General features: G+C 43.6%; 1 protein-coding gene and 2 long non-coding RNA genes across 4 annotated transcripts; 2 read left to right on the plus strand and 1 right to left on the minus strand.

The window, feature by feature from the left end:
* The first annotated feature begins 13,371 nt into the window (after positions 1–13,371).
* On the plus strand, positions 13,372–43,738 carry LOC103109924 (betaine--homocysteine S-methyltransferase 1). 2 transcript variants are annotated; one of them, XM_007519049.3, is made up of 8 exons: positions 13,372–13,526; positions 18,930–19,062; positions 29,890–30,008; positions 30,402–30,593; positions 31,485–31,632; positions 37,087–37,269; positions 39,266–39,494; positions 43,342–43,738. In XM_007519049.3, the coding sequence occupies exons 1-8, from the start codon at positions 13,494–13,496 to the stop codon at positions 43,526–43,528; spliced, it is 1,224 nt and encodes a 407-aa protein (XP_007519111.1). In that variant the 5' UTR covers positions 13,372–13,493; the 3' UTR covers positions 43,529–43,738. The 2 variants fall into 2 exon arrangements, with proteins under 2 accessions (XP_007519111.1, XP_060057061.1); XM_060201078.1 differs by lacking the exon at positions 13,372–13,526 and adding an exon at positions 14,112–14,236.
* LOC132541292 (uncharacterized) lies at positions 25,886–26,734 on the plus strand. The gene is made up of 2 exons (XR_009552443.1): positions 25,886–26,218; positions 26,536–26,734. It is a non-coding gene; the product is annotated as an uncharacterized LOC132541292 (long non-coding RNA).
* Positions 30,668–119,128, minus strand: LOC132541293 (uncharacterized). The gene is made up of 3 exons (XR_009552444.1): positions 119,059–119,128; positions 76,372–76,460; positions 30,668–30,804 (listed from the first exon to the last, which is right to left on the minus strand). It is a non-coding gene; the product is annotated as an uncharacterized LOC132541293 (long non-coding RNA).
* Between the last annotated feature and the right edge of the window lie 20,703 nt (positions 119,129–139,831).

Consider the following 139,831-nt stretch of genomic DNA (forward strand, 5'->3'; position numbering starts at 1 on the left):
GTACTGATAAAGGGAACTCATAACATAATATATAAAATGGTTAAAACAACAAGAAAAAATATTGGAGAATCAAACCAGGACAAGAGTCCAGCTAAAAGTCCTCCAGAGGGTGAAGCAAAAAACAACGAGTTCAACATCCAAACATTAGCTAAGGAAATAATAACAGGAGTGAGTAAATAATTTGAAAAAATTGTAATCAGAAATGCAGGAACAACAAATGAGAATATGGAAGAAAATTCTAATTATCTCATGGTTATTAGAGAGCTGAAAGCTGAAATCGCTGAGCTAAGAAGGCAACTAGCTGAACAAGCTAAAACAGTATCAGAGCAGGGCAACAAAATAGATGAACTCCAGAAAGCAGTAGAGGGCAGAGAGAATAGAATCTATGAGGCTGAAGACAGAATTACCAAGATTGAGGATGAATTAGAGACAACTAAAAAAGAAGTAAGAGATCTCAAAAAGAGATTAAGAGATGCTGAAAACAACAACAAAGTCCTATGGGATGACTTCAAAAGAAACAATATACGCATTATTGGCATACCAGAGGAAGAAAGAGAAGGAGAGGAAGAAAGCATTTTCCAGGCCATAGTAGCTGAAATCTTTTCTAGTCTAGACAACATCAAAGACATAAAAATTCAAGAAGCCCAGAGGGTCCCAAACAGAATTAACCCAACCTAAAGACACCAAGACATGTCATACTTAGAATGGAAAGGAATAAGGATAAAGAAAGGATCCTCAAGGCTGCAAGAGAAAAACAAAGAGTCACCTACAAAGGAAAACCCATAAGATTAGCAGCAGACTTCTCCATACAAACACTACAGGCCAGAAGAGAATGGCAAGATATCTATCGAGTGCTCAATGAGAAAGGCTTTCAGCCAAGAATACTATATCCTGCTAGACTGTCATTCAGACTAGATGGAAGCATCAAAACCTTCTCAGACAAGCAACAGTTGAAGGAATCAACCATCACCAAGCCTGCCCTGAAAGAAGTTCTGAAAGGTCTCCTATAAACAAACAGACCACCACAAATAGGACATATATCAAAACACTCTAAAACTCTACAAGAATGGCGTTAAAATATCTTCAATCTCTGATATCAATAAATGTCAATGGCCTGAATTCACCTATTAAAAGACACAGAGTAGGAAGATGGATCAGAAAACACAACCCAACAATATGTTGTCTACAGGAAACTCACCTAACTCAACAAGACAAACACAGACTTAAAGTGAAAGGATGGAAAACTATCATACAAGCCAATGGCCCACAAAAAAGGGCAGGAACAGCTATTCTCATATCTGACATGATAGATTTTAAAATAGATAAGATTTAAAAAGATAGGAATGGACACTACTTAATGCTCAGAGGATCAGTCAATCAAGAGGACTTAACAATTATTAATATCTATGCACCCAATGAGAAGCCATCTAAATACATCAAACTTCTACTGAAAGAGCTACAGCAATATATTAACAGTAACACACTTATAGTAGGGGACTTGAACATCCCACTATCTCAACTTGACAGATCATCCAGGAAGAAAATCAGTAAAGACATAAGGGAGCTAAATGAAGAGATAGATAAACTAGAACTATTGGACATTTTCAGAGTCATTCATCCCAAGAAACTGGAATACACATTTTACTCAAATCCACAGGGATCATTCTCAAGGATAGACCATATGTTAGGCCACAAAGACAGCATCAGCCAATTCAAGAGCACTGAAATCATCCCAAGCATCTTCTCAGACCACAGTGGAATTAAACTAACACTTAACAATCAACAAAAGATTAGTAACAGTGCCAAAATGTGGAAGCTCAACAGTACACTTCTTAACAACTTCTGGGTCAAAGAGGAAATCAAGGAAGAAATCAAAATGTTTCGAGAGTTCAATGAAAATGAAGACACAAGCTATCAAAAAATTTGGGACACAGCTAAAGCAGTCCTAAGAGGGAAGTTCATAGCTATACAAGCACACATTAGGAAACAAGAAAAGGCACAAATAAACAGCCTGATTGCACATCTTAAAGACTTAGAAGAAGAACAACAAAGGAACCCTAAAGCAACCAGAAGGACAGAAATCACTAAAGTTAGGGCAGAAATAAATAACATTGAGAATAGGAAAACCATACAAAAGATCAATGAAAGTAAATGTTGGTTCTCTGAAAGAGTAAACAAAATTGACAAGCCTTTAGCCAGACTCACAAAACAAAAAAGGGAGAAGACCCAAATAAATCGGAGAGTAAATGAAAGAGGAGATATCACAACAGACACCACAGAAATTCAACATATCATGCAAGGCTTCTATGAACAACTATATGCCACCACACTAGAGAACCTGGAAGAAATGATTTCCTAGATACCTACCAACTTCCAAAACTAAGTAAAGAGGAAGTGGATAACATGAACAGGCCCATCACAGCTAATGAAATTGAAACAGTTATCAAAAATCTTCCCAAAAATAAAAGTCCTGGACCAGATGGTTTTACAAATGAATTCTACAAAACTTTCAAAGAACTAATACCTCTACTTTTAAAAGTCTTCCAGAAGATTGAAGACACTGGAATACTCCCTGCCAGCTTCTATGAAGCCAACATCACCCTGATACCAAAAGCAGACAGGGACACAACCAAAAAAGAAAACTACAGACCAATATCTCTGATGAACATAGATGCAAAAATATTGACCAAAATTCTAGCCAACTGGATACAGCAGTATATCAAAAAGATTGTTCATCATGACCAAGTGGAGTTTATCCCAGGCATGCAAGGTTGGTTTAATATACGTAAATCTATCAATGTGATCCACCACATCAACAAAAGCAAGACCAAAAACCACATTGTCATATCAATAGATGCAGAGAAAGCCTTTGACAAAATACAACATCCCTTTATGATCAAAACACTACAAAAAATGGGAATAGATGGAAAATTCCTGAAGATAGTGGAGTCTATATATAGCAAACCTACAGCCAACATCATACTCAATGGTGAAAAACTGGAAGCATTTCCACTCAGATCAGGTACTAGACAGGGCTGCCCACTATCACCATTACTATTCAACATACTGTTGGAAGTTCTTGCCATAGCAATCAGGCAGGAGCAAGGAATTAAAGGCATACAGATTGGAAGAGAAGAAGTCAAACTCTCCTTATTTGCAGGTGACATGATAGTATACATGGAAAAACCTAAGGAATCCAGCAAGAAGCTTTTGGAAATCATCAGGCAATACAGTATTGTGTCAGGCTATAAAATTAACATTCAAAAGTCAGTGGCATTCCTCCATGCAAACACTAAGTTAGAAGAAATTGAAATCCAGAAATCAGTTCCTTTTTCTATAGCAACAAAAACAATAAAATAATAGGAGTAAACCTAACCAAAGAAGTGAAAGACTTGTATACTGAAAATTATGAGTCACTACTCAAAGAAATTGAAAAAGACACAAAGAAGTGGAAAGATATTCCATGTTCATGGGTTGGAAGAATTAACATCATCAAAATGAATATGTTACCCAGAGCCATCTACAAATTTAATGCTATCCCCATCAAGATCCCAACCACATTTTTTAGGAGAATAGAAAAAATGCTACAAATGTTTATCTGGAACCAGAAAAAACCTAGAATTGCCAAAACAATCTTGAGAAAAAAAGAACAGAACTGGAGGCATCACACTCCCAGATCTCAAACTGTATTATAGGGCCATTGTCATCAAAACTGCCTGGTACTGGAACATGAACAGACACACTGACCAGTGGAATAGAATTGAGAGCCCAGAAATGAGGCCCACACCTATGGACATCTAATCTTTGACAAAGGGGCCCAGACTATTACATGGGGAAAGCAGAGTCTCTTCAACAAATGGTGTTGGAAACAATGGGTTGAAACTTGCAGAAGAATGAAACTGAATCACTGTATTTCACCAAATACAAAAGTAAATTCCAAGTGGATTAAGGACCTGGATGTTAGACCACAAACTATCAGATACTTAGAGGAAAATATTGGCAGAACTTTTTTCCGCATAAATTTTAAAGACATTTTCAATGAAACGAATCCAATTACAAGGAAGACTAAGGCAAGTATAAACCTATGGGACTATATCAAATTAAAAAGCTTCTTCACAGCAAAGAAACCACTACCCAAACCAAGAGACCCCTCACAGAATGGGAGAAGATCTTTACATGCCATACAGCAGATAAGAGTTTAATAACCAACATATATAAAGAGCTTGCCAGACTCAACAACAAGACAACAAATAACCCCATCCAAAAATGGGGGGAAGACTTGGACAGAATATTCACCACCGAAGAGATCCCGAGAAACACATGAAAAAATGCTCCAAGTCTCTGATTGTCAGAGAAATGCAAATCAAGACAACAATGAGATATCACTTCACTCCTGTGAGAATGTCATACATCAGAAAAGGTAACAGCAGCAAATGCTGGAGAGGGTGTGGGGTCAAAGGAACCCTCCTGCACTGCTGGTGGGAATGTCAATTGGTCCAACCTCTGTGGAGAACAGTCTGGAGAACTTTCCGAAGGCTAGAAATGGACCTACCCTATGACCCTGCAATTCCTCTCCTGGGGATAGATCCTAAGGAACCCAACACATCCATCCAAAAAGATCTGTGTACACATATGTTCTTGGCAGCACAATTTGTAATAGCCAAAACCTGGGAGCAACCCAGGTGTCCAACAACAGATGAGTGGCTGAGCAATTGTGGTCTATATACACAATGGAATACTACTCAGCTGTAAAAAATGGTGACTTCACCGTTTTCAACCGATCTTGGATGGACTTTGAAAAAATCATGTTGAGTGAAATAAGTCAGAAACAGAAGGATGAATATGGGATGATCTCACTCTCAGGCCGAAGTTGAAAAACAAGATTAGAAAAGAAAACACAAGTCGAACCTGAAATGGAATTGGAGTATTACACCAAAGTAAAAGACTCTGGGGTGGGTGGGTGGGTGGGTGCGGAGAATACAGGTCCATGAAAGATGATGAATGACATAGTGGGGGTTGTATTGTTAAATGGGAATCTGGGGAATGCTATGCATGTACAAACTATTGTATTTACTGTTGAACGTAAAACATTAATTCCCCAATAAAGAAATAAATTATTTCAAAAAAAAAGAAATGAAAGTAGTGAAGACTTGGTAAGATAGGCCACCTGGGTGGGGGAGGAATGTCTGCAGAACCCTGCACACAACCAAGATTTTGGACAAGTTCCCTTCACACTGGGAGAAGCTTTGGTGCTATGCTGTCTTTCCTTCTCTTCTTTAGTCTGTCTCCTTCCACCAAGAAAGAAAGAAAGAAAGAAAGAAAGAAAGAAAGAAAGAAAGAAAGAAAGAAAGAAAGAGAGAAAGAAAGAAAGAAATGGAGAAATGGAGAAAATCTTCCTGGAGTAGTGGGTGAAACCTCATCAAGAACAACAAAAAGGTGTAAAAATTGGACCTAAAGACTGTCCAGGGGGGCAGGTGGTGGCGCACCTGGTTAATCGCACATGTCACGATGCTCAGGGACCCGGATTAGAGCTCCTGGTTCCCCCCTCTGCAGGGGGAAAGCTTTGTAAGTGGTGAAGCAGGGCCGCAGGTGTCTCTCTGTCTCTCTTCCTCTTTATCTCCCCCTTCCCTCTTGATTTCTGGCTCTCTATCCAATAAATAAAGGTAATAAAAAAATTTTTTTCCCCTCCAGGGTTATTGCTGGGCTCTGTGCCTGCACCATGAATCCACCGCTCTTGGAGGCCATTTGTCCCCCTTTTTGTTGCCCTAGTTGTTGCAGCCTCGTTGCGGTTATTATTGCCATTGTTGACGTTGTTTTGTTGTTGGATAGGACAGAGAGAAATGGAGAGAGGAGGGGAAGACAGAGAGAGAGGGGGAGAGAAAGACAGACACCAGCATACCCGCTTCACCGCCCGTGAAGCGACTCCACTGCTGGTGGGGAGCCGGGGGCTCGAAACGGGATCCTTACACCGGTCCCTGCGCTTTGTGCCACCTGCGCTTAACCCACTGCACCACCGCCCGACCCCCTATAAAAAATTTTAAGACTGTTCAGAAGTATCATATATGTGTGCAAGACCCAGAGTTCATTCCCCAGAATTACAAAGAATGAAAAGGGAAAAGAGAGGAGAAAGGAAGAAGAAAGAAGAAAGAGATCAAGAAAGAAAGAAAGAAAGAAAGAAAGAAAGAAAGAAAGAAAGAAAGGAAGGAAGGAAGGAAGGAAGGAAGGAAGAAAGGGCGGGGAGAAAAAAGAGAAAGAAAAAGGAAGTTTGACTTTAAAGGCTATCCTAACTGAATGAAAAGTTCTTGGTGTATTGCACTGAAGTAAAAGACTCTGGGGTGGGGGAGGAGGACTCAGGTCCAAAAAGGCTGACAGAGGACCTAGTGGGGGTTGTAGTGTTATATGGGGAACTGGGAAGTGTTCTGCATGTACAAACTATTGTATTTACTGTCGACTGTAAAACATTAATATCCCAATAAAGAAATTCAAAAAAAAAAAAAAAAAAAGACAACCTTTGGGCAAATACTCCTTGTTACATGGAAAAAGAATATTAAAAACAACAACAACATGGAGTCGGGCGTTAGCGCAGCGGGTTAAGTGCACATAGTGCGAAGCACAAGGACCGGCGTAAGGATCCCGGTTTGAGCCCCCGGCTCCCCACCTGCAGGGGAGTCGCTTCACAGGCGGTGAAGCAGGTCTGCAGGTGTCTGTCTTTCTCTCCCCCCCGTCTTCCCCTCCTCTCTCCATTTCTCTCTGTCCTATCCAACAATGACAATATCAATAACAACAACAATAATAAAATAATAAGGGCAATAAAAGGGAATAAATATTAAAATGTAAAAAAGAAAACAGAAAAATGAAAAGTTCTGACATTTTTCTCTTCAACCTATTGATAGAAGGAACATTTTAGTTACTATATGAGATGGTGTCTCTCTCCCACTTAAAAGAAAAAAAAAAGAAGTAGATAGCATAATGGTTATGCAAAGAGACTTTTGTGCCTGAGGCTCTGAAGTCCAAGTTCAATTCCCAGAACCACCATAAGCCAGAGTTGAGTAGTGCTCTGGTAAAAAAAAAAAAAAAAAAAAAAATTCACCAGATTTTCATGCTTGAGACATCACAGGTCTCAAGTTTTATCCCTGGCACGATGGTAATATACCATATTCCCAAGTTCTATCCCTGGGTAGTACTCTGGCCTCTCGTGAAAATAAATAAATATTTTAAATAAGCTTTAGAAAGAAAGAAAAAAGGAAAGATTTTTCTACCTCCAGCAATAAGCATGATGCCTGAAACTTGGGACTAATAGGTGCTTACTCCATGTTGAAGAAGTTGATGACACTGACACTCCCCCTCGTTGGGATCATGAGACAAGGGGCTGAGCTCCAGCAGGAGCCTTTCTCTCCCCTTCATGGTTTGCCTTAACCCCAAACGTATTTGTAGGAGGCCAAAGACTCCAGTTCAATGACCTTTCTCATCTCACTGTTCTAGCAGAGTTGGGAACATGGGCATGTTTCCAGGAACAGTTATTCCAGAGCTCACTCCCGGGCGGGATCCAAGTGGACTTAGTCCTCTGGGAATGGGGCAAAGGCATTTCAGAGCCCAGGCTGCACATTCTGCTAACTCTGCCTTCAGGGCTCTCGAATACAAAGAAAAGGCACCAACTCCACAGAGATGTGACCAGCAAACCATTCTATGCAGGCAAAAGACTTAATGTAGTGCCTGGCATGTAGTGAGCAGTTCTGTGGACTACAGGTATTACTAGCTATCATGGAACTGGCAGTGGAAGATTTTTGAAAGCTATTTCATTTATTCATTTTAGATAGCGACAGAGCGCAGAGCGAAACCGAGAGGGGAGGGAGGGGAAGAGAGAGGAGAGAGAGAGAAACAGGCCTGCAGCACTGCCTCACCACTCATTAAGCTTTCCTCTAAAAGGTGGGGAGCAGAGGCTTGAACCCAAGTCCATGTGTACTGCAACATGCATGCCCTACTGGGCATGCCACCACCTGGCCTCCAGTGGTGTGTGTGTGTGTGTGTGTGTGTGTGTGTGTGATATTTTTAATGGACCTGAGGTGAGGGTGGGGAGAGAAGGGAGGAGGTAAGACTGAAAGGAAACAAGATTGTTCTGTTTGTTTTGTTTTGCCTCCAGGGTCATCGCTGGCGCTTGGTGCCTGCACCACAAAGCTATTTTTTCCCTTTTGTTACCATTGTTGTTTTATCTTTGTTGCGATTATTATCATTGTTGTTACTGCTGTCAGTTGTTGGATAGGACAGAGAGAAACAGAGAGAGGAGGAGTAGACGCAGAGGGGGAAAGACAGACACTGCAGACCTGCTTCACTCCCCTGCAAGTGGGGAGCGGGGGGCTCCAACCTGGATCTTTACACCCGTCCTTGTGCTTGGCACTATGTGCGCTTAAGCCGCTGCGCTACCGCCCGGCTCCCAAAACAAGACTATTTAAACAATGTTTTGGAAAAGGTGAAGGGAGGTGAGGGCACAAAACTTTGGTGGTAAGAATGTAAATAACTAATTTACAAAAGGAAAGAAGAGGTGTAGGTGCATAAGCCTCTGAACAGCTAGGCTTCTCCGCGCTGGAGTCGGTTCACGCGGCGGAGCTCACAGTTCAGCATGAGAGAGGACGCGGTGGTGGCCCCCACCCCGCCATCACACGGGAACAGCAAGCAATGGGAAGCTGCGTGGCTGGTGTTGGGGTTCTGTGCTGCCTCACTCCTGCCCCTCTCCCGCTCTGGATGGGGAGGGGAGAGAATTCATGAGGAGGAGTAGAATTGTGAGCCCTTGAAGCCCTGGAAGCAATATATAATTACATAAGTAGAATGTTCTACATTTATACACACAGATCCTCATCTATACAAGTAGATGTTGGTCTTAGGTATGCACAGAACTCCTTCTGTAAGAATAGTCAGGAGCCCTTCTCTCTCCATCTCCTCTAAGAAGGAGGAGGAGAAGAAGAAGGAGAAAAGGAGGAGGAGGAAGAGGAAGAGGAGGAGGACAGAAAGGAGGAGGGGATGGAGGAGGAAAAGGAGAAAAGAAGGGGGGGGAGAAGGAGGAGGAGGGAGAGGAGTCAGGAACTAATAGTGGAAACGTTCACTGGGTAAAGACTTAAACAGGTTGTTGCCTTGTGCCAATATTATCTATTAAAATTCACAACTTGTGGGAGTCCGGCGGTAGCGCAGCGAGTTAAATGCACGTGGCGCAAAGCGCAAGGAGGAGCATGAGGACCCGGGTTTGAACCCCCGGCTCCCCACCTGCAGGGGAGTCACTTCACAGGCGGTGGAGCAGGTCTGCAGGTGTCTGTCTTTCTCTCCTCTCTGTCTTCCCCTCCTCTCTCCATTTCTCTCTGTCCTATCTAACAGTGACGACATCAATAACAACAACAACAATAAAAAAAAACAACATGGGCAACAAAAGGAAATAAATAAATATTTTTAAAAACATTTAAAAAAATAAAATTCACAATTTGCTTTAAATTCTGTTAGATAAAACTTGTCTCTAATTTGAAAAATGAAATTGGGAGCCCGGATCTCCATACCGCCCTCTAGTGTCTGGTACCAATCACTGCTAAACATCCTTGGCCACAGATGGGGATGGTCTGTTACTCCTACAGGCAGTGACAACATCAACTGCTCTCTGCTCATATACCGCAATACTTTAATGGTGGGAAATCCAAGTATTGTGAAGGATGATATCACATCAAAGCTCATCCTTATATGGGAGGATCTCACTCATAGGCAGAAGCTGAGAAATAAAAACAGAAGGGGAAACATAAAGTAGAACTTGGCCTCAGCTTGATGTATTGCACCAAAGTAAAGGACCAGTTTTGGGGAGTGGAGAAGGGTCAGGTCCTGGAACATGAGGGTGGAGGAGGAGGTCCTGGGAAGGGGGGGGTGAGTGTCATGCAGAAAACTGAGAAATTTTACACATTTATCAACAACTGTATTTACTGCCAACTGTAAGTCATCAATTGTCCCAATAAGAAAAAAAAAAATTGTGTTCTTAAATAAAAGCAAAATCTGATTTTTTTTTTTAAAAAAAGCTCATTCTTGTGGGCTGTTAAAAAGTTAGATTAGGGGAGTTGGGCAGTAGCACAGTGGGTTAAGCACACATGGCGTGAAGTGCAAGGACCTGCGTAAGGATCCTGGTTCGAGCCCCTGGCTCCCCACCTGCAGGCGGGGTCACTTCACAAGTGGTGAAGCAGGTCTGCAGGTGTCTGTCTTTCTCTCCCCCTCTCTGTCTTCCCCTCCTCTCTCCATTTCTCTCTGTCCTATCCAACAACAACGACATCAATAACAACAACAATAATAACTACAACAATGAAAAACAACAAGGGCAACAAAAGGGAAAATAAATAAATAAATAAATATTAAAAAATTATAAATTAAAAAGTTAGATTATTTGAAATTACATTATATATACATCTATCCTCCCCATCCCCCTTTTTTCCTTTTAATTCACTATCAAGGTTTTACTACCGCATGTTGACTTTTTTTTAGGTTTTTTAATTTGATATTAGTGATTTAATAATGATTAACAAGACTGTGAGATAACAGGGGTACAATTCCACACAGTTCCCACCACCAGAGTTCCGTGTCCCATCCCCTCCATTGGAAGCTTCCCTAGTCTTTATCCCTCTGGGAGCCTGGACCCAAATTCTTTATGGGAGCAGAAAGTAGGAGTTCTGGCTTCTGTAATTGCTTCTCCAATGTACATGGGTGTTGGCAGGCTGACCCATACCCCCCAGGCTGACTTTTTTTAGGTAGCAACAGAAGGTGTGTGTAAAGAGGGAAGGGGATAACAGCACTTAAGTTGTATCCAGTGTTAACTCAGCCCATCTCAAACCTAGGTGGTACACTGGCAGAGCAAGCACACTAGCCCAGCAAAAATCCCATTTCTCCCCATTTTAAATTTAAGCATTCAGAAAGAAAAGAACTTTTCTTCCTTATCAGTTGTCCCTCAAACACACGCCATTTTTTAGCAATTGGACATAGAGCAATTTATCATTTGTTAGTATACTTCTTTGCATATATTAAGGTGGAAGCTACTGTTCCACTGCAAACTTTCCTTATGGGCTTCATTTGGGAAAAGGGTTCTGAATTCTGTTCCAGATTTTTTAGCTGTCCTCTAGACTGTTTACTCCATACTGTATGTATCTAAAGATAACTGAAACCTTAAACTACTCTAAAAATCAAGATGTTCTCTTTGAAGAAAAAAAAATATAGGGCTGGGGAGACAGCATAATGGTTATGGAAAAGATTTTCATGCCTGAGGCTCCGAGGTCTCAAGTTCAATCCCCAGCACCACCATAAGCCAGAATTACACAGTGCTCTGATCTTTCACTGTGTTTTTCTGCATCTCTAATTAAAATGAGTAAGTAAATAAATAAAACAGTGACCCGGGAGATGGTGCAGTGGATAAAGCATTGGGCTCTCAGGCATGAGGTCCTGAGTTCAGTCCCTAGGAGGACATGTACCAGAGTGATGTCTGGTGCTTTCTCCCCTCCTATCACTTCTCATGAATAAATAAAGTATTAAAAACAAATAAAAAAAGATATAGTTTAGAAAACATAGTATTTCAATGAATAAAATAAAGACAAATCATTCTACTTCCACCAACAGTAACTACTCTTCACATTTTAGTTATTTCTAGGCTTTCTAGTGCCTGTGCATTTTTATACATAATTGCCTGCTGGGTTTTTTTTGTCTCTTAAGTACATTTCCACTGTCACATACATAGCTGTTTAAAAATAACTACTATAGCATTAGTAACTGCAAGCCGTGGGGATCGGATGGTGGTGCACCTGGCTGAGCACACGTTACAATGCTCAAGGATCCTGATTCAAGCCCCAGGGCCCCATCGGCAGGGGGGAAGCTTTGCAAGTGGTAAAGCAAGCTGCAGGTGTCTCTCTGTCTCTCTCCCTCTCTTTCTCCCTCTCCTTCTCAAGCCCTGGATATCTTTATCTAATAAGTAAGTAAAGATAATACCAAAAAATTATTTATTTATTCCCTTTTGTTGCCCTTGTTGTTTTATTGTTGTAGTTATTATTTTGTTGTTATTGATGTTGTCATTGTTGGATAGGACAGAGAGAAATGGAAAGAGGAGGGGAAGACAGAGACTGGGAGAGACAGACAGACAGACACCTGCAGACCTGCTTCACCGCTTGTGAAGCGACTCCCCTGCAGGTGGGGAGCCGGGGGCTAGAACCGGGATCCTTACTCTGGTCCTTGTGCTTTGCGCCCTGTGCGCTTAACCTGCTGCGCTACCGCCCGACTCCCCCGCAAAAAAAATTTTTTTTGAAGAAAAAGAAACTGCAAGCCGTGTTTGGTTATAAGGGGGAAAGGACCTTTTGTTTTTGTTTTAATGTGTTATTTTATTTTAATAATATTTTTTTCCTCCAGGGTTATCGTTGGGGCTCCGTGCCTGCACTGCAAATCCAAACGCACCGCTCCTGGAGGCCATTTTACCCGCTTTGTTACCCTTCTTGTTGTTATTGTTGAATAGGACAGAGAACTCGAGAGAGGAGGGGGAGATAGGGGGGAGAAAAAGACAGACAGACACCTGCAGACCTGCTTCACCGCCTGTGAAGCGACTCCCCTGCAGGTGGGGAGCCGGGGGTTCGAACCGGGATCCTTAGGCTGGTCCTTGTGCTTTGCGCCACGTGCGCTTAGCCCGCTGCGCCAACACCCGGCCCCCTTAATAATATTTTGATTAAATATTTAAGTGTTTTATTAAAATCATATTTCAGGAGTTTATTCATGTCTGCATATAATGTGTGTAAAACACACACACACACACCGCCCCCACCTCCATCATAATTCTCACAAAGTCCATGAGACAGTTTGGTTACCATGAAAGGCCTTTTGAACATACCCACGAGTTCAGGTTTTAAACGTTTAAAAAGTTTTTGGGGTCGGGTGGTAGCGCAGCGGGTTAAGCACACGTGGCGCAAAGCGCAAGGATCTGAATAAGGATCCCGGTTCAAGCCCCTGGCTCCCCACCTGCAGAGGCGTCACTTCACAGGTGGTGAAGCAGGTCTGCAGGTGTCTGTCTTTCTCTCCCCCTCTGTTTTCTCCTCCTCTCTCCATTTCTCTCTGTCCTATCCAACAACGACAACATCAATAACAACAATAATAATAGCCACAACAGTGGCAAAACAACCAGGGTAACAAAAGGGGGAAAAACATCCTCCAGGAGCAGTGGATTTGGGGTGCAGGCACTGAGCCCCAGCAATAACCCTGGAGGCAAAAAAAAAAGTTTTATATCTTGATGTTTCCTCCCATTTGGAAGAACACCCTGGTCATCACCTCTGAATGGCAGGTCCCCAATGAACTGGAGAATTCAATACAAAAGCAGGTGGGCGTGTGCCCCGCCCCAGGTCCGTGTTGGCCGGCTGGGAGGCTGGAGAGACCCACCCAGCGACCGGCACCGCTATATAGACCGGCTGCAGGCGCCCGGCCCGCGGCTTCGCAGGTACCTCGGCGCCGGGAAGATGCCACCCCCAGCGGCTAAACGTGCCAAGAAGGTGAGAGTGGGGGGGACCGGGGGCGTCCTCCATCCCTGTCGAAGCCCTGGGGCTTGGCACCACAGCTGCGAGGCGGGGGGAACTCGCACACCGCGGTGGCCAGTAGGTTCTCCCTACTTTCCCCTGCGGGTCTCCAGAGGACCCCGAGCTCTGTCACCCGCGTCCCAGCTCCTGAGCGCGCCCCAGCTCCGGGCGGCCCCGCGGGAGCGCACCCAGAACTAGACCCCAGACTCTCGTCCTCTCCAAGAGCACCTCCTGGAGGTGCGGCCCTGCACCCCGCCGGCGGGAGGGAGGGTTCCCCAGCGGGCCGCGTGGGACCAGAGGGCGCCTGGCTCCGGGGTCTGGCCGCGCCGCCGTGCGCCCCGCGCGCTCCAAGCGCCCCCCTGAGCGCCCCGTGTCCCCCGAGCGTCCTGAGCGCCCCCACGCGCCCCCCGAGCGCCCCAAGTGCCCCCGAGAGCCCCCCTGAGAGCCCCAAGTGCCCCCCGAGCGTCCTGAGAGCCCCCCGCGCGCCTCAAATGCTCTCCCCGCGCGCCCCGAAGCCCCCGCGCGCCCCGGCCGCCGGGACCCCAGTCCGCCCGCGGCGCTCTCCGAGTCCGGCCGTTTCCCGCCTGGCCGCGCCCGGGGTTCGGGGCTCCCCGCTCCAGCTTCTCTCTCCCTGTGGCTGCGCCCCGCCCGCCAGAAGCCGGGCCTCGGGAGTCTGCGGGGAAATGGTGAGTTTGCCCCCGCAGCTCGGCTTCGGCGACAGGCGCGACACGCCGCGGGCGATCAGGAAAGGCGGTGGAGGAAAATGGGCAGAGCGGCTAAAGCAGCACCAGCCACGCCGCCTCCCTCCCCGGGCTGCGACCCGCGCGTCGCGTCCGGCCGGGGGCACGGGGTGGGCTGACCCGGGCAGCGGCCGCCGGGTGCCCCTCGGGGTGTCCGCCCGCCCGCCCTTGACCGGGGGCCGGCGCGGCTGGCTGAGAGCGCACCTGGCCGGCTCGGGGGCCGGGTGGAGCCCTGGACCCCGTCTGCAGGGGGCGCTTCGTAAGGGCAGGTGTCGCTTTCCCTCTTCCGCTTTATCCCCCACCCCCTTCGTTCTCAATTTCTTTGGGTCTCTATCCAATAGATTAAAATATTTTAAAAGAGGGAGTCGGGCGGTGACGCAGCGGGTTAACTGCAGGTGAAACAAAGCGTAAGGATCCCGGTTCGAGCCCCCGGCTCCCCACCTGCAGGGGAGTCGCTTCACAGGCGGTGAAGCAGGTCTGCAGGTGTCTGTCCTTCTCTCCCCCTCTCTCTCGGTCTTCCCCTCCTCTCGCCATTTCTCTCTGTCCTATCCAACAACGACGACATCAATAACTACAACAAGGGCTGCAAAAGGGGATAAATAAATGCAAGGAAAAGGTCTAAAAAAATATTTTAAAAGAGCCTCAAAGGGGCGGGGGCTGCCACCTTTCTAAAGGAATGGCTTCCAAATTAAAAAGAAAAGAAAGAAAAGTTTTCCATACAAAGAAAAATGTGCATCTAGTTAAATTATCTACTAACAAAATTAGGCGAAGTTAAAGTGTGTAACTGACACGTGTCCGTGAGGATTATGTCAAGATAGCAAACAATTTAGGTTGAGAAATTTACCTAGCCTATTTATCTACCAAGTGATTAGTGAGAGTAGACTAGAAAGAGTAGTTTTAGGGAGTCGGGCTGTAGCGCAGCGGGTTAAGCGCAGGTGGTACAAAGCACAAGGACCAGCATTAGGATCCCGGTTTGAACCCCGGCTCCCCACCTGCAGGCGAGTCCCTTCACAGGTGGTGAAGCAGGTCTGCAGGTGTCTGTCTTTCTCTCCCCCTCTCTGTCTTCCCCTCCCTCTCCATTTCTCTCTGTCCTATCCAACAAGGGCAACAAAAGGGAATAAATAAAATTAAATTTTTAAAAAGTAGTTTTAATAGAGATATTTAAAGATTTTTGTTTGAGGGGGAGGGAGAACTTTCATGTGAGCAATTTCAACACTCTGGCAACTTTTCAGAGAGAAAGACAGTAGAGAGACATCGCAGAACCAGAGCTGTCCCTGTGTGTGGTGCTCCCAGTGGGTGCTGACACCCAGCATGATCCCCTGAGCAATTCATCCCCACTCTCCTGTCTGACCTTGCTCTCTTTATATATATATATATTATATATTATATGTATCATATAATTATAAATTATATATAGCATATATAATTTGTTTTATTTGAATGATAGAGAAAGATTCAGAGAGAAAGGCACAGAAAGATCAGAGCACTGCTCAGCTCTGGCATATGGTGGTCCTGGGGATTAAACCTGGAACCTCAGAGCCTCAGGCATGAGAGTCTTTTGCAGAACCATTATGCTGTCTCCCCAGCCCTGTTTGACTTCATTTTTCATAGTCGTGGGTTCTAATACATTCCCAACACTCAAACTCAGAAAATGAAACATTTTGAAGGTTTAGTTTAGCAAGGGATGAACATGTGATGGCAAAAAAAAAAAAAAACTACTTCAGTGTCCTTATTTCTATGAGAATTTCAGTATTAAGGCATGGACTATGCTATATCTATAATTCTGAGCATACAGTTAAAATATGTGTTCCAAAGCTAAGATATATTCTCTTCTGAACTCTAGGAAAAGCATTAAGAACAGTGTGTGTACTACATTTGGTGTCTACTCTGCTTGTTTCATTTTGAAACAAACATTATCTTGTATTGCTTTTTTAAAATTTTTTATTGGGGGTTTAATAGTTTTATAGTAAATAGTAAATACAGTGGTTGGTACATGTGTAAGATTTCTTAGTTTTCTGCCAAACATTCTCACCTCCCAGCCTAGGTCCTCCTCCACCATCCTGCACCAGGACCTGAAAGCCTCCCCCAACCACACACACATCCCCCAGAGTCCTTTGCTTTGGTGCAATACAGAAAACCCATTCCAAGTTCTGCTTTGTGTTTCCCCTTCTGATCTTATTTTTTCAACTTCTGTCTAGGAGTGGGACTATCCCATATTCATCCTTCTCTTTCTGGCTGATCTCACTTGACATGATTCCTTCAAGTTCCATCCAAGTAGAGGTGAAGAAAGTGACTTCAGAATTTTTAATAGCTGAGTAGTATTCCATGTGTACATAGACTACAACTTATTCAGCCACTCATCTGTTGTTGGACACCTGGCTTGCTTCTAGGTTTTGGCTATTACAAATTGTGCTGCTGTGAACATGGGTGTACAGATTTTTTTTTTTTTTTTGGATGGGTGTGTTGGGTTCCTTAGGATATATCCCAGGGGGAAGAATTGCAGGGTCATAGGGTAGGTCCATTTCTAGCCTTCTGAGAGTTCTCCAGACTGCTTTCCATAGGAGTTGGACTAATTTTTATTCCCACCAGCAGTGCAGGAGAGTTCCTTTGTCCCCACAACCTCTCCAACACTTGTTGGTATCATTTCTGATATATGACATTCTTGAAAAGGTGAAGTGGCAACTCATTGTTGTCTTTATTTGAATTTCTCTGACAATACGTGACTTGGAACATTTTTTTAAATATGTCAGTTGCCCTTTTGGATCTCTTCTTTAGTGACTATTCTGTTCACATCCTCTCCCCATTTTTGGATGGGGTCATTTGTTTTTTGTTGCTGAGCTTGGTGAACTCTTTATATATTTTGGTTTTTAGCCTCTTGTCTGATGTATGGCATGTAAAAATCTTCTCCCATTCTGTAAGGGGTCCCTTTGGGTGATGGTTTCTTTTGTTGTGCAGAAGCTTTTCAATTTGATGGAGTCCCATGGATTAAGTTTTCACTTTATTTTCCTTGCAATTGGGTTTGCATCATTACCTATAAAATTTAGATGGAAAAATAGTTCTGCTGATATTTTCCTCTAAGTATTTGATAGTTTATGGTCTAATATCCAGGTCTTTGATCCATTTGGAGTTGACGTTAATATTTGGTTAAATATAGTGGTTCAGTTTCATTTTTCTGCATGTTTCAACTGATTTTTTTTTCCAAAACTATTTGTTGAAGAGACTCCCCTTCCCCCATTTAGTAGTCTTCCCCCCTTGTCCCCATAGGTGTGGGGGCTTTTGCCCTTAATTCTTATTTTTTTATATTTTATTTATTTATTTTCCTTTTTTGTTGCCCTTGTTTTCATCATTGTGTGGTTATTATTATTGTTGTTTTTGATATTGTTGTTGCTGAATAGGACAGAGAGAAATGGAGAAAAGAGGAGAAGGCAGAGAGAGGGAGAGAAAGACAGACACCTGCAGACCTGCTTCACCGCTTGTGAAGTGACTCCCCTGCAGGTGGGGAGCCAGAGACTCGAACCAGGATCCTTACACCGGTCCTCAAGTTTTGCACCATGTGCAGTTAACCCGCTGCGCTGCAGCCCGACCCCCTGCCCTTAATACTTTAACAAAACAAAATCTTATTTATCATTCTTTTGTACCACACCTCAACTTCTTTTTAAAGCTTTTTAGTAACAGGAAAGTCTGAGGTCCAGGTAATGAAAAAATGGGGCTGAATCTAAGGAATTTTCCAGATGTAAATGTTCAATAAAAATTAATGAACAGCATTGTCACTAGTTGCTGTACTGCCAGACATCAGATCCTTAGTTATGCTGTACACAAAAATAGTGTGACTTCAAAGTTTCTAACATATACACAAAAGTTCTGTGAGACTTGAGGACTTAGCAAATTGTCATGAGTTAACTCATCCAAATGAAAGTTAGTAGCGAGTCACATCTCATTTATTTGACCTACTTTTGTGCTTTTTTTATAGAACTGTACTCGTTTCCCCATTAGTTGACTCATAAGGATCAAAACTGTGCTTTTTAAAATGTGTGACTGGAACACACTGTAAAAATGCTAGAGATCTGGAATTCTACATTACATGGGACCAATTCTCTATTTCTGTAGTTTTTTTTTCTTCATGTACTTCTATGCTTGGCATTTCTTTTTCATCTCAGAGGGATATTCAGAAATATATATATCGTCATCCTATGACTGCTCGGAATGCAAATGTCAGTTGTATCTGCAGAGTACCAGCTGACTGAAGGCATACGATGGGTCAGCAGTAAGAACGAGAATTCAAGTGAGAGGTGGCGGTGGGTGGGCAGGTGGGTGCTGGGCTCCGGACTCACTATGGGCACATCAGAGCACTAGAGAGATGACAAGGGAATTCCCTCGCTGGAGAAGAACTCTCTCTCAAAAAGATGAGAGAAGCTCTAAAAAGATGTCAAGGAGTGTCCAGGTGGTGACACATCTGCTTAAGCGCACACACTTACAAGTAGTCATAGGTTAATGCGTAAAATACATTTTTTTTTTTTCTGAGAATGCTAAAGAAATGCTATTTCTCAGGAATATAATGGCGAACATACTAAAACTGAGAAGAGTAACCTATAAAACCTCTGGAAGTAACTCCTTTCTTCCACCTCGTCTGTAATTTTAGGGCATCCTCGAGCGTTTAAACTCCGGAGAGGTTGTGATTGGTGATGGGGGATTTGTCTTTGCCCTGGAGAAGAGGGGTTACGTGAAGGCTGGCCCCTGGACGCCAGAAGCAGCTGTGGAACACCCAGAGGCAGGTGGGTGCACGGTTCTGTTCTTACCTCAAGGAGGGACCTCCTATGTTGACCCCAGCATAGGAGCAGACCGTCACACAAGTCCATTCATGCCACATTCGCCAAATACGGAAGTACAGAGTCAGTGGTGGACATGCACAGTGGGCCTCCTTGTTGATGTGTCTGCATCTGAGTCCTTGTCTCTCACTAGCCGAGCCTAGAACTCGCACGACTGCCTTCCTCTCTCCCCACCCTCCAGCCCTCGCTGTAGACAACTGCATCCCCTACACAGATGATCCCTCTAGTCGCCTTGCTGTCTACGTCTTGATCTCCTCCTCGTTTCCAGTGATGGGTTCTTTCACGCTCACGCCAACAATCCCATCAGACCTAACGGGCACCAAGATCTCTTCACCTCTGAAGTCTTAATGGCCAGGTGGCCCAAATTTTTATCACTTCTGCTTATGTTTCCGGCTCACTGTCTCAAGTATTGCTACCTCTCAGTTCACTAAGACTTCCAATCCTTTGTCCCACCATTTTTAGTTAATTAATTATTGTTAATGATAAAAGAGATGAGGTTAAAAGGAGATCAGAACACTGCTCAACTCTGGCTTGTGGTGGTGTCAGGGATTGAACCTGGGGCCTCTGGGACCTCAGGCATACAAGTCTGGTTTACTGTCAGTTATGCTTTCTCCCCATCTCTGAGTATCTGTTTGCCGGGATAGCCTGAGGAAGTGCTCTCTGGGTTGGAGAGAACTCGACTGGAGCCAACCTAGGCTGCTGCGTGGGAGAGGGATCAGGAACTCGTGAGGGGCTAGCATCACAGGAGAGAAACTCTGGGACTCTTGGAGCCGGAAGGCAATCCCCAGTGTGTTCAAACAGAAGAGCAGCTGTATATATACTCGCCAAGTAGGGAGGAAACAGGATGTGACGTAGAGAGGGTGGAGCAAACAGAGATTGGTGGAAATCAGGATGACTATGAGAGGGAGCGGAGCAAAAAGAGAGTTCAAACTAGTAGGATTAAACCAGTGCCCTGCAGGCAGGGCGGTTCCTAGGTAACTAGTTATGTAAATAGACCGCAGGGATAAGCAGGGGGAAGCTGGCGTACTGTCCCACATCTGTTTTCCATTCTCTCCTGTAAGTCTGCCCTTCCTCGCTTACCCACTTTAAATTCTATGGTGCTGCACCGATCACTGTCAGATAACCCCTTCCTTGCAGTTGCTAATTCGTGTACTAGTCTCTCCCTGCTCAAATCCAGGTTCTTGCACATGGGAATGTGTGTGCAAGGGTTTCTAAGTAAGAAACTATAAGCAATCTTATGTCAGTCCCTGAAGTTTATATTGATCAAGGAAAGATGACCAGAGGGCTCTGAACTCCAACTCCGTCAGGACCCAGAGAGAGAAAAGGGAAAAGGGAGGGATATTTGGATGGAGTGATGGGTGTAGGTGTGACTTGGAAAGAAAGAGAAGATGGGACCATGGGAAAAATGGGCAAATATCGACAAATACACACAGGTCGTTGTAGAAATCAGAGTTAACGCATGTCTGCAGTTTTTGTATACTCAGTGATAAAGGATAAAAACTAGGCACACAAATTGAGAGGTTGCACAGCTCTGGGGCGAGATTCAGACAAACAAATCACTTTACTTCTCTGAGATTCGGTTTTCTTTTCTACAAAACTGAAATAATTGTGGAGCCTGCCTCAGAATGTTTTATGAGAATTCAGTCCCAAGTACAGTATTTCAAATAGTGTCTGGCATATAGCAAGACACTGTGGATATCAACAGTTTCACTATCGACTTGGCTGCATTGTTTCTTCCCTTGATAATATTTTCGGTTGCGATCGTTTGTTCCTGCCAGACAAGTGTAGAAATGTGTTCAAATAAGGTGGCTCCCACTCACAGATGGGATCTAAGAAGCAAAGGAAAGAGTAATGACGAGATGAAACCTCAGTGGACCGGTCTGTTGCAGCCGGGCTGGAGACACAGCAGGAACAGGAGAGGAGCACGACAGGGAGGTTCGGGGTCTTAATTCCCTATGGAGGGGCAGGGTGAGAGCTTAGTGAACCGTGAAGTGGAGCAATGCCCATCTGGGGGCATGTGAAAATGCATCCTCCTGGTGTAAACGGGGAGACACGACACCTGGGGTGCAGGAAAACAGAGTTTACCCAGAATGAGCTCATGCAGCAAATTCTGGACCTCAAATCTCAGCTAAGTACCTTTTTTTTTATTGTTTTGCTTTTTTTTTTTTCCTTTTCTTGCTCTTGTTATTTTATTGTTGTAGTTGTTATTAATGTCGTTGTTAGATAGGACAGAGAGAAATGGAGAGAGAAGGGAAAGACAGAGAGGGGGAGAGAAAGACAGACACCTGCAGACCTGCTTCACCACCTGTGAAGTGACTCCCCTACAGGTAGGGAGCCTGGGGCTCAAACTAGGACCCTTACTCCGGTCCTTGTGCTTCACACCACGTGTGTAAAACAGTCCACAGAAAGGTTGGCGGGGTCAGGCAGTGGCGTACCTGGTTAAGTGCTCACATTACAGTGCACAAGGACCCAGGTTCAAACCCCCAGTCCCCAACTGCAGGGGGAAAGCTTCACGAGTGGTGAAGCAGGGTTGCAGGTGTCTCTCTGTCTCTCTCCTCTCTATCTCCCTCTCCCCTCTCAATTTATCTCTGTGTCTATCCAATAAATAAATAAAAATATTTTTTAAAAAAGGTTAGCTAATGAGTCACAGTTGGGTATTTGAAGACCAGGAGATGGGCAGAGGTAGTGAAAGGCTTAAAGCTGGCGGGGGGTGTGGATCAACCTGCCAACGTCCATGTCCAGCAGAAAAGCAATTAACTCAGGCCTTCAGCACCCCAAAAATAACGTTGATCCATACTCCCTTCGGGGGGAGAAATGACAGGGGGAAGATGACCAGAGGGCTCTGAACTTCAACTCCATCAAGAACCAGAGAGAGAGAAGGAAAGAGGAAGGAATCTTTGGGTGTAGTAATAGGTGTATGTGTGACTTGGAAAGAAAGAGAAGACCTATAAATTAAAAAAAAAAAAAAAGGCCAAATACATACAAATCTAGGCAGACAGTTGTAGAGATAATAGCTAACCCACACCTGCAACCTTAGAACTGCTGCAGCCTCCAGTGGAGGGAGTGGGGATCCAGAACTCTGGTGGTGGGAACAGTGTGGGGTTGTACCTCTGTTATCTTGTAATTTTGTAAGCCAGTAAAATTAAAAAAAAAAAAAAAGAAAAGAAAAAGAAAAAGGCTTAAAGCTCTCAGGGCCATACAAACACCAGAAGAAAGAGGGAAATTAAGCTCGGAATTTAGACATCTCCTGGAAGCCTGGTACAAATATTTGCAATTATTTTTATACACTACTTCACTGGCAACAACAGGCTTCTAAAGCAATAGTCCCTCAGCAAAGTGATAGTGACATTAAAAGAAGAGGGGGGGAGATGTCGGGTAGCGGCGCCGGTGGGAGAGAGACGACCAGGAACTCATGACTGAGCAGGAACGCAATATGCCCTCTCTTATTGATCAGATACATCGCCTTTTATGTATCTCTTCACCAGAAGTGGCAAGGGGAAAGGAAATGACTAGGAGAAGGGGCGGAGCAAAAAATGAGCGGAATGGAACATAGAAGGCTTCCATCTAACCAGTGGGGATTAAACCAATAACCCTGCAGGCAGGGCGGGTCTAAGGTCTATCATGTAAATAGACCACAGCATCAAGCAATGCAAGGGAACCTGGCGTGAAGACCAACACGGATAGAAACAGAAGGGGTCTGTAGAAACAGAATTAGCCAAAGGAGAAATGATGACCAACAGGGAGAGAAGAAAATGTTCAAATCAGAGAATCCATAAACAGAATGGAAAATGTAAGAAGAGTCAGACTGTAAATGTGAACAATGTATTTCCAAACAAAATAGTACAGCATTCTATCTCCACCACCCCCAAAGATCAAATTAAGAAACTTGGAAAGCTATAACAACAAGTAGTTTTCATTTTTTCACTAGCTGAATTCTTTTTTTTTTTTTGCCTCCAGGGCTCAGTGCCTGCACTATGAATCCACTGCTCTTGGAGGCCATTGTTTCCCATTTTTGTTGCCCTTGTTGTTGTTATTGCTGTTGTTGGATAGGACAGAGAGAAATCAAGAGAGGAGGGGAAGACAGAGAGGGGGAGAGAAAGACAGACACCTGCAGACCTGCTTCACCACCTGTGAAGTGACCCCACCCTGCAGATGGGGAGCTGGAGGTTGGAACCAGTCCTTGTGCTTCGGGCCATGTGCGCTTAACCCACTGAGCTACTCCCCCCAGCTGAATTCTTATCCTCATTAGACCCCCAGGTCCCACTTGGAGAGACTCCTGTTTGCTAGGTCTCTGAGGAAATTCAGGAACCTGCATGCCTATAAATTCTCCTCAGGCAACTGCAAAGTAATTCAGCCTTTGAGAAGCATTGTGTTAAATGGCTTGAAGGAACACAGTGAAATAGTTACTATCCTACTAATTATTTGTGATTCGAGAGTAAGAATTTAAGATATTTCTGTGGTTTGTTACTTAAGGTTCACTGCTACGTTAAACACAGAATAAAATATTCCTTGGACCAAACTGGTAATTAACAATAAAGGATCTTTGTCTAAACTCTTGTCAAGTAGACCAAATACTGTTATTTAACCCCCCCAGATTCAATGCTCTAGGTCACATTTTTCTAAGTGACACACTTTCAAGAGAGGAGCCAGGCTGTGGCACACCTGGCTAAGCACTCAGATTACAATGCTCGAGGACGCAGGTTCAAACCCCTGGTCCCCACCTACAGGGTGCTGAAGCGACCTGCAGGTGTCTCTCTCTGTGCGTATATACCATAATAAATAATATTTTAAGAAAAGAAACTTAAAACTTATTTTTAAAAAGTCCAAGAGAAACCGTTGTAATATAGATTTTATTCAATTTTATCTACTGGCCATCTGAGCCTTGAATATCTTGAGCTCTTTTAGACGAGCTCTGCTTTTGATATTTATTTATTTATTCCCTTTTGTTGCCCTTGTTGTTTTCTTATTGTTGTTGTAGTTATTATTGTCATTGTTGTTGGAGAGGACAGAGAGAAATGGAGAGAGGAGGGGAAGATAGAGAGGGGGAGAGAAAGACAGACACCTGCTTGTGAAGCGACCCCCCTGCAGGTGGGGAGCCGGAGGCTCGAACCGGGAACCTTACGCCGGTCCTTGTGCTTGGCCCCACGTGCGCTTAACCCACTGCGCTACCTCCCGACTCCCGACGAGCTCTGCTTTAACACTTTCTTTTTTTCTTTGTGTTCCTTGATTTTCAAGAATTGATGAAAAGTCCAAGCCACTGCCTCACTAGATTCAGTCTTTTCTGCCACAAACTGAAAGCCCATATATCCACTTGGCCAACTACCTCGTTGGGGTGCTGGCGACCACAATGGACACCCCGATATAGCAGAAGAGACCGTTCCCCGAGCCACACGTCCGTGAGAACATGCATCCTCGTTGGACGGTAGATGTCTCGAGTCTGTCGAGACAGGGAAAGGTGTTTAAAACGTCCATGCTTTGTTGGAGAAGGGCGGTCAGCTGCTGTTCTATGCGAGTGAATTTGTGTGTCTATAAGTTGTTTTGTTTTTAACTTAAACTGGGTAAAAAATAGAATTGATCTGAAACCAGAACAAAGTTTACCTGCAAGCTGGACACCTGAAATGTGTTTGGTAGGACTCCTGGCTGGGCTGTCTTTTTAGCCTTGGAAACATTTAGAAAGGGAAGGTTATGTTTCATATCCATAATCCCTTATCCTGGGGCTAGGTGGTAGCACACCCAGTAGAGTGCCCACATTCCTCGGCATGAAGTCCTGGGTTCAAGTCCTGATCCCACCTGCGGGAGGGAAGCTTACTGAGTGGTGAAGCAGTGCTGCAAGTGTCTCTCCTTTGCTCACTCTCTCTGTGTCTCTGTTTCTCTCTGTAGAGACAGATCTTTCTAGGGGGCCAGGTGGTGACACCCCTGGTTAAGTGCACACACTAAAGTGAGCAAGGACCTGGGTTTAAGCCCCTGGTCCCCACCTGCAGGGAGAGAAGACTTCATGAGTGATGAAGTAGAGCTGCAGATTGTCTCTCTGTCTCTGTTCTTCTTTATCTTCCCTTCCCCTCTCAATTTCTGTCTCTATCCAATAATAAATTAAAATATTTTTAAAGCATTAAAAAGAGAGAAAGACCTTCTATTCAAAACAATAATAATAAATAACAACTGTCAGAACACTGGAGTCATGCAGATTGAATAGTACAGTAATAATAAAAAAAAAAAAAAAATCCCTTATCTCAAAGCACTGGGGTCTAAATGTGCTCTGGAATCCGTGGCACACCCAGTTAAGCGCACACAGTACAAGGGTCAAGGACCTGGGTTCGAGCCCCCATGCCCCATCTGCAGGGGGAAAGCTTCACAAGTGGTGAAGCAGGGCTGCTGGTGCCTCTCTTTCTCTCCCCCTCTCTATCTCCCCCTCCTCTCTCAATTTCTCTCTGTCTCTATCCAGTAAAATGGAAAATTGGGGGGAAATTTAGAAAATTAATAGAGTGCATATGCTTTATATTATGTAACACTCTCATTAGGTCTGAAAGAGCCCCACACCGTAATGGAAACATGAATGGCTTGTTGCTTGAAAACCTATGACTGTCCACATTTACGTGCACACAGTTATAAATATCCCCACGCTAACTCAAGTCACAGTTTTGCCCCCAAATGATTTTCCATAAATTTATTATTCTACTGAAGAAATACTGCAAAATTTTATTTGACCTTATAGAATTCACTGTGGAATTCCAAAGACTGCATTTTATTTCTCAAGTGAATTTATAAGCGTGAAATCTAAGTGTACTCTGTACAGGTATTACTATGCAAAGTCAGAAATACTAAGCAAGGGTTTCTTTCTTTCTCTCTTCCCTTTTTTTCTTTATTCCTTTCTTATTGCCACCAGGGTTATCACTGAGACTCAGTGCCTACATGACAAACCCACTGCTCTCAGAAGCCAATCTTTCCTTCCTGCTCTCTCTCTCTCTCTCTCCTTCACTCTCTCCCTCCCTCTCTCTCTTTTCCCTTTTATTTTATAGGACAGAGAGAAATTGAGAGAAAGGGGGAGATAGAGGGTGACACCTGCAGCACTGCTTCACCACTCATGAAGCTTCCCCCCCTACAGGTAAGGACCAGAGCCTTGAACCCAGGTTCTTACACATGGTAATGTGTGTGCAAGGATTTCTAAGTAAGAACCTATAAGCGAGATTATATCAGAAAATTCAGATGCCTATACAACCTAAAGGCCTAGAAGCACCTACTAGAGGCTAGGACACTGAATGCCTAGTCCCTCTGGGCAAAGAGCAGATATGAGCCTGACCTCTAGCTGTATTCCTGTGGTCTGGCAGTGTGCTGTAAATACAGAAGGCACGACTTTTATTTTTAGGTGAATATACATTTGTTTTTGCGCAATGTCATATCTGTATTTATTTCTTCCTAGAGCACAACTTGGCTCTGGCTTCCATAGCTGCAGAGGGTGAAGCTGGAGTCCAGGGTCTCCGATATTTAAGTTTTTTTGCATAACCACTGTGTTATTTTAACTTATACATTAAAGTCCTTTGCATAACTACAATACTGTCTCCCCACATGCTTAATGACTCTGCAATATGAGATGGAAGATTAAAGTCTCACATAACCTTTATTATTATTATTATTATTATTATTATTATTTGCATTTTTTAAATTTATTTCTTTATTGGGGAATTAATGTTTTACATTCAACATTAAATACAATAGTTTGTTCATGCATAACATTCTCCCGTTTCCCATTTAACAATACAACCCCCACTATGTCATTTATCATCCTTCATGGACCTGTATTCTCCCCACCCACTCCCACCCCAGAGTCTTTTACTTTGGTGCAATATGCCAATTCCAGTTCAGGTTCTACTTGTGTTTTCTTTTCTGATCTTGTTTTTCAACTTCTACCTGAGAGTGAGATCATCCCATATTCATCCTTCTGTTTCTGACTTACTTCACTCAACATGATTTTTTCAAGGCCCATCCAAGATTTGGGGGTTTTTTTGTTTCTGTATTTTAAGTGAACACTGCTCAGCTCTCGTGAATATACAATTTATGTCACTGGGTAACATTTAGCTCTTATGAGGCTAAAATAAAGCTAGTATAGTGAAGAATTTAAAGCCACAAAATGAGTGGATAAAGTGTTATTATTCTCTCCTTTTTAAGAGATGTTCCTTCTCTCTCTTAATTTATTCCTGGATAGAGACAGAGAGAAATTGAGAGGGCAGGAGGCGATAGAGAGACAGAGAGACGCCTGCAGCCCCACTTCAGCCTTCATGAAGCTTTCCAAACCCTGCAGGTGGGAACCAGGGCTTGATCCCAGATCCTTTTGCACTTTAATGTGTCCACTAAAGCAAGGGCACCACTGCCTGTCCCCGAGTGTTAGTACTCTCCAACGCTAACCATGGTTAGAGTATCAAAACTTTTGGGGGGCTTATTTGGAGAGAAAACAGAACTTTGAAGGAGTCCTAGCTTCCTAGAGCCAGCAGGCTGATGCTCTCAAAGCTTCTCATGCCAAAAGTCAGAGCTTTTGAGCACAGTGAAATCAGCGCGGAGTCTGGCTATGCCAGGAGGCATTGGAGGAATCTGAGACTATAGAAACCGCCCCTGGTGAGTCTAAATTGGGTCACATTTTGGGAAGCCCCTCTGGTTTAAGATCCTGACAATTAAGAGCAAGTAGTTTTCTTTGTCTTGCTGGCTCACTGTCCTCTGGAAAAAATGTCAAAAAAAATTATAGACCCTCTGTACTGTAGAATGTGTGTGTGTGTGTGTGTGTGTGTGTGTGTGTGTATGTGTATGCAATCCATTTCCATGCCATGCTGGGGCCCTTGTCATTTCTTACAGCATCTCTGAAAATACCCAAGGACCACCTGGTACAAATCATTTCCGTGTGTGTGTGTGTGTGTGTGTGTGTGTGTGTGTGTGTGTGTGTGTGTAAACCTAGAAGCTATTATAGTCCCCGCAGCCCGCAGCTCTGTTGTTTCTCTGATGAGCGGGGACTCCCAGGAAGGTGTTTGCATTTGGTCCAGTTCCTAATTGAAGCATCCTTGTGTAAGCACACTTTTAAGTTCCCACTGAGACTTTCTTAGATTTCCGTCACTGTAAAGACAAAAGACCTGGCTTCAAACTTAGACCACATTTTTCTAAAATGTAAAAAAAGCCTTCAGTGCCTCACTTATCCTTCTATTTGCAAACAAAAGCCCTATGTCTTCTGAGCCACACAGCGGCCAGATGCACCCGCAGGGCTGAGAACGGCAGTGTCCGGAGGTTTCCTCCCCTCCAGTGCAGTTGGCTCCTAGACTTGATTTTACAGGCCTCTGAAATGTCAAAATTAATTCCTAAGGTTAAAACAGGATTGTTTATAATTTCTTACTTAGAAATTCTTGTGATTATCTTTGTAAAGACTGACTTTGTTTTGAATTTATTTATTTTGGGATAGAAACAGAAAAACTGAGAAGGAGAGAGAGGGAGAGAGAGAAAGGATGAGAAGGAGAGAGAGACAGAGAGAGAGAGAGAGAGAGAGAGAGAGAAGTCTGCAGTACTGCTTCAGTTCTCCTGAAGCTGCTCCTGTCCAAATGGGGATAAAGGCTTTGAACAAAAGACTCTGAGCATTGTAACCCCACTCTCAATTTCTCTCTGTCTTTATCCAGTAAAGTAGGGGGAAAGGCCTCCAGGAGCAGTGGATTTGTGTTGCTGTCACCGGAGCCCCAGCAATAAAGCTTTGGCATTTGGCATTCATGGGCAGGCCTATGTTTTTGTTTTGTTTTGTTTTTTACCCGCGCACTGATCAGCTCTGGTTTATGGTGGTGCAGGGGATTGAACCTGGGACTTTGAAGCCTCAGGCATGGGAGTCTCTTTCCATAACCATTATGCTATCTACCCCCTAGACCTATGTTTGAGAACCTTGCTGCAATCCTTGTTCTATTCTGCTCCCAAGAAATATCTCTCAGAAGCTCTGAGATAGTCACATCACTCTCAACTGTTTACAGACCTCTGCTGATGAACTTGCTAGACATGGTCTGGACCTGAAGACATTTTGGGCTGACAGGCTGGTTCATTTACACTCAAGTCTGCCAGCCACACTCCCCACACTCTCCAAGATAACTCTCTGGTAACTCAGAGTGCCAGCCATTCCTCCATGCCAAGCCTGTCTCCACTTCTCCGTTCTGTTCTAGCTCACACGCTCCTTCTGTGGAGAATTCACTTCCCCACTTTCTCTGCCTGGCAAAAACCATCTTGCCTGCCTCTTCCCTTCACCCCATAGCCATGGTTAGTATACTATCCTTTTCACAGCCAGAGGTCCCTGGTCCACCCCTGGGAGGTAAGTCTGAGTGGCACACAGCCAGGCATTTGAGCAGGTAGTTCCACACTTGTTTATCCGGCAGCCTCTTAAAAAATATCATAGGTGGGAGTCAGGCGGTAGCGCAGCGGGTTAAGTGCATGTGGTGTAAAGCGCAAGGACCAGTGTAAGGATCCTGGTTCGAGCCTCCGGCTCCCCACCTGCAGGGGAAGTCACTTCACAAGTGGTGAAGCAGGTCTGCAGGTGTCCGTCTTTCTGTCTTCCCCTCCTCTCTCCATTTCTCTCTGTCCTATCCAACAATAACAACATCAATAACAACAACAATAATATCTACAACAACAAAACAAGGCAACAAAAGAGAATAAATAAAAAAATAAATATTAAAAAAATCTTTTTAATTAGCCTTTAAAAACAAAACAGGAAAGATCATAGGTTAGTAAACAGAAGCTAATATCTATCCTCATGCGACCTCCCAGTTCGCCAGCTTCATCGAGAGTTCCTCAGAGCCGGGTCCAACGTCATGCAGACCTTCACCTTTTACGCCAGTGAAGATAAGCTGGAGAATAGAGGGAACTATGTCGCGGAGAAGATATCTGTGAGTAAAACCTTCCGTGGCGTCCTTAGGTGGTCTCGCAGGAGCAGAGCTGCAGTGATGACCACGGTGAAATATCTATCTCAGATCCCCATCATCGCACCTTTCTGCTGTGTTCTTCTGAGAGCAGCTTAGCCCTGAGCAGGTGCAGGTCCTTCTAGGTAGAAAGCGTTTGATTTCGTTAACATCCCGCAGACCGCCTCTAGATTTGTTGTTCATTATTACTGTGGTGGCGACTGCAAATCACTCAGCATGGAACTATTTTATTCCATCACGGTCATTTTTCTGGAGCAAAAGTGCCGCTAGAAATACACGACGGAGATGTGGGCACTTCAAGGGTAATTCTGTTGAGTTTCCCGTGGGGATGTAGATGTGTCCTGTCTTCACCCACTGTAGGGACAGAAGGTCAATGAAGCCGCTTGTGACATTGCCCGGCAAGTGGCAGATGAAGGCGACGCTTTGGTGGCAGGAGGTGTGAGTCAGACACCCTCCTACCTCAGCTGCAAGAGTGAAACTGAAGTGAAGAAAGTGTTTCAACAACAGCTAGAGGTCTTTATGAAGAAGAATGTGGACTTCCTGATAGCAGAGGTAAACAGAGATCTGATCAAAGATGACACAAGGACGCCCGGTTCAATTTCTGTCTTTGCGTTTCACCAGGACCTCGTGGAGTTAGGTACTGATAGAAGCAGAGCATTCGTGAGTTTGGAAATTGTATTTCCAGGGGCCAGGCGGTGACTTGTTTGGTTCAGTGCATGTATTACCATGTGCAAGGACCCAGGTCCACGTCCCCGGTCCCCACCTGCAGGGAGGAAAGCGTCACAAGCGGTGGCGCAGGGCTGCGGGTGTCTCTCTCTTTTTCCTTCTCTACCTCCCCCTCCCCTCTCAATTTCTTTCTGTTCTATCAAGTAAAATAAAGTTTAAACTTTTTTTAAAAAAAAGAATTATTTCCCTTGTGGTCCGGGAGGTGGCGCAGTGGCTAAGGCACTGGACTCTCAAGCATGAGGTCCTGAGTTCAATCCCCGGCAGCACATGTACCAGAGTGATGTCTGGTTCTTTTACCATAGTGTTTTTTTAACCCTTTAGATTCCAGTGCACAGTAGGAAATCACCAGGCCAGGCAAATGGCTCAGCGGCAGAGCACATGCCCTGAATATGTGAGGCCAGGCTTCAGTCCCTGGCAAGGACCTGAGTTGGGGGTGGGATTGTTTTGCTGACTCTTATCTTGCAAAGACGACACAGTGTACCCTTGTATCAACAACTGTACTGTAATTTATTAACCCCCTTCCTCCCACTTAGAATAATCAACTAATTTAAAAATATATATATATCACTCTTCTGTTTCAAAAATATAAATGGATTACATCTCAGAGTTTGAAAAGCACTAATCAAGGAATAATTCAGTTCTTAAACAACAGCCTAAGTTTTCAAAATACTTGGGGAGAAACAAAATCTTAAGTCCCTTAACTCTCTCTTATTTCAGTATTTCGAGCATGTTGAAGAAGCCGTGTGGGCAGTGGAAGCTTTGAAAGCATCTGGGAAGCCAGTGGCAGCAACCATGTGCATTGGCCCAGAGGGAGACTTACATGGTGTGACCCCAGGAGAGTGTGCAGTGCGTCTGGTGAAAGCAGGTGATGATGGGGCTGATCAGTTTGCATTTAGTACGTCTTTTTTTAACCAGAGCCCTGCTCAGCTCTGGTTTATGGTGGTGCAGAGACTTTGGAGCCTCAGGCCTGAGAGTCTCTTTGCATAACCATTATGCTATCTACCCACACTTGCATTGAGTACATCTTTTAAAAGAACATACAAATGCATGTGTCCCTCTGTGAATCTAGACACATCATTTTTATTAACAAGAAAGCCATTCATTTACTTTTTCTAGGAATTCTGATGTTACTGAATCCCAAAGGGGGAAAAAAATTAAAAAGAAACACACACACACACACATGCCAGCCCACTGAAAGGAAGGGACAGCTATGTCTATGCTAGGGGGTTAACATGTAGACGTGGGGCCTTTGAATGACAAGTGTGTGTGGGGGGGACTGTGGTAGGGGCCAGGTGGTGGCACGCCTAATTGAGCACATGTTATAATGCACACAGACCCATGTTCAAGCCCACGGCCCCCACCTGCAAGGGGAAAGCTTTGCTAATGGTTAAGCAGGGCTGCAGATGTCCCTCTGTCTCTCTTCCTATCTCCCCCTACCTTCTCGATTTCTGACTGTCTTTATCAAATAAATAAAGATAATTTAGGGGCCGGGTCTTGGCACACCTGGTTGAACATACGTATTACAGTGTGTGAGGACCCGGGTTCGAGCCCCCGGTCCCCACCTGTAGGGGAAAAGCTTTGCGAGTGGTGAAGCAGGGCTGCAGGTGTCTCTCTCCCTTCCTGTCACCCCCTTCCCTCTTGATTTCTGGCTGTCTCTATCCAATATAAAGATTTTTTTATAAAAAATTTTAAAATGACCACAAAATATAATTAAAAAAAATTAATTGTAGTATAGATACACCACAGGACATGACTCAGCTATTAAAAATGCATTGTCTTGTATGGAACCTGAAGACATCGTGTTAAATGAGATGAGCCAAAAAAAGAGACAGATGAATAGAATGATCTCACTTAAGGAAAGACTTAACAAGAAGGGGCAGGGAGTGAGTTCACAGAGTGAAATGCGGACTGGAAATGGTGTATTGCATCAAAGCAAAGGACTCTGGGAGGGAGGGGGCTGAAGAGAACCCTGGGATCCTGGTACTCAGAGAAAAAACCTGGGTTGCAGGTGAGAGTGTTGACAGAAAGCTTTGACGAGGATATGAGAAATTGTTCTCATGTGTCAGTGACTGCTCTGTAAGCCATTAGCCCTTCCCCAGTAAAACGGATTAAAAAAAAAATTTTTTTAAAGAAATACCCAAAAAAGGGCACAGGTAGATAGCATAATGGTTATACAAAGAGACTGTCATGCCTGAAGCTCCAAAGTCCTAGGTTCAATCTCCTGAAGAGCTAACCAGTGCTTAGGAAAAATAATGTGCTTTTATTTTAAATGATCGAAAGTAGGAGTCTGAAACATTAATAACCTTCAAGTCACTTGCCCTCTTTGCCAATGTTTCCTCATTCTCATGAATTCCTGATATGCTTTCTTTTTTATAATTGGTATAATAAATCAAAAAGTCCTTTGATGTGAAATAGTTACCCCTTAATTTATCTTTCATATGATTTTCATTCCATATATTGGATTTTATTTCAGTTGGGAAAAACCTGCAGACTGCTTTCCAGGCTGTCTTGCTTTCAGCCCAAAAGTTCTGTCAACAGTAGGGTCTGACTTCCATGTGGAACACTAGTTGACTATTTGCTTAAAGTTTTTTTTTTTTGTTTTTTTTACCAGAGCACTGCTCAGTTCTGGTTTATGGTGGTGCAGGGGATTGAACCTGGGACTTTGAAGCCTCAGCCTTGGGAGTCTTTTTGCATAACCATTATGCTATCTACCCTGCCCTCATCCAAGTCTAGGTATTCATTTCATACATGTTATTAAACAATAACAATTATTTAGATATAGGATAAAATTATGGGATCTTAACTCTTACTGGAAATATAAACATGAGGGACAAGCAAGTTAACTTGTTTCAGTGGATCAAAGGAAGCCATCACACCCCCACCTTTGTTAACTAGCAGGAATTCTTGGCCTGCATCAAATCCTTCTCTTGATGTTCTGTTCAGAGTCGGTGGTCATAGTGATTTTTATCACTGTGCCAAGCCTATATCTTTCCTAGAACTTTTTATATCCTATTTTGCCCAACGCTCACTGGATTGTAAGGTCCAAGAGGGCAGAGACTGTCTTTTTATTATCATTATTTTTTTTTCTTTATTGAGGAATCAATGGTTTACAGTTAACAGTAAAATACAGTAGTTGGTACATATGTAACATTTCTCAGTTTTCCACGTCACACTCTAAACCCCCACTCAGGTCCTCATCTGCCATCCTGTTCCAGGACCTGAACCCTCCCCGCCACCCAAGTCCTTTACTTTGGTGCAGTACACCAACTCCAGTCTAAGTTCTGCTTAGCGTTTTCCCTTCTGTTCTTATTTTTCAATTTCTATGAGTGGGATCATCCCATATTCATCCTTCTCTTTCTGGTTTATCTCATCACATGATTCCTTCAGGCTCCATCCAAGATGAGGCAAAGAAGGTGAAGTCACCATTTTTAATAGCTGAGTAGTATTCCATTGTGTATACACACCACAGCTTGCTCAGCCACTCATCTGTTGTTGGACACCTGGGTTGCTTCCAGGCTTTGGCTGTTACAAATTGTGCTGCTAAGAACACAGGTGCACACAGACCTTTTTGGATGGGTGTTTGGTTCCTTAGGGTATCTCCCCAGAGAGGAATTGCAGGGTCATAAGGAAGGCCCACTTCTAGCCTTTTGAGAGTCCTTCAGACTGCTCTCCACAGGAGTTGGACCAATTTTTATTCCCACCAGCAGTACAGGAGGGTTCCTTTGCCCCCCAAACCAGAGACTGTGTTTACTTGACTTTGTATTGAGTACCGTATGCTTAGCACAACACATAGCAAATGACAGTTCCTCTACGCAGCATTCACGTACTAACTTGTGCGTCTTCCAACAGTCCTTCAAACTCTACTTCCCTGCATTCTCATCTAGTCATCCCTATCCCAACTGGGGACTACTCTTAGCCACTGTAGCACTTCCTTTTTATGGTACCCACTTGGATATCCCAAGAGAACTTTTTAAAAAAAATTTTTAAATATATTTTTCCCTTTTGTTGCCCTTGTTGTTGTTTTTATTGTTGTTATTGTTATTGATGTTGTTGGAGAGGACCGAGAGAAATGGAGAGAGGAAGGGAAGATAGAAAGGGGGAGAGAAAGACAGACACCTGCAAACCTGCTTCACTGCTTGTGAAGTGACTCCCCTGCAGGTGGGGAGCCAGGGGCTCGAACCGGGATCCTTATGCTGGTCCTTGCGCTTCACATCAAGTGGTTTAACTCACTGTGCTACCTCCTGACTCCCCCAAGAAAACATTTTTAAGTCCATGACAATGTTAACAGGGTTCTATAGTCAAATATATTTATTTATAAAAAGCTTAGACAAGTGAAACAGGCCCCTGTGCTCAGAGCCTTTGCTGTCTGCTCATTGTTGGCAGTCTCCAAAGAGAGAGTAGTAATCAGTGGGGAGCCATGTACACTGGGTTATAAAGTCCTCACTACCGGGGATAAAGTTCTATATTTATTTCTTTATAATCTAGTCCAAGACTGTCATGTCTAATAGATATCCAATAAGCAGCCAACGTAATCAATTCATTAGTGCAGTGGCATGAGGAAAGGAAAAATTATGCCTGCAGGGGGAATGCTTCATAAGAGGTGAAGCAGGTCTGAAGTTGTCTGTCTTTCTCCTTCTCTCCCTCACCCCCTCCTTTCTCAATTTCCTTCTGTCTTATCCAATAAAATGGGGGGGGGGGGGGGAATGGCCACCGGGAGCAATAACTCTGGAGGCAAAAAAAAGAGAGAGAGCGAGAGAGAAGGAAAGATAAACTATGGCTGTAGAACAGACTCCTCTCCCAAGGAAACGTAATCAAGAGCCAAACATGGTCTTAAGAAGATGTTAAGTAAGGTGTGAAATATACAAGTCTAGTGGCGCAGTGATAAGGCTTTGGACTCTCAAGCATGAGGTCCTGAGTTCAATCCCTGGCAGCACATGTGCCAGAGTGATGTCTGGTTCTTTCTCTCTCCTCCTATCTTTCTCATAAATAAATAAAATCTTTTTAAAAAAAGTCATCCTTGTCTTAATATATATATATATATATATATATATATATATATATATATATATGTATGTATGTCTAAAATCCAAAGCAAAAGTTCATGTTAAAGGAATTTGCGGAGGTTCTGGATATAAGTAAAAACAAAAACAAATAAAAAACCTGGTTCTGAAAAGTAAATATAGGCAGGAAAGAGGAAATGTCCTGGACACTGGAGGTTAGGACTTTCAGGTCTGAAGTTCCAGGTTTGGTCCCTCACATCATATAAGCTAGTGGGACGTTCTGCTTCTCTCTTACTCTTGTTAAAGAAATAAACCTCTAAGACTAAGAAATGCTTAAAACATTTTTAAATTTTTTTCCTGTATTTATTGGTTAGAGATAGCTAGGAATCGAGAGAGAAGGGGGAGATAGAGAGAGAGAGAGAGAGAGAGAGAGAGAGAGAGCTGCAGCACTGCTTCACCACTTGGCAAAGCTTTCCCCCTGCAGGTGAGAAGGGGATGGGGGGGGGGAGGGGCTCAAACCCAGGTCCTTGCACACTGTAACATGTGTACTCAACAGGGTGGGCCGCCACCCAGTCCCTAGAAATGTTTAAACATTTTAACATAAATTTAAAAAAAACCAAGTTTGTTCCCACTAAGTCAACATTTTTTCAGGAAAGTTTTGTAACAATGTATCTGAGGAGTCTAAAATGTAAAAGGAGTCTGTCAGACCAAAATACTGATAGGCGATAGCTACATCTATTAGCTCCTCAAAGAACTCTGAGGGTTTGTTTTTTTTCATTACTAGACACAACGTTCCTTCAGAAAACATGTTTCAGAAAAACTTTTGTCCTAAATTACATTCTGCTATTGTGCCCAAGAAAGTCAGTGATATTATTAAATTGACCTCATGAAGGAGAACACTGATTTATTCCTCAAGTGCAGCCGCAGTCTAGCAGCTGGAGGTTGTTAGGGAATCACCGTGCTTGTGATATGATGTCAAAGAGTGAAAAATTGACTACTGAAATTTGAAACTAAAAAAACTCTAATAATGGTTTCTTTCTCTTTGCTTTTTTTTTTTTTTTTAATAAAAAAGATGGACAGCCAAGTGTGTGTAAATGACACTTCAATTATACTAGACTCTTCAAAGCTCTTCTCACAGAAAGCCCTCGGCTGCCTGTTAGTAATCATTCTCTCCCAGAGGGATGGCAGGTTTGCAGGGGAAAGGACCAACTCCTTGTTTGCAGTTCACTGTTCCAAATAAACGCTCCCTGACTAAGAGAGGAGAGTCGAGCCTGCTGGTGTCTGGTGAACCGCTAAAGCCAAAACCTTCTCCTCCGCAGGTGCTTCCATCGTGGGCGTCAACTGCCATTTTGACCCCACGATCAGTTTGCAGACGGTGAAACTCATGAAAGAAGGCTTAGAGGCTGCCAGACTGAAAGCCCACCTAATGGCTCAGCCCCTGGCCTACCACACCCCTGACTGTGGCAAACAGGGATTCATCGATCTCCCAGAATTTCCCTTTGGTAAGACGCGGTCTGTGCTTGATGAATCTCAAAGCTACCGCCATGGAGCTTTTCATAGTAAAGACATGGCTGTAGCTTCATCTCTTGCCCCCGGTTTATCTCTCTCTCTGTAGCCCAAAACCTCTTGGTAGCAGACAACAGCAGAAGGGAAAGATGAGGCCATTAGACAAAACAAAACAAAACAAAACAAGACAAAACAAGCAAACAAACAAGCACCAAGCTCTCTGAAACAGATAGGCAACATCAAAGGTGAATACGAATGTAGGCTGACACCCAGTCAGTCACACTTGTAGAGTGTTTATTTTCCTTTGGTGACCCAAAGGTTAGTTTGTTCATTTGTCTGTTTCAAAGAATGCCCTCCTGGGTGGAAGTCAGTCAAGACTGTGGTGCTGGTTCCGGTTCTGTTGTTAAGTTGTGTGACCTTAGCAACATACTTTCATTCTTATGGATCTGACTTCTCTCATCAGAAAAATAAGGTTAGACACGGTGATCTCCAAGACTCTTTTTCTCTTCTGTTTTGAATGTGGTTGAGAAGCAAGGGATTTGACGTCATTATTGAGATACTAATAATAATACATTCAAATGAAGAGGTCAAGTAGAAGTGAGGAAATACCTCAAGTCCAGCCAGAGGGAAAGAGCATGTGTAGGAAGTGGGAGTGAGTCTGTCTTGAAAATGGAGCTGTCGGGTCAGCAGGCCCAGAGTGTGGCCAGCCTCCTATTTCACTCAAGCGTTCTGTACCACAGCCTGTAGTTCTGTAGGACCTCTCAGAGATGTAAGAGACTCTCACGCCTGAAGCTCCAGAATCGCAGTTTCAATCCCCCAAACCATCATAAGCCGGATCTGAGCAGTGCTCTGGTAAAAAAGCAAACACTGCAGAGAGAGAGAGAGAGAGAGAGAGAGAGACAGAGTGTGTGTTCTCACTACACAGCAGCTGCCTTCCCCTTGCTGAGTGTTCCAAGAGAAAAACAAGCAGAAGCCACGACTTTTATTTTATTTATTTATTTTTCCTCTAGGGTTCAGGGTTCCCGCTGAGGCATGGTGCCATTTTCCCCCCATTTTATTGGACGGGACAGAGAGCAGTTGAGAGAGGAGGGAGATAGGGAGAAAGAAAGATAGACATCTGCAGACCCGCTTCACCACTGTGAAGTGTTCACCCCTGCAGGTGGAGAGCTGGGCTCGAACCCAATCCTTGAGCAAGTCCTTGCACTTTGTACTATGTGCGCTTAGCCGGGTGTGACACCACCCAGCCCCTGAAGCCATGACAGTTATGATCTAGCCTCAGAAATCACAAACTGCTGGGAGTCAGGCGGTAGTGCAGCAGGTTAAGTGCAAGTGGCGCAAGGTGCAAGGACCGGTGTAAGGATCCCGGTTTGAGCCGCCTCCCTACCTGGCGGGGGGTCACTTCACAGGTGGTGAAGCAGGTCTGCAGGTGTCTGTCTTTCTCTCCCCTTCTCTGTCTTCCCCTCCTCTCTCCATTTCTCTCTGTCCTATCCAACAATGACATCAACAACAATAACTACAACAACAATAAAAACAATAAAGGCAACAAAAAGGAAATAAATAAATATTCCAAATTAAACTAGAAATCACACACTGTTCCACCTGTTGTATCCTGCTGGTCTAGCAGACAAAGGTGACAGTGTGGGAGGGGGCCGCAAAGATGAAAATCAGTACAGGACAGAGGTACTGGGACTCTCTCAGAGGATGCCGACGACCACAGCATTCATAACACAGTGCAGCTGGTCACTTTCTAAAGTTTCAAGTTCAGAGCTGAATATAGACAGTTACAGTGGGTGGCGTGTCGGTGGGAAAGGATCCGAGTTGAGGCGTTCTGCAGACGCCTCTGACAGGGAGATGAGGGCTTGTCCGCGTGTTCAACAACTGTGCTGAAAAACACTACCCGTCCCCAATAAAATGATAAAAGGGGGGAATGATCCATTATAATTGCATTTTGAACATGAAAACAATTAAGACACAAAGCTATTTATTTTATAGGACTGGAGCCCAGAGTTGCAACCAGATGGGATATTCAAAAATACGCCAGAGAAGCCTACCACCTGGGGGTGAGGTACATCGGCGGGTGCTGCGGGTTCGAGCCCTACCACATCCGGGCCATTGCAGAGGAGCTGGCTCCAGAGAGGGGCTTTTTGCCACCAGCTTCAGAAAAGCATGGCAGCTGGGGAAGTGGTTTGGACATGCATACAAAACCATGGATTAGAGCCAGGTAAGAGCCTTTGAACTCTATTTCCCAAACCAGATTCATGAATAAGTCCAACTGACGACATTATACTGTTGTGCGATTAAAAAAAAAAAAAAATCAGGGAGTCGGGCAATAGAGCAGCGGGTTAAGCGCAGGTGGGGCCAAGCGCAAGGACCGGCGTAAGGATCCTGGTTCGAGCCCCCGGCTCCCCACCTGCAGGGGAGTCGCTTCACAGGCGGTGAAGCAGGGCTGCAGGTGTCTGTCTTTCTCTCCCCCTCTGTCTTCCCCTCCTCTCTCCATTTCTCTCTGTCCTATCCAACAACAACATCAATAATAACTACAACAATAAAACGAGAAGGGCAACAAAAGGAAATAAATAAATACATAATTTTTAAAAATCAGGTATCCTATTGAAATTCTTTCACTAAAGTATTTATAAAACAGCCTTGTGGAATGATTCCTGGAAAAAGCTTTAAGAAAATAAGAAACAGGGCTTGGGGGTGGTTAACATGGTTAAGTGCATGTATTGCCATGCACAAGGAACCAGGTTCAAGGCCCCACACGCAGTGAAGCAGTGCTGCAGCTGTCTCTCACTGTTATCTCTCTTTCCTTTTCTGTCTCCCCTCCCTCTGGATTTCTCTCTGTTCTATCAGATAAAATAAAGTTTAAATTAGAAAAAATTTAAGAATATAAGTAACTCCCTGGTCCCCACTTGCAGAGGGGAAGCTTTGTAAGTGGTGAAGCAGGGCTGCAGGTATCTCTCTGTTTCTCTCCCTCTCTAGCTTCTCCTCCCCTCTCAATTTCTGTCTCTGTCAAATAATAGATAAAATTTTAAAATACATATAAGTAACATAAGTTGCACTGCAAGGTGATTTCTTGAAATCACCGTCAATATGATGGACGCTAGCATGGGGTCAATTGATTTTGAAGATTTAATTTTAACAAATACTAAGAGCCCGCTGAATATCGAACAGGGTCCTTGGAATTGAGAATACGGTGACTAAGTTAGGAAGGTCTTCATACTCAGTATTTATATTCCAGTGGGGGGAGTGAACAACTCCCCTGTTTTATTGTTTCCTGTCAGGTCATATGAAGTTTCCTGTCAGGTCATATGAAGGACAGTGGGACTACAGTAGGGGGAAGAAAGCGGTGTTTCATGCTGGGGAAGCCAAAGTTATTATGCCACAGCAGCGGAGACATGGGTTTTTTTTTTATTTTTATTTTTTTAGATTTTATTTATTTATGAGAAAGATAGGAAGAGAGAGAAAGAACCAGACATCACTCTGGGACATGTGCTGCCGGGGATCGAACTCGGGACCTCATGCTTGAGAGTCCAAAGCCTTTTCACTGCGCCACCTCCCGGACCACTACATGGGTTTTTAAACTGTATCTCTGAACAATGAAGGAGTCAGGTGGCGGCACACCTGGTTGGCTGCACATGTTATAATGCACAAGGACCCGGGTCCAGACTCCCAGATAGATGAAGAAGATCCATCATGGATAGAGACGCTTCCAGTGGAGGGGATGGGACACGGAACTCTGGTGATGGGAACACTGGAATTATACCCCTATTATTATTGTAGTTTTGTAAATCAATATTAAATCACTAATAAAAATAACCTTTAAAAATAAAGAGACTAAGAGAGGGAGAGACAGAAAGACAGAGAGACACCAGCATCACTACTCCACTACAATGTGAAGCTTCTCCCTGCTGCAGGTGGGAACCAAACTTAAACATGTATCAGCAGTGAAGAGAATGACTTGTCTCCCTAACAGAAAGAGATTTTAGGGGGGGCCGGGTGGTGGCGCCCCTGGTTGAGTTCACATGTTACAGTGCTCAAGGAGCCAGGTTCGAGGCCCCGGTCCCCACCTGTGGAGGGAAAGCTTTGCAAGTAGCGAAGCAGTGCTGCAGGTGTCTCTCTGTCTCTCTCCCTCTCTATCTCCCCCTTCCCTCTCAAGTTCTGTCTGTCTCTAGCCAATTAATAAAAATAATTAAAAATTTTTTTAAAAAAAAGAAATATTTTAGCAGGGCTCTAGGACACTGAATCTCCGAAGGTTAAGTGGGCTTCTAGAAGGCAGGACACAGGGAAGGATGAAGCGCCAAACACAAGTAGTTCAAATCCGCTTAGCCAACAGTGAGCACGGCTATATCAGACACGTATGACCGCCCTGGACAAACATAGCCCTAGACGCTGACAGGTAAACTCAGGCTGGGACAGGACATTCCGGTAAACGCCCAGCTAACAGCCCGTGGGTGTAGAAGGCGGACGGGGCTAATGAGGCCTTTCCAAGAGAGCTAGTGCCCCAGTGAAAGTCTGGAGGAGAAATTACATTGCTGGACAAGGAAATAGCTTCTATAAGAAAGCACCTGGAGGGAGCCGAGCGGTGGCGCAGTGGGCTAAGCACAGGTGGCGCAAAGCACAAGGACCGGTGTAAGGATCCCGGTTCGAGCCCCCGGCTTCCCACCTGCAGGGGAGTCGCTTCACAGGCGGTGAAGCAGGTCTGCAGGTGTCTGTCTTCCCCTCCTCTCTCCCTCTCCATTTCTTTCTGTCCTGTCCAACAACAATGACATCAACAACAACAACAATAATAACTACAACAATAAAACAACAAGGGCAACAAAAGGGAATAAATAAATAAATATTAGAAGAAGGAGAAGGAAAAGGAGAAGAAGGAGAAGAAAGGAAGCACCTGGAGGTAGAAAGAGAAGGGTGTATTGAGATACTACAAGTCTGAATACTACAAGATACTACACCAGTCAGAATCCCCCAGGTTTCTGCCACAAAGCAGAGGAGGCCTTCTGTTCTTAGTCATCAGCCATGTGTGCTCTCCTCCCACAGGTCACCAGTGGTCTGGAGGCCTTCAGGGCATCCAGGATGAGGCCGTATTTGCAGACTAGCAGATTTTCATGTAAGCCTTGAGACAGGGAACGTGCAAGGAAGCCTTTCCTTCCCTGTAAGATGTGGCCTGAGCTAGGAGGAGGCAGTCGGCACAGCAAGGAGCAAAGGCACAAGATGCAGAGTGGGAGGGACAGGGGAATATCGGCTTTGAAGGAAGGGCAAGCTGGCTCAGCGGACCCGCTGCTCAGTGGCAGAAAGTGAGGGTGGAGAAGGGGAGAACTGGCTAAGAAGCATGCTCCCTGTAACCAGCAAAGCCGCTTATCTGGACAGGCACTGCTTCACCATGCAGAGATCCAGGCTTGACCCAGACCCCCATGGAAGGAAACTTTGGTGCTGTAGTGCTGTGGTTTCTTTCACTCTCTCTCTTAAAATAACAATAATAGTAATAATAATTATTACTATATATCCATATACCTCCTGATTCTTACCAGCTATTCTTATGTGTATAACAAACAAAAAGAAATTCAAGTCACACCCCTCCAGAGCCCTGTCCCACTAGGGAAAGATAGAAATGGGCTGGGGATGTGGATCTACCTGCCAACACCCATGTCCAGTGGAGAAGCAATGACAGAAGCCAGAACTTCAACATTCTGCTCCCCGTAAAGAATTCTGGTCCATATTCCCACAGGGATCAAGAATAGGGAAGCTTCCAATGGAGGGGATGGGACAGGGAACTCTGGTGGTGGGAACTGTGTGGAATTGTACCTCCATTGTCTTACAATCTTATTAATCACTATTAAATCACTAATGAAAAAGAAGAAAGGAAGGAAGGGAGGGAGGGAGGAAGGAAGGAAGGAAGGAAATTCAAGTTAATTTTAGACCTACAGACTCTAGTAAAACAAAAAGGATCAGTCCACATTAATAAAAACGATAAGAGACATGGCCTCAAGAGTAATGACTGCAGGGTTTCCAGCTCTGTGACATCAGGGCTGACATGGGGAGAAGTCTAAATGTGCACTTTGTTCACACAGGGCACGGAAGGAGTATTGGCAGAATCTCCGGATAGCCTCGGGCAGGCCATACAACCCTTCCATGTCCAAGCCAGATGCCTGGGGAGTGACCAAAGGAACAGTTGAGCTGATGCAGCAGAAAGAGGCTACAACAGACCAGCAGCTGAAACAACTCTTTGAAAAGCAAAAAGTCAAGTCTACACAGTAACTAACCGCAGTGGAATCCACTGCTGGTGGATCCCTCTATGTTCGGGCTGCTGGTCCTAAAATGTTGGTAAAGCTGGTTAAAAAGTAATGTTTGTTTTGATGTCAAGCTACACATACAATTGCAATCAGCTGAATCAAGCCAAGCTCCACATAGTCCCTAACAATTGTAAATGTATCATTTAGAAGCAAAATAAAAAGTAAATTTTAATGAGATTGGCTTAGTGCCCGCTCTGTCTGATATACTAAGGGAATCACTATGGCCATGGAAAAGTAATTCCAGTATCAGTGCCGCTGCAAGAAGTGTACAGTCACGTAAAAGGACGAGAAATTAACTGTCCTAAATCACGCAACAAAAGAGACAGATCAGATAATACAGAGAAGTGACACCCAATTGAGAAACACAATTTCTATAATGACCCACTCAAAGCACACATCACCACCACCTGACCACTGAAATAAAGTTTGTCACCTACTCAGCTATTGTTGATTCCATTCTTCCCTGCCCCTACATCAGGAATAAAACATGCTACTTGTGACTCTAAACTGACCTTGTAGCCCATTAGTCAGCTTCACCTCACAGTTAGAACATCACTGCTATAGGGCACTTCAGGTGTGGAGACTTTGTACTTCTCTAAATTAACTTTTCAGAAAAGGAATCAGTAGTGACTTCACCGTTTTCAGCCAATCTTGGATAGACCTTGAAAAATTCTGTTAAGTGAAATAAGTCAGAAACAGAAGGATGAATATGGGATGATCTCACTCTCAGGCAGAGGTTGAAAAACAATCAGAAAAGAAAACACAAGTAGAACCTGAACTGGAAAAGCAATCAGATGGGACCTGAATAATAAGTATCCAGAGGGCCAGAATTGTGTCTTGTCTTCTCTTCTCTTCCCTTTCCTTCCCTTCTGTCCTCTCCCCTCTCCCACTCCCTCCTTCCCTCCTCCCCTCCCTCCTCCCTCCTGAGCCACTTACTACTAAGAAGCACTCAGACTAATGGAAAGGAAGGGGCACAGACAGGTCCAGACTCCCAGAGGGATAAAGAACAGGGAAGCTTCCAATGGAGAGGATGGGACATGGAATTCTGGTGGTGGGAACTGTGTGGAATTGTACCCCTATTGTCTTACAGTCTTATTAATCACTATTAAAACACTAATAAAAAAGAAGAAAGAGAGAGAGAGAGGGAGAGAAAGAGAGAAAGAAAGAAAGAAAGAAAGAAAGGAGAGAAAGGGAATTCAAATGGATCCAGTCAAATGCCTCTCCTGGATAAGACTGAGAAGCCATGAATTTCAGTAGCTCAAAATACAATGGGGGGGGGGGGGAGGCAGAGGTAGTGTCTAAGCAAACAGAGTACATTCTTTGTCTGTGCAAGGTCTTGGCACTGTAAACAGTCGAGCAGTGTTCTGGCCCTTCTCACACAAAATAAATATGTCTCTTTTTTTAAAGTTTTATTTCATAGGAGACAGTTCCAAATAAGTGAGAGAAAAGCACTTCAGATACAGGAAATGCAGTGACCCACCAGTGAGGTATGGACGTGTGACACTTTGCCAGCTGCATCCTTCTTTCCCTGACTACCTCAATCAGACTTGATTTATTAGGTATTTTTGGCCAGAGCACTGTACAGATCTGGCTTATGATGGTTCCGGAGATTGAAACTGGGACTTCAGAGCCTCAGACATGAAAGTCTTTTGCATAAGCATTATGCTGTTTCCCCAGCCCTAACTCAAACTTTAAAAAAAAAAAAAAAAAAAAAGTACTTTCCAAATCCTCTTTAGAGTTCCTTGATTTTTTTTGTTTGCTTTTAAACTTTTTAATCTTTATTTATTTATTTATTGGATAGAGACCATCAGAAGTTGAGAAGGGGGGAGATAGAGTGCAAGAGACAGAGAGACACCTGCAGCTCTGCTTCACCGCTTGCAAAGCTCCTCCCCCTCCCTGCAAGTGGGGACTGAGGGCTCAAACCTGGGTCCTTGTGCACTGCAATGTGTGCGCTCAACCAGGTGCGCCACCGCCCGGCCTGAGAACTCTGATGTTTTTTTACCTGGTAGTACTAGGACTTACTGTCCTGGAAACTCACGCTAGAAGATGCAAAAATAAGCAGATACACATAAAGTATAGGAAAGAGTTCACACTGCTCTCTAAACATTCTTGGATGCATTCAGCTGTGCGCGTGTGTGTGCGTGTGTGTTTTCAGCAACTAAAGAGAGTGACGAAACAATCTTAGTTACACTAGGTTCTCATTCTCCTTGCATAAACGGCTAAGTCCTGCAGGACATCGCCATAGCTCAGTTTACCCATCAAACTAAAAAAAAAAAAAAAAAAAAAAAATAGGTGGTTATTTCCCAGTAAAGAAAATAAATACTAAGTATTTCATTTGCAAATATGCTGACATTTTGAAAGAAAAAATAGTAGTAGTGGAGCTGAGGAGACAGCATAATGCTTATACAAAAGGACTTTCATGGGCAGAGAGGTAGATAGCATAATGGTTATGCAAACAGACGCTCTTACCTGAGGCTCCAAAGTCCCAGGTTCAATCCCCTGCACCACCATAATCCAGTTGAGCAGTGCTCTAGTAATAATAATAATAATTAATTAATTTAAAAAATAAAAAGAACTTTCATGCCTGAGGCACCAGAAGTCCCAGGTTCAATCCCTAACACCACCATAAACCAGAGCTGAGCACTGCCCTGGGGGAAAAAAAAAAAAGAATAGTTAATAGAAGGATTTCTTTTTTTAATATTCATTCCCTTTTGTTGTCCCTGTTATTTTATTGTTGTAGTTTGTGAAGCGATGCCCCTGCAGGTGGGGAGCCAGGGGCTCGAACCAGGATCTTTACATCAGTCCTTGCGCTTTGCCCACCTGCGCTTAACCCGCCGTGCTACCGCCCGACTCCCGGAAGTCTTTTCTTATCATGAGAATTAGTCACAGCACAATGCTATAACTAGAACTAGGGTCAAGCCAGCACAACTTTCAGAGGCAAAAGAAGAGAATGAACTTCGTTTTTGTTTTTTGTTTGTTTGTTTTTAACAAACTTGCTGTCAACCCTTTCTCACTCTCAAGTCAGGACTAACATACTAATTCACAGATCACAGGAAAATGTTCAGCTTATTGCTGTATTACCGAGTAAGATGTCTACTCCTGGGTCAGCAAAGCAGCCAGGTAGCTCGCCTAGGTAGTGTGCTGTCCTGCCGTGTGCACTGCCCTGGTTCAGGCCTGGCCATCAGCACACTGAAGGAAGATCCAGCGCTGTGTTCTGTCTCTCTGCCTCGCTGTGGGAGGGTGGGGGGAATGCATATGCCCTTTCAAACATTCTCTTCAGAACTTGACTGGCTACGGAAGAAGGGCAAACGCTAGAAGAAGAAGAAGAACTTGACTGCTGAACAAAAACATTATCTTTCAAACATTCTTCAACTGACTTTTCTTTATTGATTTAATAATGATCCACAACAACGTTTGACTTTTTAAATACTCCCCTTAAGAGGAAGGATACTGGGGATGTTCTTGAATTAAATTCTGTGTCGACACTGCCTCCTGGTGGCACGTTTTTAAAAATTTCTTTATTGGAGGAAATGATTTACAAGACAGTGACTGCCCCTTGAATATCGTTCTTGGTGTGTGTCTTTTATTACTATTGATTTCATAATAACCAACAAGACTGTAGGATAAGAGGGTACAATTCCACACAATTCCTACCATCAGAGTTCCTTATTTGGATTTTTGTTTTTTTTTTATTAATTCTGAACCTCCACAGTAAGTGGATTCATTTTATTTCCAAAAAAAAAAAAAAAAAATCAATTAAAAATGGAGGTTGGGGGAGTCGGGCTGTAGCGCAGCGGGTTAAGCGCAGGTGGTGCAAAGCACAAGGACCGGCATAAGGATCCCGGTTCGAACCCTGGCTCCCCACCTGCAAGGGAGTCGCTTCACAGGCGGTGAAGCAGGTCTGCAGGTGTCTATCTTTCTCTCCTCCTCTCTGTCTTCCCCTCCTCTCTCCATTTCTCTCTGTCCTATCCAACAACGACAACAACAATAATAACTCAACAATAAAACAACAAGGGCAACAAAAGGGATAAATAAATAAAAATTTTTTTAAATGGAGGTTGAATTAATACTTAGGAGTATATATTAAAAAGTAATTTCTCACTAGTAAAAACTACTTTTATGACACTGGAGTCAAAAGAACCTTAGAAATCAAGAGTCCAGTCTGGAGAACTCTCAGAAGGCTAGAAATGGACCTACCCTATGAGCCTGCAATTCCTCTCCTGGGGATAGATCCTAAGGAACCCAACACATCCATCCAAAAAGATCTGTGTACACATATGTTCTTGGCAGCACAATTTGTAATAGCCAAAACCTGAAAGCAACCAACAACAGATGAGTGGCTGAGCAAGTTGTGGTATATATACACAATGGAATACTACTCAGCTGTAAAAAATGGTGACTTCACCGTTTTCAGCCGATCTTGGATGGACCTTGAAAAAATCATGTTGAGTGAAATAAGTCAGAAACAGAAGGATGAATATGGGATGATCTCACTCTCAGGCAGAAGTTGAAAAGCAAGATCAGAAAAAGAAAACACAAGTAGAACCTGAAATGGAATTGGCGTATCGCACCAAAGTAAAAGACTCTGGGGTGAGCGGGTGGGGAGAATACAGGTCCATGAAGGATGATAAATGACATAGTGGGGGTTGTACTGTTATACGGGAAACTGGGGAATGTTATGCATGTACAAACTATTGTATTTACTGTTGAATGTAAAACATTAATTCGCCAACAAAGAAATAAAAAAAGAAAAAGAAAAAATTACTGAATGAAAAAAAAAAATCAAGAGTCTAGTGGGCTCTGAAATCCAATTCCATCAGGAACCAGAGAGAAAAAAGGAAAAAAGGACAGACAGTTGTAATAGGACTGAACTATAGAGAAAAAAATGAGAAAAACATATATATATATGTAAACAGATAGTTGTAGAAATAATAACCAACCCATATCTGTGACCTTAAGAGAATCACTGCAGTCTCCAATGGAGGGGAACTGGGGACACAGAACCCTCGTGATGGGAACTGTGTGGAATTGTACCCTATTATCTTGTAATTTTGTAAATCACTGATAAAATAAAATAAAACAACGAACAAATATATGCAAAATCAGATCACAGTGAAATAAATTAACTTTCTTATAGCCAAGCAAAAAAGAAACAGATAAAGAAAGAAGAAGGAATCAAGAGTCCAAACTCTTCCTTTTAAGGATAAGATGATTTCATCGGGGTGCCAAGTCAGGAGGACTTCTTGCTAATCCCTCCAAGCAAGATTTACTTTAGCTTGGATCCTTGGAAGGAAAGGTAAAACAAACAGTTCACAGAACAAATAAGTTCATCTTTTGGCAAGGAAACAAAGATTCTTGTGTTACTCAGAGTCAGTTTAAACTTGCTGAAGGAAAAAAAAAATAAAGTCTTTTGCAGTTTATAGCCTAATACTTCACACTGTACAAAGCATATTTGGTAAGTGAGCCAAGCCAAAGAAGACAAAACAGGCCGAAAACAGATCAAAAGCTTTATTTCCCCCACTTCTCCAGAAGGGGGCAGCAGGTCACCAGCAGGGGATGCTTGCTTGGGTAGCTATTTTGCTCTGAGCTTAAGCTATTTCATCAGAACAAACTGTAACATTAAATGGCAGCTGTATTGTGAGTTCTCCCCCCCCCCCTTTTTTTTTTGGAGGTTTGGTAAATTTTTTTCCTTAATATTCACAGATCTCTGGATCACAGCCAGAATAACTCACCTAGCAAGGAAAACCTTATGTCTTCAACCAAATTCACATTTCTCTCAGAAGTATTTGTAATCCTTTTATTTATTTATTATTGAACAGAAACAGAGAGAAATTGAGAGGGAAGGGGAAGGCAGAGAGGTACAGAGACACGCCTGCAGCCCTGCTTCACCACTCATTGAAGCTTCCATCTGCACATCCGGGACCAAAGGGTTTGAACCCAGGTCCTTACTCACTGCAGTGTGTGCACTGAACCAGGTGTGTCACCACCTGGCTGATTTTTTAATTTTAAATCCAGCTTGCAATCACATTGGTTGGAAGATAACATTTATACAGCCTGTTTCCGGCTAGTTTCTCTGTTAAACAATAAGATTCCTCTGACCAGTATGGAAGCTCCCATGTGTTACCTGCCAGACAGATGACACTGATTTTTCCACCACAAAAGAGAAAGAAGTCCATTTAATGGGAGAGAAATAGGGCAGCCCAACAAAATATTCAAGAGTGTTATGCCTATAGCATACAACAGAGATAGCATGGTCCAATATCGCTAGACAGCTTTAGGGATAAATGAGTGTTTATAGTGATTCAACAGAAAACCACTGGAAGGCAGCCAACCCCAAAACCTCCTCCCTGTTGGTGACAGGAAGGGCTGGGTCAGTTGGCAAAACTTGGTGGCCCTTTGGTGAGTTAGGGAAGGGCAGAGCTGGAAAATGTTTCCAATTTTCAAGCAGCCAGAGGCTTTCTTTTGGCCTTGGAGAGATGAAAAATTAAGGGTCTGGAAAGCTAGAGAGACGGAGAAAGAACACCACATAACTGGAGCACTGAACAACAAAACAATTCCTACACCACTAAGTCAACTGCATGATAATTTTAGCACTGAGTCTTGACAGACATATCCATGGAAGTTCTTATGTAAACTTCTACATGAAGTGAGTTTTCAAGGAAGCATCCAGCCTGCTTGAATCAAAAACGTATTTCCTCAAACGTCTAAGTTATTTTAGCAGTCATCACTTATATGTATGCATTGAATGCACCATTTATAAATCATTTCTGTTTGTTCCTTGTAGTAAGCTCAGTGAGACCTTGTTTGACTCCCTTTGTTGGTTATGTATGCCGACTGCCTACATGGCCTTGAAAGGAAAAAGCTTAGTATCTTTGAAAATAGTTCAGATTTTTTCCCCCAACTTAGTCTGGTCATCTTTCCACTTATTTTGACTTAATGAGATTTTACTGTTCTGTAGAAAGGTTAATGTCTCAACATATGAATTGGCTTAGTGGAATCCATTTCAATTTCTTAAAAGCACCAGCGCAATGCAGTGCAGTAAGAAAAAGCGATGAGTTGAGTGGGGTACAGCACAGTGCTTCAGCAAAAAGCTTTCCTGCCTGAGGCTCTGAGCTCCAGGTTCAATCTCCTGCACCACCATGAGCCAGAGATGATTAGTACTCTGGTCTCTCTCTCCCTCTCTCTCTCCCTCTCTCTCTCTCTCCCTCTCTCTCCCTCTCTCTCCCTCTCCCTCTCCCTCTCCTTCCCTCTCCCTCTCCTTCCCTCTCCCTTTCCCTCTCTCTGTATCTTGCTCTCTTTACCTCTCATTCTCATTAAAATAAAACAAACAAAATATACTTTCAGAGAAGAAAACTAAATTTGGAATTAGGAACTGAGTGTGCAATACTGTACAGCGGACCCACCTCTGTGCAACAACAAACAGACCACCGCCCTGCTCTGACCTGCAGCTTTTTATCTGTAAAATGACAGGCCTCGAGCACCTTCCTGAAAAATTTATGTTTTGTTTCTAATTTGAGGGTAAGAGAGGCAACAGTCTTGTCATTGTCAACAAATAGTTACTGCGTGCCACTGCTGGTATGCTTCTAGCAAGTTTAATTGTTAATTAATTATTCCCCAGGCTGAGCAGACAGCAGGCTAAAACAAATAACTGTTCAGAGGGCAGAGAAATATTATTAGCCCAGACTCTGCCGGGCCCTGTGAACTGAAAATGTCATTCCTCCCCACAGGTCCTGCTTCCTAGGGAGACTCCGGCCTGTGATTTTTCATTTTATTTATCAACTGTTTCCTTTTTTTCCTCAGAGCACTGTTCAGCTCTGGCTTATGGTGGTGTCAGGGATTGAACCTGGCATGTTAGAGCCTCAGCTGTGAGAGTTTCTTTGCATAACCATTATTATATTCTACCCCCTACCCCAGGACTCAAGATTCTTTGTAGGCTTCCATAAACCGTGGAAAAACTAGAAACCATCAGGCAGATAACCTGAGTTTCAAGTTCTTCATCTGCCTAGGAAGGAAGAGAGCTGTCTTTCCATATTTGATGCCAAGGTGGTGATGTTTGGAAGCTAAAAGTCTTAGAACATAATTCTTTCATAAAGTTATTTTCAGCAGTTATTACCTTGGTTTTTACCTTTTCCTTATTTGCCGAGTTTTCTGTTTTTGTTATTTATTATTATTATTTTTTTTGCTACTCTGGGGCTGGAAGGATGTCCTTCCTTCACAAGTGTTCTGTTGCTCTCTGTCATATTCCTTCTTTCTGATAGAGGAAGGGAGGGAGAGAGAGAGAAAGAGAGAGAGAGAGAAGAGAAAGAAGAAGGAGGAGGAGGAGGAGGGGGGAGGAAAGGATGGTCTGGGAAGTGGCCCAGTGGATAAAGCATCAGACTCTCAGGCATGAGGTCCCGAGTTCAATCCCCAGCAGCACATGTGCCAGAGTGATGTCTGGGTCTTTCTCTCTCTCCTTCTACTTTTCTCTTTAGTGAATAAAAATAAAACCTTAAAAAAAAAAAAAAGAAAAAGAATGTTAGAATCACTTTAAAGAGGAGCTGGGTGATAGCACAGAGGGTTAAGTGCACCTGGTGCGAAGCACAAGGACCACAAGGATCCTGGTTCGAGCCCCCAGCTCCCCACCTGCAGGGGAGTCGCTTCACAAGTGGTGAAGCAGGTCTGCAGGTGTCTATCTTTCTCTCCCCCTCTCTGTCTCCCCTCCTCTCTCCTTTTCTCTCTGTCCTATCCAACAATAACAGCTACAACAAGGGCAACAAAATAGGGGAAAATGGCCTCCAGGAACAGTGGACTCACAGTGTAGGCACTGAGCCCCAGTGATAACCATGGAGTTAAAAAAAAAAAAGAATCATTAAAATAAAAGTGGGGGTGTGTCAGGCGGTAGCACATGCATTACAGTGCACAAGAACAAGGGGGAAACTACAAGGGGAAACTTCGTGAGTGGTAGAGCAGGGTTACAGGTGTCTCTGTGTCTCTTTCTCCCCACTCTTCTCTCAATTTCTGTCTTTATCCAATAATAATAAATAAAAATACTTTTTAAAAAATAAGAGAGAGGGAGCTGGAAAGTTGCACACTCAGTTATGCGCCCATAAGATGTTAGTGGAGCACAGCTATATACAAGATACTGGGTACTGTACAGCAAACCCTAACAGAAGGACTTTTCAAAGTTAACCCAATTACCAAATAATGTGATGATAACATTAACTATCCATTGTCTTTTTGAACCCTAACACCGCAGGAACATCTCCACTATAGAGCCTCTACTTCCCCCAGTCCTTGAACCTTTGGATAGGGCCCACTTTCCCGTATGCCTCTCCCAATCCATATCAAATAATATTGCATCTGCCGATCACAACCTAATCAACACAACGACTGGCACCTCAACATGCTTCAGCTCAGACTGTGTCCAGAGACTTGACGTGTGGAATGACAACCCTTCAGCTTCATTATTCCGGTGAGACCTTTCCTTTCATAGTATTCTCTAATTACATCCCAGGTAGTTCACCTTCTAACAAAGTCCCAAAACCTAGATATACACCAGTTTCTGTGAGAGAGAGCGTATGTTCATACATATCCATAAACTACTGCAAAATATATACCTGAAAGCAGAAGTACACTAGAGTTTGCAGTGAGTGTCCCCCTAACACTTCCTCTCCACTATTCCAACCTTTGGGTCCATGATTGCTCAACAATTTGTTTGGCTTTGTATGTTAACTCTCTTTTCAGCCACCAGGTTCCAGATGCCATCAGGATGCCGGCCAGGGATAGAGAGTGGGAAAGCTATCAGGGGAGGGGGTGGGATATGGAGATTGGGTGGTGGGAATTGTGTGGAGTTGTACCCCTCCTACCCTATGGATTTGTTAATTTATCCTTTCTTAAATAAAAAAATAAAAGAAAAAAAAAGAAAAACTGATTCTACTTAAGATTTTCAAGCCATATACTACCATTAATCATCCTTTAAAAGTCCTAGTAGTATTTGTCTTCTATGGGATAAAATAAATTATTTATATTTATTATTTAGTCAAAAAAAAAAAAAGGTGTTAGTGGAGTCTAAGTTAACCTTAAGCTGTACCGCATTGACTTGTTTGATGATGCCAATAAAGGTTTCCCTATGTGTTTGCTAGTATAGCTCTTGGTCAACTGTATACAGTGTTTCTTCTGAAGATTACTAAGGGATGACAACAGCACTGACGCTGTCAGGAGAGATTAGGAGATGTCTTTCTTTTGTGTAGTTAGCTGAGTAGATAGAGTGAAGGAAGTAAACGCTAGAAGAAGAAGAAGGGAGTAGGAGAGGAGTGTGTGTTGGCCTAAGTAGTAAATATCTGATAAGACAATTTATGGTTCCTTCTTTAGGCCTTTCTACGTGATTGTCAAGCTTATTAGATCTAAGTCTAATAATCACAGAGGACTGTTAAGCACTTTTATATTGAGGTATATAATCACCCCCAACTTATGGATACGTGCGTACATGCACCCAAGTCCCCTGGCCCTGGCCTAGGTCTGGGAACTTTGTTAAAGAGCCTAGCGCCACCTGGACCTCATGCTTCATTGTTTCAGCTACTTTGCCCACAACGCCTTCATTTCCTCATTGGCTCATTCTCTGCCATGTGTTCCCTGAAAGACTGTGAGCATTCCCACCACACTTCCTCCACTCCTGCCTGGAAACTCTTAAGCCCTGCATGAGGGAAATCACACACTGACAGCCCTCTGGAGAGTATCACTACAGGACATCTCCGTGATCTCTGAAAGCCACCAGGAGAATTCACTGTTCTGGGGTACACACTGACTTCTTTAGGCAAAACTTTTCCAAATGTTTGTGCCTAAAGGAAAGTTATAAATAAATAAATAAATAAATAAATACTGAATTATTTTCGTGATATAACAAGTAGAACTCTGTTTGTAAGTAACAAAAAAACTCCTTGTAGGCCAGGAGGTAAGCATTGGAGTCTCAAGCATGAGGTCCCGAGTTCAATCCCCAGCAGGCATATGTGCCAGAGTGATGTCTGGTTCTTTCTCTTTCTCTCCTCATATCTTCATTAATAAATCTGAAAGAAATGAAGGAAGAAAAGAAGAAAGAAAAAGAAAGAAAGAAAGAAAGAAAAAAAGAAAGGAAGGAAGGAAGGAAGGAAGGAAGGAAGGAAGGAAGGAAGGAACCTCCTTAAGATGCAGTATCTGGGGTGGGGGTAAATAGCATAGTGGTTATGCAAAGAGACTTTCATGCCTGAGGCTCCAAAGTCCCAGGTTCAATTCCCTGCACCACCATAAGCCAGAGCTGAGCAGTGAGTGCTCTGTTAAAATAAATAAATAAATACAATATCTTATTGTAAACCATTAATCCCCCCCCAATAAAGAAAAAAAGATACAGTATCGAGATGTTTCATTTCTAACTGAGAGTTAGTCCTGATCTTTATGCTTCCAGAATAGTGCAGGGGTCACAACAGGGTTAGTGTTTAGCGTCAAAAGTTACATAGTTCTTAGAGCTGAAATAAAGAGCAGTTAGTTGCTAGCTGGGGGATCCCTTATCCCAAGGAGCTAAGAAGACTGGACTGGTTTGCCAGGTTCTGTCTTGAAAGGTTCTAAGACAAAGACTACCCCCATTTGAGGGGCAGTGTTGGATAAAGAACTTTGGTGTCTGGGTTGACGTCTCCAAAGCTGAGGACAGATTCAGGAAAATCACTCCACACTGGTGGCTGTTTGGGAGAAAGAGAAGGCTTCCATCTCAGGCCCTGGTTACATGACTGATAGGCAGTGGTCTTGTTAGAACTACCTTGAGCTAACAGGAGTATGAGGATTGAGGAATAGGGACTAGTAAACATCACTTCAAACCCCAAACCCCTCAGGGCAGAGGGTAGATAGCATAATGGTTATGCAAACAGACTCTCAACCGCCTCTCACAACCAAGACTCCAAAGTCCTAGGTTCAATCTCTCACATCACCATAAGCCAGAGCTGAACAGTGCTCCGGTAAAAACAAACAAACAAAAATAGAACATTGGGGCTGGGTGGTGACTCCCCTGGTTGAGCACACGTATTACAATGTGCAAGGACCTAGGTTCGAGCCCCCAGTCCCTACCTGCAGGAGGAAAACTTTGCGAGTGGTGAAATAGTGCTGCAGATGTCTCTCTGTCTCTCTCCCTCTCTTTCACCTTCTTGATTTCTGGCTGTCTCTATCCAATACATAAAGATAATTTTTTTAAAAATTTTAAAAACCATCAAATTCCCAACTCCTCAAAGTTAAGAGCAGGGACATGCTCACCTCCTCGTAGTCCCCATAGTTGGGATCATAAAGGTAAGACTGAAGCCCCTGTCTTATCAAGGACCACTGAGGCAACCAGACTCCTTAACTCCACCCGGGGCCAGGCGGTGGTCTATTACAGTGCGCAAGGACCCGGGCTCAAGCCCCTGGCCCCCACCTGCAGGGGGAAAGCTTTGCGAGTGCTGAAGCAGGGCTGCAGGTGTCTCTCTGTCTCTCTCCCTCTCTATCTACCTCCTCCTCTCTCAACTTCTCTCTGTCTCTATTCGATACTAAGTGAAAAATTGAGTCTACACTTATGTCTTTCAGAGACAATAAGCTCCACAAAGATTGCAGACCAGAACTTCACTTCAGAAGACACGTTTTCCTTTCCCTTTTGCCTCTCAACATGACTGGAGGTGACCATCTCATAATAATGGTTCCCTGGCAGACAGCCTGCTAGTGAGGGCATCCAGTTCAAATGGCAGCCAGAAACATATTCAGCATGGCAGACACGCTACCATATGTCCTGACCGGAAACTAAGAAACAAGAATACTAAGCTTCATGTCCATATCCAGTGGAGAAGCAATTACAGAAACCAGAATTCCCACCTTCTGCACCTCATAAAGAATTTTGGTCCATACTCCCAGAGGGATAAAGAATAGGGATGGGACACGGAACTCTGGTGGTGAGGAACCATATAGAATTTTACCCCTGTTATCTTAAAATCTTGTTAATCATTAGTAAATCACTAATCAAAATTTTTTTTAAAGAATACTGATCTTCATAGAGATTCAGCCTGCTTCAGAAAGAAAGGAATGAAGAATCAAGGAGCCAGGCAGTGGCACACTGGGTTGAGCACACACATTATTACAGTACATAAGGACCCAGGATCAAACCCCTGGTCCCCACCTACAGGGGGAGAGCTTCACGAGTGGTGAAGCAGTTCTGCAGGTGTCTCTCTGTTTTTGGTCCTCTCTATCTCCCCTCCATTCTCAAATTTCTCTCTGTCTCTATCTAATAAATAAATAAATAAATAAATAATTTTTAAAAGGAATGAAGAAGCAATAGAAAAAAGGAAACCAAATTATTGGGTTGTCCAAAAAGTCAGGATGCATTTATGCAGAGAAAAATACATCATGACTTTTTTTTTTTTTCTTCACCTGAGCACTGCTCAAGCCCTGACTTATGGTGGTGCAAGGGACTGAGTTGAACCAGGGACTTTACAGCCGCAGGCATGAGAGTCTCTCTGCATTAGCATTATGCTGTCTACCCTGCCCCAGCAATGTCTTTCTCAACAGCCCAAAACATCATCTGCCTGTCTAGATGTAGCCTCCCCAAGTAACCTTCAGCCAGTTTACTCCTTCTTGGTTAAACTTTTCTCCCTGTAACTTCCTTTTTTTTTTTAAGTATTTTATTTATTTTCTCTTTTGTTGTCCTTGTTGCTTTTCGTTGTTGTTGTAGTTATTATTGTTATTGATGTTGTCGTTGTTGGATAGGACAGAGAGAAATGGAGAGAGGAGGGGAAGACAGAGAGGGGCAGAGAAAGACAGACACCTGCAGACCTGCTTCACCGCCTGTGAAGCGACTCCCCTGCAGGTGGGGAGCCGGGGGCTCAAATTAGTATCCTTATGCTGACCTTGCGCTTTGCGCCACCTGCGCTTAACCCGCTGCGCTACAGCCCGACTCCCTCCCTGTAACTTCCACGATGCTCACTGCAGGTTCCACACCAATTACAATGTGCATGTGGCCCCACAGAAATTATCAGAACAACCTACAGCATTACAAATTAGAGGAGAAAAATAACCCACAGGCATAATAAATACCTGAAGCAACATTGAGAAGGTTTCAAAAACTGAAAATGATTGCTAAGACACACATAAAAAGAATCATAAATATCTTAAGGGTTGAAGACAAGAGACCAGATTCTATCTGTCACATCAGATGCTTGGACAGTGAGTGTGACACACAGCGCCGTCATGAAGCCTGCGTCTCATTACAGAGAGGTGTCTCCAGGTGCCCGCCTGAAGGTGCTCACCTGTCGGAAGGTGTCCTGATTGTCAAAATGAATCAGAGCTGTGCCAATTAACCAGTGAGTACACTGTAGGCAGAAATATGTGTTAGAAAGACTGTAGCCTTGGATCTGTGGGCAGAAGTAGGCGTGCAGAGAATGAAAAACAGAGCTAGGAGAGGGAACAAAACAAATTGAAAATTCTTCTCCCGAACTGCTTGTACAATTCGGTCGCTGGGCTTAAGTTTTCAAACAGGATAAGAAAGGGGAAGTGCCAAGATCACCTTATGGACTCACATAACCTAAGAATGGTTTGAGTTTTTTGAGTGCATGTAAAAGAAAGTATAATTAGAAATAAGGAAAGGAGCCAGACTTCTGGGGCGGAGCCCTGTGTGAGTGGCTCTCCCCTAAGACCACAAACATTACAACAACACAGAACCACAGATTTCATCAGGGCACAGCTGGGGTTTCTGGAAAAGGAACAAGAGGAAACCTTGAAGTATATTTCTCAAGCACTCTCAGGACGGGATTAGTGGAGTCAGGGAGAGGTCTCCCGTTACTAGAGTTTACTTAGGTTTCCAAATTTTCACAACCCAATACCCCATCAAATACAAAGAACAAAGGATGAGAATCAGGTCAGAAGCTGGGTGGTGGCGCAGCTGACTGAGTGCACACCTTACAGTGCACAAGGACCCAGGTACAAGTCCCGGGTCCCCAACAGGGGGAAAGCTTCACCAGTGGTGAAGCAACTCTGTAGATGTCTCTCTTTCTCTCTCCCTCTCTGCCTTCCCCTCTTTCTTCTTGATTTCTCTCCGTCTCTATCCAAAATCAATTAAATAAAATAAATAGCTTTAAAAGTTAGGTCAGTGTAAAGTACATCTTACAATAACCAGAACATAAGTACTACAAGAACACAAAAGGTAAGATCCTTGCAGTATAGTTTGGAAACAAGTCTTGGGAGTCGGGCGGTAGCGCAGCGGGGTAAGTGCACCGGGTGCAAAGCACACATGGCACAAAGCGCAAGGACCAGCGTAAAGATCCCAGTTCAAACCCCTGCTCCCCACCTGCAGGGGGTTTGCTTCACAGGCAGTGTTTCTTTCTCTCCCCCTCTCTGTCTTCCCTTCCTCTCTCCACTTCTCTCTGTCCTATCCAACAATGACGACATCAACAATAGCTACAACAACAATAAAAAAAAAGGAAATAAATAAATACTAAAAAAAAAAAAAAGAAGTCTCACGGGGCCGGGTGTTTGGTGCACCTGATTGAGTGCACGTATTACAATGCAAAAGGACCCAGGTTCGAACCCCCAGGTCCCACCTGCAGGGGGAAAGCTTCACTCGTGCGGAAGCAGGGCTGCAGGTGTCTCTGTCTCTCTCCCTCTCTATCACCTCCTTCCCTCTCAATGTCAGGCTGTCTTCTTCCAATAAATAAGTAAAAATAATAAAAAAATAAAATGAAAAAGGAAATAAGTCTCACATTCCCAAACATCATTGCTTCTTTTACTGCCAACGTTCCCGCTGACATACTGTAGATACTGTCCTTGGAGTGGATGCACAGTGTAGGGAACATGAAGGCAGGAAAAAGGGAGCAAAAAGAAAGGAATCCCAGGAGGGGCCGGGTGGTGGTGCACCTGGTTGAGAGCACATGTTACAATGCTCAAAGACCCAGGTTTGAGCCCCCGGTCCGCACGTGCAGGGGGAAAGCTTCTCAAGCGGTGAAGCAGTGCTGCAGGTGTCTCTCTGCCTCTCTCCCTCTCTATCACCCCCTCAATTTCTGGCTGTCTCTATCCAATAAATAAAGATCATTAAAAAATATATATATCGGGAGTCAGGCGGTAGCACAGCGGGTTAAACGCAGGTGGATGCAAAGCTCAAGAACCATTGTAAGGATCCCGGTTCAAGCCCCCGGCTCCCTACCTGCAGGGAAGTCGCTTCACAGACAGTAAAGGAGGTCTGCAGGTGTCTACCTTTCTCTCCCCCTCTCTGTCTTCCCCTCCTCTCTCCATTTCTCTCTGTCCTATCTAACAACGACGACATCATTAACAACAACAATAATAACTACAACAATAAAACAAGGTTAACAAAAGGGAATAAAGAAATTTTTTTAAAAAAGAAAGGAATACCAGGAAACATTCCAGAAACCTGAAATTTCGACTATTCGACTCAGAATGAGGAGAACTGTTCCCTTACCGAAGCAACACAAGAAAGAAAGGGAAAAGAAAAAAAACAACAACAAAAAACCCTATCAGTGAGTGTTAATGGCCTTATAAACCTTCATCTCAGCTTTCTCATCCTCCCCTAGGAACTCTCAGGGATGTGCAGTCCCCCCCCCCCCAGCCTCATTTGATGCATCTTCCTAGCAAATTTTAAAATTTCCTGGAACTATTTTGTATAATTAAGAATGGGTCAAAAAAAGAAAAAAAAAAGAGAAGGGTTCTACACTAATTCCCACCCTGAAGACTAAACAAAACTGACGGTGAATGTATGAATACACAGAAAACTTCTTGGAAAATGAGACTGAGTTCACTGAATGCTAGAAGGAAGAAAGATTTTTAAAAAAGAAAGAAAGAAAGAAAGAAAGAAAGAAAGAAAGAAAGAAAGAAAGAAAGAAAGAAAGAAATATTTTCAAAGATATTTAGTACTGTGGTCTGGAAGGTGGTGCACTGGATTCTCAAGCATGAAGACCTGAGTCCAACCCCCGGCAGCACATGTACCAGAATAATGTCTGATTCATTCTTTTTTTTTTTTTTCCTTTATTGGGGGGATTAATAGTTCACAGTCAACAGTAAAATACAATAGTTGGTCCATGTGTAACATTTCTCAGTTTTCCACATAACACTCTAACCTCCACCTAGGTCCTCCTTCCATCCTGTTCCAGGATCTGAACTCCCCCCACCCCCAACCCCAGAGTCCTTGACTTTGGTGCAGTACACCAACTCCAGTCTCTGGTCCTTTCTCTCCTCCTATTATTCTCATTAATAAATAAATTAAATCTTTAAAAAAATATCTAAGAAAAAACTCATGTCAGTCACACATACACACAGGGAGAAAGACTTAGCATAGAATGAACTAAACCTTATAAATAAAAGAGTGCACATTTTAAACTGTACTTTTTTTTATTTTATTTTGAGGGGCCAGGACTTCATGCCTGCTCTTTAATTCTGAATTTTCAGATAAAGACAGAACAGAAGAGAGTGTTGAGGAAGAAAAAAGACACACAGAGAGAGGACAGACACTACAGCACTGCTCCACCACCCTAAGGCTGTTGAGTAAGATGCTCCCATGTGGTAGCCAGGACCAGAACCTAGCTCCTCGCTCCTGGCAAGCTGTGGACTCTCCCAGGTGAATGATCTCTTGGCCTTAAAAGCTTCATTTTTCAAGAACAGAAGGGAAAACACAAAGCAGATCTTGGACTTCATTGGCGTACTGCACCAAAGTCAAGGACTGGGGGAGAAGGGGAGTGTTCAGGTCCTGGAACAGGATGGCAGAGGAGGACCTAGGTGGAGGGTTAGAGTGTTCTGCAGAAAACAGAGAACGCCACATATGGACGGGCAGCTGTAGTTTACTGTCAACTGTAAGCCATTAATCTCCCCCAACAAAGGAAAAAATATTTTTAAAAATTGCATTTTTCAGGAAACCTATTCTATGTGCAATTCCATTCGCAGATGGAGTGGTATTTAAACCATGTGTAATTTGCATTTTGTCCGTTGGTTTGTTGAGGACAGCAATTGTTGAGTGTGTACTCCAAAGTTAGTGACCATGCCAGGTGATGAGGTGTAGGACGGTATGACCAATAATGATAATAATAAGTAACCATTTTCTGGGTGTTTATTACATGACTGTCTTTTCTTGAGCCTCACTATAACATTAGGAACCACATATTATTACTTCCATTTTCCAGAAGAGGAAATTGAAACTTGTTTAGCATCTATGTCCAAAATATGGAGCAAGAGGTAAACTAGAGGCAGCCCAACCTCTGCCTCTTAATCACCATGTGTGTTTACCTTCTGACAGGAGGGAATTAGGTTAGAACTAATTTCAGGGAGTCAGGCGGTAGCGCAGCGGGTTAAGCGCACGTGGCGCTAAGCACAAGGACCAGCGTAAGGATCCCGGTTCGAGCCCCTGGCTCCCCACCTGCAGGGGAGTCGCTTCACAGGCGGTGAAGCAGGTCTGCAGGTGTCTGTCTTTCTCTCCCCCTCTCTGTCTTCCCCTCCTCTCTCCCTCTCCATTTCTCTCTATCCTATCCAACAACATCAACAACGACTACAATAATAACTACAACAATAAAACAAGGGCAACAAAAAGGAATAAATATTTTTTAAAAATTAAAAAAAAAAAAAGAACTGACTCCAAAACTCTAGCAGCCAGTATATATATTGGCACATGGTAGACTCCATGAATATCTGCCAAAGAAACTGAAGCTGAATTCCCAGTTTTGTATTTAAACTTTGGTTTATTTTTCAAAACCGTATGTTCCCTATTTGCTCTGTTTTGGTGGATGTGATTGTCAGTAACAATAGTCTAATCAACTGTTTGTAGATATTGTGCCGGCCACCTCTGATGCCCTAACTACACAGTTGTCAAGTGTGAAACTCCACCACGAATAGACCTTGAGAAGAAGAAGCTACCGGGTTGCAATGTTTATGTCATGTAATTCCAAAGCCTAGCACTCTTTTCTCTCTGTACATTATTTCTATTCTGGTCTTGGCAGAAGATCCTGGAACTTTACAAGCTAGTCCAAATTGAATTTTTTTCCCCACTTTATTGGGGAAATGATAGTTTACAGTACAGGTGCTGACATCTGAGTCCGTATCTCTGACTGCCCTGTGACAGGAGTCTACACACCATTCCTGCTACCAACCCGAGCCCCTCTTCACCAACATGGTAGCCGTCTGTCGGGCTCAGGCAAAAATTAGTAAAGTCACAGGCCCCTTGGAATATACCTAATAGGTATATTAATAATAATATTTTAGGTATATTAGCTTTTTCCAAATTGGAGACCCCAAATCTCATCTGCTCTATTCTTGCCTATAGGTTCCTGACTATAAAACAATTTGTTCTGCTTTATATCTTAATGCTTTTTGAGACACCAAGTTGCAGATGCTACCAAGACACCAGCCTGACCTCCCTGGGCAGATGACCTCACTAATATGTCCTGGAAACTCACTTCCCCGGAGCTCCGTGCCACTAGGGAAAGAAACAGGCTGGGAGTATGGGTCCACCTGCCAACGCCCATGTCCAGCAGAGAAACAATTACAGAAGCCAGACCTTCCACCTTCTGCATCCCACAATGACCCTGGGTCCATGCTCCCAGAGGGATAAAGAATAGGGAAGCTATCAGGGGAGGGGATGGGATACGGAGATCTGGGAGTGGGAATTGTAACCCTCTTATCCTATGGTCTTGTAGATATTTTTTTTCTTTTCTCTTTTTTTTTTTTTTAACCTGAGCACTGATCAGCTCTAGTTTACGGTGCTACAGGGGATTGAACCTGGGACTTCGAAGCTTCAGGCATGAAAAGTCTGACTGCATATCCATTACGCTATCTACCCCTGCCCTTCTTGTAGCTATTTTTTAAAAATATTTATTTTATTTTATTGATTCCCTTTTGTTGCCCTTGTTGTTTTCTTGTTGTAGTTATTATTGTTGTTGTCATCGTTGTTGGATAGGACAGAGAGGAATGGAGAGAGGAGGGGAAGACAGAGAGGGGGAGAGAAAGACAGACACCTGCAGACCTGCTTCACCGCCTGTGAAGCGACTCCCCTGCAGGTGGGGAGCCGGGGTTCGAACCGGTATCCTTATGCCGGACCTTGTGCTTTGCGCCACCTGCGCTTAACCCACTGTGCTACAGCCCGACTCCCCTTGTAGCTATTTTTTAAAGAATATTATTAATATATTTATTTATTTATTTATTGGCTAGACAGAGAGACACCTGCAGCCCTGCTTCACCACTCAAGAAGCTTTCCCCCTGCAGGTGGGGCCTGGGGGCTCGAACCCAGATCCTTTAGCACTGTAACTTGTGCACTCAAACATGAGCAACACCATCTAGCCCCAGTCTTGTCAATATTTTTATTTTATAAAATATTGAGCACCCTCCCCTCTCAATTTCTCTCTCTTTATCCAATAATAAATAAATAAATTTAATTACACTAAACTAAATTAAATTAATTGGGGGCTGGGTGGTGGTGCAGCCGGTGAAGGGCACATGTTATAATGCACAAGGGTCTGGGTTCAAGCCCCCGGTCCTCACCTGAAGGAGAAAAGCTTCGTGAGTGGTGAAGCAGGGCTGCAGGTGTCTCTCTGTCTCTCTCCTTCTCTATCTCCCCCTTCCCTCTCAATTTCTCTGTCTATATCTAATATAAAAGATAAATTCTTTTTTAAAAAAAGAAGTTTAATAACTAAGAGCAAATAACCCAGGTTCAGCAAAGTGGAAGGACCGGCATAAGGATCCCGGTTCGAGCCCCAGGCTCCCCACCTGCAGGGGAGTCGCTTCACAGGCGGTGAAGCAGGTCTGCAGGTGTCTGTCTTTCTCTCCCCCTCTGTCTTCCCCTCCTCTCTCCATTTCTCTCTGTTTTATCTAATAACAACAATGTCAGTAACTACAACAATTAAACAACAAGGGCAACAAAAGGGAATAAATAAATATATTTTTTAAAAAACTTGATTTTATACATTAGCAAAAACAAACATAACTGTTTTAACAGGGTGGGAATTTCTCTCAAGTGTTTAAAAGTATGTCAGAAATTATAGTTAGGGCCTTGTTCAGTGGTCCGGGAGATGGTGCAGTGAAGCCCTGGACTCTCAAGTATGAGGCCCTGAGTTCAATCCCCAGCAGCACACATACCAGAGTGATTGTCTGGTTCTTTTTCTCTCTCTGGTTCTTTCTCTCTCTCTCCTCCTATCTTTCTCATTAATAAATAAATAAAATCTTTTTTTTTCTAAAAAAAAAAAAAAAAAAGATCCTGTTTATAAAAAGGCAGCATGGAGAGGGCAGGTGTTGATGCACCCAGTTAAGCCAACACATCACCATCCACACATGAGGATCCAGGTTCAAGCCCCCACTCCGCATCTGAAGACCCGAATTGTCCACACTCAACCATGTTATTCCCCCATCATGACCCTATATTCTAATCAATCACTTTTATCTTCATGAATTCTTAAATGAAAAGCCACATTCAGCCACTAATCTTTATATTTAGGAACAGCACTTTAGGCCTGGGTAGTGGCTGACCTGGTACAGTGCACACAGTACAATGCACAGGGGTACTGGTTCCAGCCCCGGGTCCCCACCTGCAGGAGGACAGCTTCAGTGCTGCGGGCGCTTCTCTCTCTCCCTTTCTCTCTTCTCCTGAAATACAAATTAAATATGTCAAACATATGGTGTAGGAGGTTAAGGTAGAAAATGAAGATAGTTCAGTATTATTATTATCAATTTACTAGAGCACTTCCCAGCTCTGGCTTCCGGTGGTGCGGACTGAACCTGGGACCTCCAAGTCTCAGCCAGGACCGCCTGTTGCATAACCATTGTGCTGTCTCCCCAACCTGATCATTCCAGTTTTGGGATTTGCTTCATATAGTTTGATACAGGTCCGTACAGGTGTCTCCTCCTCCTACTCCCTCTAGGTTGTCCTCACAAAGGTAATCAGAGTAATTAAAAAGACAAATGAACTCTAAGTAGAGAGCCTCCTTCCTTGCTCACGGCCTCTCGTAGCTTTTCACTGTACCCAGAACAAAATCTCAAGGCCCTACCGAGGATGGAGACCCTCCCCCGCGCCTGCTTACGTCGAATTACTTTTCAGTGGGGCTGCAGGAAGGAGACTGACGACTTGGCACATGCGCAGGACTGCCGAGGAGCGTCCCGAGTCCGCTGTGTTTTCATTCTTTCTTTAGAGAAGGAGAGACAGACAGAGGACAGACACCACGGGACCTTCCCATCAGCCGCGGAGCTCCTGCTGGTGTTGCCCATGGTGCGCTCGCGCGCTGCCTGGGATGCCAGCCAGAGAAGCGTGTGCTGAGGAAGGGGAGCCAGCTCGCCTGCCACTTCAAAATATCCTCCACTGGGTGCAGAGTTCTGAGAGTCACTTAAATGTGTGTGTGTTGATTTCTGCCCACAGCTAAAAGCCTGTCGTGGGGCTTTTCACAGTCTGATTCTACATACCTCCTCTCTCTCTCTCTCTTTCTCTCTCTCTCTCTCTCTCTCTCTCTCTCACACACACACACACACACACACACACACACGCCCCCATCTTCCTATAAATAGCCACTAAAGGAGAGCCCCAGACATGATGTGTTCCTTCATGCTCACAGGCATGAGAGTCTCTTTGCATAACCATTATGCTACCTACCCACACCCCTCAATTCCTATTATTGATATTATCATAAAAGAGTTCCTAGAACTTAGTTTAATGCTTGGACCATAGTAAGAACTCTTAAGAATTTAAATGGGGGGAGCCAGGTGGTGGTGCACTTGATTGAGCGCACATGTTACAATGTGAAAGGACTCAGTTTCGAGCCCCCCCCCCCCCCCCCCCCCCCCCCCCGTCCCCACCTGCAGGGGGAAAGCTTCACAAGTGGTGAAGCAGGGCTGCAGGTGACTCTCTGTCTCTCTCCATCTCTATCAACCCCTTCCCTCTCAATTTCTGGCTGTCTCTATCCAATAAACAAAGACAAACAAAATTAAAAAAAAAAAAAAAAAAAGACTTTAAGTGGGTTGCCTAGCTCATAGGACTCCTTAATTCCATTTCCGGTGGTGCACTTCTTAACAAAACCTAGATATAAACCAGGGCCCATGAGATAGGGCATATGTACATGTATCTATAGGTTAGGGCAAAATACATACCTTAAAGCAAAGTGCATAATAGTTTGCAGTGAGTCAATAAATGAAGCAAGCAAGGAGAAAGACCTAAAAAGATACCTTAAAGTTCCTAATTAAATAGTTTCTAGTTAGACCTAGATACCCACCTCACCTACGTCCTATCACATGTCCCTCAATCACTCCAAAGCTAACCTTGTCAGACAAAGCAAGGACTACAAAAGCTGAATAAGGGCAAGAGACCGGCACACTTTAATGATGACTCTTTAGTCACTATCAGGCCACCCCATCAGCTGGGGCCCTAGTCAGGGAGTCCTGGGGTTCCCACGCAGACATGATGGGCCTAGACCTCTAACAGATCCTTCTTGGCACTGTCACTGGTCATCTCTATCAGGAACAACACAATGGAGCCCTTTGTGGGTCCCTACAGGACCTTGCCTTCAATGTGGATCAACAATAGTAGGGAATGTTCCGTTCTCCCAAGGGAGGTTAAACAATATACTCTATCTACCACCTGAGGAAGATGGGTCCTGAAATTGGTGCATGACCATAGAATTTGAGCTCAGACCTACGGGGATGCAGAGGTTACATAGTCTCCTGTGTGAATATGGGTCCCAGATCAAATCCATGGGATTTATAGTCAACAATATTTATACACTTTCCCCATATCTGGGAGCTACTCTCTCCCCTGATCCAGCTTTCTAGTCCTTTTTCCAACTATGACACCATCTCCCCAGAAAATAACCTGGGTCCACCAGCATATTAGCTGTCAGGCTCAGGCAAAAACCAGTAAAGTCATGGCCCCTAGCAGCTTTTTCCAAAATGGAGACTCCAAATCTTCATCTGCACTATTCCAGCCTTTAGGTTTATGATTAGTCAACAATTTGTTTGGCTTTATATGTTAACTCTTTTTTCAGCCACCAGATTCCAGATGCTACCATGATGCCAACCGGATTTCCCTGGGCAAACGACCCCACCAATGTGTCCTGGAGCCCCGCTTCCCCAGATGCCTGCCCCACTAGGGAAAGAGAGAGATAGGCTGGGAGTATGGATCCACCTGCCAACGCCCATGTTCAGCGGGGAAGCAATTACAGAAGCCAGACCTTCCACCTTCTGCAACCCACAATGACCCTGGGTCCATGCTCTCAGAGGGACAAAGAATAGAAAAGCTATCAGAGGAGGGGGTTGGATACACAGTTCTGGGGGTGGGAGTTGTGTGGAAATTTACCTCTCTTATCCTGTGGTCTTGTCAATATTTCCATTATATAAATAAAATAATTTAAAAAATGTAAATGGGGTCCTAGTGGTAGCACACATATTTTGAAGTTTGGGGACCACAGCAAGGATCCCAGTTTGAGCCCCCAGCTCCCCACCTGTAGGAGGATCATTTCATAAGTGGTGAAGCAGGTTTGCAGGTGTCTGTCTTCCTCTCCCCTTCTCTGTCTTCACATGTTCTCTCAATTTCTCTCTGCTCTATCCAACAGTAACAACAACAATGGAAAAAATCACCTCCAGGAGCAGCGGATCCATAATGCAGGCACTGAGCCCCAGCAATAACCCTGGAGGTAATAATAATAATAATAATAATAATAAATGACTGTCATGGTCCAGGAGGTGGCACAGTGATAAAGCTTTGGACTCTCAAGCATGAGGTCCTGAGTTCGATCCCCAGCAGCACATGTGCCAGAGTGATGTCTGGTTCTTTCTCTCTCCTCCTTATCTTCCTCACTAGTAAATAAAATCTTTAAAAAAAAATAATAATAAATGATTGTCTAGAAAAATACAAGAAAAAGAACAAAAAGCCAGAAATGAACAAGAGAGACAGACTTCAGCATACTGATACAAAAACAAGAGAGAAAAGAAAAAGATTTCTATCCTCCCAGTTTCATTAAAAAAGAATTGCGGGAGTCGGCCGGTATCCGGCGGGTTAAGCACACGTGGTGCAAAGCACAAGGACTGGCGTAAGGATCCCGGTTCAAGTCCCTGCTTCCCACCTGTAAGGGAGTCAGTCCCTTCACAGGCGGTACATGTCTATCTTTCTCTCCCCCTCTCTGTCTTCCCCTCCTCTCTCCATTTCTCTCTGTCCTATCTAACAACGAACGACAACAATAATTATAAGTAATAATAAAATAATTATAAACAATAAAAACAAGGGGAAAAAGGGAAAATATTACTTTTTAAAATATATATATATATATATAATACAAAGAATGAACCTAGTATATAGCCTCTAGATAATAATAATGTATTAATTTACTGATTCTTCAATTGTAGCAAGTGTATCACATTAATATATATTGTTCATAAGGAGAAAAAAGAGAGAAGAGATGGTGATTAGATAGAACAGTACATGAGGGTCTTGTTTTGATACACATAAAACTGCTTGTAAATATTAAGCCTATTAACTCAAATTTTTTTGTCTTTACTCATTGGATTGAGACAGCCAGAAATTGAGAGAGCCAGGAAGATAGAGAAGAAGATAGACACCCACAGCCTTCCTTCACCACTCGCAAAGCTTTCCCCTGGTGGATGTGACGAGGTAGGGCTTATACCCAGGTCCCTGAGAATTGTAATATGTGCACTCAACCAGGTGTGCAACCACCCATCCCAGCCTATTAATTGGGGGGGGAGGGTAGGACAGAGAAAAATTAAGAGGAAGGGAAGAGAGAGAGGCAGAAGAAAGAGAAAGATAAACACCTGCTTCACCACTTGTGGAGCGACCCTCCTGTAGGTAGGGAGCCAGGGAGGGGGGAGCTAGAACCTGGATCTTTGCATGGGTCTTTACCCAGTGTGCCACCGCCTGCCGCCTCCAGCCTATTTATATTTAGGTGCTATAAAAATAGAAATTAGGAGGTTACTCAACAGGGAAAGCACACCCATTACCAGCCTTTCCATGCAGAAGATTCTGGGTCCAGTCCCCGGCACCATATGAGCAGACCAAGGAGTGCTTCAGTCTCTCCCTCCCTCCCCTTCAAGAATACAGAATAAAAAAATAAGTTGAAGGGGCCAGTGGTGGTGCCCCTGGTTAAACGCACACAAAACAGTACACAAGGCCCCGGGTTCAAGCCCCTGGTCCCCATCTGCAGGGTAAAAAAAGCTTCACGAGTGGTGAAGCAAGGCTGCAGTTGTCTCTCTGTCTCTTTCCCTCTCGCTATCTATCTTCCCCTCCCCTCTCAATTTTTCTCTTCTCTATCCAAACATCAAGAAATATTTTAAAAAATGAGTTGAAGAGGCCACTCAGTATTCGCACATGTATGAGGTCCTGGGTTTACTCCTAACACTGCACAAACAAATAGGTAAAAACTAAGTTAGTCAAATGCAAATATAAGTGATGGCTAAGCACAAGTTATTTTGGATGCTATTAATGGTACACGTGATACAAATATAGATGGCAATGAAACACTGCAGGTGGGGGCCAGGGTCTCGAACCCCGGTCCCTGAGCACTAGTACATGTGCATTTGACCAAATGCGCCACCACCTGGTCCCTATAACTGACATTTTCTTTCTTAAAACTCAATTTGTATTTCTTCAAATATATAAAAGTATGATACTACTTTTATATCAAAGGAAAGTTTCTAAGGACTAAAAATGTTTTTAGGCATTAAGAACCAGCTTTAACAGCAAGATCACTGAGAGACGCCTCACGAGGGCAGCTCCAGAATTTCTTCCACTCAGGCTGCCCCTTTCACACCTTTGTTTACCTATTCAAACTCTCTATCCTTTTTTAATTTTATTATTTTTATTATTGGATGGTTAGGGACAGAAAGAAATTGAGAAGGGAAACTAAGAGAAGGAAAGAGACAGAGAGACAGATAGATACCTACAGCCCTACTCCACCATTTATGAAGCGTCATACACACACACACACACACACACACACACACACACACACACCACAGGTGGGGACCAGGGGCTTTGAACCAGGGTCCATTTTTACAACAATTAAAAAAAAAAAAAGGCAACAAAAGGGGAAAAAAATAGCCTCCAGGAGCAGTGGATTCATGGTGCAGGCACTGAGCCCCAGCAATAACCCTGGAGGCAAAAAAAACAAAAAAGTAAGAGTGGACCCTGCAATATAGTAAACCAGGCTTAGAGACAGTCACAGCCTTGCTTTGGGGGCTTATTAATGGTCACTGTTAAGAGCAATGTGAACAAAGACCCCTAATTTCCTCTGCTCTATTCCTACCTTTGGGTTCCTGTTTATTAAACCATTTGTCCTGCTTTATATCTCACCGCCTTTCAGCCACCAAGTTGCAGGTGCTACCATGACGCCATTCTGACTTCCCTGGGCAGACAACCTCACCAATGTGTCCTGGAACTTCACCTCCCCAGAGCCCTGCCCCACTAGGGAAAGACAGACACAGGCTGGGGGGTGTGGATCCACCTGCCAGCACCCATGCCCAGTGGAGAAGCAATGACAGAAGCCAGACCTCCCACCTTCTGCTCCCCATAAAGAATTCTGGTCTATACTTTCAGAGTGATAAAGACTAGGGAGATTGTGATCTGGGAGATGGCACGACAGATAAGCATTGGACTCTCAAGCATGAGATTCTGAGGTCAATCCCCAGTAGCACATGTACCAGAGTGATGTCTGCTTTTATCTCTCTCTCCTTCTACCTTTCTCATAAATAAGTAAATAAATAAATCTTTAAACCAGAACTCTCAGAACAGTAGATCAGTAAATGTGATTGTTTTTAAAAATATATATTAAAAGAGTAGGGAAGCTTCCAATGGAGGGGATTAGATATGGAACTCTGGTGGTGGGAACTGTATGGGATTGTACCCCTGTTATCATGCAATCTTGTAAATCATTATTAAATCACTAATAAAATTTAAAAAAAAGAAGTGTGAATTCATAAAATAGATCAAAATAAACAGTTTTAGCTGACTAAAAAACCAGTGAAAATGTTTTAAATTTAGTCTACACACACACACACACACACACACACACACACATCCCTTCAAACTAATTTTCTACTTTAGCTTGAAAGAACATCTTGGATCATTTTAATCATTTTCCCAACACAGTCTTTAATTTTCTCTGCAGAGCTCTGTATGTCACCTGTCCTTTGCACACACTACCTGCCCCACAGGCAGACAGCTAAACATTAGTCTTTCCTAAAGATTTAAAACACTAGCTTTCATGTCTTTCTGGCTAACTCTTCAACAAGCCCGGCAAGGTCCACCTGTCTGACTCTAGGCCATAAGCCCATCTGGCTGTCCATCTTAAAATACCCTTGATCAGGAATCAAAGTGAGTTATTCTGCACTTAGGTAAAACTTAAAAGACTTGTTCCCCGAGGAAAGCAACACATTTATTTAAATTCAATATAAAATCTTTGCTTCCTAGGCACATTCATCTCTACTCAATTTCTTTGTTACCCCCTCTACAAAAATAACTCACAAATTCAAGCCTCCAACCCAAGACCCTGTCTCCTCAAGCTTCAGACCGTATACAGCTGACAACTTGTCCTCTTGGAATTCTCAAAGGTACCCAAGTTGAATGGGCTTGTGTGGTCGCCACTCCTCACAGGCACCAACATTGCTACTCTGTTTCCTTCCCTGGTCTGCTATCAACCAGCCATCACACTGGTCCAGCAGCCTGAAACCTACACATCGTCCTCTTGCTCCTGGACCTCTGTGGACTGACTCAACGTCTTCAAGGCAGAAATGATGAGTAGTTTACTCAGGACTCAAGTTTAGTCTTTTTCTTTTTTTTTAATAACTATTATTTTTCTTGGCAGGGTGGGGGTGTGTCTGTTGATGGTTTGCAGTGTGTTCACTGACGTGTGGGGACACTCTCATTATGCACCACGACCCCAAGGTTCTCTTTTTTTTTTACATTTTTTTAATTTTATTTATATTTTTAAATACAGAATTACATCTTGACAGGGGTTTGAATCCACATCATTCCCACCACCAGAGTTCTGAATCCTCACTCTCCCCACTGCCATCCACCATAGTTCCCTTCAGTTTCGTTTCTTCTGACCTATCTTTTGCATAAAGAAATGCCACAGATTTATGGGTATTGATTTTTTAGCCTGCTACTTTATTGAATTTATGATGATTCACCCCAAGGTTTTCTACAGCTCATTCTTCTCCAACTTTTCCAGAGTTTGACTCTTGAATTTATCTCTGTCCTATCCAACAACAATGACAGCAGCAACAACAATAAGAATAACAACAACAATAAACAACAAGAGCTACAAAAAGGAAAAAAACAGCCTCCAGGAGTAGTGGATTTGTAGTGCAGGCACCGAGCCCCAGTGTCCATGGCAAAGGGGAACCAGAGTGATGTTAATAATGAAGCCTCTGTCGGTCTGTTTCTATTTCCTGAACACTTTGTACCTTCTGCAAATTTACTGTGACTTTATAAGCCTTATCACACCAAACAGCCAAGCTGCAAGAACATCTACAAGTTGGACTGGTCACCTTCAAGAGATGAACAGTAAGCTCCAGGCAGTGGACACTCAGGTGTGCGGTGCTAAGAGTATGAAGATGAATACCCAGCAGAAAGGAAAGAGTCTCTAGATGTAAACTGGAGAATGCAAGATTTCTAGGGGCCAGCTGATGGTGCACACATTACAGTGCACGAGGACCCAGGTTCAAATCCCTCGTCCCCACTGATAGAGGGAAAGCTTCAGAAGTGGTAAAGCAAGGCTGCATGTATCTCTCTATCTTTCTACTGCTTTATTCCTCCCCCCCCCCAATTTCTCTCTGTCTCTATTCAGTAATAAATAAATAACTGAAGAAATAAATATTTTTAAAAACGTTGAGAGAGACTGACTGCAAGGTTTCGAGTTTGTTGCACCAGTGTATAAGTGAAACTCTCTGAGTTAGGGAAGATGAAGTGTTTAATCTCCATGAGTTCACTTAAGGACGCATCCCAATAAGGAAAAGCTGTGGAGTTTCTGGTTGTTTAACAGAAACAGTGTGAAGAGAGTTGCCTGACACTCGTTTTCACATGACAAATTCACAACAATTCATTTCTTGAAATATGAAGGCCTGCATCACCCCATCTAAAATTACGTTTCCAGGGCGCCAATGTAAAAACCCTGTGGTGAAGGGGAGGGTGGCCATTGGGCTTCCTGGTGTGATGGGGGGGAGGGAGGATGGAACACAGTCTTTTGGTGGTGGGAATGGTGTTTATGTACATTCCTATTAAAGTGTAAACATATAAACCACTATTTAATTAATATGAGGGGGAAAAATTGATCATATGTCTAGAACTTCTTCAAACACAGACTGAGTCTTTTTAATACATAGGCTGAGTCTTTGATATGTGGACTCTCTCAAAAGCCTAGACCAGGGAGAATAGAAGCAACCGGTAGCACAGCTATATACAAGATGCTGGGTATTATACCCCAAACCCTAACAAAGGGACTTTCCAAAGTTAACCCAATCACCAAATAATGTGATGATAATAACTATCCATTGTCTTCTTGGACCCTAAGACAACAGGAACCTCACATTTCCACTATAGAGTCTATATTTCCCCCAGTACTGGAACCTTAGGGTGGGGCCTACTTTCCTGCATGCTGCTCTCAATTCAAATCAAATAATACTACAACCGCAGATCGCAACCTAATCAACGCAACGAGTGCCACCCCAGCGTGTTTCACCTCAGACTGTGTCCAGACACTTCAGGTGTGGAATGACAACCCTTCAGCTTCATCACTCGGGTGAGACCTTTCCTTTCATAGTATTCTCTAATTCCATTCCAGGTGGTCCACTCCCCAATAAAGTCCCCAAACCTAGATATAGCCCAGGTCCCCTGAGATAGAGCATAGGTTCACCCGTGCCCATAAACTAGGGGGAAAATATATACCTGAAAGCAGAAGTACACAAGAGCATGCAGGGAATACCCCCAACACCTCATCTACACTATTCCAGTCTTTAGGTCCATGATTGTTCAACAGTTTGTTTGGCTTTGTCTGTTAACTCTCTTTTCAGGTTCCGGATGCCAGCATGATGATGACCAGACTTCCCTGGACAGACGACCCCACCAATGCGTCCTGGAACTCTGCTTCCCCAGAGCCCCACCCTACTAAGGAAAGAGAGAGGCAGAGTGGGAGTATGGATCGACCAATCAATGCCCATGTTCAGTGGGGAAACAATTACAGAAGCCAGACCTTCTACCCTCTGCATCCCACAATGACCCTGGGTCATGCTCCCAGAGAGATAGAGAATGGGAAAGCTATCAGGGGAGGGGATGGGATATGGAGATCGGGTTATGGGAATTGTGGGACTGTACCCCTCTTATTCTATGGTTTTGTTAATGTCTCCTTTCTTAAATAATAAATAAATAAATAAATAAATAAATAAATAAATAAAATCACGTTTCTTACCAACATCACTTCGGAACTACACACAGGAATGAGCACCAGCCTAGAGGCAGCATTGCAGAGCTACTGGGATAAAGACAAGCTCTTGCATCTACAAGGATCCTGTTCAAAACACTTGAGTTTCTGACCCAGTTCTCTGCCACTCATCAGTTCCGTGGTTCTCCCAGGATCTCAGACTTATTCCCTACCAGCTCTGAATCCTTTGGCTTGTGCTTGAATCGCTGCTGTGGACTGAGCATTAAGCCACCGAGGTGTTTGGCAGCATCACATGTCAATTTAGCACAGACATTCCCATAATCTTGGAAGACAAGGGTCCCTGCTCTATTTACAGAAAGAATTGATATAACTTAGCAAAGTGTCTGGACATTTATTTCCTCACACAACACAAAGCAGCCCCAAAATAGGGGGTACGTAGAAGGGAGGGCTGACATCATGTCTCCAGACAATAACCTGGATTCACCTGCATATCAGATTTCAGGCTCAGAGAAGAAAAAAAAAACTAGTATAGCCTCAGGCCCTTTGGAATATAACTAAAATATGCCTACTAGCTATCTCCAAAATGGAGGACCCTCCCCCAACCCTTCATCTGCACTATTCCAGCCTTTAGGTTCATGATCGGTCAACAGTTTGTTTGGCTTTGTATGTTAATTCTCTTTTTAGCAACCAGGTTCCAGATGCTAGCAGGATGCCAACCAGACTTCCCTGGACAGACAACCCCACCAGTGTGTCCTGGAGCTCCGATTCCCCAGAACCCTGCTGCACTAGGGAAAGAGAGAGGCAGACTGGGTGTATGGATCCACCCGCCAACGCCCATGTTCAGCGGGGAAGCAATTACAGAAGCCAGACCTTCCACCTTCTGCATCCCACAATGACCCTGGGTCCATGCTCCCAGAGGGATAAAGAATAGGAAAGCTGTCAGGGGAGGGGATGGGATACGGAGTCCTGGTGGTGGGAACTGTGTGGAGTTGTACCCCTCTTATCCTATGGTTTTGTCAATGCTTCCCTTTTATAAATAAATTTTAAAAAAGAAGAAGGAGGAGGAGGAGGAGGAGAAGGAGGAGGAGGAGAAGATGAAGAAGAAGAAGAAGAAGAAGAAGAAGAAGAAGGAGGAGGAGGAGGAGGAGGAGGAGGAGGAGGAGGAGAAGGAGAAGAGAAGAAGAAGAAGAAGAAGAAGAAGAAGAAGAAGAAGAAGAAGAAGAAGAAGAAGAAGAAGAAGAAGAAGGAGAAGGAGAAGAAGAAGAAGAGGAAGAGGAAGAGGAAGAAGACAGAAGGAAGGAAGGAGGGGTGGAAAAAAGGGAGCTGGAGGGTGAGGCCACAATGAAGAGGAAGAGGTATTTTGAGCCTCCCCAGTGGCACTGGGCTGATTTCCCCTCGCTGTTGCTCTCAACACAACCAGTGACCTCACAGAGCTGACCTTGCATGGCTGTGACTCACAGGACTCCACCAAAGGGTGTCAACACTTCCATTCCACCCATCTTCGTTGTCTTTATGGAGCGGCTCTTCCTGCATTTAAAACCAAACAACAACAAAAACTGTTCTCTCAAGTAATTAATCCTCTGGCAGGGTACAACTACAACAGAGGCTGTCAGAGGCAAAGGGAAATACCTGCCCTATAACTTTATCAAGAAGAAGAGAGTATAAAGGGAGCCAGGCGGTAGCGCAGCGGGTTAAGTGCAGGTGGCACAAAGCGCAAGGACCGGCGTAAGGATCCCGGTTCGAGGCCCCGGCTCCCCACCTGCAGGGGAGTCGCTTACACAGGCGGTGAAGCAGGTCTGCAGGTGTCTATCTTTCTCTCCCCCTCTCTGTCTTCCCCTCCTCTCTCCATTTCTCTCTGTCCTATCCAACAATGGCAACATCAATAACAATAATAATAACTACAACAATAAAACAAAAAAGGCAACAAATACAACATTTTTTTTAAAAAGAAGTATAAATTCACACAGTTGCAAACATTGTGTGCTTACTTCTCAACAGAGAGAAGTATTCATTTTCACTCTCTCTAACTTGAGTGCTTTGTCCCTATTCAAGGAAGGAAAACAAATAACTTTAATGTCTACAAGAAAGCTTTGTTTGTTCAGTAGTCTGTCAGCCTACCTTCAACTTCCCTGTCTTATTTTTTAGTTAAACACAAAGCCTTTCTCAGGATACTTTATTTTACTGAAAATGTTCCACAAAATAGAATGAATAGCTTTCAGCTCTCATACTCGTAAGTATACGATCTCTAAAATGTAGCAAGATGTCATCAAAGCATAATCTGCTTAAGAGTAGTATTATAAATTGAGCTCTGTACTTGGCTGTAATACATATTTGACACTTCCCTTCTGAATTCTGTCAATCCCTTTCTGCTTTCTTCGAAGCAAATATTGGCTTTTGTCTTGAGTAGACGCCATATATTTTTGTTTAGTTTTGAAAAAGCCACAATATGAACTCATTATTTTATCATCCAGCTATGCAACTTGACCTTGTGTATTCTTTCACCTAAGCCAACCTTTTCATATTTTCTTTATATATGTAAATAACACATGTTCCTTCTAGAACTGCCATTTACATTCCAAAAACTAAAAATAGGGAGTCTGGTGGTAGCACAGCACGTGGCGCAAAACGCTAGGACCTGAGTCAGGATCCCGGTTCAAGCCCTGGCTCCCCACCTGCAGGGGAGTCGCTTCACAGGCAGTGAAGCAGGTCTGCAGGTGTCTATCTTTCTCTCCCCCTCTCTGTCTTCCCCTCCTCTCTCCATTTCTCTCTGTCCTATCCCACAACAACGACATGAGTAACAACAACAATAATAACCGCAACAATAAAACAACAAGGGCAACAAAAAGGGATAAATAAATAAATATTTTAAAAATAAATAAATAAAAGCAGTGACTGACTGTCCACTAGTACCATTCAAGTGCCTGGATGAGACTATTGGTTTCATTCTGAGTAACACAGAATAATGACTCTGGGAATTATTGCTAGACAGCTTGCCTCACTCTTTGAAGTTCCTCAAACATGCCCTAAATATATAGTCACAATTATTTATTAGTTGGTCAAATTACAAAACAAATCTTGATCTATTCACAACAAAACAAAAAAAATTTTTTTAGTTTTTCAAATTGAAATACAATGTCTCTAAGTTAAACAGAGTATAAACAAAGACACTTGTATGCATAATATCTAGGCAGAAACACATACTGCTGGTATGAAAAGTTTCATTATATATAAAGGTCTACCTTCAGAAATCTTTGCTCTAGGAAAGTTACTACCAGTAGTAGAAGCCTTCCAAATGAAAAGATATACTTTTCTTCAGAAGGCTATTTGTGAGGGCTGCGGAGGTAGCAGATGGTTATGCAGAAAGACTTTCCTACCTGAGGCAGCAATGACCCCAAGTTCAATCCCCAGAACCACCATAAACTGGAGCAGAGCAAGGCTCTGGTTAAAAATTAATTGAGTCAAGAGTCAGACAGTAGCGCAGCGGGTTAAGCGCAGGTGATCTAAAGCTCAAGGACTGGTGTAAGGATCCCCGGCTCCCCCACCTGCAGGGGAGTCGATTCACAAGTGGTGAAGCTGGTCTGCAGGTGTCTGTCTTTCTCTCCCCTTCTCTGTCTTCCCCTCCTCTCTCCATTTCTCTCTGTCAATGACAAACAACAATAACTACAACAACAATAATAAAGAGCAACTAAGGGGAAAATAAACAATTTTTTAAAAAATTTAAAAATGGTGATGTGTTGGGCAGTGATGTACTCAGTCAAGCACACATATTACCAAATGGAAAGATCTGGGTTCGAGCTCCCTCTCCCCATCTGCAGGGGGTCTACTTCACAAGTGGTGAAGCTGGTCTGCAAGTATCTTATCTTCTCTTCCTTTATCTCCCCCTCCTCTCTCAATTTCTCTTTTAAAAAAAAATTTTTATCTTTATTTATTGGATAGAGACAGCCAGAAATCGAGAGGGTAGAGGAGATAGAGAGGGAGAGGGAAAGAGAGACACCTGCAGCCCTGCTTCACCGCTTGTGAAGCGACTCCCTTGCAGGTGGGGACTGGGGGCTCAGACCTGGGTCCTTGAGCACTGCAACATGTGTACTCAACCAGGTGCGCCACCACCCAGTCCCTTCAATTTCTGACTTATCCAACAACAACAAAATTAGAAATAAAAAGAGGGGCCAGACAAGATCAGAAAAGAAAACACAAGTAGAACCTGAAATGGAATTGGCGTATCACACCAAAGTAAAAGACTCTGGGTGGGTGGGTGGGGAAAATACAGGTCCAAGAAGGATTCAGAGGACCTAGTGGGGGGTGAAAAAAAAATTTTTTAATGGTGATTTCACAGTTTTCAGCCCATCTTGGATGGAGCTTGAAGGAATCATGTTAAGTGAGATAAGTCAGAAACAAAAGGATGAAACTGAGAAATGTTATGCATGTACAAACTATTGTATTTACAGGTGATTGGAAAACATTAATCCCCCAATAAAGGAAAAAATTATTTAAAAAGAGAGAGAGAGAGAAGGATGAATATGGGATGATCTCACTCATAGACAGAAGTTGAAAAACAAGATCAAAAGGGAAAACACTAAGGAGAACTTTGAGTGGAGTTGGTGTATGGATGAAAGATAGATATATACATACATATATATATATATATATATACACATATATGTGTGTGTATATATATGTATATATATATGCAAAAAGGAATTGTATTCTTTTTAAAATTTATTTCCTTTTGTTGCCCTTGTTGTCTTATTATTGTAGTTATTGATGTCATTGTTTTGGATAGTACAGAGAAATAAAGAGAGGAGGGGAAGATACAGGGGAAGAGAAAGATAGACACCTGCAGACCTGCTTCACCACCTGTGAAGCGACTCCCCTGCAGGTGGGGAGCTGGGGGCTCGAACCAGGATCCTTACGCTGGTCCTTGCGCTTTGCACCACCTGCGCTTAACCCGCTGCACTACTGCCCGCCTCCCAGGAACTGTATTCTAAGAACCTATTCTCTGATCCAGTCTGATATACTTGCTATGAATTTCATTATGAACATCTTTATAATGAAAAGTAACAGTGTCCTTGAAGGCTTCTTTTTCAGGAAAAGGAAGGCGACATGCAATCAATATACAACCTTGATTTATTCTGAAGACGTGCTTAAGCTTTAATGGTAAAGACAAAATAACTGTTTAGATTGAAATGCAAAGGAAAGACAAGTCAAGTCCGGTGTGGTTCTCCGTGACTTGAGCATTTTATTACATCCATCAAGGGATCAGTTCTCCTTCCCAGCAAGAAAATCCTTGCAACTCCCAAGTCACTTGCAAACTGTTCAGTTCAGGGGCTGGGTGGTGGTGCACCCGGCTGAGCACACATATTACAGTGCGCAAGGACCCAGGATCAAGCCCCCAGCTCCTATGTGCAAGGGGAAAGCTTCATGAGTGATGAAGCAGGGCTGGCTCTCCCTTCCCTCTTAATTTCTGTCTCTATCCAAATTAAAAATAATTCAAACTGTATATTTAAAGATGTGACATCAACTCACATCTACAATCGTAAGTTCGTTATTTCCCAAAGTAGACATTTAAAGTCCCATGTGATGATTCATGGGCCAGGGCATTCCCTTGCAAAGCGCAGTCTCTGAATGAAGTTCAGTTTAGTGACAATAACCCTATGGATGCCTTTCTGGGAGGTCTGACCCCGAGGGCATCATTATAACATCAGGTACATCAAGCGCTACAGCACAAGAGACTGTCAGAGGTGTACACACACGACAAAGCCATGCTTTTGCTGGTGAATGAGTCAGATAATTATAATGAAAATGATGTCAGTGCAGTTTGTAAGCTCGAACATATATAATAGAAAGCAAGTGAAGCTTTGAATTATGAAAACAGAACACGAGTGGTCCGGGAGGTGGCGCAGTGGATAAAGCACTGGATTCTGGGACATGAGGTCCTGAGTTTGATCCCCGGCAGCACATGTGCCAGAGTGATGTCTGGTTCTTTCTCTCCTCCTATCTCTGTCATGAATAAATAAAATTCTTAAAAAAAAAAAAAAGGAAAGAAAACAGAACACTAGCCGCCGGTCTAGAATCACAGAATCCTATTGTTAGACAGTACCTTGGAGGTTATCTAGCTTTGATAACATGATGGCTATGCAAAAAGACTCTCCTGCCTGAGGCTCCAAAGTCCCAGGTTCAATTCCCCCGCACCACCATAAGCCAGAGCTGAGCAGTGCTCTGGTTAATAAAGAAAACAGAAGAAGGAGAAGAGAAAAATCTGGTACAACATTCTGAGCGATGGCTTTCACCACCTCCTTGTCCATATTCAGAGCCTAAAAATGTAGTGTTGCAACTGAGTCAAAATTTTCTCACTGATGTGCTCGCTTCGGCAGCACATATACTAGAATTTGTCTCACCAAAACTTCTACTCATTGACTCTGCTATCTAGAGTTTTAAAGTCACTTCCATTCCCTCTGCCCACCTTGGAATTTGTTCAGTCAGCTTTTAAAAATAAACCCAAATAAAAATAGCAAGCACTTATTCTGAGTACTGACTATGTGCCAGGCACTGGACTATTTTATATGAACTATCTTATTTATTTTGTGACTATGAGTATCAATTCTGGAGCCAGACTGTCTGAATTAGAAGACTAGCTTTGTCTTTTACTGGCTACATGTCATTAGCAAAACCTTAGAATCTTTCTCTGTCTTTGTTCCTCAGCTGTTAAAAAAAAAAAAAGTGGGGGAGGTCGGGCGGTGGCGCAGTGTGTTAAGCGCACGTGGCGCAAAGCGCAGGGACCGGCATAAGGATCCCGGTTCGAGCCCCCGGCTCCCCACCTGCAGGGGAGTCGCTTCACAGGCGGTGAAGCAGGTCTGCAGGTGTCTGTCTTTCTCTCCTCTCTCTCTCTGTCTTCCCCTCCTCTCTCCATTTCTCTCTGTCCTATCCAACAACAAAGCAACGTCAACAATGGCAATAATAACCGCAACGAGGCTGCAACAACTAGGGCAACAAAAAGGGGGGAAAATGGCCTCCAGGAGCGGTGGATTCATGGTGCAGGCACCGAGCCCAGCAATAACCCTGGAGGGGAAAAGAAAAAAAAAAAGTGGGGTGGTGGGGTGGTTTATTAATAATAATCATGCCTATGTGATGGAGTTGTTTGGAAAGTGAAATGCAGGTGGAGGGTAGATAGCATAATGGTTATACAAACAGACTCTCAAGTCTGAGGCTCCAAAGTCCCAGGTTCAATCCCCCAGCAACATCATAAGCCAGAGCTGAAGAGTGCTCTGGTAGGGGGGAAAAAAAAAGGGAGGGAAGGAGGGAAGGAGGGAAGGAGGGAAGGAGGGAAGGAGGGAAGGAAGGAAGGAAGGAAGGAAGGAAGGAAGGAAGGAAGGAAGGAAGGAAGGAAGGAAGGGGCTGGGTGGTAGTGGCTGCAGGTTAAGTGCACGTGGCGCAAAGTGACCGGCATAAGGATCCCGGTTCGAGCCCCCGGCTCCCCACCTGCAGGGGAGTCGCTTCACAGGTGGTGAAGCAGGTCTGCAGGTGTCTGTCTTTCTCTCCCCCTCTCTGTCTTCCCCTCCTCTCTCCATTTCTCTCTGTCCTATCCAACAACGGCAGCAATGGCAACAATAACAATAGAAAGGGCAAGAAAATAGGAAAAATGGCCTCCAGGAGCAGTGGATTCATAGTGCTGGCACAGAGCCCCAGCAATAACCCTGGAGGCAAAAAAAAAAAAAAAAGAAAGAAAAGAAAAGAAAGAGAAATGCTAGTATACGTGAAGAGTTTAACCACCTGGAACATAATAAAGAATAGAAAAATAGTGTACTACTTGCTGTTATTACCATTGCTATTATCATTTCACTTGATAGCTAAGGATACACAAGTTTAGTAAAGAGGTTAGTTAGGAAATGGAAGTAGAAGATTTTTCTCCCTTTTAAAAAATATTTTATTTATTTATTTACTGGGTAAATACGGAGAGAACTTGACAGAGATGGGGAAGACAGAGATGGACAGAGACAGAGAGACATTTGCAGGGCTGCTTCACCACTGGTGAAACTTCCCCACACACAGACCCCACCGTACTGCAGGTGGGGACCAGGGGCTTTTGCTCACCATACCATAAACTCTCCACCAGGGGCGCCCCCACCCAGCCCCCTGCCCCAAGGCCTGGTCTTCCTTCTATAGTTGTGCGCTGACTGAATGGTTCTAGGCGTCAAGGTGGCCGCTTCTGTGACTGTTGCTCTAGTCTGAAGTCAGCAGGCCCGGCACTACAGAAGAGATGAGTGAATATAATAGAGAAAAGAGGATAAAACGGAAACGTGTCTAGACTGGGAGGGGGAGCCGGTGAGAATGACCCTGACCCTACCCTGGCGTCTCCTCTCGCCATGCCCTCAACATCACTGGTCGGAGTTCTTCTGGATAAGCTGCCTCTTTCATTATTTTTTAGAAGCCATGTAAGATGCCATTCAGGGAGTCGGGCGGTAGCGCAGCGGGTTAAGCACAGGTGGTGCAAGGCACAAGGACAGGCGTTAAGGATCCTGGTTAGGCCCCCGGTTCCCCACCTGCAAGGGAGTCGCTTCACAGGCGGTGAAGCAGGTCTGCAGGTGTCTGTCTTTCTCTTCCCCTCCTCTCTCCATTTCTCTCTGTCCTATTCAGGAACACCGACATCAATAACAACAATAATAACTATAGCAATAAAACAAGGGCAACAAAAGGGAATAATAAACATTTTTTGTATTTTATTTATTCTCTTTTGTTGCCCTTGTTTTTTTTATTGTTGTAGTTATTATTGTTGTTGTCACTGATGTCGTTGTTGTTGGATAGTGTTAGCGAGCATAAATCAAACCACCATCCACTGTAAGGAAGCAAAGATGTTTATTGACGAATTGCAATCCGGGCCGAGATGGTGACTGGTGTTAGTCTACCAAGCTCGGCCCCGAACAGGGCTCAAACCATACAATTTATAGGAATTCAGACTACACTCAGGGAGGGGGAGCACATCACCTTATCAACCTACATCCAATAACAGGCTATAGCAAACACAAGATCCAATCATTTCAAACTTAGCAAAAGCATGATCCATTCAAAGCAAAGCGCGGGCTAGTTTCAAATATAGTAAGATCACACAACCAATAGAATTCAACCAGGCACATCCTCCTGCCATCGGCTATGACCACCCATCCGGTAGACAGCACACCACAAAGTCTGTTCAAAGGTCCTGATAAGGCTTGTCCTCAGGCAGGGTCCTTTGAACAATGGGTGGCCTTAACTGATTAGGTCCTGCTTATTCAAGGGGGAAGAGGCAAGGAATTTTACACCTCATACTACAAGCAACTCATACTAAAAGCACTTAACAAACAACTGCATAAAAAGGGAATTTCAAGGCTACTGCCTTTTACAGATAGGACAGAGAGAAATGGAGAGAGGAGGGGAAGACAGAGAGGGGGAGAGAAAGACAGACACCTGCAGACCTGCCTCACCGCCTGTGAAGTGACTTCCCTGCAGGTGGGGAGCCGGGGGCTCGAACCAGGATCCTTCAGCCAGTTCTTGTGCTTTGCACCATGTGCGCTTAACCCGCTGCACTACCACCCGACTCCCAAATAAACATTTTTTTTTAAAGTTAAAAAAAAATTCCATTCAATGTTCAGTCAGGAAGAGCTTAGTGGCTTTGCTTAATTTGGAGAACTGCATTGTTAGGGGAATTCTGTCACTAGGTAAATGTTGTGGAGTGTAACTACACAAACCTAGATAGTGTAGCTTACTTCCCACCTAGAGCAGAGAGCAGAGCTACGCCTATTTTCTGTTTCCTGTTCATTCATCACTTTGTTCTCCTTTATTTTTTGTTGCCTTTCAGCCACCAACCTGACTTCCGACATCACTAGTGTATCCTGGATCCTTGCCTCCCCAGAGCCCTGTCCCACTAGGGAAAGCCAAAAACAGGCTGTTGGTGTGGATCCACCTGCCAACACCCATGTCCAGCGAAGAAGCAGTGACAGAAGCCAGAACTCCCATCTTTGGCAAAAAGAATTATGGTCCATACTCCCAGAGGGGGAGAAATGACAGGGGGAAGATGACCAGAGGGCTCAGAGCTCCAACTCCATCAGGAAACAGAGAGGAGGAAGGGAGGAGTGACATTTGGATGACTTGGAAAGGAAGAAAAGACGGGATCTTAAAAAAAAAAAAAAAAAAGACGAACATACAAATTTAGATAGAATGTTGTAGAAATAATGGTTAAGCCCTCTGTACAACCTTTTGAGAACGGCCGTAGCTTCCAATGGAGAGAATGGGGATCCAGAACTCTGGTGGTGGGAAATGTACACAGTTGTACCCATTATCTTAAAATTTTGTAAATCAATATTAAATCACTAATAAATAAAAGAAAAGAAGAAAGAATGGTAGGACATTGATACAACTTATTGGACTCAAATTTTTTTTGCCTCCAGGGTTATCAATGGGGCTCAGTGTCTCCACTACGAATCCACTGCTCCTAGAGGCCATTTTTCTCATTGTTGGTGTTGCTATTGTTGTTATTGCTGTTGTTGGATAGGGCAGAGAAAAATTGAGAGAGGAGAGGAAAACAGAGGGGGAGAGAAAGACAGACACCTTGCAGACCTGCTTCACCGCCTGTGAATCGACCCCCCCTGCAGGTGGGGAGCCGGGGGTGGGGGGGTCCCAACCCGGATCCTTGTGCTGGTCCTTGGGATTCGAGCCACGGCGCTGAACCTGCTGCACTGCAGCCCTGCCACCGCCTTTTTTACTTTTCTTTGTCAGAGCACTGATCAGCTCTGGTTTATGGTGGTGGAGGGGGGATTTGAACCTGGATTGAAAGTCTCTTTGCATAACCATTCATTATGCTATCTACCCTTCACTCTCCTTCTCTGACTCCCTGTCCTCAATTTCTTACTGTCCTATCCAATAAAACAGAAAGAATAGCCACAACAGGGGCAACAAAAAGGGAAAAAATGGCCTCCAGGAGCGGTGGATTCAGTGCAGGCACCGAGCCCCAGCGATAAGCCTGGAGGCAATAAATAAATAAATAAATAAATAAATAATCAGTCTTCTGGTGACTCTCAACTCCGCTGAGAAATTTATTAAGACTACAGAAGTTTGGAGGCCGGGTGGTGACCTACCTAGTTGAAAGCACTTATTATGATGCACAAAGACCCAGGTTTGAGCCCCCAGGCCCCACCTGCAGGGGTAAAACTTTGCAAGTGGTGAGGCAGTATTGCAGGTGTCTCCCTGTCTTTCTCTATTACCCCATCCCTCTCAGTTTCTGGCTGCTTCTATCCAGTAAATAAAAGATAATAAGATAACAAATCAACATTTAAGACTGAAGAATGGTGAGTCCGGCGGTAGCGCAGCAGGTTAAGCGCACATGGCATAAAGCACAAGGGCCGACTTAAGGATCCGAGTTCGAGCCCCCGGCTCCCCACCTGCAGGGGAGTCACTTCACAGGCGGTGAAGCAGGTCTGCAGGTGTCTGTCTTTCTCTCCCCCTCTCTGTCTTCCCCTCCTCTCTCCATTTCTCTCTATCCTAACAATGACAACAATAACAGCAACAACAATGAAAAACAACAAGTGCAACAAAAGGGAAAATACATAAATATTTAAAATTTTTTAAAAAATACTGAAGACTGGATGTATTTTACCCATAGCTAAAATACATAGTGATTCAAGCAAGTCTTGAATGTTGATTTATTATTTTAGCATCAAAACACTATGTTTAAGGATACATTTGAAGCCCCGTCTGACTCGTCACAGACCAGGTATCTACGGGCTGTGTGTCAGCTGCAGGATAAAGAGCCCAGCATGTGCATTATGCACAAGTGGAAACCGAGCCCCAGCAGATCAGGGGAAACTGTTTGAGTCATCGCGCCAGCACCAGCGCCAGCACAACCGAAGATGATACTTCCACAGCACGGCTTTTCCTATAGGCTGAACTTCACAAGAAGTGTAGAAGACAACTTCTGTGTGCAAGGTATCCTCCTGTGCTCTCCCTCTCCCTCTCCCTCTCCCTCTCCCTCTCTCCCTCTCCCTCTCTTCCTCTCCCTCTCCCTCTCTCCCTCTCTCCCTCTCCCTCTCTCCCTCTCCCTCTCCCTCTCTCCCTCTCCCTCTCTCCCTCTCCCTCTCTCCCTCTCCCTCTCTCCCTCTCCCTCTCTCCCTCTCTCCCTCTCCCTCTCTCCCTCTCTCCCTCTCCCTCTCCCTCTCCCTCTCCCTCTCTCCCTCTCCCTCTCCCTCTCTCCCTCTCTCCCTCTCCCTCTCCCTCTCCCTCTCTCCCTCTCTCCCTCTCCCTCTCCCTCTCCCTCTCTCCCTCTCCCTCTCTCCCTCTCTCCCTCTCCCTCTCCCTCTCTCCCTCTCCCTCTCTCACTCTCTCCCTCTCTCCCTCTCCCTCTCTCCCTCTCTTCCTCTCCCTCTCTCCCTCTCTCCCTCTCCCTCTCTCCCTCTCCCTCTCCCTCTCTCCCTCTCCCTCTCTCCCTCTCCCTCTCTCCCTCTCCCTCTCTCCCTCTCCCTCTCCCTCTCTCCCTCTCTCCCTCTCCCTCTCTCCCTCTCTCCCTCTCCCTCTCCCTCTCTCTCTCCCTCTCTCCTCCTCTCCTCTCCCTCTCCTCCCTCTCCCTCTCCCTCTCCCTCTCTCCCTCTCCCTCTCCCTCTCTCCCTCTCCTCTCTCCTCTCCCTCTCCTCTCTCCCTCTCCCTCTCTCCCTCTCCCTCTCTTCCTCTCCCTCTCCCTCTCTTCCTCTCCCTCTCCCTCTCTCCCTCTCTCCCTCTCCCTCTCTCCCTCTCTCTCTCCCTCTCTCCCTCTCCCTCTTCCTCTCTTCCTCTCTCTCTCTCTCTCCCTCTCCCTCTCCCTCTCCCTCTTTCTCTCTTCCTCTCCCTCTCCCTCTCCCTCTCCCTCTCCCTCTCTTTCTCTCTTCCTCTCCCTCTCCCTCTCCCTCTCCCTCTCCCTCTCCCTCTCCCTCTCCCTCTCCCTCTCCCTCTCCCTCTCCCTCTCCCTCTCACTGTAACACAAAAGAGAAAGAAGCTGATCTGTGGTGTCTGTGTAAGGCAGGCTTGTCAGATTTCCATGGTGCCAAGCCGACGGGGACAGTGGCAGAATTATCCTGTGGGCCAGAGAGAAGGAGAATCAACTGCCTTCTAAGAAGTCTGCCTTGAGGATGGTCTTGAATTCATGAGTGGAAGCCAAAGGGAGCCACAGGGGCCAAGTCCTGGCCTCAGGCTTGCTAGCCAAGGCAAGGGCACAGAGAGTTCATGTCAAGTCTACCCCATCCACTCTCCCGCTGCTCTCCTGTCTGCTCTCCTCAGGCTCTGCGTCTTCCCTGTTTCTTTCCTTTAGACTCTTTGCCATGGAATATTTGATACTAATGTCCTAGGATTCCATCGTATCAAGATGTGGCAATATTGGTATTAAGGAATTTAAAAATCTCAATGAAATACACAGTTAAACATGAGATTAGCAATAAAAGAGACAGGGGCCAGACGGTGGTGCACCTGGTTGAGTACACATGCTACAACGCTCAAGGACCCGGGTTCAAGCCCCTGGTCCCCACCTGCAGGGAGAAAGCTTCATGAATGGTGAAGCAGGGCTACAGGTGTCTCTCTGTCTCTCTCCCTCTCTATCTCCCCTCCCTTCTCAGTTTTTCTCTGTCTCTATCTAATAAATAAATAGATAAAAAATTAAAATAAAATAATAAAAGATACAGAATGAAAAGCGCACTGTTGTAAAATTTATTCAAGAACCCAAGTTTTTTTTTAAAAAACCAGAATACTGCTCAGCCCTGGTATGGTGGTGCAGGGTATTGAACCTAGGAATTCGGAGCCTCAGGTATGAGAGGCTATTTATGCAAATGTCTATTTGCATAAACATTATGCTATCTAACCCCAACCTCCCCACCCCACTCCCACCACTGAACCCAAGGTTTTTTTAAATTTTTATTTATAAACGGAAATACTGACAAGTCCATAGGATAAGAGGGGTACAATTCCACACAGCTCCCACCACCAGAACTCCATATCCCGTCCCATCCTCTGCTTGCTTCCCTATTATTTATCCCTCTGGGAGTATGGACCCAGGATCATTATGAGATGCAGAGGGTGGAAGGTCTGGCTTCTGTAATTGCTTCCCCACTAAACATGGTCATTGACAGGTCGATCCATACTCCCAGCCTGTCTCTCTCTTCCCCTAGTGGGGCGGGGTTCTGGGGAGGAGAAGATCAAGGACACATCTGTGAGTTCACCTGCCCAGGGAAGTTAGGTTGGCATCATGGTAGCCAATTGGAACCTGGTGACTAAAAAAAGAGTTAAGATATGTGGTCTGAGAGGTGGCGCAGTGGATAAAGCATTGGACTCTCAAGCATGAGGTCCTGAGTTCAGTCCCTGGCAGCACATGTACCAGAATAATGTCTGGTTCTTCCTCTCTCTCTCTCTCTCTCCTATCTTTCTCATAAACAAATAAAAAAATCTTTTTAAAAATTAATTTAAAAAATTAAGATATAAAACAGTTGAGAGTCGGGCGGTAGCACAGCAGGCTAAGTGCAGGTGGTGCAAAGCACAAGGACCGGCATAAGGATCCTGGTACAAGTCCCCGGCTCCCCACCTGCAGGGGAGTCGCTTCACAGGCGGTAAAGCAGGTCTGCAGGTGTCTGTCTTTCTCTCCTCCTCTCTGTCTTCCCCTCCTCTCTCCATTTCTCTCTGTCCTATCCAACAACAATGGTATCAATAACAACAATAATAATAACTACAACAATAAAAAACAAGGGCTACAAAAGGGAATAAATAAATAAAAAACAAAAAAGATATAAAACAGTCTATGGCCATACCACTCTGAACACGCCCGATTTCATCTGATCTCAGAAGATATAAAACAGAGGGGCCGGGTGGTGGCGCACCTGGTTGAGTACACATGTTACAATGTGCAAGGACCCGGGTTCCAGCCTCTGGTCCCCACCTACAGGGGGAAAGCTAGCAGGGCTGTAGGTGTCTGTCTCTCTCCCTCTCTCCCACCCCCTTCCCTCTTGATTTCTGAGTGTCTCTATCCAATAAACAAAGATAATTTTAAAAAGTTTAAAAAAAAGATATACAGCAGAACAAATTGTTGACTTATAATGAACCTAAAGGCTGGAATATTGCAGATGAAGATTTGGGGTCTCCGTTTTGGAAATAGCTAGTAGGTCTATTTTAGGTATAGTCCAAAGGAGCAACCCAAGATTATTTTTTAAACATTTTACTTGTTTTTATTTCAGCTTTTAAAATATTTATTATTTTATTCCCTTTTGTTGCCCTTGTTTTATTGTTGTTATTATTGCTGTTATTGTTGATGTTTATCATTGACAGAGAGAAATGGAGAGAGGAGGGGAGGACAGAGAGGGAGAGGGAAAGACAGACACCTGCAGACCTGCTTCACCACTTGTGAAGCGACTCCCTGCAGGTAGGGAGCCGGGGGCTTGAACCGGGATCCTTAAGGCAGTCCTTGCATTTCACGCCACATATGCTTAACCCACTGCGCTACCGCCCAACTCCCGCAACCCAAGATTTTTTAAAAGTATTTTACTATACTTATTGGATAGAGACAGTCAGAAATTGAGAGGGAAGGGGGTGATAGGGAGGGAGAGAGACAGAGAGACACCTGCAGCCCCGCTTCACCACTCGTGAAGCTTTCCCCCTGCAGGTGGGGGCCAGGGGCTCGAACCTGGGTCCTTGTGCACTGTAATGTGTGCGCTTAACCAGGTGCGCCACCACCCGGCCCCCCAAACTAAGATATTCTTTTTAATTATTTTATATTTATTTATTTTCCCTTTTGTTGCCCTTGTTTTTTATTGTTGTTGTAGTTATTATTGTTGGTTTTTGTTTGTTTTTAATTTTTAATTTATTCCTTCTTGTTGGTTTATTGTTGTTGTTATTGATGTCGTCATTGTTGGATAGGACAGAGAGAAATGGAGACAGGAGGGGAAGACAGAGAGGGGGAGAGAAAGACAGACACCTGCAGACCTGCTTCACCGCCTGTGAAGTGACTCCCCCGCAGGTGGGGAGCCTAGGGTTCAAACTGGGATCCTTATGCCGGTCCTTGTGCTTTGTGCCACGTGCGCTTAACCCGCTGCGCTACCTCCCAACTCCCCCAGCCCAAGATTTTTGAGTGGGGCTATTTTAATAAGATATTCTGGTAAAGAGGAGCCAGAAGCGACATATTAAACAGTTACTTCCTTTTCTTAGTAAGGGGAATTCATGCAACTGAGTAGTTCTTAGGGTCCATTTGTACAGGTCTCGAAATGAGGTCTCTCAATTTTCTCCAGACTGGAGGAACAGTGATTAATTCTGAGACACTGCAGACGGATATGCATGTAAACATATGTGGGTAGAAGCCGGAAGGCTAAGGAATGTGATTACAGTCATTATGCCTGGCATACAACTTATTTACTTATTTATTTCTCCAGAGCTAATCATCATAACATCAGAAACAAATGCCGAGAGACTATGCCTTGCTCCAAGAACAGTTTTGATCATATTAATGACTTTGCTAAACAAATGCAGATACAACAAAAATAAATCAAGCCATGTTTCAGTTCCAATGAAAAGGCAGTGTTTACCCAATGTGGGTGGGGGGGTCCCAGTAGCAAGGGAAATCTTATTTTTCAAGCTTCTAAAGGAAGTCTATCCATGAAGAGTCAAGATGAAAAACTAAAACTTCTAGAAAAACAGAGAGAACAGAGCAGAGTGGTAATTCAGGAAATGTTAGAATCATTTAAAAGCTAAGAAAATGCCTCGCCTCACTGATTCTCTGGAACAATGTGGTGAAATTGTTTGAGAAGAATTCACCTCACGCTTAGTCACTTGTACAGCCATGGAGCAAGGAATGCCAAGACTTCATATAAGATGATGTCTTTGGAAGCAAAGACTAGTCAGACATGTTTCCAGATAGAAATAAGAAGAAAGAAAGAAAGGAAGAAAGAAAGAAAGAAAGAAAGAAAGAAAGAAAGAAAGAAAGAAAGAAAGAAAGGGGAAAGAAAAGAAGAAGAAGTAGAGACTGCTCTGACATGGGGAAGATTCAGTCTGCCAGCAGAAAGAAGACATGTAATTATTGGGCCCTTGTGAAATAAAAACTCATAGTCTGGGGTGGGGGGGGGGAGATACACTTTACAAAGCCTGAGGTCACGGGTTCGAACCCAGCGCCACAACATGAGCAGAAGCAAAGAATGCCCATGTTTGTGGGAGCAGCACCACGGGATCTCACTTTTCTCTGTTTCTCTTTTTTTCTTCTTTCTACCGCTCCCTAAAAGAAAGAACAACAACAACAACAAAAAGCTGGCCGTTGGGCAGTGGCACACCCAGTTAGTGCACCTAGTACTAAAGCACAAGGACTCAGGTTCGAGTTTCGGGCTCCCCACCTGCAGGGAGGAAGCTTCACAAGTGGTGAAGCAGGTCTGCAGGTGTCTGTCTTTCTCTCTCCCCTTCTTTTCTCAATGTCTCTCTGTCCTGTCCAATAAAATGGGATTTGCAGTGGATTTGTAGCTGGCAGTGAGTCCCACTGAAAAATAATCCTGGAGGCAAAAAAAAAAAAAAAAAAAAGACCCTAACCCAAGGGAGATGCTTAGAAGTGGCATCATGCATGTGCAAGGCCCTGGGTTCATCCCCAAGCTGCTGCCACACTCCTTTACCATCATCCTTTTCTGTGGCAAATGCTATTAAAAATCAAGCCCCCTAATCTCCAGCCCCAATTTGATGATCACCTCTAAACCACTTCTTCCTTCCTTCCTTCCTTCCTTCCTTCCTTCCTTCCTTCCTTCCTTCCTTCCTTTTTTTCCTCCTGGGCTATTGCTGGGGCTGAGTGCCTGCACTACAAATCCACTTCTCCTGGTGGCCCTTTTTTTCCATTTTGTTGCCCTTGTTATTGTGTTATTTGTTGTTGTTGGATAGGACAGAGAGAAATGGAGAGAGGAGGGGAAGACAGAGAGGGAGAGAGAAAGACAGACACCTGCAGACCTGCTTCACCGCCTGTGAAGCGACTCCCCTGCAGGTGGGAAGCTGGGGGCTCGAACCGGGGCGCTTTTGTGAGTCCTTGCACTTCAGGCCATATGTGCTTGACCCACTGTGCTATCATCCGGCTCCCCTTTCTTTCGTTTTTAATTACTTTTACTGGGAGGAGGGTTGTGGTTTACAGTATAGTCTTTAACACACAGACACAACCTCAACCTCTTGTTTCTAGACACACCAGGGCTCTAATGTCCCTTCCCCTCCTTGTTCAGAGTCCTTTGCTCTGGTGCACTACAACACACCCAGTCTACGTTTTAAGGTATGTTTTCCCTGATTGTTCTTTGTTCTCAAGATCCACATGTAAGACAGCTCATTCAGTATTGGTCTTGCTCTTTCTGGCTTGTCTCACTCAGCATGATGCTTTAGAGACACATGCACCCCTGTGCTCACAGCTGCTTTATTCACAAGAGCCGAAGAGTGCAAGCAGCCTAGATGCCCGTCATCAGATGACTGGGTAAAGAAGTTATGGGATAGATAGTTCATGGAATACTACTCTGCTGTCAAAAAGATGACATTGTGTCCTTTGGGACAAAATGGATGGAATTGGAGGTGATTATGCTTAGTGAAGTACGTAAAAAGATGAAAGACAACTGCCAGATGGTTTCACTCATATGTGGAATCTAGAGATGTTCATTTACATGAACTTGCCAAAAAAAAAAAAAAAAAAAGTCCGAACGGAAAAGAAGTAAGCCAACAAGCAAACTGTAAGACTTATAAAACTCGGGCGGCTCTCTTTGGGAGGTGGGAGGGTTGGATACAGAACTTTAGTTGTGGGTTTGGTATGGAACTATAAATTTTAATCTTAAAATCTTGTAGCAAACTATTAATAACAAAATTTTTTTAAATGACTGAGAAAAAGCAAACAAAATATATTTAAATGAAACGAATCCAATTACAAAGAAGACTAAAGCAAGTATAAACCTATGGGACTACATCAAATTAAAAAGCTTCTTCACAGCAAAAGAAACCACTACCCAAACCAAGAGACCCCTCACAGAATGGGAGAAGATCTTTACATGTCATACAGCAGATAAGAGTTTAATAACCAACATATATAAAGAGCTTGCCAGACTCAACAACAAGACAACAAATAACCCCATCCAAAAATGGGGGGAGGACTTGGACAGAATATTCACCACCGAAGAGTACCCAAAGGCCGAGAAACACATGAAAAAATGCTCCAAGTCTCTGATTGTCAGAGAAATGCAAATAAAGACAACAATGAGATCTCACTTCACTCCTGTGAGAATGTCATACATCAGAAAAGGTAACAGTAGCAAATGCTGGAGAGGGTGTGGGGTCAAAGGAACCCTCCTACACTGCTGGTGGGAATGTCAATGGGTCCAACCTCTGTGGAGAACAGTCTGGAGAACTCTCAGAAGGCTAGAAATGGACCTACCCTTTGACCCTGCTATTCCTCTCCTGGGGATAGATCCTAAGGAACCCAACACATCCATCCAAAAAGATCTGTGTACACATATGTTCTTGGCAGCACAATTTGTCATAGCCAAAACCTGGGAGCAACCCAGGTGTCCAACAACAGATGAGTGGCTGAGCAAGTTGTGGTCTATATACACAATGGAATACTACTCAGCTGTAAAAAATGGTGACTTCATCGTTTTCAGCTGATCTTGGATGGACCTTGAAAAAAAGTCATGTTGAGTGAAATAAGTCAGAAACAGAAGGATGAATATGGGATGATCTCACTCTCAGGCAGAAGTTGAAAAACAAGATCAGAAACGAAAACACAAGTAGAACCTGAAATGTAATTGGCATATCGCACCAAAGTAAAAGACTCTGGGGTGGGAGTGGGTGGGTGGGGAGAATAGAGGTCCATGAAGGATGATAAATGACATAGTGGGGGTTGTATTGTTAAATGGGAAACTGGGGAATGTTATGCATGTACAAACTATTGTATTTACTGTTGAGTGTAAAACATTAATTCCCCAATAAAGAAATTAAAAAAAAATATATATATATATATTTTAAAAATATGCCTTTGAGTTCTGACCACTGTATTGCAAAGAAGATGATCTCAGCATTTTTAACCGCTGCATAATACTCCATTGTGTATATGTAACTTCCTTATTGGGCATCTGGGTTGCTTCTGAGTTTGAGCTATTACAGGGGAGTTGCTTCACAGGCGGTGAAGAAGGTCTGCAGGTGTCTATCTTTTTCCCCCCTCTGTTTTCCCCTCCTCTCTCCATTTCTCTCTGTCCTATCCAACAACAAACAACATCAACAATGGCAATAATAATAACCACAACGAGGCTACAACAACAAGGGCAACAAAAGGAGGAAAAAATGGTCTCCAGGAGCGGTGGATTCATGGTGCAGGCACCGAGCCCAGCAATAACCCTGGAGGGAAAAAAAAAAATAGATGAACTCCAGAAAACAGTTGAGGGGAGAGAGAATAGAATCAATGAAGCTGAAGACAGAATTAGCAAGATCGAGGATGAATTAGAGACAACTAAAAAAGAAGAGATCTCAAAAAGAGATTAAGAGATACTGAAAACAACAACAAAGACCTATGGGATGACTTCAAAAGAAATAACATATGTATCATTGGCTTCCCAGGGATGAGAGGATTTCTAGAGGATTGTATAGTTCATTCCTTGTCAGCCTTTTTCAGATGGAAGAGCTGAGAGTTGATGACACTTGTCCTTGTTCCAGGACCTCTTAGCAGGGCTGGAACAAGCACAGAATTCCCAGTCAGGAGTCACTTTACCGAAATCCCAGAGGATTTCTCCTCTAAAGTCAGTACCCCATTCTTTTTAAAAATATGTATATATATATTTAATTTATTTGTGAGAAAAATAGGAGGAGAGAGAAAGAACCAGACATCACTCTGGCATATGTGCTGCTGGAGATGAAACTTGGGAACTCATGCTTGAGGGTCCAAAGCTTTACCACTGTGTCACCTCCCAGACCACTGTACCCCGTTCTTGCATTGTAGAGGGTCCCAGGTTGTAAGGATAAGAAAAGCCAGTGGCATCAATAGTTCAGGTAAAGTGTGGCCAAGGGCACAGAGCCTGGGACCACACTGGCATGACAGGAATCCTGTCTTCCTCAATTACTAGTACTGTGGCTGAGGGCAAGTGATTCCAACCTTCTGTGAAGTTATAATTAACCTGATTGCAAATATTTCAATGTATTTGTAATGTGCTTGACTCTATCAGGCAGAGTCTGCACTAGATGCAAATGAATCAGAAATCATTTATATAATTAGGTGTCTCATTATTGTTAATAATTATTCCTGAAAGGCATCTTCTGAGGATGGAGCATAATTTGAGGATATAGCTTTGCCAATTTAAGAATATTTAGAAATGTCACGGCTGGGTGGTGGTGCACCTGGTTGAGTGCACATGTGACAGTGTGTAAGGAGCTGGGTTTGAGTCCCCGATCCCCACCTGCATGGGGAAAGCTTTGCAAGTGGTGAGACACACACACACACACACACACACACACACACCTTTTCCTCTTGCTGTCTGGCTGTTTCTATCTAATAAATAATAATAATAACAACAGTAGAGTACTTAGGAATGTCTACATTCTGGTTCCCCTTCTTCCCCTTCTTCCCCTTCTTCCCCTTCTTCTTTTAGGTCTTTCCTATTTTAAGAATCTTGAGAAATCCGAGTTTTCTTCCTTTATCCATCCTGCTCTTATATCAGGCCAAGAAGACACGCTTCTAGAGCTATAATCTTGAGGATAGAAACCGGGGCAAAGGTTGGGTCTTAGCCATATCCCCAGGACCCAGCCTAGTTCTTCCCTGAAACGAATAAATGGGTAGGGTGAATGCAGTTGTAGCTCAAGACTGGGAAACACCTGGAGAGTCATCAGAGTTCTGGAAATGGACCTGGATCATGACCCAGCAATCCCTCTCTTAGATTTACCCAGGAGAAACGAAAACACTTGCCTGAAGAGACCTCTGCACACCAGCATTCACTGTAGCATGAGGGAGGTGGGCAGCCGGGGGCTCGAACCGGGATGCTTAGGCTGGTCCCTGTGCTTTGCGCCACCTGCGCTTAACTCACTGCGCCACCGCCCAACCCCTGGAGTTCATCTATTTTGTTACCCTGTTCTGATAACATTTTAGCTTATTCAACTAGTTGTGTTCTTAGCTCAGCTATTTCAGCTTTCAGCACTCTGATAACCTTGAGATAATTAGTGTTTTCTTCCAGGGCCTCATTTGTTGTTTCTGCATTTCTGATGACAAATCTTTGAAACTCTTTTATTTTAAATTTATTTCTTTATTGGGGAATTAATGTTTTACATTCAACAGTAAATACAACAGTTTGCACATGCATAACATTCTCCAGTTTCCCATTTAACAATACAACCCCCACTATGTCATTTATCATCCTTCATGGACCTCTATTCTCCCCACCCACACACCCCAGAGTCTTTTACTTTGGTGCAATACGCCAATTCCATTTCAGGTTCTACTTGTGTTTTCTCTTCTGATCTTGTTTTTCAACTTCTGCCTGAGAGTGAGATCATCCCATATTGATCCTTCTGTTTCTGACTTATTTCACTCAACATGACTTTTTTTCAAGGTCCATCCAAGATCAGCTGAAAACGATGAAGTCACCATTTTTTACAGCTGAGTAGTATTCCATTGTGTATATAAACCACAACTTGCTGAGCCACTCATCTGTTGGACACCTGGGTGGCTCCCAGGTTTTGGCTATTACAAATTGTGCTGCCAAGAACATATGTGTACACAGATTTTTTTGGATGGATGTGTTGGGTTCCTTAGGATCTATCCCCAGGAAAGGAATAGCAGGGTCATAGGGTAGGTCCATTTCTAGCCTTCTGAGAGTTCTCCAGACTGTTCTCCACAGAGGTTGGACCCATTGACATTCCCACCAGCAGTGTAGGAGGGTTCCTTTGACCCCACACCCTCTCCAGCATTTGCTACTGTTACCTTTTCTGATGTATGACATTCTCACAGGAGTGAAGTGGTATCTCATTGTTGTCTTTATTTGCATTTCTCTGACAATCAGAGACTTGGAGCATTTTTTCATGTGTTTCTCGGCCTTTTGGATCTCTTCGGTGGTGAATATTCTGTCCAAGTCCTCCCCCCATTTTTGGATGGGGTTATTTGTTGTCTTGTTGTTGAGTCTGGCAAGCTCTTTATATATGTTGGTTATTAAACTCTTATCTGCTGTATGACATGTAAAGATCTTCTCCCATTCTGTGAGGGGTCTCTTGGTTTGGGTAGTGGTTTCTTTTGCTGTGAAGAAGCTTTTTAATTTGATGTAGTCCCATAGGTTTATACTTGCCTTAGTCTTCTTTGTAATTGGATTCGGTTCATTGAAAATATCTTTAAAATTTATGCGGAAAAGAGTTCTGCCAATATTTTCCTCTAAGTATTTGATAGTTTGTGGTCTAATATCCAAGTCCTTGATCCACGTGGAATTTACTTTTGTATTTGGTGAAATACAGTGATTCAGTTTCAATCTTCTGCATGTTTCAACCCATTGTTTCCAACACCATTTGTTGAAGAGACTCTGCTTTCCCCATGTAATAGTCTGGGCCCCTTTGTCAAAGATTAGATGGCCATAGGTGTGGGGCCTCATTTCTGGGCTCTCAATTCTATTCCACTGGTCAGTGTGTCTATTCATGTTCCAGTACCAAGCAGTTTTGATGACAATGGCCCTATAATACAGTTTGAGATCTGGGAGTGTGATGCCTCCAGTTCTGTTCTTTTTTCTCAAGATTGTTTTGGCAATTCTAGGTCTTTTCTGGTTCCAGATAAACATTTGTAGCACTTTTTCTATTCTCCTAAAAAATGTGCTTGGATCTTGATGGGGATAGCATTAAATTTGTAGATGGCTCTGGGTAATATATTCATTTTGATGATGTTAATTCTTCCAACCCATGAACATGGAATATCTTTCCACTTCTTTGTGTCTTTTTCAATTTCTTTGAGTAGTGACTCATAATTTTCAGTATACAAGTCTTTCACTTCTTTGGTTAGGTTTACTCCTAGATATTTTATTGTTTTTGTTGCTATAGTAAAAGGAATTGATTTCTGGATTTCAATTTCTTCTAACTTAGTGTTTGCATAGAGGAATGCCACTGACTTTTGAATGTTAATTTTATAGCCTGACACCTTACTGTATTGCCTGATGATTTCCAAAAGATTCTTATTGGATTCGTTAGGTTTTTCCATGTATACTATCATGTCATCTGCAAATAAGGAGAGTTTGACTTCTTCTCTTCCAATCTGTATGCCATTAATTCCTTGCTCCTGCCTGATTGCTATGGCAAGAACTTCCAACACTATGTTGAATAGTAATGGTGATAGTGGGCAGCCCTGTCTAGTACCTGATCTGAGGGGAAATGCTTCCAGTTTTTCACCATTGAGTATGATGTTGGCTGTAGGTTTGCGATATATAGACTCCACTATGTTCAGGAATTTTCCATCGATTCCCATTTTTTGTAGTGTTTTGATCATAAAGGGATGTTGTATTTTGTCAAAGGCTTTCTCTGCATCTATTGATATGACCATGTGGTTTTTGGTCTTGCTTTTGTTAATGTGGTGGATCACATTGATTGATTTACGTATATTAAACCAACCTTGCATGCCTGGGATAAACCCCACTTGGTCATGATGAACAATCTTTTTGATATACTGCTGTATCCGGTTGGCTAGAATTTTGTTCAATATTTTCACATCTATGTTCATCAGAGATATTGGTCTGTAGTTTTCTTTCTTGGTTGTGTCCCTGTCTGCTTTTGGTATCAGGGTGATGTTGGCTTCATAGAAGCTGGCAGGGAGTATTCCAGTGTCTTCAATCTTCTGGAAGACTTTTAAAAGTAGAGGTATTAGTTCTTCTTTGAAGGTTTTGTAGAATTCATTTGTAAAACCATCTGGTCCAGGACTTTTATTTTTGGAGAGATTTTTGATAACTGTTTCAATTTCATTAGCTGTGATGGGCCTGTTCATGTTATCCACTTCCTCTTTACTTAGTTTTGGAAGTTGGTAGGTATCTAGGAAATCGTCCATTTCTTCCAGGTTCTCTAGCTGGGTGGCATATAGTTGTTCATAGAAGCCTTGCATGATATGTTGAATTTCTGCAGTGTCTGTTGTGATATCTCCTCTTTCATTTACTATCCGATTTATTTGGGTCTTCTCCCTTTTTTGTTTTGTGAGTCTGGCTAAAGGTTTGTCGATTTTGTTTGCTCTTTTGAAGAACCAACATTTACTTTCGTTGATCTTTTGTATGGTTTTCCTATTCTCAATGTTATTGATTTCTGCCCTAACTTTAGTGATTTCTGTCCTTCTGGTTGCTTTAGGGTTCCTTTGTTGTTCTTCTTCTAGGTCTTTAAGATGTGCAATCAGGCTGTTTATTTGTGCCTTTCCTTGTTTCCTAATGTGTGTTTGTATAGCTATGAACTTCCCTCTTAGGACTGCTTTAGCTGTGTCCCAAATATTTTGATAGCTTGTGTCTTCATTTTCATTGAACTCTTGAAACATTTTGATTTCTTCCTTGATTTCCTCTTTGACCCAGAAGTTGTTAAGAAGTGTACTGTTGAGCTTCCACATTTTGGGACGGTTACTATTCTGTTGTTGATTGTTAAGTGTGAGTTTAATTCCACTGTGGTCTGAGAAAATGCTTGGGATGATTTCAATGCTCTTGGATTGGCTGATGCTGTCTTTGTGGCCTAACATATGGTCTATCCTTGAGAATGACCCATGTGGATTTGAGTAAAATGTGTATTCCAGTTTCTTGGGATGAAGGACTCTGAAAATGTCCTATAGTTCTAGTTTATCTATCTCTTCATTTAGCTCTCTTATGTCTTTATTGATATTCTGCCTGGATGATCTGTCAAGTTGAGAGAGTGGGGTGTTGAAGTCCCCTACTATGATTGTGTTACTGTTAATATATTGCTGTAGCTCTTTCAGTAAAAGTTTGATGTATTTAGATGGCTTCTCATTGGGTGCACAGATGTTAATAATTGTTAAGTCCTCTTGATTGACTGATCCTCTGAGCATTAAGTAGTGTCCATTCCTATCTTTTTTAATCTTATCTATTTTAAAGTCTATTAAGCCAGATATGAGAATAGCTGTTCCTGCCCTTTTTTGTGGGCCATTGGCTTGTATGATAGTTTTCCATCCTTTCACTTTAAGTCTGTGTTTGTCTTGTTGAGTTAGGTGGGTTTCCTGTAGATAGCATATTGTTGGGTTGTGTTTTCTGATCCATCTTCCTACTCTGTGTCTTTTAATAGGTGAATTCAGGCCATTGACATTTATTGATATCAGAGACTGAAGATATTTTAACGCCATTCTTATAGAGTTTTAGAGTGTTTTGATATATGTCCTATTTGTGGTGGTCTGGTTGTTTATAGGAGACCTTTCAGAACTTCTTTCAGGGCAGGCTTGGTGATGGTTGATTCCTTCAACTGTTGCTTGTCTGAGAAGGTTTTGATGCCTCCATCTAGTCTGAATGACAGTCTAGTAGGATATAGTATTCTTGGCTGAAAGCCTTTCTCATTGAGCACTCGATAGATATCTTGCCATTCTCTTCTGGCGTGTAGTGTTTGTATGGAGAAGTCTGCTGCTAATCTTATGGGTTTTCCTTTGTAGGTGACTCTTTGTTTTTCTCTTGCAGCCTTCAGGATCCTTTCTTTATCCTTATTCCTTTCCATTCTAAGTATGATATGTCTTGGTGTCTTTAGGTCTGGGTTAATTCTGTTTGGGACCCTCTGGGCTTCTTGAATCTTTATGTCTTTGATGTTGTCTAGACTAGAGAAGTTTTCAGCTATTATGGCCTGGAAAATGCTTTCTTCCTCTACTTCTCTTTCTTCCTTTGGTATGCCAATAATGTGTATATTGTTTCTTTTGAAGTCATCCCATAGGACTCTGTTGTTGTTTTCAGCATCTCTTAATCTCTTTTTGAGATCTCTTACTTCTTTTTTAGTTGTCTCTAATTCATCCTCAATCTTGCTAATTCTGTCTTCAGCCTCATAGATTCTATTCTCTCTGCCCTCTACTGTTTTCTGGAGTTCATCTATTTTGTTGCCCTGTTTTAGCTTGTTCAGCTAGTTGCATTCTTAGCTCAGCGATTTCAGCTTTCAGCTCTCTAATAACCATGAGATAATTAGTATTTTCTTCCATATTCTCATTCGTTGTTCCTGCATTTCTGATTACGATTTTTTCAAATTCTTTACTCACTCCTGTTATTATTTCCTTAGCTAATGTTGAATGTTGAACTCGTTATTTTGTGCTTCACCCTCTGGAGGACTTTTAGCTGGACTCTTGTCCTGGTTCGATTCTCCAATGTTTTTTCTTGTTGTTTTAATCATTTTATATATTATGTTATGAGTTCCCTTTATCAGTACTTTTCAAATTATTGATCACTTTTGCCTGGATTGACTTGTGTCTAAGTAAGTTAATTAAAGGGTTCACAGTGGTGGAAGTTAACAGTTGTTTCAATCCCTTAGTGGGAGCTCAGTGGTTTAAAAGCCTCTTTTTTAATTCTTCCCTGTAGGCTATGGGAGCCTGAGGGCTTTTAAACTATCAATAGGCTTCTTAGCTTAATCACTGACTCCTGTCCAAGAGATAAAGCAGGGTGTGGCAGAGATAATCCAGTGGTTATGCAAAGAGACTTTCATAGCCCCTCAGCTATGCCACCGAGGCATAGGTCTTCTCCTGAGATTCCTGGTTAAATCTCTGTCCCCTATGGTCCCTCCCTGTCACTGCTCCAGATTCTGAGGGTAGTAGCAATGGAGACTCGGAGTTGCACTTGGTGAGTCTCTGGGGAGTCCTCTCCTCCCTTAAGCTGTCCCGTTATTGGTGGAGCAGACTGGAGGTGGTGTCTCACCTGATAAACTGCTGAACTGTTAGCAGTCACTTAATCTCTCCTTAGGCTCCTCTCTCCTGTCACCAGCCACACGTGTTTGTACTCACCGGTGATTTACTGGGTTCCTGTGGTCATTCTAGTCCTGTGTTTTTTCGGTTCCAGGTGGTCTCCTTTGGTATTCCTAGTTGATCTGGTAGAGGAGAGCTCAAACTCTTTTTTTTTTTTTTACTTTTTTATATTTATTTATTTTCCCTTTTGTTGCCTTTGTTTTTTATTGTTGTTGTAGTTATTGTTGTTGTCACTGATGTCATTGTTGTTAGACAGGACAGAGAAATGGAGAGAGGAGGGGAAGACAGAGGGGGAGAGAGAGACAGACACCTGCAAACCTGCTTCACCACCTATGAAGCGACTCCCCTGCAGGTGGAGAGTTGGGGGTTCAAACCGGGATCCTTATGCCGGTCCTTGTACTTTGTGCCACATGTGCTTAACCCACTGTGCTCCCGCTCGAAGGACTCCCTTCTTTCAAACTCTTTACTCACTCCTTGATTATTTCCTTAACTAGTGTTTGTTTTGTTTTGTTTTTATTTTTGAAACCAGAGCACTGTTCATCTCTGGTTTATGGTGGTGTGGGGGATTGAGCCTGAGACTTTGGAGCTTCAGGCATGAGAATGGTTATGCCTGTTTGCATATCCATTATATTATCTACCCTCCGCCCTATTTCCTTAACTAGTGTTTGGATGTTGACTTCATTATTTTGTGCTTCAACCTTTGGGGGGCTTTTAGCTGGACTCTTGTCCTGGTTCAGTTCTCCAATATTTCTTCTTATTGGTTTAACCATTCTATATAGTATGTTATGAGGTCCCTCTCTCAGTACTTTTCAAATTACTGATCACTCTTGCCTGGATTGACTTGTGTCTAAGTAAGGTAATTAAAGGGTTCACAGTTGTGGAAATTTACAGTTGTTTCAATATTATTTTAATTCCTGAGTTGGAGCTCAGTGGCTTAAAAGCCTCTTTTGTTCTTTTCCTTTCCCTGTAGACTATGGGAGCCTGGCAGCTTTTAAACTATAAGTAGGCTTCTTAGGTTAATCCCTCACTCCTGACCAAGAGACAAAGCAATGTGGGGCAGAGATAATCCGGTGGTTATGCAAAGAGACTCTCACAGCCCACCGCTAGGCCACCAAGGTGTAGATCTTCCCCTGAGTTTCTTGGTTAGTTGTCTGTCCCCCGGTGTCAGCACAGGGCCTCCCCCGCCCTCTGCCACTCTAGCCTGAGGGCAGCAGCAATGGAGACTCACAGTTGCATTTGTTGAGTCTTAGGGGAGTCCTCTCCTCCCTCCAGCCATCTTTTTGATGGAGAAACAGACTGAGGTGGTGTCTCAACTGGTAAACTGCTGGGCTGTTACCAGCCACTAAATCTCTCCCTAGGCTCCTCTCTGTCCACGAGCCACATGTGTTTGCACTCACCAAATTGTGATTTGGTGGGTTCCTGAAGTCGTTCTAGTCCTGTCTTGTTGCAGTCCCAGGTGGTCTCCTTTGGTATTCCTAGTCTGAAATCCTTTCATCACTAACGTTCAAAGTTTTAGTCAAAATAGTCGATCACATTGTAAAGTTTCTAAAGTCCTTCCCATTCTCTCTAGTCTATTGTCTTTGCAACCCTGACACCAATTATAGTGTCTGACATGGAATCTCTGCTTAATAAATGCTTAATGCATTAAAAAAAAAATTCCCCCCCACCCTTTACCAGAGCACTGTTTAGCTCTGGCTTACAGTGGTGCTGGGGAATTGAACTGGGGAACTCAGGGCCTCAGGCATTAAAGTTATTTGCATAAACTTTATGTTGTTTCCCCCCACCCTAGAAGTTTCTATTTTAAATGAAGGAGCACATCATAATTTAAACTGTGTCTTATTCTATAGAGACATGTCTGAACTTGAGTATATTTCAAAGAAAACCAGGTAAGATTTTTTTGTCTTAGGGCAGGGGTACATAGCATCACGGTTATGCAAACTATCCTGTAGTTGGCCTTCACCCCCTGACTTGCTTCCCTGAGCAGCATCTTCTCCAATTCCATCCACTTTGTCCCAAAGGACACAATATCATCTTTTTTATTGCTACGTAATACTCTGTTGAGTCTATGTCTCATAACTTTTTTATCCAGGCATCTGTTGAAGGGTATTTTGGTAGTTTCCAGGATTTTGTTCTTATGAATAAAGCCACTATGAACCTGCAGGTACACCTGTCCCTTCAGATCAGTTATTATATCTTTTGGGTATGTGCCTGAGAGTGGAATTGCTGGATCCTAAGGTATTTCCACTTGTATTTGTTTAAAGATTTTCCAAACTTTTGGAGAATCTTTGGATATTTTCCAAAATAACTGCACCAGTCTGCACCCCCACTGGCAGTGCAATAGAGTTCCTCTCTCTCCACATCCTCTCCAACACATCTCTTGTCTTATTGACGGAGCCCATTCTCGCAGGTGTGGGTGGATTCTCAAAGTGGTTTTAGTTTGCATTTCTCTCATGATGAGTGAATTGGAGCATTTCCACATATGTCTGTGGAAATTTTTTTTCTCTTTTTTCTTTTTTCTTTTTTTTTTTACCAGAGCACTGCTCAGCTCTGGGTTATGGTGGTGTGGGGGATCGAACCTGGGACTTTGGAGCCTCAGGCATGAGAGTAGAGTCTCTTTGCTTAATCATGATGTTACCTACCTTCACCCGATAGACACTTTCTACAGTGGTATTCGTGCATCTCCCTTGACATGCTGACCTGTAGTGAGTAGTGGTGGTGACCAATGTTGATGTGAAGTGGAGGAGTAGAATGCAGGAAGGTAGGAGTAAGACCAGTGGCGACAGACAAGAGGGAGGGCCCTACCGGACAGACTGACACTTGCAGCCACCCAAGCTCATTAACAGTGTTCACTTCGCGTCGGGGGAAGCAAACCCCACACGTGCTTATATATACGAGGCCCCTGCTTTACATACAATGCGGACTGCCTCAGTGCTTCATCTCTCCACAGTGAGCCTCTCCTCCTCCTCCTCTTGCTCTCTCATTTGCCTTTTCCTTCTTGAATCCCTGCCTGGACGACTGCTTAGAGTTAGAGCTTGATGGGTCCTGCTGAAACAATGATGGGGATAGAATGGAATTACAGACTGAGGTCTGACTTCTTTAGGCACTTAAGCTAAGAGCGACTAAGAAAAATACTTCATTTTTTCCCCTTTATTGGACTAATTATTAAAATACAGTTGTTGACAAATAAATATAACTTTTCATCTCCCCTTAGTAGATGTCTACAAAACACTCTTACTCTCAACTTAAGTCCTTCCCCACCATTTCTTTCTTTTATCTCCATAAGGATGAGATGTATGGAACAGATCTTGCTTTTTTTGTTTTTGTTGTTGTTAAGACTTAACCCCCAAATCTTTATTAGTAATTTTCAGTAGCCATCGACTATAGTTATTTCTGGATAACATTACAAGTTATTATTTTCTTTTTTAAATTTTTTATTAGTGATTTAATAATGATTAACAAGACTGTAAGATAACAGGGGTACAATTCCACACAGTTCCCACCACCAGAGTTCCGTGTCCCATCCCCTCCACTGGAAGTTTCCCTATTCTTTATCCCTCTGGGAGTAAGAAAAAGAACTGAGATCATGGCATCTCTAAAGAGACTCAGTTGTATAAAGACAGGCCCTCAAGACACACTCACAGTGTTAACAGTCAATATTCATTGAAAGCTTACTAAGTGTCAAGCATTGCTCTGAAGGGCTTATATGTACAAAACTATGTTTTCCCCCACAGTCTGTGAATAAAGAACTATTGTTCCTGTTTTCTAGATGAAGAATCTAGGTTAAATAAGAACTCGATTGCAAACTAAGGTGATGTGACACCAGGGTCAGTGTTCCTGAGGGCTACCTACCCTATGCTGTCTTGATAAACAAACTGTTCCTGGTAGCATAATGGTTATGCAAAGAGACTCTCATACCTGAGGCTCCAAAATCCCAGCTTCAATCCCCTGTACCACCACAATCCAGAGATGAGAAAAAAGGAAGGAAGGAAGGAAGGAAGGAAGGAAGGAAGGAAGGAAGGAAAGAAAGAAGGAAAGAAGGAAGGGGAAAAGAGTCCCTTGGAAACGCAAAACCCCTCTTACAGATAAGAAAACCAAACTGGAGGATTTCAGAGCTAGGTCTACATTCACAAACTAGCTAATATAAAATGCAAGAAAACCCTAGGACCTCCAACTTGTAGAACAGTAATTCTACTTTTTTGCTAACACTAACAGGGCTGGGGCTCTATCTGTCTGGAGTTTCTTATTCTTGCTTCCTATAAAAACAGTTCCAGGTCCTTCACAGTTTGGTCCTCTTCACTTTTGTCTGTATTTTATATACCACAGCACTGCTCAGCTCTGGCTGGTGCTGGTGCTGGTGCTGGTGCAAGGGACTGAACCTGGGATTGTGGAGCCTCTTTGGAGGTATGAGAATCTCTTTGCATAACCATTATGCTATCTTGTCTGCAGAATGCTAACTTTTCAAAGAACCCAAACATCATCTATTCTCAAGGATAAGACCAACTTAGAGGAGAACCTGCCCCAACTTTGATGAATTCTTCATTTACTTTCTTTTTTTTTTAAGTTTTAACAAAATATTTATTTATTCCCTTTTGTAGCCCTTGTTTTATTGTTGTAGTTATTATTGTTGTTGGATAGCGACTCCCCTGCAGGTGGGGAGCCAGGGGCTTGAACCGGGATCCTTATGCAGGTCCTTGCTCTTTGTGCCACCTGTGCCTAACCCGCTGCGCTACCATCTGACTCCCTAGTTCTTCATTGTCAAAATGACACACACACACACACACACACACACAGATACACACTCCTTCTTTATGTAAGAGACGAGCGCAGAGACAGCTCTACAGCACAGATGGTATATACACCACTGCACCGCTCATTGGCCTGCTTAGTGTTTGTCAAGCTAGTTCCAGGCTTCTCGGCTCACCTGGCTTGTCATCATGTGCTCGTACCAGGTCAGGTCAAGACGCTGGAACTGTAAGCAAGAACATATTTGGCAGCAGTATATCTGTCACCCCCTCTGTTAATCACAGCAAGGGAATGCTTGCCAACATGAATTTGCCTAACTCTCTGTGCTGTGCCCGGCTGCCAAGGAGTCAGGCAGGGGTGGGGTGATAGACTTGTTGTGCAAGTTGTTAATTTCTGCATTTTTTCTTTGTCTTTAGAAAAGTCTCAGCTTGTTCTGTTTCAATCAAATAAATGCATGCGCACTGATGGGGTTCTTTTTTCATTGTTCTCATGTTACTTGATAATGGAACATGCCATGAAAACAGGACAAACAAAAATAAATAGTGAACATTTTACTGACTCTAAATGTTTGACCTTCTCAATAGAGTTACATTTATTTGTTTCAGGCTCTTCATCTTCGTGATTAGGTGGCAAAAATAATGTGGGAAATTATAAATATCAATCATCACTTGAAAGATACACCTTCTAAAAATGAAACTATGTCAGGCGAGGGAGATAGCATAATGGTTATGCAGAGAGACTCTCAGGCCTGAGGGTTTGAAGTCCATAACCCAGAGCTGAGCAGTGCAGTGCTCTGATAAAAAACAAAACAAGTGTGGTCCGGGAGATGGCGCAGTGGTAAAGCTTTGGACTCTCAAGCATGAGGTCCCGAGTTTGATCCCTGGTAGCACATGTGCCAGAGTGATGTCTGGTTCTTTCTCTCTCCTCCTATCTTTCTCATAAATAAATAAATTCTTAAACAAAACAAAACAAAACACAACAACAATAAAAAAAACTATGACTATTTATTAGTAAAGAATTTTACTTATGGGGGCCAGGTGGTGGCACACCTGGTTGAGTGCACATGCTACAGCGCGCAAACACACAGGTTTGAGCCCCTCGCCCCCCATCTGCAGGGGGAAAGCTTCATGAGTGGTGAAGCAGAGCTGCAGGTGTCTCTCTCCCTCTCTATCTCCCCCTTCCCTCTCAATTTCTGGCTCTCTCTATCCAATAAATAAAGATTTAAAAAGTTTAAAAAAAGAATTTTACTTATGGCTAAACCAAATGAAATAAATAAACTGAAAGAAATCAAGTTTTTTTACATTCCATTTTCTTGGGCAGTAGTTTTCATTTCAATATTTATATTTTAATATTTATTTATTTTCTCTTTTTGTTGCCCTTGTTTTATTGTTGTACTTATTATTGTTGTTGTTACTGATGTCGTCATTGTTGGATAGGACAGAGAGAAATGGAGAGAGGAGGGGAAGACAGAGAAGGGGAGAGAGACAGACACCTGCAGACCTGCAGGTGGGAAGCCGGGGCTGGAACCGGAATCCTTGGGCTTTGTACCACATGCACTTAACCCACTGCACTACGGCCCGACTCCCGCATTTCAATATTTTTTATAAATTCCATCCTAAATAACTTGCATCAATGTAACCATTATGAATAGTAAATTATAGAAATTTTAGATTGAAAGCACCAAAGATTAGTGGGATCAATACAAAGAAAACCATTATCTTGCTCTGGTTAGTCAAAGATAATACCAAGAAATTAGCAAGCACTTGGGGAAAGTCTTATATGAAAGTTCATAATTTTTCAGAGAGGATTATCATAGGAAGAAAACCTTTAAACTAACCTTTGAGTTTTGGGTTTTTTTTTTCCCCCCTCTTTGTAGCACAGCACTTCTCATCTCTGATTTATGGTGGTACAGAGATTGAACCTGGGACTTTGGAGCCTCAGGCACGGGAGTCTCTTTACACAACCATTATGCTATCTGCCCCCACCCTTAAACTAACTTTGTCAAGTCAATCCAACCAGGTTTTCTTTGACTTCGTATCAGTTAATTTTACTTGGTGCTAACAAACTTTAAACATGTAAACGAGTATATAGAGAGGAATCACCCTTTTCTCTTTAGACAAATTGAAATAGACCACAGCTCTGAAGCTTTCCTCCGTGCAGCAGAGACCAGCTTTGAACCTGTGTCATGCATAGGACAAAGCAGCACACTATTCAAGTGATCTGTTTGGCCGGTCCCAAGATGTAAGCATCTGAGAAGTTAAATAACTTATTCATCAAAAATACGGGGAATCGGGCGGTAGTGAAGCAGGTTAAGCGCACGTGGCGCGAAGCGCAAGGATGGGCGTTAAGGATCCTGGTTTGAGCCCCCGACTCCCCACCTGCAGGGGGGGGGGCACTTCACAAGCAGTGAAGCAGGTCTGCAGGTGTCTGTCTTTCTCTCCCCCTCTCTGTCTTCCCCTCCTCGCTCCATTTCTCTCTGTCCTATGCAACAATGACGACATCAATAACCACAACAATAATAACTACAACAACAATAAAAATGCAAGGGCAACAAAAGGGAATAAATAAATATTTTAAAAATCCACGAAATTTCAGCTTGTACCTATTCCATCATTGCAAACTTATAACATGCTAGTTCTTTATGTCAAGATGTCAAATGAGTCAAATCAAGATTGAGTCTACACAAAACTGTCATATAGTGTGTGGTCCGGGAGGTGGCACAGTGGATAAAGCATCGGACTCTTAAGCATGAGGTCTTGAGTTCAAACATGTACCAGAGTGATGTCTGGTTCTTTCTTTCTCTCCTCCTATCTTTCTCATTAGTAAATAAATAAAATCTTTTTTAAAAAAGAAAGAAAGAAAGAAAGAAAGAAAGAAAGAAAGAAAGAAAGAAAGAAAGAAAGAATCATACAAAGTTCTAACTTTGGTGACGCACCTGGTTGAGCGCACGTTACAGTGCACAAGAACCCAGGTTCCAGCCCCTGGTCCCCACCTGTAGGAGGAAAGCTTCATGAGCAGTGAAGCAGGGCTACAGGTGTCTCTCTTTCTTTCTATCTCCTCCTTCCCTCTCAATTTCTGGCTGTCTCTATCCAATAGATAAATAAAGATAATAAAAAAAAAAAGATTTTTTAAAAGTTCTAACTTGTGGGGCCAGGTGATGGCGCACCTGGTTGAGCACACATGTTACAATGCACAAGGACCCAGGTTTAAGCGTCTGGTCCCCATCTGTAGGGGGAAAGTTTTGTGAATGGGGAAGCAGGGCTGCAGGTGTCTCTCTGTCTTTCTCCCTCTCTATCACTGCCTTCTCTCTCAATTTCTGGCTGTCCCTACCCAATAAATAAATAAAGATAATAATTTTGTTGTTGTTGTTGTTGGATAGGACAGAGAGAAATGGAGAGAGGAGGGGAAGACAGAGAGAGAGGGAGAGAAAGATAGACACCTGCAGACCTGCTTCACCGCCCGTGAAGCGACTCCCCTGCAGGTGGGGAGCCGGGGGCTCGATAATAAATTTTTTTTAAAGTTCTAACTTGTAAAAAAAAAATCCTGTGAGAAGACATTTTGGCATAAATAAGTTATTCTTTGGAGACAGCAAAATTTGATTTACAGTCTGCCACAATGACAAACTCTGTATCAGTATTTGTAAAATTAAATTAATGTAATGTTACCCCCCCCCCTTTATCATCAGCAACAGAAGCTTATTTCATTGAATTCACTTCCATCCCCTTGCCTGCCTGTAACCTTATCATTCTTCCCATGGCAGAGACAGACTGGCTTTTGTTCCTTCTGGGTGTGGCCTCATCCACGCTGGGTGGGATAATAGCAGGATGCACATGTCTAACCAAAGCACAGGAGCGCTTGCAAGCGTTTTTATGAGATCTACACTCCACGGTGCTTCCTGCTTACTTCATGTGGGTCATGGCTTGGCCTCCAATTGCTCCATTTCACAATCAGTCACCAGCTGCAGATTCTGAGGGACACTGTCATCAGCGTGGCTGGTCTCACACTCCTGGATCATTCTGCACATCTGACAGCAGCCTTCAGAAGAGAAGCTACTGAAAGGGGCCACGACAGATTGTGAGTCAAGAAAGTGGGTGCTGAGCCACGGTTCTCAGGATGTCATTCTTGGACCAAAAGCATCAGCGTCAGCCGGGAATTTATTAGAAATGCACATTCTTGAGCCCGACCCCAGCCCGCGTGAATCAGAGAGATTTCCTGTGTATGTGTCATCTTCACTGGAACTTCACTGTCCCAGACTGACTCTTAGAGAGATCACAGAACTCAGGCTCCCCTGTGCAGTGGGGTCCAACTCAGACCTGGAGCTCCCTCTCAGGTGACCTATCCTGACAGACCTAGCAACCGATCTTTTATAAAATTTTTACTGTCTTTATTTACTGAATATAACGAGAAAGACAGACACTTGCAGTCCCACTTCACCACTCAAAAATCTTTCCCCCTGCAGTGGTACAGTGATAAAGCTTTGGACTCTCAAGCATGAGGTCCCGAGTTCGATCCCCAGCAGCACATGTGCCAGAGTGATGTCTGGTTCTCTCTCTCCTCCTATCTTTCTCATAAATAAATAAAAAAAATTTTAAATTAAGGGGCAGATAGTATAATGGGTATGCAAACAGACTCTCATGCCTGCAGCTCCAAAGTCCCAGGTTCGAGAGCCAGAGCTGAGCAGTGGTCTCATAAAAAGTAAATAAATAAATAAATAATAAAATAAAAAATTAAGTAAAATAAATGTTTTTTTAAATACTCTTTCCTCTGAGGGAAGGTAGACTGAAGAATTTCTGAATCATGGGGCCGGGTGGTGGTGCAGCTGGTTAAGCACACACACTACAGTGCACAAGGACCCAAGTTCAAGCCCCTGGTCCCCACCTGCAGGGGGAAAGCTTCAAGAGTGCTGAAGCAGGGAGCTAGGTGGTAGCACAGAGGGTTAAGTGCAGTTGGCGCAAAGCGCAAGGACTGGCTTAAGGATCTCTGTTCGAGCCCCGGCTCCCCACCTGCAGGGGAGTCGCTTCACAAGCAGTGAAGCAGGTCTGCAGGTGTCTGTCTTTCTCTCCCCCTCTCTTTCTTCCCCTCCTCTCTCCATTTCTCTCTGTCCTATCCAACCACGACGGCCTCAATGACTACAACAATAAAAAACAAAAAGGGAATAAATAAATAAATACTAAAAAAAAGAGTAGTGAAGCAGGGCTGCAGGTTTTTCTCTGTCTCTCTCCCTTTCTATCTATCCCCCTCTTCTCAATTTCTAGCTGTCTCTATTCACTAAACAAGTAAATAAGTAAATATAATTTTTAAAAAAGAATCTTCATTAAAAAAAAAAAAAAAAAAAAAGAATAGGAAGTCGCGCGGTAGCGCAGTGGGTTAAGCACACGCGGCGCAAATCGCAGGGACCAGCGTAAGGATCTCCGTTCGATCCCCTGGCTCCCCACCTGCAGGCGGTGAAGCAGGTCTGCAGGTGTCTGTCTTTCTCTCCCCCTCTCTGTCTTCCCCTCCTCTCTCCATTTCTCTCTGTCCTAACCAACAACGACAACAAGAATAACTACAATAATAAAAAAAGGGGCAACAAAAGGGGAATAAATAAATATTTTTAAAAAACGAAAAAAGTATACTTGAACCAAAGCTAGAATTTCCCCCCCAAGAAACACCTCTGTCTTCATTTCAGTGCCTACTTGATGTCCCTGGAGAAGTGAACCCGCAGACTTGCAAGGGAGGCATCCTCCAGGCAACTGTGTGTGGGCGCGGCTGAGTACACACCCGCTTGGCCGGGAATTTCTTCAGAGCAGGTGCTGTCAGTTTTGCCACTGTCACTGAAAGAGTCCGGTGCTGCTTCTGCGGGACATCTGATTCTGAACAGCACAATTTCCTGACACGCCTACCAGCGTGAATTAGTTGCAGAATGTACAGCCAGGCACCTGCAAAAGTGGTCCTGGTGCATGGAGCTACTGGAAGGCTGCTGAAGACGAGATGACCACTGAATTGAAGTTCCTGGCGATCTTTCTGGCCACAGCTAGATGTAGGAATGATAGTGTATAGAAACCACTCACGACTATCGTGAGCATCGAGAGGCATGCATGTAGGATGTTTTCCCCCTCAAGCAAAAGTGCTTGCATTCTAGTAATCAAAGTATTCTCCCATTTAAAGTTTTTTTTTTTTTAAGTTTATTTATTTATTCATGAGAAATGATAGGAGAGAGAGAAAGAACCAGACATCGCTCTGGTACATGTGCTGCCGGGGATTGAACTTGGGACCTCATGCTTGAGAGTCTAAAGGTTTATCCACTGCGCCACTTCCCGGACCACAAAAGTTGTTTTTTTGTTTTTTTTCAGTATAGTCAGTAAAACATAGTCGTGGAGCCAGGCGGTGGTGCATCTGGTTAGGCACATTACAGCACACAAGGGCCCAGGTTCTAGACCCTGGTCCTCACCAGCAGGGAATAAGCTTTGTGAGTGGTGAAGCAGGACTGCAAGTTATCTGTCTTTCTCCCTCTCTATCTCCCCCTCTCCTCTTAATTTTTCTCTGTGTCTGTATCCAATAATAAATAAAAATATTAGGGGCTGGGTGGTGGTGTATCTAGTTAAGTGCATGTATTACAGTGCACAAGGACCGGGGTTCAAGCCCCCAGTCCCCACCTGCAAGGGGAAAGCTTTGCGAGTAGTGAAGCAGTGTGCAGGTCTGTCTCTCTCTCTATCATCCCCTTCCCTATTGATTTCTGGCTGTCTCTATCAATAAATAAAGATTAAAAAATTTTTTAAAAAAATTTAGGGATCCAGGTGGTGGCGCACCTGGTTGAGCGCACATGTTACAATGCACAAAGACCCAGGTTTGAGTCCCTGGTCCCCACCTGCAGGGGGAAAGCTGCACAAGTGGTGAAGCAGGGCTGCACATGTCTCTCTGTCTCTCTCTCTCTCTCAACCGCTTCCCTCTCAATTTTTGGCTGTCTCTATCCAATAAACAAATAAAGACAACAAAAATTTTAAAAAAGAATAAATAAGAATATTTTTTAAAAAACATAGTCCTAGTTTATAGCCTTTGAGGTGCTTGTTTGAGCTCACAGTCTTTCTTGATTCCCTTAAATCTTGAAAGAACACCAAATGAACAGTATTTAACATTCCTGAGTTTGAAATCTATGTCAATTAAGCCTGTGAGGACTAGTAAGGACAGTGAGAATTGCCCAGTGAATTACCAGGTTGAAACTGGTTTGAAATAATGTGCTCTTTTTTCAGTAAGTAAGCCTTCCCTCCCACTCTTTCCCTAGGTTCCGGGCAGCTATTACCTATGTCCTGTTTTTGTTCCAAGGCAACTCTGTCCCCCAGTTATACAAGAATTTCATACTTTCACTTCATGAAACATAAGAGAAAGGGAGGTCACTGTCTTTCTGTCAGTGCATTCAGCCCGGACATGCCTCTCCACAAAGGACCGAAGACTGCGCAGAAATTGACTAGATTTCAGAGATCGTTGGAACAGTCATTTTCTTGGTCCAACACAAAAGGAACCTCTCCTCACACCCACTCCCATAGCTTGAGGTTGGACAGGATAAAACCCAGCATTCCTCTCTGAGCTTTCTCCCAGAGACAATATCCACCCACTTTCCCTTGATTCTCACCTTCCCATTCTTGGGAAAGGGAACTGATTATTGTGCTATTTCCTGTTTATAAAGTTGAGTTGTTGGGCTGAAGGTATGGACAGACTGGGCAATGTCCATGCCCAGTGGAGGAGCAACGACAGAAGCCAGACCCTTTTCCTTCTGCACTCAAAAGAGTTCTGTGCCGTACTCCCCAAGTGGGGAAAATGTTAGCGGAAGATGACCAGAGGGCTCTGAACCCCAATTATACCAGGACCCGGAACATTTGTCACCGGGAATCTTTGTTTTTATACCATCACTGAAATACAAGAGAATCTGGAGAACATTAGAAGTCACTGTTTTGCTTATCTGAAAGGGGAGAGGAAAAAGGAAAGACACTCAGAAGTAGTAATAGGGGCTGAGTGGTGGCACATTTGGTTGAGCACATGTTACACTGAGCAAGGACCCGGGTTCAAGCCTCCAGTCCCCACCTGCAGGGGGAAAGCTTCACAAGTAGTAAAGCAGGGCTGCAGGCGTCTCTCTGCCTCTCTCCCTCTCTATCTCCCCCTCCTTTCAATTACTGCTATCTAATAAATAAAGATAATAATTTTTTAATGTAGTAATAGGTAAAGGTGTGACTTAAAGAGAAAGAGAAGGCTGGACTGTAGAAGTAAAAATGGGATATATATATGTATAGAGAGAGAGAGAGAGAGAGAGAGAGAGAATGAACCCATCATCTCTGACCTTGGGAGAACTCTGGCAGCTTCTGCTGGAGGGGCATGGGGGCACAGAACTCTGGCGGTGGGAATGGAAATGTACCCTTTATCTTCTAATTTTATAAATCATTAATAAAATAATGAAAATCTGTTGTTGGTTGTGGTTCTTGTGCACGTGCACGTCCAAAGCTCTTGGCCTGACTTTTTATTCCACTCAGACAGTGACAGAGAGACATCGCAGCACAGTACTCCCTTCACTGTACTGTACACACAGCTCCCGCCCACCTTGCACGTGGAGAGCTGTGTGCTCTGTGGTGTAGGTGACTTCCTAGTTCTATTTGTGCCGATTTATATATTTGCTTGACTTAGGTTCGTGTCTTTTGCCCATTTATTTATTTATATTTTTTTTAGCAGTCACAAAATTTGAAAGGTATACAACAGTGAAATTTAAAAAAAAAATGTTCCCTTACTTTTTTTAAACTTTATTTATGCACTTGATAGGACAGAGAAAAAATTAGAGGGAAAGAGATAGAGAGACAGACACCTGTAGCCCTGCTTCACCACTTGTGAAGCTTCCCCCTGTAGGTAGGGACCAGGGGCTTGAACCTGGGTCCCTGTGCACTGTAATGTGTGCGCTTAACCAGGCATGCCACTACCCGGCCCCCAAAATATTTTCTTCTTTTTATTTTTAATATTTATTTATTCCCTTTTGTTGCCCTTGTTGTTTTACTGTTGTAGCTAATGTTGTTGTTATTGATGTTGTCATTGTTGGATAGGACAGAGAGAAATGGAGAGAGGAGGGGAAGACAGAGAGGGGAAGAGAAAGACAGACACCTGCAGACCTGCTTCACCGCCTGTGAAGTGACCCCCCTGCAGGTGGAGAACCGGGGGCTCGAACCTGGATCCTATGGCAGTCCTTGTGCTTTGTGCCACCTGCGCTTAACCCACTGGGCTACCGCCCAACTCCCTAAATGTTTTCGTCTTATCCCATTCTTCCACATACTCAGCCCTAATCAGCATAAGCGACCTCATTACTGTCAGCTACTAGCTGTTGTTTTTTTTTTTTAATGTGGTCTTGGGTTTTCTCTTCATACGTGCTTTCCTTCAGTAAAGTAACACACACACTTCTGCATCTTGCTTCTCTTCATGTAAGGCTACACCTTGACATGCACGTTGTATGAGTAGAAAGAAGCCTACATCTCTCATCCTATAAGTTGCATAACATTTCCTTTCCTGTTTGAAAACACTTGATCCTTTTCAGCGAACATTGAGATTGATTGCTTTGCTATCAGTAAACCAAGCTGAAGATAACATCCCTATATATCTGTTTTTGTGGATATATCTATAAGATGAATTCCTAGAAGAATTCTTCCTGGAAGTGGAATCCTAAAAGTAAACCCTGTAAGCACTGGGGAAAGAGTATTCAAGTGTTTAATTTTCATGATAATTGCCGGATTGTCTCCCGGAGAGGGCTGTGATAATTTACTGTCCTGCAGGAGTGTACCTGAGCATCTAGTCTCCAGACTCTGATCAACAACTTGCATCATCAAACTTGGCACTAGCTAAGCTGAGTGATAAGAACAAGCTAGGGGATGGACTCAGTCTAATGCATGCACCGTGATACCACTGACGAGCCTCTCTGAAATCTCTATCGCTAGGCAAATATTATATAAATAGATTATATATACAGACAGAGAGAGAGGGAAAGAGCAATGAGGGAGGGAGGGGGAGAAAGAAGAGGAGTAGAGAGACAAGGAGAGAGAAAGAGAGAAAGGGGAGCATGAGAAGGAGAAACAGAAAGACAGGAGAGACACCAAGCACCACTCTACCACCCACGAACCCGTCCACCGCCGTGCTGTCTGTGGTGATCCCATGCGGTACCAGGGCTTGGACCCTGGGCCTTGTTGATGGCAAGGCAAGCACTTCATCAGATGAGCCATCACCTGGTCCCCTCCTCCAGCTGTTCTTTGTTAGTGCTAGTGAAAACTTTATTCTTTCATCCCTATTTTTATACCTCTTGTGGGTTATGTATAAGTATGTGACATTTTTTGTTTGGCCTCCAGGGTTATCGCTGGGGCTCGGTGCCTGCACTATGAATCCACTGCTCCTGGTGGCCATTTTTTCCATTTTAGTGGTTAGGACAGACAGAAATTGAGAGCGATGGGACAGACAGAGAGAGAGCTATGGAGAGAGAGAAAGAGACCTGCAGACCTGCTTTACAGCCTGTGAATTGTCCCCCCCCACCCCCGAAGGTGGGGAGCTGAGGGCTTGAACCTGGATCCTTGGTCAGGTCCTTGAGCTCCATACTATGTGTGCTTAACTGGGTACGCCAGGGCACCAGGCCCTCTGTTAGTTCTCTTTTTAAAATTTTTTAAATTATTTTTAATATTTACTTATTTATTCCCTTTTGTTGCCCTTCTTTTATTGTTGCAGTTATTACTGATGTCGTTGTTACTGGATAGGACAGAGAGAAATGGAGAGAGGAGGGGAAGACAGAGAAGGGGAGAGAAAGATAAGACACCTGCAGACCTGCTTCACCGCCTGTGAAGCGACTCCCCTACAGGTGGGGAGCCGGGGGCTCGAACCGGGATCCTTAAGTCTCTCAATTTATCTCTGTCTCTATCTAAAATAAGTGAATAAAAGAAAGTAATTAAAAAAATAAATAAAAGGAAAAGCCACCAAACTGCCTGCCTTGAATCACTCTCATCTGGCCATCCATCTATCACACTCACAATGTGAAGGGGAAGGAAAAGGGTACATTGAACTGTTAAAAATATATATAAAACTGTTAAAGGGCGCAAGGACCGGCAAGATCCCAGTTAAAGGCCCCCGGCTCCCCACCTGCAGGGGAGTCGCTTCACAGGCGGTGAAGCAGGTCTGCAGGTGTCTGTCTTTCTCTCCTCCTCTCTGTCTTCCCCTCCTCTCTCCATTTCTCTCTGTCCTATCCAACAACGACGACATCAATAACAACAACAGTAATAACTACTACAACAATAAAAACAACAAAGGCAACAAAAGGGAAAATAAAAAAAATAAAACATTAAAAAAAAACTGTTAAAGGGTGAAGTGAATGAAGTGAAATGTTAGACAAAGCCAAGGTAGATTTTCCTGAGTTACTGCCTACAAAAAAAAAAGGAAGGAAGGAAGGAAATGAATCACTTTAAATTTTCCTCTACCCTGTGAGGTGGGGTTATTGAAGTGGTAGAAGAAAGAAGGCATTCTTACCTCCTACAATTGCCACCACGCTGCCAGCAGCCTGTGGTCACTGCAGCCCAGAACTGCACCTCCTCCCCGTGTACCAAGCCCTCTGGCTCTCCCCACCGGTATCTAGGCAGTCCTTTTTTTTTTTTTTCCTTTTCTCTCTCTCTCAAAGTTAATTTATTTTTATGAGAGAGTGAGAAGAAGAAGAAGGAGAGGCCAGAGTACTGCTCACCTCTGGCCCCTGTAATGCCAGGGATGGAACCTGGTCCCACGCACAAGCCAGTGCTATGCTCTACTGCTGAGTGTCTGCCCAGCCCTCCTGACGTTTCTCTCTTTTTGCCACCAGGGTTATCACGGGGGTTCGTGCCTGCACAGCCCAGCCGCCACTCCAGCTGCCACTCCCAGCAGTTGTCGCGTTTTCCTTTCTTCCTTTCTTTCTCCCTTCTTTCTCTCCTTCCTTCCTTCCTTTCCCCCTCCTTCTCCTTCTTCCTCTCCTCTTCCAACTTCTCCTCCTTTTTGTTCTTTTCCTTTTTTGATAGAGGGCGAAGGGCAGAGAGAAACAAAGAGGAAGGGGAGGTGGGGGGAGAGAAAGAGAAGGCGTAACACCTGCAGCGCTGACCCACGGTATGAAGCTCCCCCTCCACGCCGCAGGCAGGGACAGGAACTTGAGCCCCGGTCCTTGTACAACGTCACATGTGTTCACTAGTGTGTGAGCTGCCCCCCGGCCCCCAGCCCCTTATTGCTAGATTTCTTCTAGGCAGGGAATGGGGGGCATCCAGGACACAGTGATCCAGTCTACTGACAGAAACCATTAGGGGCACCAGGCAGTGGTGCTAAGTACAGCACACATTATAGTGCAAAAGGACCCGGGTTCAGGCCCCTGGTCCCCACCTACATGGGAGAAAGCTTCACACGTGGTGAAGCAGGGCTGAAGGTGTCTCTTTATCTCTTGCCCTCTCCATCTCCCCTAAAATTTCTTTCTGTCTCTATCAAATAATAAATAACGTCATATATTAGATTATGCATACTATATATAATATATATTAACTTTATTGCAGGGGACAGGCTACTGTACAGTTGTTGACACGTGGGTACAATTTTTATTTATTTATTTATGAGAGGGATAGGAGGAGAGAGAGAGAGAGAGAGAGAGAGAGAGAGAGAGAGGACCAGACGTCACTGGTACACGCGCTGCCAGGGATCAAACTCAGGACCTCATGCTTGAGAGCCCAGCACTTTATCCACTGCGCCACCTCCCGGACCACCACACTGGTACAAAGTCTTAGTTCCTGTGATCGGTGCTTGCGAAACGCCCTCACCTCCACCTCAGTCCTTTTCAGCATCAGGCACCAGGACCCCACAGCCCAGCAACCTGCCTCCCTCCCTCCCTCCTTCCCAGAGGCCCTTCTTGGTGTAGCACACCCAGTTCAAGCTTTACTTTGTGTCTTTCCCTTTCATTCCTTGTTTTTTAAGTTCTGCCTCTAAGTTGATCATCCTGTATTTCATTCTCCTCTTTTTCACTTACCTCATTTAACATGATTCCTTCATTCCATCCACTATGGGGCAAAAAAGATGACTTTGTTATCTGTATATTTTCAAACATCTTCTGTTCTATTGTTATTCCATTCACTAAATCATTCATGTTTGTTCATTTGTTCATTCCTTCTACTCAGTGATTCCAACTATTGACATTTTGTCTATTTGATCTATATATAATATGTACATATTTAAATGAATAAGCCCTATATCCTCAGGATTAAGGTATATAGACACAACAACCAGGAAAAAAAAAATCCATATCCTTTGGCCTAACAATAGTCAAAGTTATCACTGAGGCTCTGCGCCTACATGACTCCATCACTCCTAGCGGACTCTCTTTTTTCCTTTTCTTTCCTTTTTTTTTTCTTTTCTGTTCATTTCTTTCTTCCTCCCTTTCTTTCTCTCTCTTTCTCTTTTTTTTTAAAGATTTTATTTATTTATGAGACAGATAGGAGGAGAGAGAAAGAACCAGACATCACTCTGGCATGTGTGCTGCCGGGGATCGAACTTGGGACCTCATGCTTGAGAGTCCAAAGCTTTATTACTGCCCCACCTCCAAGACCACTCTCTTTTTCTTTTTAAATAGAGGGTAAGAGACAGAGAGGGAAAGAGAGGCAGAGAAAAGAGAGATACCATAGCACTGCCCCCACTTCCCTTACGCAGTTGCTCTCTAGTGGTAGTCGGGGGCCTGAACCTTGGTCTTTGCACATGGTCAAGTGTGCACCCTACTGGTTTGAGCTATATCTTCTGGCCCTTCCAACTGATACTTTTTTTCTTTTTCTTTTTCCTCCTCCAGGGTTATTGCTGGGCTCGGTGCCTGCACCATGAATCCACCGCTCCTGGAGGCCATTTTTCCCCCTTTTTGTTGCCCTTGTTGTAGCTTCGTTGCGGTTATTATTATTGCCCTTGTTGACGCAATTCGTTGTTGGATAGGACAGAGAGAAATGGAGAGAGGAGGGGAAGACAGAGAGGGGGAGAGAAAGACAGACACCTGCAGACCTGCTTCACCGCCTGTGAAGCGACTCCCCTGCAGGTGGGGAGCCGGGAGCTCGAACCGGGAACCTTACGCCTGTCCCTGCGCTTTGCGCCATATGCGCTTAACCCACTGCGCCACCGCCCGACCCCCGATACTATTTTTTTTATAAAGATTTTATTTATTTATTAATGAGAAAGATAGGAGGAGAGAGCTGCCAGGGATTGAACTCGGGACCTCATGCATGTCTCTCTCATAAAGTCTAATGCTTTATCCACTGTGCCACCTCCCAGACCACCTTCCAACTACTTCACCTGCCACCTGCCCAGCAGATTTTCCCATCCTTGTGGAGACATGCCACTCCTCTCCACCCAGAGTAGATCCTGTTTCCTCTTCCTTTCAATCGGGATGGCCTGTGATCTTCTTTGACCAACAGAGTTGCGGTCACCAAAATTAACACCTAGTGAGCTGTGGTCTGGGCCCTAAGGAAACCTGACAGCTTCAATTTTTTACTCTCTTGAGGGCCCTGAGCCACTACGTACAAGTCAAACCTCCCTGAAGAAGGCAAGTAACAGCTGAAGCACCAGACATGAGTCAAGGTTCCCGGGTCCTCCACTCGCCACCAAGCTGTTCCAGCCAACACAGCAAGGAGCAGAAATGGGCAGTCCCCACCCGGGCCTGCCCACATTACAGTACCAGAAAAAGGTGGGGCTGGCTCGGCCTGGAGGGCATTTTACTTACCCTGCCTGTATTCCTGGCACCATCAGAGAGCACTGAGTAGCAATGAGGAAAACCCCAGTTGTGGATCAGTGTTGGGGTGTCTCTTCCAATCTATTTCTCTCTCATCTTCTCTGTATCTGAAATTTCAAAAGAGATTTTTTTTAAAAAAAAATCACTTGGAAAAATGTTGAATTAAGTAAAGTTTAATAACTAGCTACCCGTCACACACATACACACACACACACACACACACACACACCTGGGCTTAAAATAAGTAAGACTTAATAACCTAATACCAGAAAACCCACTCATATCCTTGTATCTTTTGGCCTAGTTCCACCCTAAGGTTATACCTCAAGGAAATAACCAGAAAGAAAAGGAGTCGTTTGTACAAAGATGGTCATATAAATGGTATTTGTAATACTAGAAAGTTGGGGGGGGTGGATCTCAGAAGTTCAACAATAGTGGTGGAGACTAAGTAAACCCCAGTGCATTCATTGTCAGAACAAAAAACTAGGGAACGCTGACCAGTGTGGAGCCCAAGAAGATATACCCAAGTGTTGGGTGAAGTTAAAGGAGAAGGCAAGGAATCTTTGTGGAGGGATGGGAACAATGAAAAGAAAATAAATAAATAAAATATGTTTTCTTAGCAAACATCTGAATAAGGTGGTGGATATAACTAGTTAATCTTGATATCTTTTAAAATCGGGGCATCTTTCTTTTTCTTTCATAGGAAGGGCAGACAGGAATCTATTGTAGAGTTTGCCTGTAACAATTAACTACCATGCTTAATCTTATATTTATATATATATATATATAAATTTTATTATTATTTTTTTAACCAGAGCACTGCTCAGCTCTGGCTTATGGTGGTGCAGAGGACTGAACCTGGGACTTTGGAGCCTCAGGCCTGAGAGTCTCTGTGCATAACCATTATGCTGTCTAGCCTAGCCCCCATGCTTAATCATTAATCTCCTGTATTTGAGTCTCTATTGGTCTCTTTAACTGCAACTGTTTGCAGTTTAACACCCACCAGTAAGTGGTGGTGCACATGTAAGTATTGAGGGAGTAGATGTCTGAGTATTTGTATGTTTGATTACTTTATTCATTTATTTATTTTTTAACCAGAGCACTGCTTAACTCTGGTTTATAGTGGTAGGAGGGACTGAACCTGGCCCCAGACAAGGAAATATTTTTGCATAACCATTTTCTTTTTTTGTTTTGTTTTGTTTTACCAGAGCACTGCTCAGCTCTGGCTTATTGTGGTGCAGTGGATTGAACCAGGAACTTTGGAGCCTCAGGCATGAGTCTCTTTGCATAACCATTATACTATCGACCCCTGACAGCATAACCATTTTCTGTATCCCCCCACACACCCTCTCTGTTTATTTTTAACTAGAGCACTGCTTAGATCCCTGTTGTGGTGGATTTGGGGATTGAACCTGGGACTTGAGAGCTTCAGGCAAGAACACATGCTAATCAATGTAGTCGTAATTAACTTTTTTCTAATTTATATTAGACTATGAGAAATCATTTTAAGCAAAAGTATGAAGCCATACTAAGATCTGCCTTTAGACATTCTGTAAATCTGTTTGTTTGTAACCTCTGAAAATTTGCTGTGATAATCCACTCAGACTGAAGGCAGAAAAGGATGCCATATTTGTATGTGCACCATCAGCGAGTCATGAATCAATGAATGAGTAGTACCAGCTTTTCTTTTGCAGAACCCCACCCTCACTCACCCACTAGCTCTTTAGCGCACACACAGAAGAGCAGGTTTTAACCTGTGACACCAAATAGCGTGTTGAAAAATGGGTTCAAGGACATGGGGGGGCGGGCAGGCTACTGCAGGTTTCTACCATACTTGTTTCCTTTTCCTTTTATGCCAAACAAGTGAGAAGCACACTCTGAAGTGGTTACTTTGATTATAACCAAAGGGAAAGACTACAACCAGAAAGAATTTCCTTTAAAATATGAACTCTCTCAAACACACAGGAAGCAGAAAGAGTAACAGTAGCAAGCGCTGCCAGCTCAAGGCCCAGCTCAGCAGAGGTTCTCATCTGGATGTCTGTTCCCTTTGTATCCTTCCTTCCCCACTGCTATTCATCTCCCTCTCTCCTCAAAGAAGAAGTTCTGGACCTTGGCCGGTGCCTTCCCCTTGCCTCTGCCAATACTTTTACCACCTAAGTATAGTTCCATGAATCATAATGTCATCTTGCTTACTTAAAATTGAAACAGCTTCATAATATATATTCGATCACTACTTTTTTTTCCACTTAGCATTACTTTTGAAGCTAGGGAGATAGTTTAATGGTTAAGCAAAAAGACTCATGCCTAAGGCTCTGAGTTCGCATGTTCAATTCCCCAGCACCAGAGATAAACAGTGGTCTGGTATAGACTCTCTCTCTCTCTCATTAAACTAAATAAACATTTAAAACATTGCTTTTGAAAAATACACATGCTAATCAATGTAGTCATAATTAACTTTTTTCTAATTTATATTAGACTATGAGAAATCATTTTAAGCAAAAGTATGAGCCATACTAAGATCTGCCTTCAGACATTCTGTAAATCTGTTTGTTTCTAACCTCTGAAAATCTGCTGTGATAATCCACTCAGACTGAAGGCAGAAAACGATGCCATATTTGTATGTGCACCATCAGCGAGTCATGAATCAATGAATGAGTAGTACCAGCTTTTCTTTTATGCACAGATGGTGTTTGTGACAGTTACGAAAATGTGCTCTTAGATCTCAGAGCCTAATACTGATGACCTGGCTGCTGTGTCATGAACACACCCCACTTCCCACAGGCTGCTCCAGGCAGAGGACTGAGTGTGGCAGGGAGGCTCAGGCAGGGTTGTTGCTATGAGAAATGAAACTTCTCTGTCAGGTAACTTTGACTTCAGCACTCCCTGATGACATAGTAAAAAAAAAAAAAAAAAAAAAAAAAAAAAAAGGCACTGGGCCAGCTACTTGGTTAGCGTGCTTTGTCATGTGTGCAACTTAGGCTCCAGCCTGGCCCTAAAATACATAAATAAATATTTTTAAATTTTTCATTATCTTTATTTATTAACTGGATAGAGACAGAGATCAAGAGAGGGGGTGATAGGGAGAGAGACAGAGAGACACCTGCAGCTCTCTTTCTCTCTCACTCTTATGTGATTAATAAAATGAATATTAAAAAAAATCTCAAAAGAAGCAGATACCAACATGGGGTTCTATATAAATACTTTTGGGGGGAGAAGCAGGACCCCTGTGGTGGGGTAATGAAGAGGAAGCCAGAGCAAGAGTGATGTGGCCCAGAAAGAGGAGCAATGGGTAGGGTGCTGACCTACAAGCACTCGGCCCAAAGTTCTATTCCCAGCATCACATGTGCCACAATCATGTTCTGTGGTTTTTTTGGGGGTTTTTTTGTTTGTTTTTTCCTGGTTAAGCACACACATTACAATGTACAAGTACAGGTTCAAGCCCCTGGTCCCCACCTGCAGGGGGAAAGCTTCTTAAGTGGTGAATCAGGAGTCTCTCTCCCTCTGTACCTCCCCCTCCCCCTCAATCTCTTTCTGTCTCTAATAAATAAATTTAAAAAAACAAACCCAAAGCCCCACTCTAGTATATGTGATAAGGGGTCAAGCTGGGGCCGTAAATATGCTGCTCTACCTCTAGAGACTAATGATTAGGAGTTAGCGTAAAGATATAAGTGATGATGCTTAATGGGCCGTAAATATGATGCTCTACCTCTAGAGACTAATGATTAGGAGTTAGCGCAAAGATATAAGTGATGATGCTTAATGTTGTCATATGTCATGAGTTCACTGTGTGTGTGTAGACGCCCCTCAAGCTAAGGGCAAACACATGCTAAGTGATCTCCTGTACTTTGTAAAGCAAATACTAGTGCCATCCGGCATCATTCTGTGGAGATTCACATCTTTCCTTGGCCATTTCTTCCTTCCCACCACCTACAAGTTAGAAAATAAGTCTAGTCAAAATTTGCATAAACTTGACATAAAACTTTAAAAAGTGTAGTTATGGCAGGCATGGGCATGCACTCCTTAGACCTTCCTTCAAGAAGGTAAGTGCTAGCAGGTACAAGAAGTGGGCTTAGGGTGGAGTCAGATAGCATAATGGTTATGCAGAGAGATTCTCACACTCCAGGCTCCACAGTCCCAGGTTCAATCCCTACCCCCACCATACCACCATTACCCAGAGCTGCACAGTGCTCTAATAAAATTTAAAAGAAAGAAAGAAAGAAAGAAAGAAAGAAAGAAAGAAAGAAAGAAAGAAAGGGAAAGAGAGAAAAGAAGTGGGCTTAGCTGGCATTCATTCATTCACCTAACTGATAGAACATTTAGGATTTTACTCAGCTTTTGAGCTGAGAGTCCCCCACCCCGATGGATGGCTGAGGAAAGACCAAGCACTAGCATGTACCCATATTGACCCACAGGATGTCCCCACTAACCCACTGACACTTCCTCTAAAAGTTAAGTCACTACTCCAGGTTCCCCGGCAGAAACACCAGCTACGCAAATAACTGGCTCATGCCCATCTTGCCTTCTCCCTTTTTCTTCTCTCTCTTTTTTTTTAATATTTATTATCTATTCCCTTTTGTTGCCCTTGTTTTATTGTTGTGATGATTGGTGTTGTTGTTGTTGGATAGGACAGAGAGAAATGGAGACAGGAAGGGAAGACAGAGAGGGGGAGAGAGAAATAGACACCTGTAGACCTGCTTCACAACTTGTGAAGCGACTCCTCTGCAGGTGGGGAGCTGGGGGCTTGAACCAGGATCCTTATTCCAGTCCTTAGGCTTTGCACCACCTGCACTTAACCCGCTGCGCTACCGCCTGACTCCCCCTTTTTCTTTCACATGCGTTCCTCCCCAAAAACCTTTGACTCTATTTACCCCCATCTCAGAGTCTGCTTAACAGAGAGCCCAGTCTGCACGGTTGTACCAGAAGGAATCTGAGAACTCAGGAAGCAAGCTGGGGTTGGGAGAACGGAAAGCAGATAACCCTGGGGAGAAATGGCAGAGATCAGTGCCTCTCTTTAGGATGTAGGCATGGTAGACTGTAGCATAGCTGGTCTGTTCTTTGAAGAAGCTGGATGTTTCTCTGAGACTATTACTAGGTCTACCAACAAACAGTCCTGTTCATAGCTGCCTGGTCAGATACAGTTTTACTGCAGATACGATGTCTCCAGTATGTAGTATGCAGTCATTGATTTGCAAACGTGTACTTTTCTTTTCTTCTCTTTTCTTTTCTTTTTTATTTCTTTGTCAATAAATTGTGAGGATGTGGTACAGCCTGGCAGGGTTTGAACTGAGAAGTGCGTCTATCCTGTCAGTCTCTCTCTACAGAGAGGTTGAGCAAGGAGGGACAGGAGTAACCCCAAAGGTGTGCCCTGTCTTATCACACTCCCTGCCTCACAAAGCACCCTGCATTCCTGATACTATGGCCTGCTCCCTTATTATTTACACAATCATTGTTTTGCCTGAAAGATCCCCACCCATTCCATTCCTTTGATCTATCTTCTTTCTACCTTCAAGACCCCCCCCCCTTGCCTGCAGGGTATCATTAATCCTACCAGTTAAAACCCTCGCAACAGTTGCTAAGGAAGTTACCTTTCTCAGCCCCCCTTTTTGCCTTTCTCCGCCCCTTTCCAAACCATGTCAAGCCATTTCCGTTTCCGACTTGCCACTTCCGGTCTGACCTTTAAAAGCCTGGGCTCCCTGATCAATAAAGAATCGAACTGCCTCACTGCTATGAACTCTGTTCATGAGTCATCTCCCTCGTGTTGCTGAGTGAGTAGCAGCCCAGGCTGGTTCCTATCGAGTTCTCTCCAACCCAGAAAGTGAAAGTACCCACCCGGGAAGGGGCACCCCCACACTAGCCCAGCATTTCTTTATTTATTGGATAGAGACAGCCAGAAATCAAAAGGAAGGGAGGTGATAGAGAGGGAAAGAGACAGAGAGACACCTGTAGCCATGCTTCACCACTCGTAAAGCTTTTCTCCTGCAGGTGGGGACCAGGGGCTTGAACCTGGGTCCTTGAGCATTGTAGTACATATGCTCAACCAGATGCACCACCACTCGGCCCCTTATACTTTTCTATCCCCATTAGGAAAGAAGATCAGAAATTGTTTGCTCCAGGACCAGGTTAATTTTTCCACCATCTAGCTGAAGGTATCTGGACCATGTGGATACACTGCAGAGCATCCTATTGGTTCATTACACTGATGACATCTTGCTGATCTGGCAGGATGAGTAAGAAGATAATCAGCATGTTGGAGGCTTTGGTAAGACATATGCACCTGAAGGAAGGGAGATTTGACAATAGCATTCCTCTATGCAAACACTAAGTTAGAAGAAGAAAATTTACAGAAGTTAAGGCCCTTTGCTGTAACAGCAAAAACAATCCAATATTTGGGGGAAAAGTTAACAAAGGAAGTGATGGACTTATACATTGAAAATTATGAGTCACTCTTCAAGGCGATGGAAAGAGATACAAAGTAATGGAAAGACACCCCTTGCTCCTGGACTGGAAGAACTAACATCAAAATGACCATCCTACCCAGAGCCATGTGTAGATTTAATGCTATTTCCATCAAAGCACCAACAAACTTCTTTAAAGGAATAGAACACAAGTTGCAAAAATTTATCTGGAACATCAACAACAACAACAAATCCCTAAGATTGCCAAAGCAGTCTTGAGAAAAAGGACCAAGACGAGAGGCATTACATTACCTGACTTCAAGCTATACTACAGAACAGCTATAATCAAAACTGCCTGGTACTGGAACAAAAATAGACACCGAGTAAAATAACATTGAAGACCCAGAAATAGGTCCCCAACTACTTTTTGACAAAGGGGCCCGAACCATTAAATGGCAAAAGAAGAATCCCTTTGACAAATGGTGTTGGGAAAATTGGATTGAAACAAGCAAGCAGATGGAATTAACCTTCATATCTCACTGTGCACAGACGTCAACTCTGAGTGGATCAAGAAATAGACATTAGGCCAGAAACTAGCAAATACACAGAAGAAAATATTGGCAGGACACTTCACAATCTTTGCTTCAAAAGAAAAGTCTTCAGGGCTTCCAATTCAACAGCAAAGAAAACAAAAGCAAAAATAAGTTAATGGGACTACGTCAACCTAAAAAGCTTCTGCATAGCAAAGGGTATCACCACCCAAGTAGAAAGACACCCTACAGTATGGAGCGAGATCCTTACACAAGACACCTCAGACAAAGAGCTAAGAACCAAAATATATAAGAAGGGGGGCAAGATAAAGGGCAACCCCATTAGAAATTTCACCGAGGGAGAAACTGTTACTCTCAGGCAGGGCTAGATAACATAACGGTTATGCAAAGAGACTCTCATGCCTGCGGCTCCAAAGTCCCAGGTTCAATCCCTGAACCACCAATAAAACAGAGCTGAGTAGTGCTCTAGTTAAAAGAAAGAAAGAAAGAGAGAAAGAAAGAAAGAAAGAGAGAGAGAGAGAGAGAGAGAGAAAGAAAGAAAGAAAGAAAGAAAAATGGAATTTCCCCGAGGAAGAGATCTAAAGGGCCAACAGATATATGAGAAGGTGCTCTAAGTCACTGATCATCAGAGAAATGCAAATAAAGACAACACTGAGATACCATTTTGCACCTGTGAGAATGTCCTACATCAGAAAGGACAGAAACAACATATGTTGGTGAGAATGTAGAAAAAAAAAAAAGATGCTTCTGCACTCCCTGTGGGAGTGTGAAAGTGGTCCAACCATTGGGAAAGCAGCCTGGAGACTTATCAGTCCACTAGACATGGACCTACCCCATGGCTCACTGATTTCTCTTCTGGGGATTTACCCAAAGGAAACAAAAATATCTATCAGAAGAGATGAATGTGTAGCTATGTTCATAGCAGCACAATTTGTAATCACCAAAACCAACATCAGATGAATAGATTTAAAAAAAAAAAAAGTGGAATCTATACAGGATGAATGGTTAAAAAAATGTGGTATCAGGGAGTCGGGCGATAGCACAGTGGGTTAAGTACAGGTGGCACAAAGCACAAGGACTGGCGTAAGGATTCCGGTTCGAGCCCCCAGCTCCCCACATGCAAGGGAGTCGCTTCACAAGTGATGAAGCAGGTCGGCAGGTGTTTATCTTTCTCTCCTCCTTTCTGTCCTTCCCTCCTCTCTCCATTTCTCTCTGTCCTATCCAACAATGACGACACCAATAACAACAACAATAATAACTATAACAATAAAACAACAAGAGCAACAAAAGGGAATCAAATATATTATATTTTAAATATTTTTTTAAATGTGGTATTTATACAGGATGGAATAATACGCAACTATCAAAAGAGATGAAGTCATCTCCTTTGCCTAATCTTGGATGAAACATGAAAGCATCATACTAAGTGAGACAAGCTAAATGGAGGAGGAAAATGCTGAATGACTTCCCTTGTAAGTGGGGCTTAATAGGTGGAGGTGGGAAGGGAAAACACAAAGTGAAACATTGGCAAGACAAGGTGCATGGCATCCAAGTAAGGGACTGGGCGGGGCAGGTGGGAGAGGGAGGGGTGGAAGAGAACTGGGGGGGGGGGTCATGGCGCATCATAAAAATGCACTAAATGTGTTCTTTGGGGAATCAGGCAGTAGCGAAGCAGGTTAAGCAAAGCACAAGGACCCGCATAAGGATCCCGGTTCGAGCCCCGGCTCCCCACCTGCAGGGGAGTCGCTTCACAGGCGGTGAAGCAGGTCTGCAGGTGTCTATCTTTCTCTCCCCCTCTCTGTCTTCCCCTCCTCTCTCCATTTCTCTCTGTCCTATCCGACAACGAACGGCATCAACAACAATAATAACTACAATAAAAAAAAAAGGGCAACGAAAAGGAATAAATAAATATTTTTTTAAAAAATACACTAAATGTGGGAGTCGGGTGGTAGTGCAGCGGGTTAAACCAGGTGGCGCAAAGCACAAAGACCGGCATAAGGATCCCGATTTGAGTCCCCGGCTCCCCACCTGCAGGGGAGTCGCTTCACAAGTGGTGAAGCAGGTCTGCAGTTGTCTGTCTTTCTTTCCCCCTTTCTGTCTTCCCCTCCCCGCTCCATTTCTCTCTGTCCTATCCAACAACAACAACAATAACTACAACAATGAAAACAAGGGCAACAAAAGGGAATATTTTTTTTAAATGCACTAAATGTGTCAGTGACTATACTATAAACAATTAACCTCTCAATATAAATAAATAAATAAATAAAAGAGAGAGGGACATGGAAAACTTAAGCACTGGAGCCATAAGGCATCTTACTATGCAAAGTGTACGTCTTGCCAGGTACAGTACAGACCCCATATGTGAAGCCCAGTACCACATGGTTAGTACCATGGCACCATAGGAAACCTTAGCTTTACTGTGGTAAAGCAGTGTTGTGGTACCTCCCACCTTCTTCTTTTCTTTTCTATTTGTTTAAATCTTTATTAATTTGTTGGATAGAGACAGCCAGAAGTTGAGAGGGAAGGGGTTGATAGAGAGGGAGAGACACAGAGACACCTGCAGCCCTGCTTCACCATTTGTGAAGCTTTCCCCCTGCAGATGGGGACTGTGGGCTCGAACCTGGGTCCCTGTGCACTGTAACATGGGCGCTCAACCAGGTGCACCACCACCTGGACCCCCTCCCGCTTTCTATTTCACTCCTTTCCTATCTAAAACAAGATGAGGGAAAAAGTCAGCCTGATCCAACCCCTGTGGAGAGCAGTCTGGAGGACTCTCAGAAGGCTAAAAATGGACCTACCCTATGACCCTGCAATTCCTCTCCTGGGGATGGATCCTAAGGAACCCAACACATCTATGTTCACAGCATAGATGCACACCTATGTTCACAGCAGCACAATCTGTAATAGCCCAAACCTGGAAGCAACCCAGGTGTCCAACAACAGATGAGTGGCTGAGTAAGTAAAGTTGTGGTCTAGATACACAATGGAATTCTACTCAGCTATTAAAAATGCTGAATTCACCTTCTTCACTTCATCTTGGATGGAGCTTGAAGGAATCATGTGAAGAGAGACCAGCCAGAAAGAGAAGGATGAATATAAGATGATCCTACTCATAGACATAAGTTGAAAAATAAGAACAGAATGGAAAACACAAAACAGAAATTGGGCTGGAGTTGGTATACTGCTCCAAAGTAAAGGACTCTGGGGTGTTGGGGGGGGGGGGGGCTTCAGATTATAGAACATAATGTCGGAGGATGTTGGGGGCAGGGTTAGAGTGTTATTTGGAAAACTGAGAAATGTTACACATGGACCAACTACTGTCAAATGTAAACCATTAATTCCCCCCAATAAAAGAAGAAAGAGAAACAAAAGAAAGGGAGAAAAAGAAAGGAAAAGTCAGCCTGAGAGTGGTAGAATCGCGCATGTATGCAGCCCTGGTGCCACCAAAAGGAAAAAAAATCAAGTATTGCCAGTCCAGTAAAATTTGTGCTCTTCTGTGGTCCGGGAGGTGGCGCAGTGATAAAGCTTTGGACTCTCAAGCATGAGGTCCCGAGTTCCATCCCCGGCAGCACATGTGCCAGAGTGATGTCTGGTTCTTTCTCTTTCCTCCTTTCTTTCTCATAAATAAATAAAATCTTTTTTTTTTTTTTAAATCTGTACTCTTCCCACAGTCAGATGCATACTAGTGTATTCCCTTCAAAGTAAAGGACACATTGCCACATGATGCATCTGCCATAGGATGAAGTAAAATGACTATATGATAGTTCTTGAAGTTTGAAGCAAAACATTCAGTTTAAAAAAATAAAAAGTAAAAAAGGGAGTCGGGTGGTAGTGTCGTGGGTTAAGCCCATGAAGCACAAGGACCAGCTTGTCGCTTCACAAGCAGTGAAGCAGGTCTGCAGGTGTCTGTCTTTCTCTCCCCATCTCTGTCTTCCCCTCCTCTCTCCATTTCTCTCTGTCCTATCCAACAACAACAATGACATCAATAACTATAACAATAAAACAAGGGCAACAAAAGGAAATACATAAATAAATATAAATATATATATATATATATTTTTTTTTTTTAAAAGAAAAACCCTGTCCCACTGCATTTGTAAGATGATGTGGATGGTGCAAGTTCTGAGTAGGGCTCAGAGCAGAGAAGGCTGTGAGCATCCTGGCTGCAGAGTAAACATTCTTGCTTGTAGGAACATGAACATAATTAGCATAGGGCGGACATCAGCCTGAAGAGCATACAAGGGACTTCACGCAAGCCCACGAGGGACTGTGGGTGTAGGTGTAGAGAAAGCTACTTAAATGAGTGTCTGCCAGAAACCACTCTCTGTTCTTGGTGCCCTTCCCTGCTTTCCTCCCCAGGACGTGACGTGTCACTTCCTGGGGATCCGAACACAGTGGCCAAATGCCAGTAACTAGCTCAGACTCACGGCTAACCGCCATCACGACTGGCCAATCTTTGCCCCTTTGCCTGTTTTGCTCTATCTAAATAATCCATGATATAATAAAACTCCCACATGTAAAACCCCAGACAAAGCCTGTGCAGAAGCTTTTTATCTATTTATTTATTTATGTTTACTTACTTGCTGCTTAGGAAAAGCATCCCAGCACACGCTCTGGTTTCTGAGATGTCAGCAATAGGGAAAGATAGGCGAGACAGACAGAGAAAGCGAACTTGGTAAATTTTATGTAAGTCTCAGCAGCCGATTCACAGCCCAGTTCCTGCAATAACGGAGCCAAACTGCATCCCGTGTCGCAGAGGCTTTGTCCAACGACTTCCACATGCCAGTGGGCCCCCACAGAGCTGGACACCCAGTGACCACAGGCCCGGAGCTGCTCATCACGAGTTGGGAGCAGGTCGTAAAATAAGGTATGTCCAGTAGCAGTCCATCAGAAGATGGAAACACACCTGAGACTGAGTATGAACAGGAAGGTGACACAGCAGAAGACGTCAACAGCAGATGGAGAACACCATGACGGCTCTAGTCCCCCATTGTTCTAGCAATACGGGGAGTACCCCCCTCAGCTCACACCGCTGACCATTTGGGCCTCCCATGCAAGCAGATGAAGAGGGAATAAAAACTCCTAGTTCAGGGAGTCGGGCGGTAGTGCAGCCTGGGGCTTAAGTGCACTTGGTGCAAAGCACAGGACCTGCATAAGGATCCCAGTTCGAGCTCGACTCCCCTGCGCTTCACAGGTGGTGAAGCAGGTCTGCAGGTGTCTGTCTTTCTCTCCCCCTCTCTGTCTTCCCCTCCGCTCTCCATTTCTCTCTGTCCTATCCAACAGTGACGACAACAAGAATAACTCCAACCATAAAAAAAGAGCAACAAAAGGAAATAAATATTTTTTTTAAAAAAAAATCAATACTCTTAAAAAACAAACAAACTCCTAGTTCAGTTTATGGATGATTTGTTTTTTTTTAAATAATTTATTTCTTTATTGGGGAATTAATGTTTTACATTCAACAGTAAATACAATAGTTTGTACATGCATAACATTCCCCAGATTCCCATTTAACAATACAACCCCCACTATGTCATTCATCATCTTTCATGGACCTGTATTCTCCCCACCCACCCACCCCAGAGTCTTTTACTTTGGTGTAATACTCCAATTCCATTTCAGGTTCGACTTATGTTTTCTTTTTTATGGATGATTTGATTCAGTACACGAGTAGAACCAAACTTGGATATTATTTGCATTACTGACTTTGGAGAGGATGACAGAGGGCATTAAGACCAACTGTGAAAGATACAAATCTTCAGGGGGTACAGCTAGCTGGTCGTCCACTTTTCATGAAATGAGAAGTGGTCGAAAGGCAAGATGTAAAGGACCCACACGGGATGGTGAGTGATCAGGAAAGGAAGGGAAAAAAAATGAGGAAATCAGCAGTAGGGCAGGGGGTAGATAGCATAATGGTTATGCAAAGAGACTTTCTTGCCTGAGGCTCCAAAGTCCCAAGTTCAATCCCTTGCACCACCATAAACCAGAGCTGAGCAGTGCTCTGGTAAAAAAAAAAAGAAAGAAAAAAAAAGAAAATCAAGATGTCTGGGAAACAGATATGCAGACAGACATACAAGTGTAAACACAAGATGTGAGAGACTCCACAGGGCAGGAAGTACAAAGTAGGTGGGGGAGATAGCATAATGATTATGTAAAGAGACTCTCTTGCCTGAGGCTCTGAGGTCCAAGGTTCAATCCTCAAACCACCATAAACCAGCGCTGAGCAGTGCTCTGGTAAAAACAGCAACAACTGCATAAGGATCCCGGTTCGATCTCCCCGGCTCCCCACCTGCAGGGGAGTCATTTCACAGGTGGTGAAGCAGGTCTGCAGGTGTCTGTCTTTCTCTCCCCCCCTCTTCCCCTCCTCTCTCGGTTTCTCTCTGTCCTATCCAACAACTAACGACATCAACAACAACAATCATGACCACAACAAGGGCAACAAAAGGAGGGGAAAAAAAGGCCTCTAGGAGCAGTGGATTCATGGTGCAGGCACCGAGCCCCAGCAATAACCCTGGAGGCAAAAAAAAAAAAAACCCAACAACAAAACAGTGTAGTCTAGGAGGTGGCACAGTGGATAAAGCAGTGGACTCTCAAGCATGCGGTCCTGAGTTCAATCCCTGGCAGTACATGTACCAGAGTGATATCTGGTTCTTTCTCTCTCAAGAATAAATATATATATATATATATAAAACAGGAAGTTCAAAATAATCAAGAAACCAAATAACTTGACTAGTTGGTGCCTATTGGTATGATAAGTAAAAAGATGACATAGATGAAGACTTTGCATGGACTGAAAAATATAAATAATTCCCACTTGCAAAGACTAATCTTTGACTGCCTACTGAAAAACCATCTATATTTACATATCAGAGACAGGAAGAAAGAGAACCAGAGCGTCACTCTAACATATGCAATGTCAGGGATCAAACTCAGGACCTCATGCTGAAGAGTCCAATGCTTTACCCACTGCACCACCTCCTGAGCTGAGTGAGGTCTCCTCTGGCTGTTCAACATGCAAGCAGTGAACATAAATATGGGACCCAGAATGGCAATATTCCTCAAGGGCTGTATTGATCCACTCTTACCTAACTGTGATAAATGCAATTATGGGGGGGGGGGGGTCGCGCAGCAGGTTAAGCGCACGTGGCACAAAGCACAAGGCCCAGCGTAAGGATCCCGGTTCGAGCCCCGGCTCCCCACCTGCAGGGTAGTCGCTTCACAGGCGGTGAAGCAGGTCTGCAAGTGTCTGTCTTTCTCTCCCCCTCTCTGTCTTCCCCTCCTCTCTCCATTTCTCTCTGTCCTATCCAACAACAATGACATCAGTAATAACTACAACAATAAAACAAGGGCAACAAAAGGGAATAAATAAATAAAGTAAATGTTAAAAAAAACAACAATAATGACCACAACAAAGCTACAACAAGAAGGGCAACAAAAAAGGGAAAAAATGGCCTCCAGGAGCAGAGGATTCATGGTGCAGGCACTGAGCCCAGCAATAACCTTGGAGGGAAAAAAAAAATAGTAAAAAAAAAAACCCAGTTATGGAGTAATGGCTTACCAGGAATTCACACCTGTCCGGAATAAGGACTTGGGTAACATCACCTCCTGAGCTTTGGGGGCCTGCAGAGTGAGGGATGTTAGAACAGACAGTGGAAGAAGATGAGTACCAGCTTCGACTATGATATCAGCTGTTCCCACGGTGGCTCTAGTTTAGCCTACTGAACTTCCTCTTCTAAGTTTTCTCGGGGAGAGAGCCCCCTCAGTGCCGGCTGGTGTTGACTCCCCGAAGGTGAAGGTGTTACAAAGTGCACGCGGTGGGGTAGACGGTGGCAGGTGAGTCCGACTGATCACTCAGCAGCAGAGTGTGGAGAGCTGACCGCGCCCAGTGATTCCTGTCTTCAGAGGAGCTTCAGGTTTTCATCTTTGGCTCTTCTCAGAGTGGGCCTCAGTCAAGGACTGAGCAAGGCCTCACCATGTCTATGATGGGGGAACTTCCTTAAGGAACCACTTTGCTCTGGAACCTCTGCTGACCCATTCCACTCAAGTTTTCTGCCCCTTTTCCTTTCATAGCTGTAACCCATGACTGCTACCCAAAAACATTTGCATTTTTTTTTGCATTATCTTTATTTATTTATTGGCTAGAGACAGCCAGAAATCAAGAGGAAAGGGTGTGTGTGTGTGTATGAGAAAGAGGGAGAGGGAGAGAGAAATACAACACTGCTTCACCACTAGCAAAGCATTCCGCTGCAGGAGGGGACTGGGGGCCCAAACCTGGGTCTTTGCACATTGTAACATGTGTGTTCAACCAGGTGCACCACCACCGGCCCATTTGCATTTCTAACTTGTTTTATTGTCTGCTTCTGGAAGATTCTGGGTCACAGACACATCTGTTATGCCCTTAAATTCAAGTCTTGCCCAGTCTTGGGAGGTATAATCTAATTAATCAGAACTACCATTATTCCCATCATAAAATTAAAGATATACCTTCCATATCTATGTTATATTATTGTGAAGATAAAATGAATATGCACAGAAAAAGGCTATATAATTAAAATTTGCAATAAATGATGGTTTTCATTAATATAACAAAGAGTGAAATCATTTCCCAGATTACCTAACAATCCTCAATATTGTTGGACAATCTGAAAGAATACAGAGTCCTCAGTTCAAACAAATAATCATTTATTTTCAAGCCCTCCCTCTGGTATAGTGAATGTGCTTTTTCTCTGGCTTCACTTATTCCCAGGGAGTAATTTACACTCAGATCTCGCTTGACAATCAGATACAGACCTAAATAATGAAGTGCAGGGTTCAGCAGTGACCTACCATGGGAACTTTGGTTTGTTTCTTTTCATTTCTAGGATAACGATGACTAAGATAGAGGAAATGAAAAACAGTGCAGCGGCCCTTTCAACAAAAAACAGTGGCCTCAGTATTGTGGGAAAAATCCTTAACACCTTGGTGACCACAAACCGGTTTTCTCTAGCACTATTGTAACAAGACAATAATCTATATCTGTTTGGAAAATGTTGCAATTCTAGTGTATATGTAAAGAAAAATATCTTCTCGAAGCATATCCTTTTAACATTCCTTCTCAGTATGAACAGTCAGCAGAGCTAGTGTGGTATCATTTCATACCATCAGAGAAACTCTCGGCAGTAACTTTTGGGCAGAGAAGAGTCCAGAGCACTAATTCCAGTATACAGCAGCGCAGTGCGTCAAATACAAACCTCAGGCATGCAAGGCCTGCACTCTACTGCTTAAACTATCTCTCCAGCAGTGAAATTTTTTCTATAATGGTGTGATTGTTTGCTTGCAAGGTGATACAGATTTGTAATGGGTTTTCTTTTTTTCCTGTTTTTGATTCTTAAATTCAGTTCTTTAGAATGAACACCATACGTTGGACATCTACAATACCATTGTCTCCCTAGCCTAATTTTTAAGTCATATATATATATATATATATATATATATATATATATATATATTTCCTTTTAACAGAGGGTGAAAGAAGGAAGACACCAAGCATCTTTCTTCTGTCCATGGAATTCCTTTGTTGTTATCCTTGGTGACCTCACCTTGGACTAAGCCCAAGGCCACAAGCATGATAATGCCTATGCACTCTTGAAAGGTGTGTCTTTGATTTGCACTTAAGAGTTGACACAAAGGAGTGTGGGGGGTAGCGCAGTAGGTTAAGCTCAGGTGGCGCAAAGCGCAAGGACCGCAAAGCGCAAGGACCGGTGGAAGGATCCCAGTTCGAGCCGCCCCCACACCTGCAGGGCAGTTCCTTCACCATCAGGTCTGCAGGTTTTTTTTTTTTACAGAGAGAAATGGAGAGAGGAGGGGAAGGCAGGGGGAAAGAAAGAGACACCTGCAGACCTGCTTCTCCCCTGCAGGCGGGGAGCTGGGGACTGCAGGTGTTTATCTTTCTCTCCCTCCCTGTCTTCCCCTCCTCTCTCCATTTCTCTATGTCTTATCTAACAATGACGACATCAACAACAATAGTAACTACAACAATAAAACAAGGGCAACAAAAGGGAATTAAAAAAATAAAAATAAAAAGTTGGCACAAGTTAAATTCCAAGCTTTTTTTTTTTTTTTTTAAATCAGAGCACTGTTCAGCTCTGGCTTCTGGTTCTTCTTCTAGCATTTTCCCTTCTTCCATAGCCAGTCAACAGCGTCAGGTTGAGCCTGATGTAAAGTTTCGAGACCTCCTTTGAAGTCTTCTGGTGATATGGGGGATTGAACCTGGGACTTTAGAGCCTCAGGCATGAGAGTCTGTTTGCATAACCATTATGCTATCTACCCTCCACCCTAGTTCTAAGCTTTGTAATTTCTGAAGTTCTACATCAAGAATTGTAAACCAGTCTGGAAATCAGTCCTCTTTCCTTATTGCTCATCCTGTTTGAATGTCTTACTGAGGATGCAGAATACTATATCCTGAATTGCACACTAACGGGACAAGAATGCCAGAAATACAAAGCTGGATTATCGGATTCACTAGGAAATTTTTAACAGTGTTTTTCATCCATAATGGAGATAAACAGCAGAAGTCTCACACTTCTGTGCACTCTTCGTACTCTTGCTGG

This window comes from Erinaceus europaeus, chromosome 11 (assembly GCF_950295315.1).
Source record: "Erinaceus europaeus chromosome 11, mEriEur2.1, whole genome shotgun sequence".
NCBI lineage: Eukaryota > Metazoa > Chordata > Mammalia > Eulipotyphla > Erinaceidae > Erinaceus > Erinaceus europaeus.

What these genes read in the sequence shown, in the direction of transcription:
- LOC103109924 (XM_007519049.3), top strand. Translation starts at nt 13,494, where the DNA reads ATGCCACCCCCAGCGGCTAAACGTGCCAAGAAG. An exon ending in ATGTCGCGGAGAAGATATCT is followed by an intron (nt 30,009 to 30,401) that starts GTGAGTAAAACC and finishes CACCCACTGTAG; the next exon opens with GGACAGAAGGTCAATGAAGC. An exon ending in AGTGCGTCTGGTGAAAGCAG is followed by an intron (nt 31,633 to 37,086) that starts GTGATGATGGGG and finishes TCTCCTCCGCAG; the next exon opens with GTGCTTCCATCGTGGGCGTC.